The sequence below is a fragment of the Bufo gargarizans genome, chromosome 3 (assembly GCF_014858855.1).
Source record: "Bufo gargarizans isolate SCDJY-AF-19 chromosome 3, ASM1485885v1, whole genome shotgun sequence".
NCBI lineage: Eukaryota > Metazoa > Chordata > Amphibia > Anura > Bufonidae > Bufo > Bufo gargarizans.
The window spans coordinates 99,210,219-99,352,354 of NC_058082.1; the positions used below are offsets into that span (position 1 = coordinate 99,210,219).

General features: G+C 43.4%; 1 protein-coding gene across 2 annotated transcripts; it reads left to right on the forward strand.

Moving 5' to 3' along the window:
* Nucleotides 1–11,330: 11,330 nt before the first annotated feature.
* Nucleotides 11,331–113,057, forward strand: RAPGEF3 (Rap guanine nucleotide exchange factor 3). Of its 2 annotated transcripts, XM_044284534.1 has the most exons (28): nt 11,331–11,588; nt 11,789–12,395; nt 53,070–53,123; nt 57,324–57,430; nt 64,287–64,408; nt 65,614–65,791; nt 68,100–68,184; nt 69,527–69,587; nt 70,758–70,834; nt 75,146–75,292; nt 75,396–75,511; nt 75,603–75,691; nt 77,303–77,381; nt 79,050–79,200; nt 79,551–79,633; nt 79,718–79,757; nt 79,920–80,001; nt 89,717–89,863; nt 93,066–93,163; nt 93,443–93,568; nt 96,588–96,769; nt 98,183–98,273; nt 99,600–99,650; nt 101,137–101,224; nt 106,683–106,747; nt 107,799–107,853; nt 111,120–111,191; nt 112,264–113,057. In XM_044284534.1, exons 2-28 carry the CDS (start codon nt 12,072–12,074, stop codon nt 112,383–112,385), a joined length of 2,892 nt encoding a protein of 963 aa, XP_044140469.1. In that variant the 5' UTR covers nt 11,331–11,588; nt 11,789–12,071; the 3' UTR covers nt 112,386–113,057. The 2 variants fall into 2 exon arrangements, with proteins under 2 accessions (XP_044140469.1, XP_044140468.1); XM_044284533.1 differs by having other exon boundaries at nt 11,331–12,395.
* Nucleotides 113,058–142,136: the final 29,079 nt, after the last annotated feature.

Sequence of the window (142,136 nt, forward strand, 5' to 3'; positions counted from 1 at the left end):
CTGCCGGGGTCACCTAGCATTATATTGATTCATGATACTATGTAACCCTTACAGTTCTGGAATGTATTGGATAGCACTGACAGCATTATGTCAATGTCATCTAATACATTCCAGAACTGTAAGGGTTACATAGCATCATCTAATATATAACGCCGGGTGTATGTATGTGTGTGTATGTATGTCCGCTAAAGGAATCCGCACCGTCGCATTTATAATTATGAAATTTGGCACACAGGTACATCAGGTGTCCGGGAAGGTTTTAGACCGGGTCTCAGCTCTCTAGCACATACCATTCCTGAGATATTCCCCAAAAATGCAAATATGGCAGATCACATGACCTACATTAGCCAATAGAAGTCTGCAGGTCTTTCCCTTCATATCCCAACTGCCATACACGGTCACATGTCCCTTATCAGCCAATAGAAGCTCGCAGGTCTTTAGTCTCCACATACACACGCAGTTTTACACCAGGTTTCCATAACAACCGTTCATTTGAATGGAGCTTAGCCCCACCCAGGCCAGTTGATACTAGCCGTGACGTCACTGGGCCAGCGGTAAACAGTGAGAAGGCCGCGGCGCTACTGGAGCGCCGCTGCCTTCTCAAACAGCTGATCGGCGGGGATCCCGGGTGTCAGACCCCCGACGGTCAGATGCTGATAATCTATCCAGAGGATAGATCATCAGTTAAAACAAACTGCAGAACCCTTTTAAATTAAATAGATGAAATATACCGTGCGAAGCCAGGTTCTTCAGCTAGTAATATAATGCACTGTGACCATGGCAGTGCTGGGAGGTCAGACGGGTGCCTCGCTATGAGTCCGGGGCGTGACACTCGCTTGTCTGAAAGGGGTCTAAGCCTGACAAATGCTTCTTTTTATTTTTATACAAGTAAGGTTTTCATGCACGATGAGTAGGGGCCGCCTTTTTGGGGCACCTGGCCTCCCCTGCATTATTGCTACCAGCTCTGAAATCTCAGGGACTGTCTATGAAGCAAAAGGGTAAGCCGCTGGCTGGTGTTTTGGCGGGGCAGTGATACACCAGAAACTTTATTTGCGTAAAATTTAAATAATAATTTCTCCATTTGCTGTTGTTAGACAATGGTACAAAAGCGAGGCCACAGGTTGGGCCTGTTTTTAGTGATGTGACAAGAGACACAGAAACATAGACCTCTACAGTATATTAATTACCCCTGTAAGGGTAGATTCACACCTCCTTTTAACTGAATCGTGGATCCGGGCTAGCTGGATACTGCCATTCACCGCCAGACGCCATTGACGATAATGGGATTTGGCGTGGATCTGTCCGGTTTCCGGCATGAGTGCTGGGTTTTTGCTAGACAAAACCTGATGCGTGCAACTCTGATGTGCATTTGTATTCATTTTTCTTTCCTCGAGAGTGGTCAGGAGATCGCCTTGGTTGTAGTTTAGGCACATTTGGCTGTATCACCTCGACTGAAGTCAATGAGGAGCCAGGTAACAAAATTAATGTATTTAATGTAAATGTAATTTTTTTTAGCTATGTACGTAAAAGGAATGGCATTTGGCTATGTAATCTCAAATTGGTCTCAACACAAAAGCTGGATTTATATGGAGGCTGATAATTGACCTACAATATATGATTCAGATTTAAAGTACCATTTTAATGGGAAAACACAGCAGGCAATTATCAGGAATGTACCTTTCATTCCCGATAATTGCCTGCTTGTCGGAAGAGGTGAGCTCTGCATTTGTTTATATGTACAGTTTGTTTGTTTATATGTACAGCGATTGCTTGTCCCCATAAAGAACCATTGTTTCTGGGCAGCAGATGGCTGTTTATAGAGCAGGATCTGCTACCCAGAATGATAATTTTGGTGCCCACATCAGCAATGCTTTCACCCGAGGTGCTGGTAACATCAGCCACCTGGACCATAGCTACCTATAGATGTGAGAATGTTCATTAACATTTATGGACAGTTTCCCAGACATGCTATGTGACCTCTGCAGAGGTAATTGTACAGGAAGGGGGAGGGATGAGCTGTGACCATCACCTATTGTGAATGGTGGATCCTGTGTTATCTGTATATATGTGTTATCTATCATGGTAATCCTACAAGTGAGAATAATGAGATGACTGCTGACAGGTGATCTCCACAGAACAGAAAGTGTACCAGAAAAAACTTTGGGACATTATCTGATGACATATTCCCTTTAAGATGACAGAGTTGCCAGCATGTTTGAAGTGCCACCTTGGTATATGAAAGTACAAAGTGTTTGTGCATAGCAGGGAGTAGCAGCCACATAATTGCACTCAACGTGTTACAAACCGCTAGCAATAATTGGGAAACATGACATCTCAAAGACAATCAAACGCAAGTAAGCATGATGATAGAAGATTACTGGGCAGATAAATAGAATTTCTTAAACACCAAATCATTAGATAATGATCTGTCTACTTTACTGGATGAAACCTATTCACATATAGACTTGACACTTTTTTGGGGAGGGGCAGGGAGAATTTATGAACAGAGATTATTTTTCTTTTTCAATGTAACTATGCAGATGGGCTTGCCATAATGATCGGATGCTGGAACAGACAGGTTTGTTTACACAGGTCAAAAAGTTCCCAGGAACGGTCATCTGTCCGATCATCCCTTCGAAACACCCCATCAATTCACAAGCAACAGTTTGTCGGCTGATCGGATCTTTTATGCAGCTGTAAAAATAGTCATTTGTCAGTAGCACATCTCTTCTTGTAGACTAGGGATGTGCTGCTGTAATACGCAGACAAATGATTGTACTCCATGCAGTTTGGATTGGCCTACGTAAAGCCAATTAAATAAGCGCCGATCGTTGTTTAGTGCCCCTTTATGACCCTTTAAACAGAAGCTACAATATAAAATAACAGCATAGAGGTATATTTGAGAGGGGCTATGGCAAAAACGGCCAGTCTCCCACCAATCAGACAATTATGACATCGCACATCAATATGCCATAAAGCTGCATTTTTAGGCTTATCCTCTTTTTGAATTCATTCCTTTTTTGGCTTAAAAAAAATGCACCAAAGCTACTTGACAAAAAAAAGTCTATGACAGTAAGCCTCTTGAAACCAATATCGATGGTTAGTCCTGTTTATAATGCAAAATCAGAAGCTCACAATTTTCGCCAACTCAGCGCTCAGATGGTGCCACTCCTCATCTCTTGAGCCATTGGAAACCACCCATTTATATCACACATAGAAGGGCGCTGTATAAATAAAGTGTGCATTAACAATGCCTGTGTTGTATGTGGCATCATGCCTCAGCATCAGCTTGCATCGACAGGCCATATGGAAAGCAGTCAGACAACAGGGTTACTCAGTACAAGAAGTTCAGAGGACATGGAGATAAGGGAGCGCTCATAGGGAAATGAGTAAACTCTCCTTTGTCCTGGGTAAACGCAAACAACTTAAGTATTTTGTGAAAGATGTTCTCAATGACAGGAAACAGATACTGAATGGGATAACACTTGGCTGGCTAGAGAAGTGAGATGTTTGTTAGGAGATGCTGCCAATTTCAGCGGGAATCCATAAACCAGTAGTGGTCAACTCAGCATACTTTGAGGGCCTCAAATGGTGTTAGATCAGATCAAATGATGGGCACAAACACACATACAACATTTTACACATCTGTATCTTCATATGTTTTTTTAAGCTAAAAAAAATTCCAACTTTCTAAAATGAGTCTTGTGATCATCATCTTCAGTTCAGTTTGGCAAAATACACATGTAGGGTATACCTTCCTTTGACACATATGAACCCATATGTAGAAACAAAAACGTATCCCAATTAGCAGTCTTTCCAAAAAGAAAATACATTTCTGTCTCTGATGCCAAAACATGTAAGTGTCACGAATAAAGGGGAGGGACACAGAACTAGGCCTCATGGCTAGGGAGAGGGAAAACGTCACCTTCTAGGAAGTCCCTAAACCTGGCCCTGACTCCTGTCAGTATGTATAGACCCTGAAGGTGGGAAAGGTGGGAAAATACATATGCCGGAACCTAAACCCTAGGAGCCCTGAGATGCCCTAGAGGTAGAAAATGGATGAGCAGGAACACAGGTAAGGTCCACACACCAACTCTTCTAAATCCAAGCAGAGCATATCAACCACATGGTATGAAGTGTGAGACCAAACTAAGTAGGGAATGCAGTAATGACCACGGGCTGCACCTGACAAGAGGTGTGGTCATTACCAAACCACAACACTGACAATCAAGAGACTGTCAGTTAACCTCACGTTTAGTCAGTCTCTCCGATCTTCTAACCTGCGTCACAGAAGGTACCGTGATAGTAAGGTAGCTTTCCTATAAGTCAATGTTCAGCTTTTCAAACATGCCTTGAGACAACATTTAACATTTTAGCTAAGCCAGTATCTCATTTTTTAGACAGCTTTTTCGCGTTGACTGCCTCCTCATCAGTGCAGAGCAGAGAGAACTGCCTTAACTCGGTGGGAGGCTTTTGTCAGGATCCATGGAGTCCTATTTCTCCTTGTGTTGATACACACAATACAACTTTTGTAGAAGGCAAATATGCTGTATTTTTCCCATAACAGAACAAAAGAGAGCCGCTGATCTGTTTTCCTGGCTAGCACACTTTAAAGGTATTCTGGTTCTTAAAAATGATCTCCTATCCACAGGATAAGGGATAACTATTAGATCGGTGCAGAGGGAGGGGGTAATAGTGTAGTGTCCCACTAGGTAGGGGTGGGCACTACACAAAGGTCAATTGGTGTGCGCGTTACTCCTACTCACAAGGAACAGAAGTGTTATATTTAATTGTGCATTTTATGTATGTTCTAATGTGTTTTTACATGCAATGTACCCCTGTATGATGCAACAGCAGGCCTAGTTGGGTGTAGTTAGACATCCCAGACACTAGAGGGAGATAGGGAGCCCCTAGTATAAATGTCCAGGCCCAGACAGGGAGAGTTAGTGCAGAGTCAGGAGTCTGAGAAGACAGAGGTTAAAAAGCCTGCTCCTGACATGCAGCTGGATAGCCCTGGCTGCTAGTGATGTCCAGGAGGCTAGTGAGAAGCTCCAGCCTGCCTGAGAACAAGAGAGCCTTAGTTAGCTCTGAAGACACCCCAGTTGCAGGACCCAACCTCCTGGGAGAAACCCACAGTCATCCACTTTACAAGAGAGGGCGATCCAGGGTAAGCTAAGTGACCCTGATGGGCAGATGGAACTAGAAAGTGCAGCAAGAATCTAATACCTGAGGAAGATAGTAACCAAGGATTTACCTGCCATTGTGTGAATAAGCCTATTTGTGGAACTGTGATACAAAGACTGTACTACTACCTGCTGTAAAAAGTTGGATTGTTCAGTAAAGTTACGTTTGGTTCACTATTCTACTTGTGTTCCTTCTTCATTCCAACTACCAACCGGCGTGCCACCGTCCAAAGGCACTGGCGTCACAAATACAACAGGGACCTTGCCCCAGGCACTCAAAATACCCGTAACATCCAGGGCACCTCATCCACCATCAGGCCTGGTCCCTATATACAGAGTGTGCCCCAGAGGAACCGTGTCTACCTCTCCTTCACTGCCACGCGCCTGCCCAGGGTTCTCCAATACAGTGAGTAACCCTCGATTGCCCATAACCGTGATCTCACTTCGTCTATACCCTGCAGGTCTGGCGTGTTGCAATAGTCCTATCACTGGGACTCCACCAATCTCAGCAATTGGTACCCCATAAAATGAACAGAGCAGGAGGTCGTGCATGCAAACTACTGCTCTATTCATCTCTAAGGGAGTTCTGGAAATAGATGAACGCTGCCTCTGGAACTTCTATAAAGATGAATGGAGAGGCAGTGCGCATACTCGACCTGCTGCTCTGTTCATTTCAGGGAGCTCTGAGGGGTACGGGGAACCCGATATCATGCTTGTGAATGGAAGAAACTCCACATCCTGTGACGTACAGGAGCTCTCATGCATGATCACCATGTTAATGTGCACCATATACATTTGCCTTCCCTAGAGACAGTAAATGAGGGAAGCAATCTCATCTCTGTGGTGACTGTAGTATGGTTCTCTGATATCTGCCATCTTGAGTTATGGCTACACAAAACATCCTTGAAATATAAAATGATGCATTATTTTCAGACATGGTCAGGTTGATTTGGACTCAACTCCAATGACCACATGAATATATAAATTTATAGTCTCCTGCTTTCTTTTGGGTCATGCTGTTCTATGGCACTCACATGATTTTCATCATTCCATCAGTCTTAAAGGGATTCTGTCACCAGGTTTCACCCCTGTCAGCTAAACATATGCTGATGTTCAGGGCCTCATCAGGATGCCTAATGTGGGCTTCTAAATGTGATCCATAGCCTTATTTTGCTAAAAAAAAAACAGGTTTTACTAACCTGTCACTCAAAGAAATAAGGTGCCCAAGGGGATGTCAAGGAATGCAAGGTGCCGGCCACACCCACCGCCGTTCGTGCCCAGCGCCGCCTTTCCAGACTTCTGCACCGCCTCCTAATCCTCTGTGCCGCCTCTCGCTCTCCCTCCCTCCTTCCCCCCTCCTCCTGCTGTAAGATCTCGCGCGTGCGCACAGGTCTCTGCCTGATGCGCCCGTGCGGACTTCTCGATTTGGCTTCCTAAAGCGAAGTGCGCATGCGCCGGCACTTCGCTCAACCCAGGTATGACTTGCACTCTGGCGCCAGCCTCTCAGAGCCCTGTGCGCATGCGCGAGATCTTACAGCAGGAGGGGGGAGGGAGGGAGAGCGAGAGGCGGCACAGAGGATTAGGAGGCGGCGCTGGGCACGAACGGCGGTGGGTGCGGCTGGCACCTTGCATCCCTTGACATCCCCTTGGGCACCTTATTTCTTTGAGTGACAGGTTAGTAAAACCAGTTTTTTAGCAAAATAAGGCTACGGATCACATTTAGAAGCCCACATTAGGAATCCTGATGAGGCCCTGAACATCAGCATATGTTTAGCTGACAGGGGTGAAACCTGGTGACAGAATCCCTTTAAGAAATTCAGTCCAAATCGATAGAGGCCCATTTGCCCTGAAATGTCATGTATGACAATCTGGGGTTTTCCTAGGACTGTATCCAACCCCTTTCAAGGTCTTTCAAGCCAACACACGATTAGTACTGTCAAACTGATAAGTGACATACACTCACCTAAAGAATTATTAGGAACACCATACTAATACGGTGTTGGACCCCCTTTTGCCTTCAGAACTGCCTTAATTCTATGTGGCATTGATTCAACAAGGTGCTGATAGCATTCTTTAGAAATGTTGGCCCATATTGATAGGATAGCATGTTGCAGTTGATGGAGATTTGAGGGATGCACATCCAGGGCTACGAAGCTCCCGTTCCACCACATCCCAAAGATGCTCTATTGGGTTGAGATCTGGTGACTGTGGGGGCCATTTCAGTACAGTGAAATCATTGTCATGTTCAAGAAGCCAATTTGAAATGATTCGAGCTTTGTGACATGGTGCATTATCCTGCTGGAAGTAGCCATCAGAGGATGGGTACATGGTGGTCATGAAGGGATGGACATGGTCAGAAACAATGCTCAGGTAGCCCGTGGCATTTAAACGATGGCCAATTGGCACTAAGGGGCCTAAAGTGTGCCCAGAAAACATCCCCCACACCATTAAACCACCACCACCAGCCTGCACAGTGGTAACAAGGCATGATGGATACATGTTCTCATTCTGTTTACGCCAAATTCGGACTCTACCATTTGACTGTCTCAACAGAAATCGAGACTCATCAGACCAGGCGACATTTTTCCAGTCTTCAACAGTCCAATTTTGGTGAGCTTGTGCAAATTGTAGCCTCTTTTTCCTAGTTGTAGTGGAGATGAGTGGTACCTGGTGGGGTCTTCTGCTGTTGTAGCCCATCCGCCTCAAGGTTGTGCGTGTTGTGGCTTCACAAATGCTTTGCTGCATACCTCGGTTGTAACGAGTGGTTATTTCAGTCAACGTTGCTCTTCTATCAGCTTGAATCAGTCGGCCCATTCTCCTCTGACCTCTAGCATCAACAAGGCATTTTTGCCCACAGGACTGCCGCATACTGGATGTTTTTCCCTTTTCACATCATTCTTTGTAAACCCTAGAAATGGTTGTGCGTGAAAATCCCAATAACTGAGCAGATTGTGAAATACTCAGACCGGCCCGTCTGGCACCAACATCCATGCCACGCTCGAATTTGCTTAAATCACCTTTCTTTCCCATTCTGACATTCAGTTTGGAGTTCAGCAGATTGTCTTGACCAGGACCACAACCCTACATGCATTGAATCAACTGCCATGTGATTGGTTGACTAGATAATCGCATTAATGAGAAATAGAACAGGTGTTCCTAATAATTCTTTAGGTGAGTGTATATGTCTATGGGTAAACGGATGGCAGTCAGTGGTAAAAAAAACTGCCTGTTTAATAGCATACTGCATTTTGATGTCAATAACTGTCCAAAAATTATACCTTTTTGGTGGCAGATGAACGGAATTGTAAAATGGTAGCGACTATTTTGAGTGATCTGTGCAGAATGAATCCCGACCGAAAGATTCGGATAAGAAGAAACCTGAATCTTTTGGAAAGTTTGTAACAAATTCAAGTTGTGCTGAACTGGTTCATTCATCTCTAATAGGAACATTCGACTTGCTGTTAGTCACCTACTTTTTCTTCTGGTTAAAGTTTTGTTTTGAGCATACATGTCTTCTCCAAAGACCAGGCTCTTCTTATACTAAAGGTGGCCACACATATTAGATAAATGTCAGCCTAACCTGAATGTCCTGATTTTGACAAATGTGTATTGCGGGGGTCCTGATTTTTTAAAGACAACAGATTTCAAGGAAAAGAATGTCTGGGCATGTGGGATTTCAGTAGGTCCAATCCTTCTGTTCCTACACAGCAGTTTATATTGAGCACAGTCTTGCACACTAGGCCAGACTATTTAAAGGTACTAAGGGCACCCCTACCCTAATTTTTAGCTGTTGGTCTGAATGTCCTTTGGCCAACAGTTATCTCTTTCAACTCCCACGTAAACATACATGATTAGTCAGGGGTGCACAGCCAATGAGGCGATCACCAGGTAGGGACAAGTGGGGGGCAGCAGAAGGGCCTTGGGCAATGAGTGCTTTAATTATGAAAGCATTTATCTCTGCATATTTACCTGTATCACTATATTAACCAGTATGTTTTGTAGCACTATATATAATGTTTTCCAGGTATGCCTTTAACAGTAAGGCTGGAGGGAAGGGGTTAGGTTGAGAATTTTGCAGGGGGGGGGGGGTCATTTCAGTTTTCGCCTCAAGTAGCAGAAAGGCTAGATGCACCCCTTCCGAACATATGCAGTCAAAGGGGAGAAAGGAGAAAGCCACTGGCAGATACTTCTAGCAATGACATGTCTCCTGGGAGAACAAAAGATCTGAGCATTAAAATTCAAGGTGTGCAATTCTTCTGTTCCCTCACATCATGTGTTGGGAGCTCTCCATACACTAGATTGTCAGCTGTTCCCCCCCAAAAAATTGCAGGTTCGGCCGACAGTATTCATAATATGTATGAGAGCTTTTAGGAGTGAGTCCACTTTATGTCCAAAATACATTTGTTTCTATCTGGTCATTGGTGCTTTGGATTTGGTCAAGAATCCTCTACTCATTTGTCACTCTGTTTGCCCTTTTAACTTTTGCCCTTTTTCAAGGCACCACGACATAATGCAGCCGCCTGATTTCAGCCGCTATCTGTGGATGATAGGGCGTAATAAGACTGTCTGGATTGCAGTGACATTATCAGCCCTTGATGCCTGCCTCCAGGAGAACTCTCTAAGATTTACAACCCTCACAGTATTGAAGTTCATGGGAAAGGTTTAGCATCTGGAGCCTAGTTGGAGATCTTTTCCCCGTATTTTAGAATGTGCCTACTACAATATATTTTTCTTAAGAATCAGCTTAAGGCAGGCTCAGGACTGGCCCACAGGGTTACAGGGGAATCCCCGGTGGGCCCCTGAGCAAGGTGGGCCCCTAGTCTCCCACCCCCTGCACAAGTGGCACATAACACATTAGATTTAGTACACTACATACATATATTCAATGTACAGCACCTCAACCAGCCGATGTTCATATAAAAACTTGTTTGATTATTTATTATATTTTAATGTATCCGTACGGTGGGCCCCCAAAATAAATTTTACTGGTGGTCCCTAGGTACCCCAGCCCGACACTGGCTCAAGGTATCACAACTTATCACTTTACTTTATAGTATATTAGATGTAAGTCTCCATAGGGATGAATACTATTTACCAATGCAGGATCTCTTTACCCACATTAATCTGTGTATGGTACATGGCTAAATATATTAAAAAGGAAATTGTATTTTTTATATTTTTTTCCTGTACTAGAAATAATATGCAAATTTTTATTTATGTCACTTCTGCCAATTATGTTAAAGGTTTCTGTCATGAGAAATATCGGTATGTAGCTGACTGACAGCGATGTGCTAATGTCAACAGTACATAACAGTATGCTTTATAACTCCCTGCCTGCCGCCGTTCTCTTAAAATAAAGAGTTTTAAAATATGCTAATGAGCCTCTAGGTGCTACTGGGGCGTTGCTTCAGCACCTAGAGGCTCGGTCTACACACCCTTTGCCATGCCCAGGTCCATTTGATTGAATTTCGAGTTCTCCTCAGTGTCCCGGGTCAGGCGGCTGCACACCACTGACCAAAGACATCTGCCCATGATGGTCTGGAGCAAATGGAGAAGAAAAGGAAAGTGAAGAACTGAAATCTATGGAGACATCAAAATACCTTGTTCCCGCCCTGACAGCAGTAGAACAGCACTTAGCCCCCTTATTCTCAGGTCTGGAGGGGTTTCCTGTGGTCAGAGCCCCACTATAAAGTGATGGTATATCCTAGCAATATTAAATCACTTTATACGATGGGAATACTGCAGTTAAGATAGTTACAAATACTACCACAAATTTGTAATTTTCTGCCTGCTTGTATTTCCACTAGTATTGCTAATATATTTTTTGTAAGACTCCTAAGAAGAAACAACCTCATCAAAAACCCTCAATCCAATATGCTCATTCATCCTCATAGTATTATTGTATAAATGAAATGCAAACTGTAAATCAGGTCCCCGATCTATAGCGATGAGCTTGTGATCATGTACACTTGGGTGAATGATAATATGACATTAGTACAGCCATATCCATTCTGCAGGACCCAGTCTGTGTGTGGCTGCTGCGTTTTATCTTATGCCTCCCACATTCTCCCTTCTTTCCCCAGCACTTGTGCATTATCTCCCTCCCTGCTCACGTCCCTCCTTCTTTCTGCTTTCTTGGGAGTGTTCATGTCTTTAGAGCGTCTTAGGTGACCTGCCAAGTCAAGTGTTTGTGTAGTTGTAGGAGTGAGAGGCAGTGTGTATGAGCACAAGTCACTGCTTCCTCTCCACTGCTCTCATTGTAACATCAGCTCTGCTCTGACTTCATGTTTCTACCTGGACATCAGGGATCTAGACCATTTCACACCTGTTCCTACAGAAGGGACCCATCACTGCTCCGATAACCTGCCTGACTGCTTCTACACAGCTGCCCCAGGCATTGTTGTGGTAGGTACAAGCTTTTAAGAAGTTTGTATAGCAACATGCTGTAGTTAATCTGGAAAGTGAAAGAGTAAAAGTACGTAGATCTAAATTCATACAGACAACATTGCTGGGAGCTGAGACTTTCTGTAGTCATTGATATGGAAGTTGGAAGAGACGTCTCACAAGTGGGTTTGATATTTTGATTTTCCTTTTTCTGTGCTAAGGAAGAAACACTACAAGACTTGGTTGACAGGTTGGAAAGAAACAGATTCTTTGAGAGCTGGGACCAGACTTGGGATGAAGATGGAATTGTTGAACTCATCTCCATAAGACACCCTACAGGAACTTTTTACTAAACCAAATTTCTGCTGGATACAACCATAATATCATTGTCTTACTACTACAACAAAACCCGCTTTCATAAACAATGTCATGGTTGTCCACTTGAGATGAAGATGTTCAGATATCTTCTGCACCCTGGAGGAACTAACATTCCACTTCTTAGAAATGTTCTTTAAGACTAATCATATTGGTTTAGTAGTGTCAAAGTCAATTTGTCTTCCAAAAACAACAACATTTATAGACATCACCGTGGAGCCTACCAGGAAATGGGAGAACATTAAGGCCTCTGGAATACTGAAGTCAGTGAAGAACAGTGTTTATCTCATGCTTGTCTTGACCACTGGGGTCTCCTTGATTCCACATCAGATCTTACATTTATATGACATGAGGCACAGGAGCAAGATGCATTTTTTCCGGAGTTATTCCTACGAGATTCAAGTGGACCAGAAAGGCGAGGACATTGCCAGCAGCATTCAAGGGATCAGATGGGTATGTGTATGTTTTCTGTGGGCATTTAAATGTTTGCCGTGAGATTTAGTGTCACCGTATCATCGGTTGTCATAATAAGAAGCGAGTTTACTAATACTTATCCGTCATTGTACTGTAGCCATCCCTTCATTGTGTGCTTGAGCCTATATTAGGAACATACAATTATGATTTATATTCCAAGAATGCAATAGATAAATGCCAGGCGTCCATGAGCATGTTGTACCTGAGGAACATGCTGCTTACTATCAGACGTGATAATTCATCTTTTATGAAGAGGAGATTGGGCCAGATATATCAATGTCACTGCAACTGGAAAGTGCACGCACCCTTACTGTGCCGAAACTATGAAGTATACATGCTACAAGGTAGTTTCATTTATGGCAATTAGAGATGAGATTTTTTTAGACAACTTTTGCGCCAAATTTTTGTGTAGTCCTATTATCAACCTTGTTTTGGCACATGTTTTTTTTACAATAGTGATGTAACATTCTGGTAGTATAAAGCTCTATCCACTGTATAAAACAACATCAGACACATTAAACAATCCAAACGATACATTTGGCGCAAACTAAAAATGACGCAGGAACAATATTCTGGCACAAAAATAACCCAATGATCTAATTTTCTGCCCCATTGTGCTGCACGGTCTAAGAATACGAATCACAGTCTTAGAATTAGACACATTTACTATTCTGACGCATGGACCTTTATACATTTGGAGTATTGTAAATCCTGAGCCACATTTATGTTAGAATTCTGTCCATGCTCCAAAAATTTGGCAGTGTGCTGGAAGTTTGCCAAAAACGAGTCAGTGCGCCAAAAAACTGTCCAGTCCGATTTTCCACCACCTATAAGTTGGCATCATTTTACTCCAGGAATGGGCCAATATTTTGGGGCATGAAGGCTCATTTAGGCCGTACCCTTTTCCTACAAAGCCACTCCCCGGTCTAGCAATCAAACCTGGATTTCAGGGCAGGAGAGAGATTGGAGCTGCTATTGTGCTCTTATAAATGTCTCCATTCAATGACAGCAAGCAGAAAATGGTGTGGGTGTGGAAATTATACAATGAATCTAGGGGTTGTCTGGTTCTAAGTGAAAGCATTACCTAACAATTAGATCCCCGACGCCTCTCCCGTCCTCGCAGCCGGGCTTTGTCTACCTGACAGCAGTGATGGTGCCGCGTTAACAACACGTGATCACATATGCACACAGCTGTATTATGGCTCTGCCTCTGCCTCTAATAGGGCCGCCGGAGAGGCGCATGTGCCCTACTGTATCGCCATACACCTCCAGTCCATGCCTGCTCAGGAACACAACCCATGGTAACCTTCACATCCAGATTTTGGATACATGTCTGACATGCAGAATATAGCGATATTGTCAATGCCTGTATGGGCGCCACTCCTGTAAGCATCAGGTCTGAAAATGAATTGACTACATTTTTCGGCGTTGGTGCCCCATGCTTTATGATAAATTCCTGACCATATTTACAGGCATCGGTTTTGTGTGCCAAGCCCTAATATTAAAGGGGTTGTCTCATTTCTGCACATGGCATTTATCATGTAGAGAAAGTTAATAGAAGCCACTTCCCAATGTACTGTGATTCTCCATATTGTCTCCTTTTCTGGCTGGATTAATTTTCCCATCACATTATACACTGCTCGTTTCCTTGGTTACGACCACCCTGCCATCCATCAGTGGTAGCCGTGCTTGCACACTATAGGAAAAAGCGCCAGCCTCTCTGGTGGCCGGGACCGCGGGGGTGCACATAGGCTGGAGCGTTTTCCTATAGTGTGCAAGCACGACCACTACTGATGGATTGCAGGGTGGTCGTAACCATGGAAAAGAGAAGTCTATAATGTGATAGAAAAATGAATCCAGCCAGCAAAGTCAGCACTATGGAAAATCACAATACATTAGTAATTGGCTTGTATTAACTTCGTCTACATGGTAAATGCTGTTTGTTGAAGTGAGACAACCCCTTTAAAGCTGAATGACCTAACTAGCTAATACTAGTATGTGTTGTTGCATACTGCATAGGAGTTATCCTTTCCTTCTCAAGGGAGATAATCCACCAGCAGAGGGACTGAGGATGCATCATCAATGTTTAACTTATGGAAAATCCTTTTTAGGAGAGCCAATGTTCCCCAGCAATAGGAGCACAGGGGCAATTCCATCCTCTGCGCCCACTCTTACTACACCACTGAGTATCTGTTATCTTAGGGACCTGTCACCTCTCCTGTTTTAGTAATTACTTGCATTCCCCATGTAATAGCTATTTTGAAGCATATTATTCCTACCAGAAGGTTATGAATGATTTTCCAGTCAGCAATTAAGGTTCAACTGGGTGTTACCAGTTGGGGGGGTGGCCCTGCACAGTTTGACTCTGTCCAATCAGTGATGTCAGTGTTAGGCCCCTTGCAGACGAGCGTGAGCGGATTAGGTCCGGATGCGTTCAGTGAAAAATGCACGATTTCTCAAGCAAGTCCATTCAGTTTTGTTTGCGATCGCATTCAATTGTTCAGTTTTTATCGCGCGGGTGCAATGCGATTTAAGGCGTTTTGCACGCGCGTGATAAAAAACGGAATGATTACAAACAACATCTCTTAGCAACCATCCGTGAAAAACGTGATTTTCACGCAGCTCCATTCACTTCTATGGGGCCGTGAATATCGCATAATATAGAACATGCTGCAATTTTCACACAACGCACAAGTGATGCGTGAAAACCAATGCTCATGTACACAGACCCATTGAAATGAATGGGTCCAGATTCCGTGCGGGCGCAATGCGTTCGCATCACGCATTGCACCCGCGCGGAATACTCGCTTGTGTGAAAGGGGCCTTAGAATGTGCTGGGTAATACCCAGCTGGACACTTATGGCAGATTGCTGGCAATTCATTCATAAACTTCTAGTGGGAGTCTTAGAGGAATGGCACAACAGAGAGCTACATATGAAAAGATGCTCCAAAATTGTTATTACATGGGGGGTGCAAGTAGTTAAAAAAAAACAGACATGTCAGGAGAGGTAATGTAACATGAAGCTCCTGGGCTTCGGTGCAAAATGTATTATAGGCACAGCTGCAGGATTAAGGGTTCGGCTACATGGCGATTTGGGACGTGATTGCTGCATGTTTCACGCCAAAGTATCGCCGTGTTGCAGGGCAGCCATAGGAAGGAATGAGGTCACAGTGCAACTTGCACGTTTAGTGCATCAGCCACATGCGAATTGCAAAAAATCCAACACTGCTGTTTTTTTTGCTATTCACATGTTTTGGTCGCTGCAAATGTGCGAATTGTGCTGCAGCAAATGTACGAGTTACGCTGCAACCCCGTTCATTCCTATGGCAGCTCTGCTACACTGCGAACTTTGGTAACACGACTGCTATCGCGGCCAAAATTGCCATGTAGACGTACCCTAGCAATGCAATACCTTTCTCCAGGACTGGAAGAGTGCTGCAGTGCATGGATTTGTAGAAGGGAAAGGCGCCCTTACATTCTAGCAAAGTAAAGCCATTTGTAGATTGTCCCTTTTGCATCATGTCCTGCGTTCAATCAGATAAGGCAGCAGTCAGCGCTGGTCATATTTATACTGCATATGAGGTGATATCAAAGTCACGGGCCCTGCTATGTGGCAATGTCAAGCGTGTATTAGGGAAAGAGTGAGGAGAGCTGAGAGTGTCAGCATGGAGGCAGCTAGCTGAGTGGAAATATTTGCTCAAGGTGCTGCTGACGTTCATAGGCAAAGGAACCGTGACATAAGGAGCCAAACCAGGTAAACATTAAGCACATAGCCCTTGTCTCTCTGTAACCACTGAGACATGACAGGAAAGTCAGGAAAGTGTGATCTTTTGTCCTCTGCTATCACTCAGCATTGTTTTTTTGTTTAGTTTTTTTTTTTTGGGGGGGGGGGGGGTAACGTGGCATGATAAGCTATTAGCTTTATATTTCAGTAGGATCCTTTTGCAGTTTTTACATATCAGGTTATATTTTAGTACATAAAAAGATCAAAGGTGTCCTAGATTTATATCGTACCTGGAGGACCACGGATTACCCACTGAATATATGGATATAACCCCAGCTGACAACATTTAGTGCCCTGTAATCATGATTAAATTGGGGTATCTTAAGTCCACTGAGGAAATGATTGGACCCACCCTCCATCCATACAGAACATCTCCAGTTTTAATTGTATAGTAGTACAAGAGGAAGATCACTAATATGGTCTAACTGAATGAATCAAACCAAAATGGTGGCTTTTCCCATCAGTCAAAAGTTGATCAAAATGGCAATTTCAACTAAAATGATTGTTCTTCAGTTAAAACTTAACAATAATCTAAAGTTTTAGCTGCCCATCATAGAGAAAGAAGTCATTGTAGAGACAGAAGTCATCATAGAGAAAGAAGTCATCGTAGGGATAGAAGTCATCGTAGAGATAGAAGTCATCGTAGAGAAAGAAGTAATTGTAGAGATAGAAGTCATCGTAGAGAAAGAAGTCATCATAGAGATAGAAGTCATCGTAGAGAAAGGAGACATCGTAGAGATAGAAGTAATCGTAGAGATAGAAGTCATCGTAGAGAAAGAAGTCAACGTAGAGAAAGAAGTCATCATAGAGAAAGAAGTCATCGTAGAAATAGAAGTCATAGCAGAGATAGAAGTCATCGCAGAGATAGATGTGTTCATTTAATACACAAACAATCCTTCTCTAAGATCATTCATCCTGTGCCTACTATGACATAACATGTATGTCCAAGTTTAGTTCAACCAATATGAACTAAAATGTGTATTATATGGCTGTGTCGGTGTAATGATCGTTCACCAGACGATTGTTGTTGTTGATGATTGATTAACCATCAACTAGGTCTATCTTAAAGTGTCCAGATACCTTCAATGGCTGACAGCTATCTCTTCTGACTCCCACATGCTTTGCTTGACCAGTCATTTATGTGGTTTTTAATGGGGCTGAGAAGAGAAAACCCCTTCCAGACATCTCTGGTGGTGGCTTATCTCCTGGGAGAACACAAGGACCAGGTGTTGAAATTCAAAGCATCCGATCCTTCGTTTCCCTGACAGCAACTGTAGTGGCAGAGTTGGGAGCTCCTCACACATGTTAGACTGTCAGCTGGTCCCTCAAAAAAAAAAATATGGCGGGTTCTGCCAATATTATAATGTGTATGGGGGCCTTATAGCTAAGTATATTAAAAAGACCATAAGTATATGTTAAGCCTTTTCCCACCTAAGGATCTTCTGGTAGTCTGGTAGAGAGTCCAACTTTGCTTATAAAAACGTCTTTTATATTGCCTGAGAAAATAGGTAATTTTTAGGACCTCCACTCAATAAGAGTGAAATAAGCGTGTCTGATTGGGTCTAACAAAAGGGTTTTTCCGTACTTGACAACTCCTATAATCCATCTGATATGTTCCTCGCTTCATTTACTTTTGTCAGATTCAACTTTCATTGAAAGAGTTGTAGAATTGTGACTCTCAGCTCTATATATACTGTTCTTTGCAATAAAAAATATAGAATGTGACACGAATATTCAGTATCTACAATATGACAGAGCAATATGGTGACAATATTCATTATACATGATTATCATGCAATATGAACACAGCTTTCCAGATCTTAGATTTATCTATACAAGACCAATATTTGTACAGAAAGAGAAACCGCTCCACCAGGGTTGTGTTTGGTATTGCATCTTGTCCCCATTGAAGTGTATGGGGCAGACGTAGCCCTGTTTTTGGAAAAAAAGCAGCCATTTTCTTCTCATCCCGTACAACACGATTGAATTCTTTCATTCCACATTTTACTGGTGGGTTTCCCATCGCTAAGTCTAAGCTGCGGAGAGCTGTGTTCAGACTGCCCGGTTTATCACTGTCATTTCCCATTGCTGACAGGGGTCACCTCAGTGAGCTGTCAGGAAGCATGCTTCCTGATAATACAGTGGTAGTTAGTTAGGTAGCTATTTATTAAGCCCCATAACTATATGCTCTGCAAAAATAAGGAAACTGCTCACGGGAGCTTACACTCCTACGGTTCGGAGGTTATATTAACAGAAAAGGGTCAACAGTTTAAGTGCATTCTTCAGTTTTGGGCATAGTGCTTGCAGATTTTTATCTATTCACATACTTTTATAAATTGCTGACCCATCTTTGTTCAAGATCATAATTAAGATTAGAAAAGGACGTCAGCAGGGCACATAGGAATGGGAACACTTAGAATACCGAAAATAAAAGGATTATACGTGGGATGCTTTGTCAGGATGCAAGAGGCATAATGGATGGAGACAAAAGGACTCAATTATGTGTCATGTTAAAGGGGCTGTCTCATTTCAGCAAGTGGAATTTATCATGTAGAGAAAGTTAATACAAGGCACTTACTAATATATTGTGATTGTCCATATTGCTTTCTTTGCTGGCTGGATTCACTTTTCCATCACATTATACACTGCTCGTCTCCATACACTGCTGAAATCCATCAGTGGTGGTCGTGCTTGCACAGTATAGGAAAAAGCCGTGGGAGCGCACATAGGTTGGTGCTTTTTCCTATAGTGTGCAAGCACGACCACCACTGATGTATTTCAGGGTGGTCATAACCAAGGAGACAAGCAGTGTATAATGTGATGGAAAAGTGAATCCAGACAGCAAAGGAAGCAATATGAATAATCATAATTAGTAAGTGGCTTGTATTACCTTCCTATACATAATAAATGATATCTACTGAAGTGAGACAACCCCTTTAAGGTCAGTAGTAAACCTGTATGTCTCCCTAACATAACCACTAGTATGTTATATTTCCACCCACCAGTTGTTCCTCATTTTGTATGCTTTTGTACATAAAACCTGGATGGTCCTAGCTTGAGGAGAAGGAGCAGCTACCTTGGAGAGGGTCAGTTTTGGTAAGATGGAACCGTCAGGAGAAACCCTAGAGTAGAGTGGAAACAGATTCTTCTCCATAATCAGTCCCAGTAGTCGGTCAGAGCTCACGCAGCTTTATTTTACAGCGCGTCTTTAAAAGTCTAAAGTTGTGAATAACATCTTCGCCACCCTAGACCACCGGAGACTTTGACTTCCTACAAGCCCCATTTTCTATAACTTCAGCACCAGTCTTGGCTATTCATGGACTCGAGTAGGTATTCCAACATTTCATACAATCTACTTTTTTTTTAAATCTATTTATACTCTACACTTTAATGTGAAGCCTATTCGACTTTCAATAGTTAGGAGAATTTACCTTCTTAATCTTAACTCCAAGTAACATGACATTTATGGACTTTACAACTTTAATGCAAAGCATGCAACTGCACCATAAATATATGTATTTACGGATAATAATAATCTATTTTGCCTTGCATGCTGAAACACCTTCTATCACATTCTGGTAAAATCTACAAATAAGTATTTGAGAATTGGCCAAGTATGTACTGTATATGAGGACAATATGCCAGAACCTGTGTTATTCTTGTTGTAGGTACTCTTTTTGTGCTCTAAATCTACTGTACATTGGAAACTCTATTACAACTTACCTGAATTATAATTGGACCTTCGTTATTTTAGTAAATCTGACAGAGGAATAGTTCTTAAATTGAAGCGCCTATGCACAGGCTTTGTATAGATTTCTGCTTGCTAAGGCTTACTACAGTGATGACAGATAGTAGATTGTGAATGACCAACCAAGGACCAGTAGATCCGGCCAGCAGATGTTCTTGAGAGCCTCAAAACAGAAGTGGTAAATTGACTTTTTCATAGGTTTTGGTAACAGAAGCTAAAGCTAGTAAACAAATGAAGTAAATAGCAAACTGTGGCTGCTGTCACTATTTTGGGGGAACTAGTAATGGCCTAACTCATACTCCACAAATAATACTGCAAAGAGGTGTTTCTCCAGATAAAGAGAACCATCTCGCTAGTGGCATACTCCCTAAAAGATCCTGTATTTAAAAAAGTTTGATCAATTATGGTCTACATGATTGATCAACCAATGATTGATCCCTACTTAAAGATCTATCTACACTGGAGTCATGATTTCTGTTATTTCAGGACCCGTGACACCTATGGCTAATCTGTTGTGTAATGGATCTCTTTGACTTATCATGGATCCCTCAGGTTTCTATCTTTTTTACAGGAAATACTGTAATAGTGCAGCAGTGGCCATCAGCAATGGAAACCTGATGGAAGGAACCTTCTTTCTTATAGGAACATAGCCTAAATGCTTTTGCTGCCAGTATGATGATACTGAATACCACCTGAATACCAAAAGTTTATTTTCTGTACCACCATGACCAGAAAAATGCAGACACTTTCTTAAAGTGATTTCCAAGACCTCTCCCTATATTAATGACCTATCCTCAGGATAGGTAATCAATATCTGATGGGTAGGGGTCCGACATTTGGCACCTGCAGTACTCAGCTGTATGAAGAGGCCAAGTCGCTCCAGTGAGTGCTGTAGCCTCCTCCCAGCTCACCAAGCACAACACCCTACATTGTACAGCGGCTGTGCTTGGTATTGCATCTCAGCCCCATTCACTTGAATGGGTCTGAGCTACACATAGGCCATGTGACCGATGAACATGATGTCACTGGCCTAGGAATAGTCCACAGCACTAACCAGATTGGTCCAACCTAATCAAACAGCTGATCGTGGTATGTTTCAGATTCAAACCCCTTTCTGTCAGATATTGATGACCTTTCCGGAGGATAGGCCATCAATATATGAATTATGGAAAACTCTATTAATACATAAAAATAGCAAAATTCCTAGGACACAAATTCTGGAAATAAAAAGTAAACAGGAGATAAACTCGTCGGTATGTGGCATTTCTTACATCATGACGCAAAAGTCGTTATCATTATTTCTTCTGCAGCCTGTTGTCTGACAGCCAGACAAAGGATAATGAAATTGGGAGGGGATGTGGGTGAACCTCCTGGGATACATCTTGCAGTTTCGATATAGAATCAAAAATTTGAAGGTCGGATTTTCTTGGATGTTTTTATTTTTTGTGCTTTTCCTATTTTAGTATCCCTTTAATAGCTTTTCTTTTTTTATTGGCTGTACAACTAACACATATGTAAAGCTTTCCATCTTACATAATTGCATGTCTAAAATCTTCAAGTCTTTCCCAAGAAGGACTGTCCGTGGAAGGCTTTATGTAAGAGCTTGTGTAAAGCAATAATGGTTTGTTTTTACAACAGTAGAAAACTGGATTTGCTGCGCATTAAGCTGTCACGCTGTAATAATAATGAAGTTTCGGCCCCGAGCACTCGATCGGCACTTCCTAATTGGCTTTTATAGGCTAAATATAAACATTATGTAGATAAAATTACACAGAGCTATCTGCTGCTCTATTGTGAGCGTCTGCACAATGGAAAGCTCCAGCTATTTTTACCGCAGCAGGAAGTGTCAGTGTATTTTAAGATGTTGAGGTGTCATAAACTAAAGGAACAGAGCTCCAGCTCTCAAATAAGCCGCAGATTATAATTCAATGACATAACCTTGGCCAAGAACCAGGACTATCAATATCAGAGCCCTGTGTGAACATATGCCATCCAGCCATATTATGTGTTGATAGAGCTGAAATTCCTTACCCATTACATTTGGACACTTTTCAACACTAGTTTGGATGTCTAGCTGAAACTAAAATAGATGTGCAATTACGGTGGTCAGTAGGAATGCCAAAAACGTGACCCCACTGCCCTGCACTACAACATCAGAGACAACCCCTCTAGAGCCTATGGGTGGTGCTTCTCCGCTACTTTATATTACTTCTGCATGTTGGGTAATAAAAGAACAGAGGAGTCAGTACAGTAGACAGACTGGCGATTGCTCAAGGGATTACTGGATATTACACAGTATAGTAATGTGCATATAAGTATGAGGGGTCTAAAATTAAAGGGGTTGTCTCATCTGAGACATTGGTGGCATATCGCTAGGATATACCACCAAAGAAATCTTTGGTAGTTCCATAAAAGTGAGTGGAGCGGTGGCCGAGCATGCGCGGTTGCTCTAAGCTCACTTTGGAGTATTTTTGCTTGGCTATTTTCTGAACTCCCATAGAATTGAATGGAGAGAATGCTGTGCATGCGCAGTGTGAGCTCTTTTACTTTTGGGGGCTTGTTCAGGGGACCTATCTGTCATTGTTAGCGATATGTCACCAATGTCTCAGATGAGACAACCATTAAAGGGGTTGTTCCACGAAAAATATTCGACAGTTTTCAAACCAGCACCTGGATCTGAGTACTTTTGTAATTGTATATAATAAAAAATGTAGCATAGTCATTGAGTTATTTAATAAAATGTATCTGCTTAGTGCCACCTGCTGTTTGTCTTTTTCCTATTTCTTTGACCGACTCACTAAGATGGCCGCACATGTTCAGTTTCATCCTTTAACTGCCTCCTGAGCTGTGATAGGGAGAGCATGGACACGCCCCCTAACTGTGATAGGGAGAGCTGAGACACGCCCCCTGAGCTGTGATAGGGAGAGCTGAGACACGCCCCCTGAGCTGCAGCAGAAAAGACACTCCCCTTGAGCTGCCAGCTTGATATAAATCTAGCAGAGCAATAAATGGGGAGATCTCTGGATCCATGTGAGGTAAAGGTTTGGTTCTAGCTTTGTTAGAAAGAGATTGTCACATATTATATGATGTCTGATTTTCATTTTTTACATTAGTCATGGGATAACCCCTTTAAGGCAACTTACAGATGCCTTATAAATATGGATGGAGGGTACCTACATGTGCATGGAGTTTATATGTTCTCCATATATCGATTTCTCCAACATGCCAAAATATATTGGTAGGTAAATTGGCTTCCTATGAAATGGCCTGTAGTAAGCATATAAGAAATGGTAAGCATACTTGCCAACAGTCCAGTTTTTGCAGGGACAATCCCACTCATCCCAAAAAGGGCACTGCATGGTGTTTTTTGGGGGACATCCTGGGTGGAACAGGGCTTCTATGACTTAAATTTAATTTTTTACGCGTTGTGATGTAAGGTAAGTAGATTGTCATCACCACTTGAGACATGCACTGATATGAGTAATGGCAATCTCCTTAATATGATGCAGAATATATTGCTTTATAAGGGACAGATCACTGAATAAAGTGGCCTAAATGGGTGGAAATGCTAAGAACCCAAAATACTGTACCGTATTTATAACCGAGGGAGCAAAACCTCCACATGTGATCCGCTGCAAACAGCAATCCCCAGCAAATAATGCATACAATGGAGGATGCCGGCAGGGGACCACATGTGTCACAAAAAAATCCTACACCATATGGAATAATGTGTGGATTAGAATATGAGAATAAATAAATCACTGCAAAGGTGCACTACCATATATGCAAATGAAAATACAAGGCTAAACCCTCACGCTAGATGTTAAAATGAGACTGTAATTAATATATTCAGTTCAAGAACATATCGGAGCCCGCGCACCCCGTCAAGGTATCTCAGTTGGCGCAGGACCTACCGCTAAACCTACCTATAGTGTGTGAACACTGTCTGATAGGTGCTAAGGTCCGGCTCACAGCCACACTTCCACAAACCTCCAAAGTGAGATCACAAATACAGTGGGAGGAGGCTGTGAGCCCCACCTATAACAGGCTAGTGTGACACAGGTGCACTAGAATGTTACCAAAGATAAAAAATGGCACATTCCATACATAAAGAGACAAAACACTGAATAAGGTGGCCTAAATGGGAGGAAATGCTCAGAACCCCAAATACTTTAGTGCACCTTTGCTGTGATTTATTTATAAGAAACAGGAAATAAAGAAAAGTGTTCTTCAGGGGGCAGAAGAATAGCTACAGTGTAGCCTCAGATTTCCTTTTACCTTTCAGCCCTGTTTGTCTGCTTGGTGCTCTTTGAAGCTCCATCTAATGGGAAGACTGAGCTATTTTATCTTTCAAAGAGAATTATACAATTGGTTTTATCTAAAATCCTGGTGACGTGTTTCCTTTAAGTTGTTCAATCATTGGCCTGATCTTTTACCACTATTAAAAAATGTCTTATACCCAGCCTGTACTTTGACTCTTGTTCTTGGCACCCATGACTAGATACTGCTCTGTTTTTACTTCTAAATTTAAATGACATGTCTGTCTTCTTCCAGAAACGGCGCCACACCTGTTCATGCGGTAATACAGATCAGCCCCATTAACGTCACAAAGTTAGAGGGGTTCTCTGAGACTGGGAGCCCTAGTGAATATGACCAGACATGGTGCACGGGTTAAAAAAAAAGAAAACGCATTTCTCACCGATTCTCTGGTTGCAATGCCCGAGCTCCCTTCTTCTCTGCTTCTAGTCTCTTCTGGACCAGAAGTGTGACAAGCCATCTACCTGTACGTCACTGCTGCCGGCCAATCATGCCACCATTGATTGGTTTGCAGTGGTGACCTGTGTGAAAAGCACATCACACTTCTGGCCCAGCAGCGCCCAGAAGCAGAGGAGAAGGCAGCTCGGCACTGGAACTAGAGTCCCCATTCCCCGTTTCAGAGTCACTCTGCCTGGTCATACAAAAATTGATTTCTGGTCTTGGAGAAACCCTTTAAAGAGGACTTGTCACTGCTCCTGACACACCTGTTTTAATAGCTTCATGCATTACCCATGTAATAACAATTCTGGGGCATCTGTTCTTATGTCTCAATTTGCTGCTATTCCTTTATAATTTCTACTGAAAGTTATGAATGAATTGCTAGCAGTCTGCAGTAAGGGTACAGAGGGGAGGTAACCAGTTGGGGGGTGTACCTGCAAAGACTCGCTCTATCCAATCAGTGCTGCCATTTTCAGACTGTGCAGGTACACACCGCCAACTTGTTACCATCCCTCTGTACCCTTACTGCAGACTGCTAGCAATTCATGTATACCTTCTAGTAGAAATAATACAGCAATGGCGCAAAATAGAGCCTTAAGATGCTCCAGAATTGTTATTACATGGAGAATGCATGAAGCTATTAAAACAGGCCTGTCAGGAGTGGTGACAGGTCCTCTTTAAGCTACAATACCAGATACAATCCATGGACCGGTGTAGCCTTTTTTCTTGAAGAAAGGAGCCGTGTTTTTCATAAAAAAATCCCTTTACTACAAGTAGTAAAATGTACCAAAAACTCAAATTCCTCTATAAAAAGTTAAAACAAATTAGAGTGTAGACCCTCCAAAGACAAACAATGATGAGCACTCATTCGTATTCTAAACCACTATATTACAGGAGTCAAGTGGGCTCATCTGGTGCATAGTTATGCTGAGGCTATTCTAGGAAGCATACAAGCTTTAATTGACCCACGCAGGGCAGAATAACCTGCTGAACGGTCTATTGTTTAGTGACTGGCACACATTATACACTGTTCAGCCATTAGGTTGATGAACTTTTTAGTTCTTTGAGTTCCAAAGCAGATACGTTCTACTCCAAGAGGCAGGATACAGCGTAAATGGATGCCTTAGAAAACCCCTGCCATTATAACAACTTTAATATATATTATTTCTAAGGTCTGGGAAGTTTCTGGGCAAATGTTAATAGAGCACGTCAGAGCAAGAAATGATATATAATGGGAAAAGCTTTACAAATATTCCCTTAGAACGAAGGGCAAGGCGGGGTGCCCTAAAGTACACTGTGCATATCCATAGTGACAGCCTAACATTGCCAAATCCACTCGGGACCAGAGCGGTGAGGCCTGGAGGAAGGCCAGGCTCCTGCCGGATGTGTCCTGTAATTCAGGATTTCTGGATCAGAATAGGGCAGGAAACCCTGTGCAATGAGAGAGGAGGAAAGGATGGGTGCAGTGCTATTGTACGGGGAAAGGAAACTCTCTCACAGCCATATAATAAATGTTTTACTGTGCAACCCTTAACATCAACATTGTATACAATACTAGGTATGAATTTTCTCTAATAATATACTACGTAAAATAAATATACAGAACCTCCATTATCAGTAGACAGCTCTCCTGGCAGCAATCACTGGAGGAGAATGATGGGGCTCTTCTCCTGAAACGCTGCCAGCAAAGCTAGTGTAGCAGGACTGCATGTAATGAATGTAATGAACGGCTCATTTTAAACAAATTATTACTGCAATATACCGGTACATGCAATAAAAATATTGTAAGTTTTTTGCGTACCTTACAGTCTCCTTTCTGGTTGAGCCCCCTGCTGTTTATTACAGATGAGCGAAAATTTGATTCGGCTGTTTCTCTGAATTTCCCCCCAAAATTTGCTTTGTGGTGCTTCGTCTTAGAGGGCAAAATGACAGGGAACATAAATAGCTCCGCCCTCCGTCATTGAACCCCTCAAATGCCGTGTTCTGAGATTAACATTGAGGGCTTTCAGGGGTTCATCCGGTAAAAAAAATACTCACCTTATCCATTTAATCGCATAGAGGCCGCTGCAGCCATCTTGATTGAAGACACCGCACAAAATGTCCCACGTTGATGTAATGTCATCACGCCGGGGTGATGACGCCATAAATCATTGCGCGTGAGATTCACGCAGTATCTTCGATCAAGATGGCCACTACAGCCTCTTCATGTGCAAATGGATGAGGTGAGAATGTGTTTTTTTCAGTTTTTACCACCATTTCAGGGAAAATTGATTCGTTACCATGAAGCTCAAGGAAACTCGGCTTCACATCAAATCAAATTTCTCCTGAAATTTTTCCTGACTCCACTTCAGATACATCGATTTGCTCCACACTACTGTTTATACTTCTTGTGCACCTTCTCCTGCATTCAGCGGTGGACTAATAGGCTTAGTAGTTTCCCTACTCTTTTTCTTCTCTGATTGCTGGAGTAGTTATCACAGAGGGACACGACCCAGACACTTCATTCCTCCCTAAACGTCTAAATTTATAGAAATACATAACCATATCTCTCTCTAGACAGTGGAGAAGTTATTTGCATTCCATACCATAGCGCTATTTAGTACTGGAATCTCTGATGTTGTGTGAGAGGGCCTATTTTCTATGCAGGGAAGAAGGGTTTGATAAGAGCTAATTGCATTGCACTCCTGGGACTGTAGGTACTTTCTGAGCTGCTGCCTACCCATAGAAAGGGAAAAGACAAGTCCTCCCGAAGTCCAGATGATTAAAAACTGAAAAGGAGAAAATTACACTGAAGAGCAGCAGTTTCTCAGGGGTGGTAATAGGCAGTAGATGACCCCTATGCAAGAATAGTTTGTGGGCCTCTTGCTGTGTAGCAACTAATTTATCAACAGTGAGGTGTTCATTATGGTCCTCCTTACCATGGCTTTCTAGTCAGTCTTTCATCTGGTGGATTAAAACACATCAGTAATGTTGAGCCAAGGGAACCTTTGCCTATCGGGCTCCTGTGAAGATGCATAGGATGCACCAATGGTATGTCCACCCCTGGCCTCTCTTGTGGTAAGAATCACCAGAGATCAACACGTTCTTTCTTTAAAGGAACACTACAATTAAAGCATGTTCTCATGTATTAAATGGGCTGGCCCACCAAGGACATTGATGGCATATCAGTAGAACATGGCATCAGTGTCAGTGCGATACACTCCTATCTTGGGAATGGGGCCCCTGAACTGAAGAAGAAGACATGCCTTATCGGTATGCAAGTTCCCAAAATAGCCAATTGAGCACGCTCGGATATTTTCAGAACTCCCATAGCCAGGGGTGGACTGGAAACTTAAAGTGGTCCTGTAAAAAATACTAAAAGTGGCCCTGTTTTGTAGTTGGGTCCAAATGGATGGAAGGCAGAGCCAGCAAAAGCATATTGCAGCAAATTCTACCACCCCAACAGAGCCAAATACCACAGTCCATCACAAAATACTGTCACCAGCAGCATAAAATACATCCCCATAAACTTCCACTGGCCGGCTGTGAGGAAGGCCCAGGCGGACCCCTGGGCATCGGCCCACCAGGAAATTTCCCTGTAAGGTCTATGGCCAATCCGCCCCTGCCCATAGCGGTGGACAGAGAAGGTGGCCGCATATGCGCAGCTGCTCTCTGTTAACTTTGGGGGTTCCGTTCTGGAGATACTCTACTTTCTGTCCTGCCTCTTTAAAGGGATATTCCCATCTTGGACATTGGCATCAGGACAAATTCAATTCGTCCGAATTTCTTGGCGCTTTATGATAACGAATCAATTTTTCTTGGAATGGGCGTAAAAAAAAAAAAATACTCACCTCATCCATTGCGAGAGGCCATCGCGGCTAATTATTGTGCATGCTAACGTGTGACGTCACCACATCATTACGCTGGGTTTGGGCGGTGATGTCATCACGTCAGCGCGTGCAAGAATTGGAGTGTTTTCTTCAATCAAGATGGTCGCGACGGCCTCTCCACGATCAAATGGATGAGGTGAGTGATGTATTATTTTTTTTTGTTTTAACCTCTGATTAACCCCCTGACAGGCTGAAAGTGACTCTAAAATGCTGCGATCAGCATTGAACGCGGCATCTGAGGGGTTAAACGACGGGGGGGGGGGGGGGGGGGGCGGCGCGTTCTCTATTCCCCGTCATTGCACCTGCTCCATACAATGGAATGAGATTCGTTACGAAGTAATTTGTACAAATCCAATTTCTTGATGAAGTTCGCCGAATCAAATTTTTGTAAACTTTGGTCATCACTACTCTTATGTGGACATCATCCAGGCGTATCAAGAAAACAATAGCGTTGTCATAGTGTTATCCAAACCTCATAATAATGAGAATTACCCCTCGGATTATTCTTTCATCTCTCTGTGCTGACTGCTACAGAAGGATATTATTATGTTGTCAGTTTTCAATTCTATAATACTACTAAACTGATATACAGTCAAAAATTCTAAAAAAAAAGTTATATATGACTACTGAGTTGAAAAAATACCTTTTTCGGATAGACGTGTCCCTTTAAAGCAGTCATTGTTTTGTTGAGGTGACAACATTCAGAGCGCTCTGCAAAAAACATATATCAATGTATAATTTGTGTTCATGTTACAAGAATTTGTTCTTTTGATAGATCTTTGATTTTTGTTCTTCTGATAGATATTTAATGTACTGTATGATTTTGTTTGTACATGAACCCCCTAATTGTAAACCGCTGTGGAATATGCTGGTGCTATATAAATAAAGATTATTATTATCATCATCATCATCAGTGTTTGCTCAACTCCAGAACCATACGTACAGTATAACTGTGCCAGTGTTTTAGGTGCCCACTTTTTATCGCCATTGTTCTGGAGAAATAACATACAGCAATTAGCCATCACATTAAATCCACGAGCCGGATATTGTGTAGTTCACTCTCGTACCACACAAATAGCTCTGACCTGTCAAGAGATGGACTCTGCAATGCCAAATAGGTGCCCTGTGGAATCTTGCACCAATTTGTTAGCAGCAGGTTCTTGAGTTGAGAGGTGGGACGTATACACTGTAGGACTTGTTTTTCCAGCACGTCTCACAGATGATTGATTGGATTGAGTTCTGGGGGATTTGGAGGCAAAGTCAACACCATTAACTCTTTTTCATGTTTCTCAAACCATTCCATGGGTAATACCCTTGTCATAATGGGAGGCATACTTGGTCTTCAACATGGATTAAGTAGGTGACGTGTGTCAAAGTAGCATCTAAATGAGTGTCAGAGGGGATTCTGACGCGTTTCCTCTGGAGTGGTGCCAGACCTAGATTGCCCTACAGACAAGTGATTAAACCCCAGAAACTCGGGGGGTTAGGAGTACCAGACTTTCTCCTCTACTACAAATCAATCCAGGGTTTAAGAGTATTAGAATGGATACGTAACTCACCAGAGAGGCTAGATGTGGGGTTAGAATATGATTTAACAAGTATCCCATTGCGATCCCTAGCATTACTATCGAGATATAGACAGGAGACCATGAGACAGATAACTAATCCTCTTACACGCAATACCCTTAAAGTTTGGTTCATGGAAGTGTCAAAACAACTGATATCAGAGCGAAACACGCCCTTATTACAAGTTAGAGATGTTCTGTGGGACGCTACACCAGAATTTAGGTCAACGTTAGGTGAGGGGCCTAAGAGGATTTCTACCCAGTTACACGATTTCATTAGTACTTACCACAAGGGAGAGAATGAGATTGAGAACCTATCTAGTTTTCAATATGTACACATTCTGAAAGCTACCTCAGGAACATTGCCCCAATGTCAAACTGAGCCCACGGGATTTGAACGGATGGCCCTAGGAAGGAAGGATCCTAAGAAAAAAATCTCCAGGATATACGCTTCACTACTTGAAACAGCCCAATCAACCACTCCCTCTTTCATAAAGAGTTGGGAGAAAGATTTGAACATTCAATTCACGCCGGGTGAAACGAAGTTACTGCTGTCTCAGACTAATAAAATATCTAGATGTGTACGACTGCAAGAAAATTATTACAAAATGATTACTAAATGGTATTACACCCCGATGAGATTACACAGGATCTTTCCTTCCTCCTCTCCACAGTGCTGGAGATGTTTGAATGCTGAGGGTTCATTTGTTCACATTTGGTGGGACTGTCACCTACTAGCACCTTTCTGGAGAGATGTGTGTGACACTGTTTCTAAGCTACAGGGCGAAACTCTTCCACGTTTGCCTCAATACTGCCTTATTGGTCTAAGACCGACGACCTGTCGTTCCCCATATGCTAACCGGCTACACCAACATCTCCTGGCGGTAGCTAGAATCCTTATAGCCTCAAATTGGAAGTCAACATTAGTGCCTAATGTCGCGCACTGGCTGGCCCGTTGCGACCAGGTGTTCCGAATGGAGCAGATAGCCCATTGGGAGATCAATAATACCCCCCTTTTTGAGAGGGTGTGGGGACCTTGGAAAAAATTCCGTGACTTCACTTAGAAGTAACTGAAATGGTCAAAGGATGTTCTAATCAAATATTCACCCCAGTTAAACATAAGAAGAGGTTTTTCAGACACCAGATGCATAACAGTATTTAAATGGACATAACTAGAAAGACTTTGCATACATGCGCTTTTCATTCATTGTCGCTTTTCTTTGTTGATTTTGTTTTATGTGTTGTAAAACGATGCAAAATTCTCCATGTAAATGTCGGATTCTTGACAAGCAATGTTGGGAAACGATTTGATGTACCATACATGTCTAAGATGATGACATCCTTTATTCTTTATGCAATAAAATATTTTACAAACTAAATGAGTGTCAGGACCCAAGGTTTCCCTGCAGACCATTGCCCGGAGCAGACAGGCTAACCTTTGCTCCCTACACACATCAATCAGTGGCCTTCGGTGTCTTTGACCCTATCGCTGGTTCACCCATTGTCCTTCCTTGGACCACTTTATACCAAGAACTTCACAAGACCACAAGACCTTCTGTTTTGGAGATGCTGTACTCATTTAATATAGTACTTCTGATTTATATTGTCAAGAGATAATCTATGATTTAAAGAGGACCTGTCTCCTCTCCTGACATGTCAGTTTTAGCAACTACTTGCATTTCCCATGTGATACTAATTCTGGAACATCTATTCTTTTGACTGTGCTGTACCATTCCTGTATTATTCCTGCTAGGGTCTGCAGTAAGGGTACTGCTGGGTATTTACCAGTACATGGTGTGTCTTAATCTTTTCAATCAGTGCTCCTAGTGTCAGACTGTGCAGGGACCCCCCCCCCCCCAAAAAAAAAAAAAAAAATGGTAACACCCATCTGTACCCTTACTACAACCTGCTGGCAATTCATTCATAACTTCTAATGGAAATATGAGGAATGGCAGAACATAGAGCCATAAGAATAGATGCCCCAGAATTGTTATTACATGGTCAGGAGAGGTGAAAGGTCCTCTTTAATGGTATGGTTGAATGTATAGCTGAATATAAAGGAATATGTAGCTCAAAATCTCGGGACCCTAAAATAGATCCTGGGGAGAACCCTTGGGTCACTAGCTCATGTATTTTAAGGCCATTTTACACTGCTCAATTGAGCAGATAATTCTCATCAGTGAAGAAGACCTCTACATGTAGCAATCTCCTCCACAGTACGGGGAGGAATGATCACTAATGCCATCACTCATTCCCATACAGAATCATTATTTGCTGGCAGCAGAGGCTGTTTAGACGGCACAATCTGCTGCCGGCAAACAACGACTTAGGTGACCGCACCAACAATCATATCAACCTATGAACATGCAATTTGCTTCTTCACCAGTTTATCGGCGGCACCTTTACACCGCCAGCTAATCGCTAACAAGTATTCCTTTGAAGGCTTGTTAGCGATTACCTCCCCGATACTCGGCCAATGTAAAGGGGCCTTTACTCATCTGCCATGAGGTGTGCTGTAGCTAATTGTTTGCAAGGTAATTACTATAATTGATGTAATGAATAGTAATTACCACTTATGTGGCATCACCTAAAGGTGACATTTCAGACTTGTCCAACTGGATTAGATGAATGACCTGGACGTTTTTTTCTAAATAATGTCGGATTTACACTGTTCAAGAGCAACCATTTACTGTACTAGGGGATATGAGGGTCGTTAAAGTCCTCGGTTATAACAGAGCTAATTGTTCTGAAGATTGGGATACTGTAAATCTGAAACCTGACTATCTCTGAAAGCATCTACTGAAAGAATAATACTGTCCCTGTAGTGTCACCCATAGGCGGCTAGTCTGTAACTTTTAGGCCGCTTGCACACGTTGCATATTTCCTGCCAATTTGCAAATTCTTGCGTGTCAACCCTTTAGCGTTATACAGACCCAGATAAGTAGATTACATTTTCAGAATCTCATCTATACATTGCGTAAATTTTCCACTTGTACAGTATATTGAACTACGGTGAAGATTTTGAATTCCACGGCAAGTTCATTGTATATATTTTCAATGCGGATTTTAGCCTTTATGGGGGTGGAAAATATGGCAAAAATACAATATTGTGTGCACGTGTTATTAAAGGGGTTTTCCAGGATTTTTATATAGATGGTCTATTGTTAGGATAGGCCATCAAGATCTGATCAGCAGGGGTCTGACTCCCCATACCCTCACAGATCTGCTACTCCTGAGTAGCTCCAGTACTGATGCTACATAGGTTCCTCCATTGTGTAGTGGACTCAGCTGGTTACTGCAGTGCTGGTCCCAGTCACTACATTCAAGATGACTATGCAGGAACCCGCGCTGTCAATCAAGAAGTAGTAGGAGGGACTGGCAGAGGAAGAAGGAGGAGAAAGGGTGCACCGATTGTTTTGGGTATGCTCTCGGTGCACTTAACTAACCACTTGCATATGGATTAAAAAGCACTTTTTCTCCACAATGAAGCAACAGATGGCTAGGTGTAAGGTATCATTACATTCAACTGAGTTAGTCCTACAAGACATTGTACCATGTGCAGACAGCCCAGGAAGAGAGAGGGGGAGAGGACAGGCGCGTAGTGGTGGGGAGGTTAGCAGTAGTAGTAGTCAGGGTAGCAGTACTCACTCTGGTGCTCCCTGGGCTGTGCAGTGATGGCAGCAGAACACCCTTTTCTTCCCCTTGGAGCACACCTGAGTTTGGGACCTCCTGTCTAGTGGGAGGTGGGGTGCCTTTTTTGTGTATGGGTTTTGGTGTGAAAGGCAGGGCTCCCTTGAAATACTGCAGAAAGGGTCAATGATATGGCAGTACAGGTTGGAGAGAAAAGGCAATGATGAAGCCAGTTTTGTGGTTACTGAGGCAGATAAAACAGATATGTTCAGTATTTCCATGTTGTGCACAGTTTTCCGAAGGCTACTCATGGGGATATAGGTCATACAAAGAGTACCTCTCTGGTTCTCTTTCCAATTCATTCAAACAAACCTCCCAATTTGGCTAAGGGGTACAAATTCTCTCTCTCTTGATAAATCCACACTATAAGTATAGCTCTACTATGCCAAACTGCAGGGTTTAGACTTTAACAAATGGCCATTCTGTTTAAGTAGTATGGCAGGGTACCTGAATCTTCTCTCCAACCAAATGCAGTGAACTCTACAGCCTCAATACATGCTTTACCTTGCACCGGCATTTTTAGTCATGCGCTCTCCCTTTTGTAATGGCCCTCAACCTTCTGCAAAGTTCAATGCTCCTTTCTCTCAGAGGCTGTCACAGGTTTACAGTAGCTTTTCTGGTACCTCTTAGCTTACAGGGCTGCTTTAACCCTATCTGCTGCTTTTCTCTCAGATACCAGCTACTCCGACTCCAACTGCTGGCTACACACTAGCAGCCCTATAGATCCCACCGGTAACAACTGAGTCTAGGGCAGTACAAATTAGCAATTTCTTCCATTTACAGCCTGTGTGACCACCAGGTCACTGGACCTGGTTTCATGGTGACACACTCCCTTTAAGAACTACTAACCAAGTAACATTTTGGACAGAAATTCTATCGCCAATAGAAGATATTCTCTGTAATTTTGGAACCACAGACGTAACCCATAATTTGAGGGTCTACTCCACTATTATCACATTCGTTATTTGTAATGTTCCACACTCTGTTCTGTAGAGGAACATGTACTTTGCAATGACAGAGGATATTTTTGTGACATACTAGCACTTCCTTTAATAATATTTAAACAGCTGTTAAGTATTTGGTGGCTCTAATAATGGTTGAAATTAAAGGAGTTCACAGACTATTAGAAGGAAAGGGCGTGAACTTGAGAACACAATTACGGCTTTATAGTAATTTAGTAACACAGTTTCAAATAAACTATGTACATTAATCTAAAAATAGGCAACTGTCACTGATGACATTACATGAAAAATTACATGAAATTGTCCGTTCCTGAAAGAAAAATTATGAAATACCCCTCAAAATGCATGTGAAAACTTTTCTAATATCTCACTTCTACATGGAGATATACTTTCTTGAAGTCACAGGCTTAAAGTTTGAGACTGCCATGACTCCCTGGTTCTAATGACAACATGTTTTCTTCTGATTTCTGTCATGTGACTGGTTGGCATGGAGACCTTTCATGAAACAACCAAAACCACCAGTATGTTCTTAGCACTGTGACATCTGCTGTTTCTGTGTTTACTTGTGGTCATCGATGAATTTATTGGTCTGAATCGGTGCACGGACAGCAGTGCAATTACTGTACACTTCACAAATCAGAAGACGATCCATTATCACCAGAATGGTGCAGTATAAAGCTGGCCATGCACATTAGACAGATGTCGGCTGAATACACCAGTTTTGGTCACATTGGCCAACCATCTAATGTTTATGGGTTCTCCCAACTCTCACCCAACAGCAGATATTTGGGGAGATATGGATCAGGCAGTTGGATTTCAGCTGCCCAATCCTTTTTTGGGGGAAGAAAAAAAGCTGCTGCCAGGGAAGTCTGGCCGAGCCAGATGCTTGTTTGGCCGAGCCGATCGCACATATGTCTCTTATCTGCCAGGCCAGGCTTTCAGAATCCTAGTGTATGAACTGTGTGATCAATATCCAGTTTGGAACATCAAAGTATCCAGCTTATCTACAATGCTCCAAAACAAAACAAATTATAAGGAAACACTTAAGCATCACAGTGTAACCCCAAAAGAGGGTATGCAAATGAATACTTTGAAGCTGCATACCCTCTTCCCAGAATTCCAGAGGAGTGTGCATGGCCTATGTAACGGACCGTTTCCGCAGACAAGGGGTTAAAATCCGTTTAGGCGATATGCCCCTTTCTGAGAGACAGGCACAGCTACTGCAGAACACCAACCTCCCGAACTGGATACAAAATAGCACTCCAAACTGGAACCTCGCGAATAGCTGCTGGCAGACGAACAGGAAAAGCATACAATCGGCTTACACTCCTGGCAATCAGTCTCTAACAGCATACAGGGAATCCCCCCAATAACGAGACAAGGCTCCGTGTTGAGGGTCAGCAGTGGTCTGACGTGATGGCACACCCAGCCTGTTTTTTTTTACAGTTGTTGCAAATACAGGTCCGCCCACAGGGTTTTGAAATACAACCAATCAGTAATTTACAACACATACAATGTAAATACAGCAACCAATTGTTTACGCCCCCAGAGGACCAGAAGGGAGACTGCGACACAGGACAGATACAACATATCCCCACAATGCATCATGGTTTCCTCCTCTCTGTCCCGGAGACAACCGAAGGCAATCCAATTATCTCTCAGGACAAAGGGAGATCACCAATACACATGTGGAGACAACAGGACAGACATCACCATTTAAACACACAATGGCACACCCCCACAGCAAACACAGACATTTAACATATCCCCAGATAGCTCAAGTCTGAGTGCATATCATTAGGTGAATGGCACTCAGAATACACAAATACAATATTAGCTATCTGGGTGCCCTCACATAACATACAATTTAACCGAACGCATAATAACATAAAATACAATTCCACAGACAGATTTAAGCTGTGCGGCCGGTCTGTCTTCTCCTTTAAAGTTACTATGGGCCATAATCCTGAGGCAAGAGGCTTTTAAACAGCCCTCTCCGAAACCCAGTGGCGCGGTTGGTTTCGCCACAGCCTAGAAGACTCCTCATGCCATTTAAGGCACACTCAATAAGAAAGAAATGTAACCTCAGGTCACTTAAATTTCAGGATATAAATCTGGCCAGATTGCCTGGAGAGGCAACAGCAAGACAACCCTCAAGAAGAGAATGGTTTTGCAGGTGGTGGCTACAGAGAATTACTCTCTCCTTATCATTCCTGACTGATTCTTCTCTTGTTTTGCATTTTGCTAGTGTCCTTGTCACTACTGGTAACATGAGGTGGAATCGGCAGCCCAATCAGTTTGCACAGGTAGTCCTTCTCTTCCAGGATGGTACATCCATACGTGTTATCACAAGAAGGTTTGCTTTGTCTCCCAGTACCATCTGAACAGCGTGGAGATAGGCTGTAACACAAGGAGAGCTGGAAAAGACTGTAGAAGTGCATCAATCCAGCATCAGAATTGGTATCTGTTCCTTTCTACAGAAAGGAATAGGAGGAGCACTGCTAGAGCCCTATAAAATAACCTCTAGTGTGCTACTGGTCTGAGTGTTTCTGACCAAACTGGAACAGACTCCATGAGGGCGTTAGGAGGGTCCGACACCCTGTAGTAGACCTGTGTGCACAGCCCAGCACCGTGCAGCTCAATTGACATTCACCAGAGAACACCAGCATTAGCAGATCAGTAGTTGACGCCATGTACTCAACACAGTTGAGAGTAGGTTCACACTGAACACAAATGAGACACATGAACAAGTCTGGAGATACACTGGTGAATCCTGCTGCAATATCATCAGGTATCACCAGTTTGGTGGTGGGCCAGTGATGGTCTGGGAAGGCATATCCTTGGAGGGTCACACAAACCTCCACATGATCCCCAAAGTTGCCAGGACTGTTCTTAGTTTTTTTTGGATTACAATTTGTTGGGGCTTGTTGGACTGAGATCCTTTTCTTGGCATACACCGACGTACCTTCATTTGTTAAGCCTTGATGTACTGTTTGCTTTCAGGTACCTGGATGAGATCCTCAGAGCCATTCTCAGACCATACACTGGTGCAGTGGGACCTGGGTTTCTCCTGGTGTAGGACAATGCCAGGCCTCATGTGGCCAAAGTGTGTGGGCAGTTCCTGGATGATAAAAGCCTTGGTACCATTAAGTGACCCTCACGTTCCCCAGACCTGAATCCAGTTAAGAACCTCTGGGATATTTTATATTAGTGTATCTCATGCCGCAAAGTTGTGCCACAGACTGTCCAGGAACTCACTGATGCCCTGATCCAATTCTGGGAGGAGAACCCCCAGTACACCATCCATTGTCACATCAGGAATGTGCTGTGGTGATTTGGAATCCATTTATATTCTAGGTTTAGTGTTCTTTTACTGAGGTGAAAAATCTTGTGTAAGGTCAATATGAAGGAATTGCTAAGGTAACAGTGATATACACACTGCATATGTAGGTATGTCTGTCCAGTAAAATATTGCACCATGTCTTTGAAAATTTTCTCATAACCGCTGCATTTTTCTTAGGCTACTTTCACACTAGAGTTTTTGCTGGATCCGGCAGGGTTCAGTAAAAACACTTCCGTTACTGATAATACAACCATCTGCATCCGTTATGAATGGATCCGGTTGTATTATCTTTAACATAGCCAAGATAGATCCGTCATGAACTCCATTGAAAGTCAATGGGGGACGGATCCGTTTTTTATTGTGTAAAATATTGTGAAAATGTTAACCCTAGTGTGAAAGTAGCCTAATTCTTGGAATGCAGTTTATTTCATAATAAACACAGACTAATATTACTGTCCAGCTGGGAGTAAAGCTTGCAATGGGAAATCCTAAAGACTCTCCTAGAGTCGAAAGTTGTTCTGAAAACGCAGCTGGACAATATTAATCCATTACATCTTCTGGTGCTATAAATAATACAGATAGATTGAATTGTTGCCGCAGTGGGTGTTGAATCGCTGTTTTAACCAACTGGATTGACTTTGGAATAAACCTAAACAGCATTTCCTGGCATTCTCCTGGTATTCAACTTTTAACCTATATTCGACCAATATTTAGACTAGCTCAATACAAAAAACACAGTGACAGTCACAGTAATACAACAAATTACCTTATCCCTTTCCTGACACAGAAATTTTCTGTTTTTGCGTTTTTATTTTTCGCTACCTTCTTTCCTGGAGCATAACTTTTTTTATTTTTCCGTTCAGCCATATAAGGACTTGTTTTCTGAAAGAACAAATTGTTCTTTATATTAGCACCATTTAATATTGCTTACAATGTAGTAGGAGGCTGGAAAAAAAGTCCAAATTGGGTGGAATTGGAAAAAAAGTGCAATTCCGCCACAGTTTTATGGGCTTTGTTTTTACGGTGTTCACTATGCAGTAAAACTGACTTGTGTTCTTCATTTTCCAATTCAGTACTATTACGGTGATACCACATTTGTATAGTTTTTCTTGTGTTTTAATACATAAAAAAAACTTACATTTTTTTTATTTTGTTGTTCGATCTGTAGTTTTTATTAATACCATTCTGGGTTGTGTAAGAAGAGGGTTAATTTGGGGTTAATTTGAATTTTTATATATTTTTAAAAAAATTTATGTATACAGGGAGTGCAGAATTATTAGGCAAGTTGTATTTTTGAGGATTAATTTTATTATTGAACAACAACCATGTTCTCAATGAACCCAAAAAACTCATTAATATCAAAGCTGAATATTTTTGGAAGTAGTTTTTAGTTTGTTTTTAGTTTTGCTATTTTAGGGGGATATCTGCGTGTGCAGGTGACTATTACTGTGCATAATTATTAGGCAACGAAACAAAAAACAAATATATACCCATTTCAATTATTTATTTTTACCAGTGAAACCAATATAACATCTCAACATTCACAAATATACATTTCTGACATTCAAAAACAAAACAAAAACAAATCAGTGAACCAATATAGCCACCTTTCTTTGCAAGGACACTCAAGAGCCTGCCATCCATGGATTCTGTCAGTGTTTTGATCTGTTCACCATCAACATTGCGTGCAGCAGCAACCACAGCCTCCCAGACACTGTTCAGAGAGGTGTACTGTTTTCCCTCCTTGTAAATCTCACATTTGATGATGGACCACAGGTTCTCAATGGGGTTCAGATCAGGTGAACAAGGAGGCCATGTCATTAGATTTTCTTCTTTTATACCCTTTCTTGCCAGCCACGCTGTGGAGTACTTGGACGCGTGGGATGGAGCATTGTCCTGCATGAAAATCATGTTTTTCTTGAAGGATGCAGACTTCTTCCTGTACCACTGCTTGAAGAAGGTGTCTTCCAGAAACTGGCAGTAGGACTGGGAGTTGAGCTTGACTCCATCCTCAACCTGAAAAGGCCCCACAAGCTCATCTTTGATGATACCAGCCCAAACCAGTACTCCACCTCCACCTTGCTGGCGTCTGAGTCGGACTGGAGCTCTCTGCCCTTTACCAATCCAGTCACGGGCCCATCCATCTGGCCCATCAAGACTCACTCTCATTTCATCAGTCCATAAAACCTTAGAAAAATCAGTCTTGAGATATTTCTTGGCCCAGTCTTGACGTTTCAGCTTGTGTGTCTTGTTCAGTGGTGGTCGTCTTTCAGCCTTTCTTACCTTGGCCATGTCTCTGAGTATTGCACACCTTGTGCTTTTGGGCACTCCAGTGATGTTGCAGCTCTGAAATATGGCCAAACTGGTGGCAAGTGGCATCTTGGCAGCTGCACGCTTGACTTTTCTCAGTTCATGGGCAGTTATTTTGCGCCTTGGTTTTTCCACACGCTTCTTGCGACCCTGTTGACTATTTTGAATGAAACGCTTGATTGTTCGATGATCACGCTTCAGAAGCTTTGCAATTTTAAGAGTGCTGCATCCCTCTGCAAGATATCTCACTATTTTTGACTTTTCTGAGCCAGTCAAGTCCTTCTTTTGACCCATTTTGCCAAAGGAAAGGAAGTTGCCTAATAATTATGCACACCTGATATAGGGTATTGATGTCATTAGACCACACCCCTTCTCATTACAGAGCTGCACATCACCTAATATGCTTAATTGGTAGTAGGCTTTCGAGCCTATACAGCTTGGAGTAAGACAACATGCATAAAGAGGATGATGTGGTCAAAATACTCATTTGCCTAATAATTCTGCACTCCCTGTATATATATATATTTTTTTTTTAATTCTTACTTTTTTTTTAGGACCTCAACATGCAATTATCAGATTGAAATTTATATAGAGTAAAGGAATTTTCCCATTAACCTATACAGAAACCACTATGATACAATTCAGTGCTGCCACCTGCTGGCCTGAGTTGTAATATGCAAGTAATGAGCCTAGAAGCCTAATACAGGCTCTGATCATTACTTACATGGATTGCCTTCCCCATCCTCCGCCCGGGGAAGGCGTTCTAGCCTGGGAAGCACACACTTTCGTGTTTTAGGCCTCTTAGATCTCGTGGTCACATCTGAAACAGAAGCGGAGCAGACGCCATCTTTAAAGACCCGACATCCACCAGACATGTACAATGGATGTTGGGAAGGGTATAAAGTGGCCATTTTAGCACAGCTGGTATCAAAATAATTCTGGGTACATCTGTATATTCACATGACTTTAAAATGGAAACTTTTATCAGAAAGGAGTATTTTTAAAATTCAATATTCATAGAACATATGTTTTTGCAATATTTGCCCGTTTTTCTTTTTCATTTTGGCCGTACTATACCACTGAAAATGAAATACAACATATTGTCCTTCTGTAGCAGTCAGCACAGAGAGAAAAAATTATAGGCTATTGTTAATTGACTGCTGCTGTGAGGGAGGATGTTATCTGCTAGTAAAATAGTTGATTGTAGAATTTGCATAACAGTATGACAGCTGTATTGTTCTATATTAGGCCTAGATAAAGATGCCCACAGAAGAGCTTTGCACTTATCAGTGTAATGTGTGATGCTCTAATTGAGTCACTACAGGGGGTGCAGTGATGGTCTGACTGAGTGGAAAGTCCAGACAATGGAGGAAGATAAAGAACCAGGACACAACGTAGAATACGCACAATACATGACTTCAATAAACTGTAAACCATCCACCACATTTTTTTGTAAAAATATTGCATAGAATTTTCATAAATAGACTGTTAATATGAGATATTTTCTGATGTTTGTGTCCCTTTAACGCTAAGACAAATTAACAATAATATTGAAAACAGAAAAATTACAATGAAGCCGACGTGGATCCATTGTATTAAATAAGGAATCAAAAAATGTGGCTTTCTATATTGCCATTGCTAAAACTTGGCAGACGGTTTGTCATGTGCCTTCAAGCATTGCATCGTGTGCATGAATGTATGATGGAGCTGTAATGTGGTGGGAATCATGGACATGTCCGAATGATGGAGCCGTAATGTCCGTATGATGGAGCTGTGATGTGGTGGGAGTCATGCACGCGGCTGTATGATGGAGCTGTGATGTGGTGGGAATCATGCACACGGCTGTATGATGGAGCTGTGATGCAGTGGGAATCATGCACATGTCCGTATGATGGAGCTGAGATGTGGTGGGAATCATGCACATGTCTGTGTGATGGAGCTGTGCTGCAGTGGGAATCATGCACATGTCCGTATGATGGAGTTGTGATGTGGTGGGAATCATGCACACGGCTGTGTGATGGAGCTGTGATGTGGTGGGAATCATGCACATGTCTGTATGATGGAGCTGTGATGCTGTAGGAATCATGCACATGTCTGTATGATGGAGCTGTGATGTGGTGGGAATCATGCACATGTCTGTATGATGGAGCTGTGATGCTGTAGGAATCATGCACATGTCTGTATGATGGAGCTGTGATGCTGTAGGAATCATGCACATGTCTGTATGATGGAGCTGTGATGTGGTGGGAATCATGCACATGTCTGTATGATGGAGCTGTGATGTGGTGGGAATCATGCACATGTCCGTATGATGGAGCTGTGATGTGGTGGGAATCATGCACATGTCCATATGATGGAGCTGTGATGTGGTGGGAATCATGCACACGGCTGTATGATGGAGCTGTGATGCAGTGGGAATCATGCACATGTCCGTATGATGGAGCTGTGATGTGGTGGGAATCATGCACACGGCTGTATGATGGAGCTGTGATGTGGTGGGAATCATGCACATGTCCGTATGATGGAGCTGTGATGTGGTGGGAATCATGCACATGTCTGTATGATGGAGCTGTGATGTGGTGGGAATCATGCACATGTCCGTATGATGGAGCTGTGATGTGGTGGGAATCATGCACATGTCTGTATGATGGAGCTGTGATGCTGTAGGAATCATGCACATGTCTGTATGATGGAGCTGTGATGCTGTAGGAATCATGCACATGTCCGTATGATGGAGCTGTGATGTGGTGGGAATCATGCACATGTCCGTATGATGGAGCTGAGATGTGGTGGGAATCATACACATATTTAAAGGACCTATGGCTGCCACATATATGTAACATGTAACTTGCTGGTGTTTTCTACTTACAGAGATGGTGGATGTGTTGGAAAAAAAGGTTGTGGCCTACCCTGCTGCCCCGAACAGTGGGGTCCCAGCCTTTGGTAGAGCAGCCATTAACTCATTTAATTAAAGGGCATCTGTCAGCAGATTTGCACCTATGACACTGTCTGACCTGTTACATGAGCGCTTAGCAGCTGAAGGCATCTGCATTGGTCCCATGTTCATATGTAAATAAAAAAACAGGCACTCACCAGCTGGTATGTCTATAGTAGATAGTTTCTGCTCATTAAAAATCACATATAAAACATATAATATATATCTTAAAATACTAAACAATGTAAAGATTATACTGAGGTCCGGGATCCAATTACATATACAACTTCATAGATGGATAACAATGGGTTGTATAGAGATCAAACTGTGCAAGAATTAAAATCATATACGATGTGCTATAACCTAAGAATACAGTGTCAAGTGACTGTAAAATAATAATATATATAAGTGTTCTGTGGGGAAAGTGCAGTTCTCCTGTACAGAAGTCCTCCTGCAAAAATTTTTAAAGGAAAATAAACTTGTGATAAAGACTTGTGAAAAGATCTTGCAATAATTTGATATCTTCTTATAGAGTGGTTAGTTTTTGCATACAAGCTGTATCCAATAGCGCTGCTATAGTAATGCAAATCCTCCAATTGCACCAGCGTGCAGAGTCCACACTCACAGTACTACAAGGTATGGGTTAGTTTGTAACTAAAGATCGGGTTTAGTGAATGGGGCGTCCCATTATTATTTTACAGTCACTTGACACTGTATTCTTAGGTTATAGCACATCGTATATGATTTTAATTCTTGCACAGTTTGATCTCTATACAACCCATTGTTATCCATCTATGAAGTTGTATATGTAATTGGATCCCGGACCTCAGTATAATCTTTACATTGTTTAGTATTTTAAGATATATATTATATGTTTTATATGTGATTTTTTATGAGCATAAACTATCTACTATAGACATACCAGCTGGTGAGTGCCTGTTTTTTATTTACATTTTATTTGCCTTTTATATTGGATGAATAGGTGATTCATCCAAAAAACAGTGCACCTTCACCATATTGGCAGATACGGGTGAGCCACGATATAAATTTAATTAATCCATGTCCATATGTGCCCGCATTGCTGAGAAAAATTATGTTTTAGTATATGCAAATGAGCCTCTAGGAGCAACGGGGGCTCTGCTCTCTCTGCAACTGCCGCACCCTCTGCACTTTGATTGACATGATGACATTTTCACTGCCTGTCCTGTCAATCAAAGCACAGAGGTCCACGGCAGTTGCAGAGAGAGCAGAGCCTCTAGGTGTAATAGCAACGCCCCCATTGCTCCTAGCTGCTCATTTGCATATATTAAAACCTCATTTTTCTCAGGAATGTGGGCACATATGAACATGGGACCAACACAGATGCCTTCAGCTGCCAAGCGCACATGTAACAGGTCAGCCAGTGTCATAGGTACAGATCTGCTGACAGATGCCCTTTATAATGTGCCTACGTTAGGATGAAATCTCAGCTCCTTCACCTAGCACATCCCAGCTCCTTGTCCTCAACATAACCTTAGATCCACCGTTACATCAGTGCCAGTGAAACCACTTCAGATTGACCAGTTATTATTGATTGCATGCCAGCCGAAAAGTAGCAAAGCGGAGGAGAGATGGGTATCACCCAGAATGCCACTGAGCAGGTTTTCCTGTGACGCCATGCTACAGTTCTAGAATAATATTGACAATGAAAGGAGTAATAATTAACCACCAGTAAGTATAGCATTCCCTGCCAGCTGGGTCGGCTGCTGCCATATAACTCGCCCATAGGTATCCGTTCACATGCTAATCCTTATACAGGTGCCTAAAGGGATTATCACATGATGAATGTAACAAAATCAGACATTACATAGTACATGGCAATCTCTTCCTAACAAAGCTACAGCCAGCCCTGTACCTCACCTGGATCTTCCCATTCATTTCTCCAATTACTGTGCTAGTTTTATTTACAGCTGGGGGGGTCCTTTCTGCTGCAGTGCTCCCCTTACTCCTTATCACAGCTCTCTCCCTATTACAGCACATGGAGATTGCCCTTTCTGCTACAACTCTCATCCTATGACAGCTCAACGGGCATGTCCTTCCTGCTGCAGCTCTGGTGTGCTCTTTCTGCTGTAGCTCTCTCCCTATCACAACTCAGGGGGTCCCCTCTTTCTGCAGCAGCTCTCTCCCTATCACAACTCAGGGGGTCCGCTCTTTCTGCTGCAACTCTCTCCCTATCCCTACTCAGGGGGTCCGCTCTTTCTGCAGCATCTCTCTCTCCCTATCACAACTCAGGGTGTGTGCTCTTTCTGCAGCAGCTCTCTCCCTATCCCAACTCAGGGGGTCCGCTCTTTCTGCAGCAGCTCTCTCCCTATCCCAACTCAGGGGGTCCGCTCTTTCTGCAGCAGCTCTCTCCCTATCCCAACTCAGGGGGTCCGCTCTTTCTGCAGCAGCTCTCTCCCTATCCCAACTCAGGGGGTCCGCTCTTTCTGCAGCAGCTCTCTCCCTATCCCAACTCAGGGGGTCCCCTCTTTCTGCAGCAGCTCTCTCCCTATCCCTACTCAGGGGGTCCGCTCTTTCTGCAGCAGCTCTCTCCCTATCCCAACTCAGGGGTCCGCTCTTTCTGCAGCAGCTCTCTCCCTATCCCAACTCAGGGGGTCCGCTCTTTCTGCAGCAGCTCTCTTTCCCTATCACAACTCAGGGGGTCCGCTCTTTCTGCAGCGGCTCTCTCCCTATCACAACTCAGGGGGTCCGCTCTTTCTGCTGCAGCTTTCTCCCTATCCCAACTCAGGGGGTCCTCTCTTTCTGCAGCAGCTCTCTCCCTATCACAACTCAGGGGGTGTGCTCTTTCTGCAGCAGCTCTCTCCCTATCCCAACTCAGGGGGTCCGCTCTTTCTGCAGCAGCTCTCTCCCTATCACAAGTCAGAGGGTCCGCTCTTTCTGCTGCAGCTCTCTCCCTATCCCAACTCAGGGGGTCCGCTCTTTCTGCAGCAGCTCTCTCCCTATCACAACTCAGGGGGTCCGCTCTTTCTGCAGCAGCTCTCTCTCCCTATCACAACTCAGGGGGTCCGCTCTTTCTGCAACAGCTCTCTCCCTATCCCAACTCAGGGGGTCCGCTCTTTCTGCAGCAGCTCTCTCCCTATCACAACTCAGGGGGTGTGCTCTTTCTGCTGCAGCTCTCTCCCTATCACAACTCAGGGGGTGTGCTCTTTCTGCAGCAGCTCTCTCCCTATCACAACTCAGAGGGTCCGCTCTTTCTGCAGCAGCTCTCTCCCTATCACAACTCAGGGGGTCCGCTCTTTCTGCAGCAGCTCTCTGTCCCTATCACAACTCAGGGAGTGTGCTCTTTCTGCAGCAGCTCTCTCCCTATCACAACTCAGGGGGTGTGCTCTTTCTGCAGCAGCTCTCTCCCTATCACAACTCAGAGGGTCCGCTCTTTCTGCAGCAGCTCTCTCCCTATCACAACTCAGGGGGTCCACTCTTTCTGCAGCAGCTCTCTGTCCCTATCACAACTCAGGGGGTCCGCTCTTTCTGCAGCAGCTCTCTCCCTATCACAACTCAGGGGGTGTGCTCTTTCTGCAGCAGCTCTCTGTCCCTATTACAACTCAGGGGGTCCGCTCTTTCTGCAGCAGCTCTCTCCCTTTCACAACTCAGGGGGTCCGCTCTTTCTGCAGCAGCTCTCTGTCCCTATTACAACTCAGGGTGTGTGCTCTTTCTGCAGCAGCTCTCTCCCTATCACAACTCAGGGGGTCCGCTCTTTCTGCAGCAGCTCTCTTCCTATCACACTGATTTATCAATGATTTTTAAAAACTTGAATAAAGGAACACTGGCCTAGTTGCCCATAGCAACCAATTAGATCCCACCTTACATTTTTCAGAGCTTCTTTGGTTGTTATGGGAAACTAAGCCAATTCTACTTTACACCAGTTTTGATACATCATTCCCCAAATTCCCATAGTTTCTTAGTACAACCTATCTGAAGGTACTCACATATGCAGCAATTACATCATATTTATTTGTGAATGATCTTGATAATATATAGGGAGATCAATATAATGAAGTGCAACTGGGAGTTTAGAGACCTGAATGTGCTTTGACTCTTAGTGACTGCTGTTCTTCCAGCATCTGATCTGCTGTTTTTCCAGCTGTAAAGCTGCAGGTCAGCTATGGCAGAGTCAGCCATGTGCTAGGGTCATGTTTACCAGGTCCTAGAGACTCGGTCTGGTTTAGTTGTCTTGCTGCGCTGGCAGGTGTTGGATTGCGGCTTCATACCAGCGCATCGGGGGGCAGCACCTTGCTGTTACTGTTCTGTGCGCTGGGAGCTACAAATATTATCTTCTGATCAGTCAGGCATTTCTGACATGAATCGCCAACGTTTTCTGGTCCAAATACAAGAGGAAGCAGCTAAAATTAAACGGGTTCTGCAGCCAGTAATATTAATGTCCATTCTCAGGGGGGCATGTCCTTTCTGCTGCAGATCTCTCCGTGTAACTGCCCTGGCTTCTAACAAATCATATGACTGGAAGCAGTTGAAGATGTAAACTGAGCACCTTCGACCAAAAAGAACAAACAGCAGGTGGCACTATACAGATACATTTTATTGAATAGCTCACTGGTTATACAATTTTTTTTATTCCATGCAATTACAAAAGTATTCCGATCCAGGTGCTGGTCTGAAAACTGTAGAATATGTTTTGTGACATAACTTCTTCAAGCAATAAATGTATCCAGCTCCCGTATCACCCGTGTGTCTAGTCTGTGGACAGATTCAAACAGGATTATGAGATTTAAAGCTTTTGGTAAAAATCATAGGAAAAAAACTAAGTAGAATTTTATTGTTCAATCACAACCTAAGGCTCCATTCAGACGCCCGTAGTGTTTTACGGTCCGCAAATTGCTAAACACTGACGCCGCACATCGCCGGCACCCCAATAGAGAATGCCTATTCTTGTCTGCAGCTGCGGACAAGAATAGGACATGTTCTATTTTTTTACGGAGCTGCGGAGCAGAAGTACGGAGCCGCGGACTGCAAATGCGGACAGCATACTGTGTGCTGTCCAAATCTTTTCCGTCCCCCCGCACCCATTCCGCAAAATTGTGGAACGGATGTAGACCCATTCTACGGATGTGTGAATGGACCCTAAGGTCTCGTCCACGTTTCTGTTTTTCACTGACGTGCGCTGTCCGCATTTTCCACAGACAGCACACATACCCATTGATTTAAATGTGTCCGTTCACATTTCAGTATTTTTTTAATGACCGTGGGTTAGTCACGGAGACATGCACTACTTCGATCTGTGATGCGGACCAAGCACACCCAAGGAAGTCTATGTGTCTGTGAAAATCCCGGACACATCCATAGTGCGTCCGTTTTTCACTGAAGACTAATAGGAGATTCGTTGGAAATTAATTTTCAGCCGAGCAACGTCAATGAATTACGAATGACACACGGATGGCAAAAACAGACACACGGACCAACCACGGATCCTTCATGGACATCTTCAGGGATTAAACACGTACGATTTTTTTTTTTAACGTACATGTCACTGACACAGAAATGTGGACAAGGTCTCGTGTTTGTGGCTCAGTTACGGCCTTTATTTTCTATGGAGGCAACGTGGAAACCAGTTGTTGGTATGATGACATCATTAATATAAAAACGAATAAACTGCCATAAGAAGAACGAATATCTGTCGTGTAGCCAGAGAGAAGGTGCGGGGTGTGGAGTGCCCCTTTATATTTAGAGCCTATGAAGGTGACAGATCCCTGTGGCAGTTACATCAGGCGCAGGGTGTGTTCTCAAATACCTGACTACATGTTTGTATTGCTCTTTCCTGATTATTCTGCTGCACGCCTGATTACAGCGGGTAATGGCTTACTAAATCCAAACATCTGGTACGACAGGTATATTACATAGATATGTACTGCTGCATTACACTATCACAAGGGCACAACAATGGCAGACTCGCAATCATTTACCAATAAAGTCAACTTACGTAAAGAACATCTGTCAGCAGGAGCAACCCTGTAAAATCAGGCATATTTTCGGGTAGGGTTGATCCTGCTGATGAAAATTATACTTGTCTTCTGTAAATTGGTTTGGGTGAGAAAAAACAAAACAACACTTTTATTCTTTATGCAACTGAAGGCTTCAGTGCACCGAGAGCTGGGGTCTAGCACTCCTCTCTGGGCATTGAAATCATTTGCATATTCACACAACCGTATTTTTGGTCCGCATCTGATCCGCATTTTTTGCCGAACAGATGCAGACCCATTCCTTTCAATAGGTCTGCAAAAGATGCAGACAGCACACCAATGTACGTTCCGCAGCCCCGCAAAAACCATGGAACATGTCCCCCCCCCCCCCCCCCCACAACAGAGCCATGTCATCTTTACTATTGTCACTGGTGTGGCTAGTTCTTGGCTTCCATGGCAAGTTGGGCCTACATGTCTTCTGATCATATTTAGGCATCTAATGTTCTTAGCCAGCAGGTTTGGGGTTAAGAATATAGGCAACTATCATAACCAAACATTATCTTTTAAAGGTTTTTCTTGGTTTCATGTATGTTCATTGACATCGGATCTCTTCGGGGAGTTTTCTAAGTTCCCCTGCTATTTGTTCAGCTGATTCCAATGGATAATGTATGAGATGTCATTGACCATGTTGTGGTACAAGAAAACAAAAGCACAGAAGACGATTATCCTCCTAAAGTATTTCTTTTATCAAATAGTATGATTAAGTAGATAAACCTGCTATAATCCTTTCAGTTTATATGTCTACAAAAAGCTTAGTAGGCAGTTGGTGTAGATGTCAATAGGGGTTTGAGGTCACACGAGATCTTGCAGCTTGCATTGTTCTGGTTTGTGACTGATTGTTCCAGTTCTCGGTAAGAAAATGAATTGCTCGAGGTTTGGTTTGAAGTGAAACTCCATCATGTTGGAACTTTTTATTGTGTGTCATGGCTATTACACTGCACTCGGCTTTACAATAAATAAATAAAAATAAAAATAAAAAAAGGATATACTTATTGAATGGGATCTGAGCTGCAGTTCTCCAGCATGGCCACTTCCCAGTTGAAGGAACCGTATGCTTCAGGCTCCATCCATTGTATGGTTACCACCAGGGGCAGATTGGGAACTTAAAGTGGCACTGGAAAAAAAATAAAAGTGGCCTCATTTTGTAGTTGGCTCCAAATTAGTGGAAAGCAGGGCCAACACAAGTAGGCAGGGCCAGCAATACCACATTGTAGCACACTATTCCACCCCAAATGTACCAAATACCACAGTCCATCACAAAATACATGCCCAAAAACTTCCACTGATCGGGCGTGAGGATGGCAAAGGTGGGCCCCTGGGCATCAGCTCACCCAGAAATTTCCCTGTAAGGTCTATGACCAGTACGACCCTGGTTAACACCATCAATCGGATCCTGATGACCTAAGCATAGCCCATCAACATCTAAGTTCTGGAAAATCCCTTAGGGTTTGTTTTATTATATTGCTTTCATTACTTATTGCTTCAGATTATGAAGACTATAAAGATGAAAGTAAGAGAGACACATGTACTTTGTGGTAGACAGTCTGTATCTTTGCTTTCATTGCTTTTTATTTGGTTTTTGGTAGGTGAGATGAAAAGGAAACAGCAATTCTGGTATTTCTTTGTATTTTTTTTTTTTTTTTTACTGGGTTTTCTGTGACTCGGGTTGCCACCATTCCCAACAAAAACTACCAGTCATATATACACGGGTACAAAGGAAGTACAGTTTTGGGGGTGAGGCTTAGCATGGGTGTTATTTGACCACAAAGGTTTGTTCATTCTTTGAGTTTAGCAGAATTCTTTTTTTAAAGAAATACTGTCATTTTTTTTAAGTAAAACTGAGCCAAAAATATGCAAAGGCCTCATGTGTGAAGAGATATCATTGGTGCAACTTATTTGCTGCTATGATCCGGAGTCTGGACACTGGTAAACGTCTGGTTTGTGGCATCAATAATTCCTGTATGTCTTAATTAGGCAGAGTGGTGGTTAGAGGAGCAAAAACTTATCTACTCACTCCTTTTCTGGAAAAAAGGAGTGACAATTAAAGAGCAAGTATGCTCTTTGATTTAGGGACTGATAACATGCGCTGAAGTCCAAGTACCCTACCCTGGGGACATGTGCCGTTATACAGGGAGGAGCTACATCTCTCCTCCCTAAGGCTAGGTCTACACGATGACATTTGTCGCGCGACATTTAGTTGCACTAATGTCGCGCAACAATTTTTATAATAGCAGTCTATGGTGTCGCATGCAACATGCGACATGCTGCGACTGCGACGCGACAGTCGCAGAAAATCCATTCGAGATGGATTTTTCTGCGACTGTCGCATCGCAGTCGCAACATGTCGCATGTTGCAGTGCGACACCATAGACTGCCATTATAAAAATTGTCGCGCGACATTGGTGCAACTAAATGTCGCGCGACAACTCGTGCGCCCTATCTGTCGCGCGACTTTTTGTTGCGCGACAAATGTCGTCGTGTAGACCTAGCCTAAAACCTGTCAGCATGTCCTTCACTGGTTTACCCTCTCTTCCTCCACACTGGCTGAGATCACAGATCCGCTTTAGGGCCGCTTCACACGAGCGGATGCCGTGCGTGGCATCCGCTCCGTGAAAGAGTGCCAAGACCCGCTGCAGACTGCAGAGGCACGGAGCAGTAACATGACTGTTAATGCTCCGTGCCTCTCTGTGATCTCTTTACTTCGAAATCACAGTGACAACTGTGATTTCGTAGTAAAGAGATCACAGAGAGGCACGGAGCATTAACAGTCATGTTACTGCTCCGTGCCTCTGCAGTCTGCAGCAGGTCTTGGCACTCTTTCACGGAGCGGATGCCACGCACGGCATCCGCTCGTGTGAAGCAGCCCTTAATCTTTAATATCTTCAGCTATAATTGAGCTAGATCTTGGTCTTGTTTTGAAGCTGACAATCTTAGTTTTCAAATGAGACCAGGATTGCACTGTTAGCTGCCGTAAAGAGGGAGATATTTCCAGAAATACATCCTTTAGAAATTGGGTTGAGAGTGACAGCTACAGGTTAATGCAATTCTCGCTTGGACCTGTTTGCTGTTTTATGGCTGTTTGGTGCCTAGTACCATGATCCTGGTCTTCTTCAAAACAGTATTGTCCTTTTCTTCCTAAATTAAATGTGTTCGGGCTGATCAGTAAGGGCTTAAGGGGTTGTCTGGGAGTAAAATAAAAAGCCTGTTTTGTTCTAGAAACAGTGCCATACCTGTCAACAGGTTTTAACTGGTATTGCTGCTCATCTCCCTTGCAGTGAATAGAGATGTACTGTAATACCACACACAGCCTATAGCAGATGTGGTACAATTTTGGTAGCAAGCAGACATGTTTTTATAATCATGGACAACCCCTTTAATAATAGGTGTGAACAAGCTCTCAGGATATAAGGGTGTACACCAGCCCCAGAATGTAAATTCCCACTCTTCCTGTAATTCGGCTTTCACGTTTTCCAGTAATGTAAGGAGATCTTTGTTTCACCATTGTGTCCGTATATGTGATACACATTAACACTAGTTAACAATCAGTTCTGCTCTTAAGAACATCCTGTAGGAGATGAAACTGTTACACCTGAGTCCTCTTCTGCCCTTTTTTTTTTAAACAGTAGTCTTTTATTCACCTTTTCTTTAATCTAATGGGGATTATTTTCTGTTATTTTCAGACCCCGCTTCCTGATATTGAATCTCAAGAGGAGTACAGCCAAACCGTGAAACAGGTAACACAGGGCGCTCTCCTGCACAAAAGCTTCTTCTGTTTGAATCAATCTATTCTACTTGGGTTGACTAGTGGAAATGGATAGGTCTACATCCTGTTTTTTATCTAAATGTGGAATTCCAAAGAAATAAAATAGTCAAAAACAAATGAACCTGCCATTGCAGCCAACCTAGTAATAGAATGTCCCTGGGATGGTTAGTATCATGCATTACATATTACAGGGCTTTCTTCCTCACAAAATAAACTTTTTACTGATTATATTTAAAAAACAATTAAAGATTTCCTCCCCATGCACAGGAAATAGTTGCTTACAAATAGCTCCAGAGCAGTGGTGTACATAGAGAAGTAAGGGCCCCAAAGCAACGATCAAACCAGGCCCCCCACACAGGACAGAAGGGTTTCCACCTAAACCCCTTTCAATGACCCTTGGGTCATTTTTTCCACTGCCTCATTTGCTGAAAGTTGTTCTTTTAGAGGGTAGAGTCCTGACCAAGTTTTCACCCCCAGTAGAAGAGATGATCCCAACTAAGACTGGGCCCCCTCTTACCCTGGGCCTCATTGCAGTTACATGGTCTGCCGCTATGGTAGCTATGCCCCTGCCCAGATACATATGTTATGTAATACTCCCAGGGGCAGACTGGTAACTTAAAGTGTCCCTGGAAAAAATACTAAAAGTGGCCCTGTTTTGTAGTTGGGTTCCAAATATTTAGATAGCATGGCTTGTAATACCATATTGTGGCACATTATACCACCCCAACAGAGCCAAATACCACAGCCCATCACAAAATACTGCCAACAACAGCACAAAATTAATTCCCAAAAACTTCCACTGACTGGCTGTGAGGAGGGCACAGGCGCCCCTCTGGGCATCGGCCCACCGGGACATTTCCCTTTAAGGTCTATGGCCAATCCACCCTGAACTCACTATGGAGAGGAGGAAGACACCAGGGAAGCTACTGAGCATGTTAGTCCACTATTGAATGCAAGAGAAGGCAGACCAGTAAGATGAACAGCAGGGGGCGCTACCAGAGAGGAAAATATAATGTACGTATTATTTTCATTGTATTTATATTGCAGTATGTTGAAATATTCAAATGCAATATTGAATATAAATATTTCAATATCCAATATTGTTATTCCACAGTAATACTTTTTACAGGGGATACTCTTTAAAGAAGGAGAGAGAGAGAGAGAGAGAGAGAGCAGAGAGAACCAGTATAGCCAGCCAAAGGCTAGTTTTACACAAGAGTGTTCAGACCGGGAAATGCGATGTGTGATGGTCACATTTCCCGGACCAAACACTGCTCCTCTGACCCGAAATGACAACATTATGATTTATGATGCCATGGGTTCCTGCCTGACCATAGAGCTTACCAAAATATTATCAAAATTTAAAACCAATTTCCACTCCAACACAAAACACGTAAAATGGTATGGCTTTTGTATACAGAGATCAAAAACTAACACATAATCACTATAAAATATTAAGTAAGTATCTGGGCATGTGAGTCCTTGTGTTTCGCTAAGGTGTGGTTTCTTGGCATTGGGGATAACATGCCAGAACAGCCCAAATATACTTAAAATAGCATCTAGTCTACTTTTTGGGTTTTCCAGCTTGGGCAGGAGGCATGGCATAAAAGGGTTGCCCGGCCTTGGAGCTGACTCCTGGGGTCCTCTCCCTCTGAACATAAAAAAGTCCCAATCACCTGTCCGCAGCCCCACCGCTGCTCATTTCCTGACCACTTTGGATTCCTGCAGGGCCAAGAAGCAGCTCGGTCCCACGACCGCTACGGACAATCACAGGCCTGAGCATTCAAAGCGACTTGAATGCTAGGTCACAACAGCGATGTACCATTCAAACTGCTGTGACTGTTGAGGCTTTTGATGGGTCACAACAGTCACCAGACCAAGTCACTTCTTGGTCCTGTGGAGACTGGAAGTGACTGGGTATGGAGCAATGGTGGGACTGCAGACAGGTGAGCTTTTTATGTCCAGGGACCCTAGGGTTGTCGTTTTTAAGGCCAAACAACCACTTTAAGATTCCCATTTTGGTGCAGAGTAAGCCAACCAAGATTTGCTGTAAAGTTAGATTGCCTGAGAATTTCTCTGGTTTGGCTGCTTGCAAGTTCTTGAAAAGGATGAACGCGGACTAACAGAGTATACACCTATAGGTGGCACTAGAGGGGTAGTTTATTTCTTCTGGACGAAAGCTTTTGCATATTTTTCCCAGAAAGTAAATTTTATTTTCTGTAAATGGTTATTGGGCAGCCATCTTAACTGTACTACATTTAACAGCATTGAGAGATACGTTTTATAGCAGCTAATCTGGAGGTGGTTCATTGACTTCTATCTATGGTAGAGTATGGCGGACATGTTCTGTAACCTGTGCAGAGGTTATTGTCCGGGAGGAGGTGAGCTGTATCCATTATTTATTGTCAGTGGTGTTATCCTGTATTATCCGCCTCCGGCTTTATAAAAGAAGTGTTAATTGTTAGTATAATCTTGCCTGTGATGATAATGAGATGACTGCTGAACAGAAAGTCTCCATCTAAAATAAGGCTCAGTGGTCAGTGTGAAAAATGTATGATGTCAGATGATTTCAGTATTAAGTCAATGAAAATGAGAAAAACAAAGCACCAACCATATTAAAAATTATTAAATAACTGGTCATTTTCTCACTGTACTTTCCATTTAAAATTAATGGCTTCATAAGCTCCACCCTTTGTTGGTCCAAAAACATTCATTGTGGACCCCCACAAATTCTATTTTTTAAATTACTTTAAAAAAAAATCTTTGTTAATGTTGGTCATTATAGTTGGCAATGTGTCCAGCTGTGGGTACACCTAAAATACCCAGAATTCTGCACAGCTGATGCCAGCCTTGAACAGGATCGAAGGGCAGTGCCAATATTATGCAGGGGTTTTCGGGCCATCTCCAAAGGGACTTTTAAGAAACAAATGTTAGTTTTTTCTCAAGTTCAATGCGACCAAACACGATGTATTCTGACCACAGAGTTCTCTCTTTCACATTGATAAATGTTCTTGAATAATGGAGTGCACAATGATGTGTTAACCCTTACCCTAACGCTGGGTTCACACCTAGGCGTTTCTCAAAGGCGCGTTTCTATGCGCGTTTTTGTCGCGCGTTTTATGCACGTTTTTTTTAATAGTGAACGCGCGTTTGACGCGCGTTTGGGTGATTGACAGCAGTGTTGTCCAAAGAGTCTATGGCCCAAACGCGCGTCAAACGCGCCAAAAAAAGCTCCTGTACTTGTTTGAGCGTCGGGCGTTTTACAGAGCGATCGTACGCGCTGTAAAACGCCCAGGTGTGAACCCTTCCCATAGGGAATCATTGGTTCTTGCCTGTTGTGCGTTTTACAGCGTGTAGGAACGCGCTGTAAAACGCTCAGGTGTGAACCCAGCGTAAGTTCACACCTGAGCGTTTTACAGCGCGTTCCTACACGCTGTAAAACGCTCGACAAGGAGAAACCAATGATTCCCTATGGGAATGGTTCTCACCTGGGCGTTTTACAGCGCGTACGATCGCGCTGTAAAACGCCCGACGCTCAAACAAGTTCTTGAGCTTTTTTTGGGGCGTTTGTCGCGTGTTCCCGCACATAGATATTCGGGAACGCGCGACAATGTGTGCACGTCTGTCTCTGTATGCGCGATTGTAAACGCCCGTACAATCGCGCATACAGAGCGCTCGTTTCAGAACGCTCAGGTCTGAACCCCCTGTCAGTGACACCACTGCGGCTGCTAGTGTAAGGCCTCTTGCACACAAACGTATTTTATTTCCATGTCCGTCCCGTTTTTTTTTTTGCGGACCGTATACGGAACCATTCATTTCAATGGGTCCGCAAAAAAATAAAACATGTCCTATTCTTGTCCGCATTACGGACAAGGATAGTATTGTTTTATCAGGGGCCAGCTGTTCCGTTCCGCAAAATACAGAATGCACACGGAGGTCATCCGTATTTTTTGTGGACCACAAAATACATACGGTCGTGTGTAAGAGGCCTAAGAAGAATACAAGAGGCATTGTTACCATCTCCCTCAGGATACATTGTTGCCTAGCGTATCCGTCCTCTGATTGTAAACATCTTGTTCAATGAAAACCTAAATATATTTTTACTTCCTCATCTCTTCAGCCTTCTGAGTGTGACTTTTCCTGAAGATTGCATTCCCTTCTCTTCCTCTAGGTGGTGTCACATAAAGTCTGGAGAGCAGCTAAAGTTCTGCGGACGTATCTCCTTACCATGTCGCCTGCACTGATGCGTGATAGAAAACACCATTTTCGTAATCACAGGTACAGTCCTTATACCCTGACACTCCAGACTGAAACATTCATCCTGTATCATTTATTTGCATGTACTATTTATTTCTATAGTTTATATAGCGCCAACATATTCTGCAGTGCTGTACACAGATTGTCAAACAGGCTGCACTGGACACGTGAAGCCATTCTGCCCTCGAAGCATTGGCCCTATTTATCATACTACCTTCACTGCCGAATCCTGGCTCCAAAAAGCTGCAGAATATGGCTTTTGCAACTTTTTGCACAGAATTTTCACACCATTCACTCTGGTTTGGAAACGTGAGTGGAACACTGGGTGTGTAGCTATGTTAATCAGTTTCACTCCAGATTTATGATTGAGACTTTTTTTTTTTAAGTTGCATTTTTTTTTCCGCAATCTCACTCCAGGAGGAGGGTGGAGTAGGAAAAGTGGAGGAGCTTCTCTAGACACAAGGGTTAGGTTTAAGGACAAGACAAATGTATCAAACACCATGTGACATTTGATAAATCTCCAACACAGACTGAAGCAAAACGGACTTCAAATATTCCGCTCTTGATAAATTCTCCCCAGCGTGTCTGGAGGAGTATACGGTGGCACATGAAGTGTCTATGACTCTGTGATACAGTCTTTGCTTTCATGGGCTACCATGGATCTGCAGTAAAGCCCCTTTCAGACGAGCGAGTTCACGCTATGGACTCGCGGCGTGAGTATGCAGCAGCACCTGTCCTGAGCTCCCGGGTCGCATAGCATTATATTGATTTATGATGCTGTGTAACTCTTAAGCCTCATGCACACGTCTGTGAAACACGGACCGCGTGAGACAGCCCTGGATTTCTTCTGAGTGCAGGAGCGCAGAGCGTCATTGGTTGTTATGACGCCGTGCGCTTCCTGCTGCGGACGTGTGCATGAGGCTTTAGGCCTCTTTCACACGAGCGTCGCGGGTGAGGGCCAGATGCATTGCGGGTGGATTGTGGGAAACCCATGCGAGTGCGCACACCATTTCAGTTAGTTTTGTCTGCGATTGCGTTGCGTTGTTCAGTTTTTTCCGCGCGAGTGCAAAGCGTTTTAATGCGTTTTGCACACGCGTGATAAAAAACTGAATGTGGTACCCAGACCCGAACCTGGACTTCTTCACTGAAGTTCGGGTTTGGTGTTCTGTAGATTTTATTATTTTCCATTATAACATGGTTATAATGGAAAATAATAGCACGTGGTGAATGCGATGACGTCAGCGCAGGTCCTTCTGAATGAAGATAGAAGATCCTTCTATCTTCATTCAGCAGGACCTGCGCTGACGTCATGTTACTACACCAGCTCCAAGGTGATACTATGAAGCCCTGTGGTGCATTGTGCAGCAGTTAGACCTCTTTCACACGGGCGTCGCGTGTGAGGGCCGGATAGGATGCAGGTGCATCGCGGGAAAATGCGTGATTTTTCTGCGCGAGTGCAAAGCGTTTTAATGCGTTTTGCACGTGCGTGAGAAAAATCGGCATGTTTGGTACCCAGACCCGAACCCGGACTTCTTGACAGAAGTTCGGGTTTGGGATCGGTGTTGTGTAAATTTTATTATTTCCCTTATAACATTGTTATAAGTGAAAATAATAGAATTCTTAATACAGAATGCAAAGTAAATTAGGGATGGAGGGGTTAAAAAATTTAAATTTAACTCACCTCATCCTCTTGTTCACGCAGCCCGGTTTGTCTTCTGTCTTCTTCTTTGATGAGAAAAGGACCTTTGGTGACGTCACGTGACGGACCATGTAAGGAGAGCAGTGACGTCACCAAAGGTCCTTTTTTCCCAGGTCCTCAAAGAAGAAGAAAGAAGAGAAGCCGGGCTGCGCGAACAAGTGGATGAGGTGAGTTTAATTTTTGTATTTTTTTTAACCCCTCCATCCCTAATTTACTAAGCATTCTGTATTATAAATGCTATTATTTTCCCTTATAACCATCCCGATCGTCACCAAGCAACAATGCATGAAAATCGCATTGCATCCGCACTTGCTTGCGGGCGCTTGTGATTTTCACACAGCCCCATTCACTTCTATGGGGCTTGCGTTGCGTAAAAAACGCAGAATATATAACATGCTGCGATTTTCACGCAACGCACAATTGATGCGTGAAAATCACCGCTCATGTGCACAGCCCCATAGAAATTAATGGGTTTGGATTCAGTGCAGGTGCAATGCGTTCACCTCACGCATTGCACCTGCGTGAAAAACTCGCCCGTGTGAAAGAGGCCTTAGGGATTTTGTGTGATGCATTGTGTAGCATCTTCCCGTCAGAACTTTATAACTTGGTGTAAAAAACACGTGGTGTGAAATCGCGCCAGTGTTTTCTTCCGTCCATCTACTTACCGTGATGCAGGGCATGTCATCTTGGTCCTGTTCACATTTCAGTATCCTGCACTGCTGCTATTATATGTATGCTACAGACATAGACGGCCAGAGGCTGCAACACTTGCTCCGTTGCCGCAGCCCCTTCAAACAGCTGTTTCTTCCCCCAGTGATCTGATATTTATGGCCATCAATATCCTGAAGCTGGAAAACCCCTTTAAAGGGGATTATCCGACTTTAAAGGGGATTGAAATAACCGAAATAAAAAAACAAACAAACAATAAAGGCAAAAGTAAAAACAGCAGCATATGTGATAAAATGAAAAAAAAAAAAGCAAAAAAACTAAAGACACTACTCATCCAACTAACAGTCACACTCCGGTTGGGACCTTGGTCTATGTTTACAGGCGGCTGGCATGTGACCGCTCATCAGTTATGTATTGTACATCACTGCTCAGTGATGGCAGCTATAATGCCAGTAGTATGGCATGTGACCACTGAGGCCACTGATTGCGTTTATAAACAAAGATCGGGGAACCTCAGCCGTGGATCGACATGGGACTGGAGAGGTGAGCATTTTCTTTTTTATATAGAATGTATTGCTTTTCTTATTTAAAAGGTCAAAGAACCCCTTTAATGTATCCATGTACATGTATTATATAAAGTGGCATCTTTCATGAGCATTCCGCGACTGAAAATCAGTTCCATTCATTTGAATGGGGCGGCAAGCACATGGATTTTTGCAAGCTCCATTAAAGGGAGTGGAACAGATTTTCAGTCACAGAATTTTCTGCCACAAAATCTGCCGCGTGTGAAGTCACCCTAGGGAGGAACGTCTGGTCCTGACAGACATTGTTCGGGGCACCTTTCATTTTTATCTAGAACCTAATCAGGATCCAATCACACGTCCTCAAATGGGTCCGCATCTGTTCCGCAATATCGGGAACGGGTGCGGACCCATTTATTCTCAATGGGGCAGGAATGGATGCGGAGAGCACACTATGTGCTCACCCTTAGGCCTATTTCACACGGGCGTGTCTGCCCCGTGGTCGTGCTGCGGCCCGCAAAATGCACGAGCACAGTCCGCGGGGCAGCCGCGTTGGATCGCGGACCCATTAACTTGAATGGGTCTGCGATCTGTCCGTTCTGCAAAAAGATAGGACATGTTTTATCTTTTTGAGGAACGGAAATACGGGACGAAACCCCACGGAAGCACTCCGTAGTGCTTCTGTAGGGTTCCGTTCCGTGCTTCCATTCCGCATCATTCTGCATCTCCGGATTTGCGGACCCATTGAAATTAATGGGTCCGCATCCGTGATGCGGAATGGCCATGGAACGGGACCCGTGTATTGTGTATCCGCAAATGCGGTCCGCAATACGGCAACGGGGTGCACACGCCCGTGTGAAAGAGGCCTTATTGTGTGATTTTTATACTTCCCCAGGTTTACACAGGAGTCTGTCTCCTCCAAAATCAGTTTCAGGGTACGCATACCACTATATAGGGTGGGTTCCCCCAAAACATCACCTTGCTCTACAGAAGGTGCCGGACTTTACCTTGCAGATCTTGCACAGAGGAACACATTATTTTAGCATCTTAGTTCTAGTATTCAGCAGTTGTGACAATGAGATCATTTTCTAAGGATGATGTCATTATTTTTTATTATTAGAGATGAGAGAATCTGCAAAAATTTGCTGACCTTTGAATATCAAAATTCTTGTTCTGACGCCTGTAATAGCGAATGTTCCCACCAGCATAATGCTGCCACAGCCAAGTTTTTACAGACCGTCTCATGCATAATAAATTCAATGTGATTCATTGATGCACAAAAAAAGACACGAAAATTGCCAGAGATTGAAGGGTGTGACTCCTGTGAGCCATCAGTCTGCTCCTCGTCATTAGTCGTGTAAAGGGCCCCATCTAGTGGCAGAGGCATGCATTGTCCATTTTCTCACAACGACCCACTGATTTGTCATAGTTTTCCCTATGTACAGACATCTATTTTACCGCTTATATCTTATCAAAGAGACATGTTTGGGCTGCAATTACGGTAGTCACGGAAGTAAGCATCTAGCGGTATTCGAAGATATACAGATATTCTAATATATTACAAAGAAAAAAATTACATTTTAGGGTACCGCCACATGTGGTGGGTCATCTGTGGATTTTCTTAAGGATCTTGTTGCCACAGATTTCACCTTCTTCATTACAAACAGTGAAATCTGGGAAAGAAATTTGCATAAGTTGACATTCTGAGGGTGTGAAATTCGCTCTAAAATTATGTGCTGATTTTGTTGCAGAAATTTTCCGCCGCATGTGCATGAGCTTCGTTATGTTTGCCCGGGGTTATGTTACGTGTGGCCGTACATTAAAAGTAAAAAAAAAATATATATATATATATATATATATATATATATTTATATAAAGTTTAAGAAAATAATTTGTCAATAAAACATGTGCATAAAGCTAAAGAATAATATGATTATTTAAAAAATATTATGTTGTTTCTCCTTAAAGGGGTATTCCCATCACAGACAATGGGGTCATATTGCTAGGATATGCCCCCAATTCCACAATGAGAACGGAGCGGGGAAATGAACAGAGGGCACACTGCGCATGCGCAGCCACCCTCCATTGATTTCTATGGGGCAGCCGAAAATAGCCGAGCGCTGGTTCTGCTATTTCTTCTGCCCCATAGAAATGAGTAGGAGCAGGGGCCGCGCGTGCTCGGTGCTCTTCCATTCACTTCTATGGGAGCAGTGCTTGGTGGTGGACGGGCCCCAGATATCTTCAGCCACAGCTCTCCCCGTTCCGTTCTTGTTGTAGGTACGGGTCCCAGAGGTGAGACCCGCCCCTATCCTAGCGATATGCCCCCATTGTCTGTGATGAGAATACCCCTTTAATTGTTACATCCCATACAATAAATTTAAAGCATCATTTATTGGAGAACTAAAAAAAGATATTAGCAGAATGTTTTACTTGGTTTCAGAAGAAAAATATTATAAATGAAGAGGCTTAAAAATTATACAAAAAAGACAAAACACCCTGAAGGCCAAAAGGAACTATGTCCTTAAGGCCTCTTGCATACGAACGTGCCGTGTTTTGCGGAACGGAACAGACGGCCCATCATAGAAATGCCTATTCTTGTCCGCAAAACTGACAAGAATAGGACATGATCTATCATTTTTGCAGGGCCACGGAACGGAGCAACGGATGCGAACAGAACACGTAGTGTCCGCATCTTTTGCGGCCCCATTGAATTCAATGGGTCCGCACCTGAGCCGCAAAAAATGCGGCTCGGATGAGGAACCAAACCACGGTCGTGTGCAAGAGGCCTAAATGGGATTTCCAGGATTTTAATATTAATGGCCTATCCTCACAATAGGTCATCAATATTGGATCGGCAGGGATCCGACACCCTGCACCCCCACCGATCAGATGTTTTAGAGAGCAGCTGGGGCGCTGGAAGTTGGAGCTGGAATTACACATCCATGTCTGCTGTTTGGTGGACAGAGTTGGTAACTAATGCACCATCCTCAAGGGAGTGAATGGGATAGGCTGTCAATATTAAAATCCTGGACACCCCCTATAAGGGGTTATTCCTATCTGTAAGATATATGGCATTGCCGCAGTCAATGCCATACATGTTCACTATCTTGAGAACGGGGATCCCCTGTCTTGCCGCTGGTGTAGATGGATTGGTTGCTGCACATCCGCAGTTCTCCCCATTCATTTCAACAGCCAATTACACCTGCTGGATATGGTGCCGTACATGTCTGAATAATAACCCTTTCAAGGGTTAAACATATCAAATCATTACGTTTTAATCATTCTCTTATGGATAGCTTAATTACTGTATGGTCAGATAATCCGCAGAATTATCTTTATATTTTCTTTGGCTTTGGCCTCATGCACACAACCGTTGTTGTGTTCCGTTCAGCAAAATGGGGTTTCGTTGTTCCGTGATCCGTTTCCGTTTTTGTTTCTGTGTGTCTTCCTTTAGTTTTGGAGGATCACCAGACATGAAGGAAAGTAAAAAAAAAAGTCTAAGTGAAGTTTGCCATGCAAATGATAGGAAAAAAACGGACGCGGACGCGGATGACAATCTTGTGTGCCTCCGCGTTTTTTCACGGACCCATTGACTTGAATGGGTCCGCAAACCGTTTTCAGTAAAAAAAATAGGACAGGTTATATTTTTTTGACGGACTGGAACCACAGATCACAGACGCGGATGACAAACGGTGCATTAGCCGAGTTTTCAACGGACCCATTGAAAGTCAATGGGTCCGCAGGAAATCACGAAAAACGGACACGGAATAAATCAACTGTCGTGTGCATGAGGCCTTTTTTAAATAGAATGTATAATGGCGATATAGTGATACTGAAATGTACTGCATTGGGAAATGATGATCTGGTAAAATCACCTAATATCGGACTATACATATGATTTTATTAGGACATTTGTCTGGTGTTCATCAGATTTCTGTAGCTGCACATGGACTTGCTTAGAAAAGGCCTTGTCGCTCTTTCCCCATAGGCAGTGCTGTTCAGGGAAGGAGCTCGTGGACTGGTTAATTGGCATTAGCCCGGGTTTGCAGTCACGCAGCCAGGCTGTAGGAATATGGCAGGTACTGGTGGAAGAAGGAGCCCTGGTACATGGTAAGTAACATGATGCTTCATATGCTGAACATGGATTTAATAATTCACAGTCAATGGGCATTTTCCCATAACAGATTGGTTTTAAAACTCCTGGCATCATATGAAGACTGGCACAAGAATTCTTTATAATCACCAATCACAATTCATCATTTTTCCTCTGCAGCAAAGTGGTGAACATGAAATATGTGATGAGATGAAGAATACACAGGAGAGGGGCTCATACACATTAGATTGCACAGATCAGAGCCTGGCTCCTGCTCAGACTGGCATAAGGATTAGCATAAGCGCCAATTTGGGTCATCTAATCCCCTAGATGCCTTGATCAGTAGCGAGAGCAGCATCTAAGCGGTTACAGAGGGAGAGGGCTCCATCTGTCTCCCATCGGCACCCCAATAATGAGATCATGGGCTGCAGATGTCTTGGCATCCTATTGAAGGCCCCTGATCTTCCTTCAGTGTATACCTAGAGAGGCGCAGCCTGCTGGTGGATGTCAGTATAGTGTTAACAGAATAATACATTGCATTGCATAAGCAATGCAGTGTATTATAGAATTGATCAATAGGTTGCCTATTAAAGTCCTCTTGTGGGACTAGTAAATAATTTTTCAAAAAAATGAAAGAATTTTAAAATAAAAAAATGTAAGTAAAAAAAAACACAACTTTTAACGTTAAAAAAAGAGCTTTTGCTTTTTGTTCTTGTGCGTCCATAGCTTTCCCAAAATGGAGGCTGTGACTTTTACTGCGCAGACGCTAGAAAAGTATTCACGCACATGCAGATAGGGAATGTCCATCGCTTCTTGGCCATAAACCTTAAAGGGAAATTTCCACCTCACTGGGTCCACCTCACTGCCGGCCAGTGGGAGTTTTTGGGAATGTATTTTGTGATGGACTGTGATGTTTGACTCTGTTGGGTGGTATAATGTGCCACAATATGGTATTGCTGGCCCTCCCTTCCATCGGTTTGATCCAGCTACAAAACAGGGCCATTTTTAGTATTTTTTCCAGGACCACTTTATGTTCCCAGTCCGCCCCTGTATGCACCTGCTTCTTTCAGTCCGTATTTGTCAACTTTATTGATCTTTTATCTCATCTGGTTGATTGCTTCCTTCTCGGTAGTGATGGATCCAGACCATGGTTGGTATAAGTACTAATCTGAAAGATAACACCAGTACGTCACTTATCCAGAAATCCATCATTTTGTTGCAGTTAGACAAGAACCAAATTTCCAGGACAAGGATTCACAGTTCTACAGATTCTTTAAAGTTGATCTGTTCTTAGAGTCGGCTCTTGGCGACCGAGATACCGAGGATGAACTACAAGAATCTCTGGTGTTCCTTGCACAACTTGGACCAGCAGCTTTGCTTACAATGATTCTTCGCAAGCCGTAAGTTGAAGGCCCTCTTATACAGATCAATACATTTTCATATACCCTATAGTGAAAGTCAAAGTCAAAAGAGACAGGTCCCCGGTTCCATTTCCTCATCTCTTGGCCAAAATGGACTATCTCACTGTGGAGGATCCTTCATGTCCTGCATTACACGGACAACCTATTGATTTCAATGGGCCCTGTGTAATCCCTTCTCCAGTGGTGGTGCTGCAGGAATATGGAAAACTTATTAACGGGTTTCCACAAGTGAAAAGTGGGGCAATTGTTTCAAATTAGAAAAAAAAGAAGCTGAAAAGGGGTAAACACAAGAGTGGTGCTGGTTCTTTAAAGAGCACCTGTCGGTAAGACCAACCCTAATAAACCAGGTGTGCTGCCCGGTAAAGTTCATTCTGCTGATTAAAATGATCTTGCGACGTTCCTGTCTTCTTTATGAAACTAAGCCACAGAGAACCTCAGTTCTTCTGCTTTCCAGTGCTGGTCACTTCCCCCCCGGTACATGGACGCCCTCATTTGCATAAATAATACATTTCTTTTTTTTTCTCGGGGATGCTGCAACCGATTTCACAAGACAGATTTAATTTTAATCAGCAGGTTCAACCCCACCAGACACTATGCCTGGTTTAATAAAGTTGATCCTGCGGACAGGGGAAATTACTTTTGTCCCTAATGTCCCTAACTGAATAATCCACTTTTAAAGGTGTTATCCAGGATTGACATGTTTTTTTAAATGCCACACTCTACCACCGGACCTGTGAAGGGAAGCATACTTACCTGCTGCTCAGTTCAGGCTCCATGGGTCTCAGGCTGTCTTCGCTGCACTTTGGTTCCTGCATGTAAACTTCCAGCATGGACAGGATCCTATGCACTGCTGCAGCCAATCACTGGTTTCAGCAGTAACATGTCCCCAAGCAGCATGTCACTGCTGGGTTATGGGGACACGTCACTGCTACAGTCATTGGCAGATCCGGAGCTAGAACCAGCCCTGTACCTCACATGGATCCAGAGATCCTCTCATTCATTACTCCAATTGCTCTACTAGATTGTCTTTAGGCTGGTAGCTGAGGGGAGTGTCCTTTCTGTCGCAGCTCTCTCCCCATAACTGTCACAGCTTCTAACAGTAGATATGGCTGGTAGGAGGATTGAACTGAGCATGTGTGACCACCTTAGCAATGTTACTGAGGTAGTCAGAGAAATAAGGAAAAGAACAAACAGTAGAGGTCACTATACAGATACATTTTATTGAATAAGTGGCTCAGTGGCTATGCAGCATTTTTAATTACATGCAATTACAAAAGTTTTCAGATCCAGGTTCTGGTTTGAAAAATGTAGAATTTTTTTTATGGGAAAACACTTTACCCCATTACTACATGTACAGGGCTGAGAGGGTCTTTAAACATGGCGCCCACTCGCACATGCAGTGGGCGCCATAGCCAGTGGGTCTCTGCTGTTTCAAACAGCAGAGGCCCGCGGGTAATGTCCACGACTGGCAATAATGCCAATCGCAGTCATTAAAGCCTTTAGATGTCGTGTTCATGTGCGAACATCTTTAGATGTCGTGTTCATGTGCGAAATGATGAAAAACCGGGAAGCCCGCGCTTCTGGGTTAAGACCAGGATCCCCTTGCGTCGATCGGGGATGCCAGTCATTAATTTTATTATGCTCTGAAGAGACTCAGCTTGTTAAAGCTGCAGTTCCTATGTTGTCCCACAAAACACAAGCCGTCATATGGATATGTGAATGGAAAAATAAAAAGTTATGGCACCAGGAAGAGAGGGAAGAAAAATGAAAATGCAAAAACAAAAAACCTCCATTATCCTCCATATTTTCTGCGGACAGAAAGTTTCTGTTAATAGAGGATGCAGACAAAAAGAGCGGTCTAAGGGCCACTACCCCCAAATAAGATATATTGCTTTTTGTATTCACATTTACTACTGGTTTATGCAAAATTTAACTAATACAGTATGTATGCTTAAAGGTACACATAATAAATATAAAAATAAACCTAACAATGGTTTCCAGGTCCAGAATTTTTTTTTCATCATCATTTTACGCTCATATTTAATTAAATAAAATGGTCTTGGCTTCTACTCATCACAGAGCCATGGATCCTAACAAATCTTAAAAATATCTCATAGACTTATAATTAGGTCTGTCTGGACTGTCTGCTATTTTCGATGGCAACAATGGCGCTGCAGACTACACTATCAGTAATACAAAAAATATGGGAACCCTGACAGAAGGACAGCCATAGATATCGTATTCCTGCCATATTTTTATTACTGGATATTTGCTTTTACTTTTGTAGTCCTTGTCAGCGCACTGAAGAAGAGCTGGAGGTGATATTCGAAGAGTTGCTACATATAAAGGCAGTTTCCCATCTTTCCAACTCAGTGAGTATCCATTTGAAATTTTTGAATTGTAATAACCAACAATTATAATTAATATCCAGCCGGTAGTGTAACGTGTACAAATAAGAAGACCGCAAGGATGGCTAATAGTCATGATACCCATAATTGGCCAGGTTCCGCTGGGCTGAGACTGCCCAAACATTTGGGGGGTCATTTATCAAACTGGTGTAAAGTAGAACTGGCTTAGTTGCCCATAGCAACCAATCAGATTCTACTTTCAACTTTTTACAGCTCCTTTGGAAAATGAAAGGAGGATCCTGATTGGTTGTCATGGGCAACACAGCCAGTTATACTTTACACCAGTTTGATAAATGACCCCCTTGATTGTTAGAGATGAGTAAATCGGTTCTAATCTGAAACATCAACCCGAATTTTGTGTGATTCGATTCTGGAGAATTGAGATATGGAGACAGAGAAAGGTAGAAATAGAGAGATGGGGAGTGGGAGAGATGGAGAAAGATACAGGGAGAGAGAGAGAGGGTGAGAGGGAGAATGGAGGGAGAGAGAGAGAAAGGCAGTGATGGAGAGAGGGAAAGGGAATGAAAAATAGGGTGAGAGATAGCGGGAGAAAAGGAGAGAGAGATATAGGGAGAGAGAGAGAGAGGAAGAGAGAGATATAGGGAGAGAGAGGAAGAGAGAGAGAGAGAGATAGTTGGGGGGCAAGCGAGCGCATGAAAGAAGGAGAAATAGAGACAGAAAGAGAAGGAGAGAGAGAGAGAGAGAGATAAAGACTTTTCCAGGCATTTGGAGCATTTTCTATTCAGGGCTAATCAAATTGGATGTCCAATTTGGTTGAAATGGACCCGAATTGTATTTCAAATAATTTTCTCATCTCTAGTTGTTACTAAAACTGGAGGGAAAGTTACTGTGTCGTTTTCTGTGTCTGTTTTTTTTTATTATCATAAAAATTTCAGTGTTGAATCATTTGCATTAAAATTGCTTAGGGCTCAAGCACATGACCGTATGTATTTTGTGGTCTGCAAAACACGGATCCGCAAAAAAAATGGATAACATCCGTGTGACATCTGTGTTGCATCAGTTTTTTTGTGGATCCGTTGTAACAATGCCTATCCTTGCAAAACGGCCAAGAATAGGACATGTTCTATTTCTTTGCAGAACGGACATGCAGACATAGAGAAGCAGAATGCACACTGAGTCATTTCAGGTTTTTTGCGGATCCATTGAAATGAATTGTTCCGCATATGTACCTGTAAAAAAAACAGAAACGGAAAAAAAAATATGCTCATGTGCATGTGCAATTTAACTGGTTAAATGTGTCTCTAAATAAAAAAAGGTAATACATTTTTTTTTAATGTGTTATTAGGTAAAGAAGGAATTGGCGTCAGTGCTGGTGTTTGAATCTCACTCAAAAGCTGGAACAGTCTGTAAGTGTTAATAGTGGATCTGTTGTCTGAAATTGGATCATATTTGTTTTTAAAAGGGTTAAATAGGACTTCAGAATTGATGGCCTATCCTTAAACCCTTCCTGACGCAGCGATTTTTCGTTTTTGCGCTTTTGGTTTTTCGCTCCCTGTCTTCTTGAAGCCATAACTTTTTTATTTTTCTGTTCACATAGCCGTATGAGGGCTTGTTTTTTGCAGGACAAGTTGTACTTTCTAATATCATCATTTAGTATGGAAAGAGGGAATTCCAAATGGGGTGGAATTTGGAATGGGGTGGTTTCCTTTTTTTGGGCGTTTATTATGCAGTAAAACTGACTTGTGCTCTTCGGTCTCCAGGTCAGTATGATTACAGTGAAACCAAATATGTATAGTTTTTCTTGCGTTTTAATATTGAAAAAAAAACTTTAGAAAAAAAATCGCCATATTCTGACCCCCATAACATTTTTATAGTTATGTCTACAGAGATGTGCGAAGGCTCATTTTTTGTGGGTTGATCTGTAGTTTTTGATATGATAATACCATTTTGGGGTGTGTATGACTTTTTGCAAATCAGACTTTTTTTTCCCATTATGCCATTCATCATATGGGATACGGTTTTCTTTTTTTAAATAGCACAGGCATTTTTGCACGCTGCGATGCCCATGATGTCGGGGATGCCAGTCATTAATTTGTATTATGCTCTGAAGAGACTCAGCTTGTTAATTTTGATTTTGGGGGAAAGGGGGTGATTTGAATTTTTATATATTTATTTTAGATTTTTTTTATTACTTTTTTTTTTTTACTTTTTATTAGGTCCCCAAGTGGACCACAAAATGCAATCAGATTACAGTTCAGTGCTGACACCTGCTGGCATGAATTGTAATATATAAGTAATGAGCCTGGAAGCCTAATAAAGTCTGAGGCTCATTACTTTGAATGAACGCCTTCCCCGATCTCTTCCGTGAGCGTTTACCTGTGAAGTGTGCACTTCCGGGTTTCCAGCTTCTCAGATGCTGTGGTCACATTTGATCATCAGTCCACGCATAACATCTCTTAGTACAGATATTGTGAACCACACTTTTAATACTTTATCTGTCTTTCATTCTAATTCTCTACAATTGTCTTTTGACATTATTTCTACAAAATAAGTTTTTTCTTGGTTTTATTCTGCAGTGTTTAGCCAGGGTGATAAAGGCACCTCTTGGTACATTATATGGAAGGGTTCTGTGAATGTGGTTACCCATGGCAAGGTCAGTATTACTGTATTATGTATCTATAGAATATTGTAATGCACTTTTTTAGGCAAGTGCTATACAGCGGACTTTACATAAGAAATTGCGTTTTTCAACTCACCTGCTCTGTGGTCCCAGATGCAAGATGTGTGGAAAACTCAATTGATGAACTTGGAAATCAATGGAAAAGCTCCAGCTTCCAATAAAAGACCATAGAGACTTTATTGTGCGTCTTTAAAAACAAATAGGGATTGACATGGAAACACGAAGGCCTAGGCGTTTGGGTCTAACAATAATGACCCTTAATCATGGCATGAATAAGGGTCATTATTGTTCAAGATAACATGTGTAGGAATTTATGTTTCCAAGTTTTTTCCTGTTTGGTTTTAAAGATGCACAATAAAGTCTCTAAGGTCTTATAACATAATTTCCTTCAGATTTTTTTCTTAGGATAGATTTATGTTCATCTCAGTTCTCAATTCATTTACTGCTGATTTTATAAAAGTAAAGTTGTAGTTTTTTTTGGGTTATAAGTATCAAGAAATAACGTGCTTATTAAAACAATACCTTTATTAGTTATATTAAGGGGTAACGGAGCAATATATGCCCTAGTGATGACATAGATCTCAAGGAAGGTACTTTAGAAACTCCCACCAAAGAAGAGACAAAATAATAAATTAATAGCTCCCTGGACATCTGTGTGTGGTGTGGTCTGCTGTGGGTCCCCTTACCAGTTCTTTATCTACTGGTATGGTTACCTTATACTGTAACTGATTCCCACAAGCCACCTATGGGAGCTAAGTTTCCATTATATCTATGATATTATAATCTCTCCCTACGATTATTTCTGTTCTATCACCCCCTGATGAACCGCCAGGTGCAGGTGAAACACGTCAGGGTTTTTATTTCTTTTCTAGGTATCTGTATATTTATTTTAGGGGCTATCATTTACACCCCTTAGGATACTGTCTGTATACATTTTTTATATACAGTACAGACCAAAAGTTTGGACAAACCTTCTCATTCAAAGAGTTTTCTTTATTTTCATTACTATGAAAATTGTATATTCACACTGAAGGCATCAAAACTATGAATTAACACATGTGGAATTATATACATAACAAAAAAGTGTGAAACAACTGAAAATATGTCATATTCTAGGTTCTTCAAAGTAGCCACCTTTTGCTTTGATTACTGCTTTGCACACTCTTGGCATTCTCTTGATGAGCTTCAAGAGGTAGTCACCTGACATGGTTTTCACTTCACAGGTGTGCCCTGTCAGGTTTAATAAGTGGGATTTCTTACCTTATAAATGGGGTTGGGACCATCAGTTGCGTTGTGGAGAAGTCAGGTGGATACACAGCTGATAGTCCTACTGAATAGACTGTTAGAATTTGTATTATGGCAAGAAAAAAGCAGCTAAGTAAAGAAAAACAAGTGGCCATCATTACTTTAAGAAATGAAGGTGAGTCAGTCCGAAAAATTGGGAAAATTTTGAAAGTGTCCCCAAGTGCAGTCACAAAAACCATCAAGCACTACAAAGAAACTGGCTCACATGCGGACCGCCCCAGGAAAGGAAGACCAAGAGTCACCTCTGCTGCGGAGGATAAGTTTATCCGAGTCACCAGCCTCAGAAATCGCAGGTTAACAGCAGCTCAGATTAGAGACCAGGTCAATGCCACACAGAGTTCTAGCAGCAGACACATCTCTAGAACAACTGTTAAGAGGAGACTGTGTGAATCAGGCCTTCATGTTAGAATATCTGCTAGGAAACCACTGCTAAGGACAGGCAACAAGCAGAAGAGACTTGTTTGGGCTAAAGAACACAAGGAATGGACATTAGACCAGTGGAAATCTGTGCTTTGGTCTGATGAATCCAAATTTGAGATCTTTGGTTCCAACCACCGTGTCTTTGTGTGACGCAGAAAAGGTGAACGGATGGACTCTACATGCCTGGTTCCCACCGTGAAGCATGGAGGAGGAGGTGTGATGGTGTGGGGGTGCTTTGCTGGTGACACTTTTGGGGATTTATTCAAAATTGAAGGCATACTGAACCAGCATGGCTACCACAGCATCTTGCAGCGGCATGCTATTCCATCCGGTTTGCGTTTAGTTGGACCATCATTTATTTTTCAACAGGGCAATGACCCCAAACACACCTCCAGGCTGTGTAAGGGCTATTTGACCATGAAGGAGAGTGATGGGGTGCTGCGCCAGATGACCTGGCCTCCACAGTCACCGGATCTGAACCCAATCAAAATGGTTTGGGGTGAGCTGGACCGCAGAGTGAAGGCAAAAGGGCCAACAAGTGCTAAGCATCTCTGGGAACTCCTTCAAGACTGTTGGAAGACCATTTCAGGTGACTACCTCAGAATGCCAAGAGTGTGGAAAGCAGTAATCAAAGCAAAAGGTGGCTACTTTGAAGAACCTAGAATATTACATATTTTCCAGTTGTTTCACACTTTTTTGTCATGTATATAATTCCATATGTGTTAATTCATAGTTTTGATGCCTTCAGTGTGAATCTACAATTTTCATAGTCATGAAAATAAAGAAAACTCTTTGAATGAGAAGGCGTGTCAAAACTTTTGGTCTGTACTGTACATTGATGGCCATTACAGGGTTAAAGAGGACCTTTCACTAGAATAAAAAATCTAAACTAACTATGCAGACATGGAGAGCGGCACCCAGGGATCTCCCTGCACTTACTGTTATACCTGGGTGCCACTCAGTTCTCCCGGTATAGCCTCCGGTATCTTCATATGTTAGGCTCCACCCAGTGAAACCTGTCAGCGTCTCCTTCTCCCATGCTGTAGCGCTGGCCAATCGCAGCGCTCAGCTCATAGCCTGAGAGGCTTTTTTTTCTCTCAGGCTATGGGCTGAGCGCTGCGATTGGCCAGCGCTACAGCATGGGAGAATGAGACGCCGGCAGGTTCCACTGGGTGGAGCCTAACATATGAAGACACCGGAGCCTATACCGGGAGAACGGAGCGGCACCCAGGTATAATAGTAAGTGCAGGGGGATCCCTGGGTGCCGCTCTCCATGTCTGTATAGTTAGTTTAAATTTTGTATTCTAGTGAAAGGTCCTCTCCACCATCAGGGGGTATCCCTGGGCACAGGATTTTTTCTAGGGTTTAATAGGGAAAGTTCCCCCCCCCCCCCTCTACCCAGTCCCATTGGATACCTGTATAGATATCTACCTCTCCCTGTTAATTTATTATTTTGTCTCTTCTTTGGTGGGAGTTTCTAAAGTATCTTCCTTTAGATCTATGTCATCACTAGGGCATATATTGCTATGTTACCCCTTAATATAACTAATAAAGGTATTATTTTAATAAGCACGTTATTTCTTGATATTTATAACCTAATTATTTACGTGTCTGCTATCTATATTATCTATAATTTTCTTGCAGTCAAACAAGCCCCTAATAAATGGTTAGAAAGCTCTTTTACCTCTATAGCCCTAAAGTCCTATCTGATCTGGACAACCATTTTTCAGAACTGATCTGCCCCAGTGATCAACTGATAGTACTGGGTCCAGCTTTTCTACTCCCCCCACTACCACCACCACCTACTATCAGCTGTAATTGCTAGAGGAGGCTCTGTGTCCCTTTTGTGTTGCATGGTGCCCTTTCAAATGTATTGAATTATGTAATACATAGTATAACAACTCGGAGATCACTTAGATCTTTGGAACCAGCATCAAGGTAAGATGGTTGCACATGTCGGCACATATCTAGAAGCCACTCCAACAGCATACTGTATATTTCTACTACATGGCAAAACAGTATACAGTTAATATACAGGATGCAACATAAATCGTAGGCCATCTGCAACCACTAACTAAAAGTCAGTGTTTTTTATCACTACCATAGTGCGGACCTATCACCTGACACCTCATACAGAGTATGTTGGGTCAGGCTTTATACCATACATATGGTCCTGGCTCCCACAGGTCTTGGCACAGCCTACTTCTTCTCCAGAGCCCTGAAGGAGGAGTTCTGCCCTCTTTTCCTGGGCTGTCCCAGATGTTTCCCAATGGGCCTCATCAGCTCCAAAGCAAGAGTGGATATTGGTTCAGTTGGGAGCAAGCTCTTCTCTTCCCCAACTCAAATAGTAAACCAGCCCCCTGTTCAAGGTATTGTAGAAACCTCCAATACAGCTTTGCTGCTCAGATTCATCCCTGATTGCTTAAATCTCAGTTTTAGTGGCATAATCCTGACACTCTGGCAACTACACTGCCATGACAATGGTCAGGTTGAGTCCCTAAAGCGTCTGGTCTAGTTCTATGCTAATATTCGCCCTAACAATAATGTTTTCTGTTTCAGGGTTTGGTCACCACACTTCATGAAGGAGATGACTTTGGACAACTGGCTCTTGTCAACGATGCCCCAAGAGCTGCAACCATAGTATTGAGAGAGGACAACTGCCACTTCTTGAGAGTTGACAAACATGACTTCAACCGGATTCTCAAGGTCAGTAAATCTCAATTTGTAATACTCATCGTATGTCCTTTATTCCTCTTCAAAAGTGCAATATGTACTAAGTATAGTTGTAAGTTAATGGTCTTGTCTGTAGGATGTAGAAGCCAACACAGTGCGACTAAAGGAACATGGTAAAGTGGTATTAGTGCTGGAAAAAACTTCTCACCTATCTGGGAATAACTTACCAACTTCAGTGCCTGGAAATTATAAGTGAGTACCTAACATGCTTATCTCAGATAATGAGGATATGGAGATTAGTTATGATTTGAGCTTCTATTAAATTTATTATGCATACTTTAAGGTACACTGTTATGTCTGGAACAGCTGATAAAATCCTGGAGCATTTGCTGGAGACAATGAGGTTGGATTCATCTCTCAATAACACAGAAGGTAATTAAATTTCTCCTTTCCAAACCTTCCAACCCTCTTTAATACCTCTAAGTCTGCTTTGGTTTCAGAACACTGATTCACCACAATGGCTCTGCTATTTCTTTAGCAGGCAGAGAGAAAGATAGGCAGTCTGGCACAGTGTGCCACATGACCGCCCATTTTCCCATTAGAAATATTGTTACTACCAGTAGCCACAATGCAGTTACAGCACCCCAGAATAGGGTTATTGTAAAAAGTTGATTGTTGTTATTATGTTTTATTGCTAAAGTGAAAAGTTTTACCGTGTTTGTGTACCTATTAGCGCTGTATGGATGGGTCAGGGCTAGCCCCATTTAGGTTGGCAGGATATGGGCCTGGGTCCACCCCTGGCTAAAGCGAGTTCCAGTTTAGCTGTGCTACAGAAGAGACTTATGTTGTGTGAGCTTCAGATAACCATAATTTTCTGGGACTACAACTACTCAAGCAAACTATTCTACTACCAAAAGTGCACCAGAGAGAGAAAGGAATTAAGAAGGTCCAGAATCTGCAAGAACATGCATTGGGGTCAGACAGCAAGGTATTGTGCATGTTCATGGCAAAGGGAGATTATGTTGCAGTGAGAAGGTACATTGCTAGCGTGACCTTCCACACTTTGAGACCGTTTGACGAGCCGTGTCTTAAATCTGTACCCCTCAGTCGGGAACCCATACCAAAAACCATTGCATGCCTAAAGTTCTGCAGAGAGACAGATACATTACTGTTGGGGAAGAAAATTGCATCTTTTCAGTTTGGAATTGTGCCTTGTTGGATGTACTCCTACTATCCTGCACATCAGTAATGAGAGATTTATTTATTACCACTGGCCTGGTCACTGACTCCATTGCACATGCGCCCACACTCCTGCCTTGCACCCTGCCAAAATCATTAATACCACTGGTACCCCACCAGGCAGAAGCTCCAATGCCAGGGTGTGTCCTGAGACAAGAATGGGTGCGCCCTCCTATCACTACACTGCTCTAGGAAGCGCCGGTGTGAGAATTACCATGTGTTCCTTCTGCACATATATCATTGTGAGAGCCACTACCGCTCCCACCCTCCGCATGCTCCTCCTGGGCTTGCTGAAAAGTGATGTTGCATCCCTCTGTATTCTTAGTATATATTACAATGCATATAAATAAATACATAATCCTAACTTCATCCCCATATAGATATTGTGGTAGTGGTTAAAGGGAGTCTGTCACCCGGAAATTCACTGTTATACCAGCACAATGTCTTGTAGGGCTAGCTCTGCTGAATGTAGTGATACCTTTCACTTAGTTTACTTCATTGCTTATGAGCTCATAGCTCATTTGCTTCATTGCTTCCTTCTGGAGAAAAAGTACTTTTAATCAATATGTAAATGAGCAGGTAAGTGCACAGAAGGCAGGCCCAAGCCACTCTGTGCACCCTTGCTCCTCCTGCTTCCTCTGCCAGCCCTACAAGGCATTGGGCCTGGTTTAACAGTGACTTTCCTGATGACAGGCTCCCGTTAAAACAATTATTCACATACCCCTCAAACAAATGAGCAGCTTTTATAATGATGTAATATCTTGACTTTCGTGTCACTTTTTTCTCATTTTTTTTCTCCCGCAGATTCATTTGCTGGTGAGTTCCTTCTGACACACAGCGTATTCATGCCAACAAATCAACTGTGCCAAGCGTTGCTCCATCAGTATCCTTAAATTATCTGGTTATCACTAATGCATCTCATAATAAAACTTTTGGGCTAAAATATTCCTTCTACACCTTAGATTATTAGAGAAGGAAAAGGGTAAAATATTCTATTCTTTTTTTTAATCTTCATTCTTTAATAAAAATTTTCCAACATGATTATAACAATACAAAACTGCAGAAATCAAATATGTCAATTAATCAAGGGGAAAAAAAAGCTTATAATCAATATTATAATAATTAGTTCCTTTATATCATACTTCTATTCCAATAGATATATATTCATGATTTATCATCTTAATAAAACAAAAACTAAACAACATTAAAAAAATTGAAAAAAGAAAGAAAATAAAGAATATAGATGACAATACTACATATATAACATAAACACACATATAAAAAAAAAAAACACCCCACCTCCACTCGGCTCACTATTCCTTTAACAGTCTTAGTTCCTTCTTATAATAAGGGCTAACCTCTGTTATATTCAAAAACTCCAGGTTTAGTCTACTATTCCCTTTTCTCAATACCACGGCACCACGGCATCAAGGGTCCACAGATGTCATTATTGGAGAGCCAGTTTGCCTCAAATATTGCTCAAATGGCTTCCAAGCTTTAGTAAACCTCTCAGATTTTTGAGAGTGGATAGCCATCAGTTGTTCCATACCATAAGTATATCGTAATGGTGGAATCAAATCCTCAACACATAAAAACCCTGTTTCCAGGATTTAGCTATAAGTGTTCTTGTAATATTCATCACATGGGTGATTAAACAGCGCCTAGGGGCGGACAGACTATCCATCCCCAAAAATAACAAAGCTAACGCAGGATTTGGATCTATTTGGGACTCTAGTAATTTTTAAGCAAAGGAAAAGGTCCTCTGCCATGCTTGTTTTGTGACAGGACAGCTCCACCACATATGAAAGATTGTACCTCGCTGACCACATCCCCTCCAGCACAGATCCGGCACTGGGGTGAGGTACCAGCGAAGTACTATCTTACTTGCCAGCTCCCACATTGCCACTCCTTTTCCAATTCTTTTTGGCCAAAGTATAGCTTTCTTCCAGTCAGAAATATCAAATGTCCGCCCAAGATCCCTCTCCCAACGCCCAAAATGTGGAAGCTTCATAAACACTGGTGTGGAGGTAAAATATAATATTCTGTGCATCATTTTTAATATATTATACATTTTAATTTTAGATGGCAAAATATTGAAATGTATCTATATGCTGTTACCATAAGGTGCACTTTATATACAATAATCAATAGATCTCTGTGAATACAATGTTAAGATCAATAGAAAATAAATGTGTTATGTAGAAGCAGTTTACAGTAGAAGGTGGTCTACAAATATAAATTGTACTGTGATATAGAAGTTCCCTGGTGGCTGGCTCCAATGCAAAATCTGTAACAAGGTCCCCTACATACCATTTATATGGGTTTCTTCTTAAAGTAGATATCTCAAAATGACTTTGGGCACCATCAAGCACAAGGGCCCCAGTATAACTGCTGCCTCTGCATCACCTATAGCTATGCTTATCATAAATGTTCTGTGTGGTTCATATGAAACGTGAAGACTAAAATTCAGAGAAGGTAAATTAAGTGATCAGGAGCTACACATTTCAGAGGACATTTATTTCTCTCGCATGGACCCTTAACAGAAGCTCAGATTCAATGTGGAGCCATCTGAAATGAATGAGCCTGAGAAGATTACATATTCTCTCCACAAGAAGCAGAATATAGTGCGACTTGTCAGTCTCTGGGTAGAGCTCTATGGCCGGCTGCTGGAGGCAGAACCAAGTGCAAAAAGTTTTCTGGAGGTAAGGACTCATGAGATGAAAAGGGTCAGTTCTGTAGGTGGCCCTTTAACCTATTTTGGGTCCCTTCTTAAGTTTGGAACGATAAAAGGATAACCTGTGGCAGTAAATTTTAATAATTTTACTCCAACAGGGGCACAAAGTATGGTGGTTACAATAGGGCACATAGCATATTGGGTACAGTCTCTCTTAGAGGCACACAACATACTGGTTGCAGTCTCTGTTAGAAATCACACAGGATATTGGTTTAAGTCTCTCTTATAGGGCACACAGCTCACACATACACTATCCACCATGTGGATTAAGCATTTACTCAACTATATCAGATTATTTACCATTTTTTTTATTCTCAGAAAATCTCAGAATACATCAGCAGGGATCCTCGTTTGCTTCCATTTGTGAAGGAAAATTTTCAGGATCGAAGGAAGACGAGAACGTAAGTAGCTTTCAAAGGTAGTTTCCCACAATACAGACTTATTGATCCTAGGTTTTCATGAAAAACTTTTTTTTTACATTACAGACTGGACAATTGTGGTGGAAACATCTCACCTCAAATTAAGGTATGGTGATTGCAGTAATGTTTTAGGGGTATGCTGCTGGGTTTCCATAATACTTGATTACTATAGGCACTACATAAAATCAGCACAGACGTGAACATCTTGGTTGGCAGCATGGATATAAGACTATTCCAAATACTTACAATCTTTATTTTATTTTACTAGATTTCCAACTATGGGAGCCTTCTGTCCATTCAAGATGAAGATCAGCTTGTTAATCCATACACTATCCAGGCCGACGATAAAGGTACAATAGTCAACTCCTCCATTACCCCATATACTGTATAAATGCATCTGTGACACCCCTTTGGGCAGCCCTCGGTAGGCAGGGTTTATAATGGTTCTCACTTCACTATGGCGCAGTGCCTCCACCAAAATCTTGCTTAGAGCTCTATAGTATAGTAGGGGGGTCTTCCTCCTCTGCCAGCGGCCAACTTGGGAAACCCCGGCCCAGCTCAGTACACACTCACCCCAGGAAGGAGTTAACTGATCAAAAGATTTATTTGGGAAAGGGTGAACAATGGTGAATAACATAAAGATAATGCAATAAAATAATAAAATTTATGAAGCAGCTGAGCTCTCTCCTCTCACACAGGAATCACATTAGCTGTCTGGTCTGTGCTGTAGTGTGCATGCAGCAGCTGAGCTCTCTCCTCTCACACAGGAATCACAGGAGCAGTCTGGGCTGTGCTGTAGTGTGCATGCAGCAGCTATGCTCTCTCCTCTCACACAGGAATCACAGGAGCTGTCTGGGCTGTGCTGTAGTCTGCATGCAGCAGCTGAGCTCTCTCTCACATAGGAATCACAGGAGCCTTCTGGGCTGTGCTGTAGTGTGCATGCAGCAGCTGAGCTCTCTCCTCTCACATAGGAATCACAGGAGCAGTCTGGGCTGTGCTGTAGTGTGCATGCAGCAGCTATGCTCTCTCCTCTCACACAGGAATCACAGGAGCTGTCTGGGCTGTGCTGTAGTGTGCATGCAGCAGCTGAGCTCTCTCCTCTCACACAGGAATCACAGGAGCAGTCTGGGCTGTGCTGTAGTGTGCATGCAGCAGCTGCGCTCTCTCCTCTCACACAGGAATCACATTAGCTGTCTGGGCTATGCTGTAGTGTGCATGCAGTAGCTGAGCACTCTCCTCTCACACAGGAATCACAGGAGCTGTCTGGGCTGTGCTGTAGCGTGCATGCAGCAGCTGAGCTCTCTCCTCTCACACAGGAATCACATGAGCTGTCTGGGCTGTGCTGTAGTGTGCATGCAGCAGCTGAGCTCTCTCCTCTCACACAGGAATCACAGGAGCTGTCTGGGCTGTGCTGTAGTGTGCATGCAGCAGCTGAGCTCTCTCCTCTCACACAGGAATCACATGAGCTGTCTGAGCTATGCTGTAGTGTGCATGCAGCAGCTAAGCTCTATCCTCTCACATAGGAATCACAGGAGCAGTATGGGCTGTGCTGTAGTGTGCATGCAGCAGCTATGCTCTCTCCTCTCACACAGGAATCACAGGAGCTGTCTGGGCTGTGCTGTAGTGTGCATGCACCAGCTGCGTTCTCTCCTCTCACACAGGAATCACATTAGCTGTCTGGGCTATGCTGTAGTGTGCATGCAGCAGCTGAGCTCTCTCCTCTCACACAGGAATCACAGGAGCTGTCTGGGCTGTGCTGTAGTGTGCATGCAGCAGCTGAGCTCTCTCCTCTCACACAGGAATCACAGGAGCTGTCTGGGCTGTGCTGTAGTGTGCATGCAGCAGCTGAGCTCTCTCCTCTCTCACAGGAGCTGTCTGGGCTGTGCTGTAGTGTGCATGCAGCAGCTGAGCTCTGTCCTCTCACACAGGAATCACAGGAGCTGTCTGTGCGGTGCTGTAGTGTGCATGCACCAGCTGATCTCTCCCCTCTCACACAGGAATCACAGGAGCTGTCTGGGCTGTAGTGTGCATGCAGCAGCTGCGCTCTCTCCTCTCACACAGGAGCTATCAGGACTGTTCCGGTCTGTCTTCACAGAAGCAGGGCATACTTCTGTCTGTGGAGATCTCTCACTCTCTCCATCTCCTGGCCATGCTTCTGTTTCTAAGATGTAGCTGCTGTTCTTCTTTCTTCCTTAGCCTTTTCTCCTGGTCCCTCTGCTATTGGCAGCAGGGAGGAGCAAGTGTTCATGGGATTTGTTGTCCACTTCACATCAGTGAAGTGCTGTAGTGTGCATGCAGCAGCTGAGCTCTCTCCTCTCACACAGGAATCACATTAGCTGTCTGGGCTATGCTGTAGTGTGCATGCAGCAGCTATGCTCTCTCCTCCCACACAGGAATCACATTAGCTGTCTGGGCTGTGCTGTAGTGTGCATGCAGCAGCTGAGCTCTCTCCTCTCCCACAGGAATCACAGGAGCTGTCTGGGCTGTGCTGTAGTGTGCATGCAGTAGCTGGGCTCTCTCCTCTCACACAGGAATCACATTAGCTGTCTGGGCTGTGCTGTAGTGTGCATGCAGCAGCTGAGCTCTCTCCTCTCACACAGGAATCACATTAGCTGTCTGGGCTGTGCTGTAGTGTGCATGCAGCAGCTGAGCTCTCTCCTCTCCCACAGGAATCACAGGAGCTGTCTGGGCTGTGCTGTAGTGTGCATGCAGCAGCTGAGCTCTCTCCTCTCACACAGGAATCACATTAGCTGTCTGGGCTGTGCTGTAGTGTGCATGCAGTAGCTGGGCTCTCTCCTCTCACACAGGAATCACATTAGCTGTCTGGGCTGTGCTGTAGTGTGCATGCAGCAGCTGGGCTCTCTTTTCTCATACAGGAATCACATTAGCTGTCTGGGCTGTGCTGTAGTGTGCATGCAGCAGCTGAGCTCTCTCCTCTCCCACAGGAATCACAGGAGCTGTCTGGGCTGTGCTGTAGTGTGCATGCAGTAGCTGAGCACTCTCCTCTCACATAGGAATCACAGGAGTTGTCTGGGCTGTGCTGTAGTGTGCATGCAGCAGCTGAGCTCTCTCCTCTCACACAGGAATCACATTAGCTGTCTGGGCTGTGCTGTAGTGTGCATGCAGCAGCTGATCTCTCTCCTCTCACACAGGAATCACAGGAGCTGTCTGGGCTGTGCTGTAGTGTGCATGCAGCAGCTGAACTCTCTCCTCTCACACAGGAATCACATTAGCTGTCTGGGCTATGCTGTAGTGTGCATGCAGCAGCTGATCTCTCTCCTCTCACACAGGAATCACAGGAGCTGTCTGGGCTATGCTGTAGTGTGCATGCAGCAGCTGAGCTCTCTCCTCTCACACAGGAGCTGTCTGGGCTGTGCTGTAGTGTGCATGCAGCAGCTGATCTCTCTCCTCTCACACAGGAATCAAAGGAGTTGTCTGGGCTATGCTGTAGTGTGCATGCAGCAGCTGAGCTCTCTCCTCTCACATAGGAATCACATTAGCTGTCTGGGCTGTGCTGTAGTGTGCATGCAGCAGCTATGCTCTCTCCTCTCACATAGGAATCACATTAGCTGTCTGGGCTGTGCTGTAGTGTGCATGCAGCAGCTATGCTCTCTCCTCTCACACAGGAATCACATTAGCTGTCTGGGCTGTGCTGTAGTGTGCATGCAGCAGCTGAGCTCTCTCCTCTCACACAGGAATCACATTAGCTGTCTGGGCTATGCTGTAGTGTGCATGCAGCAGCTGAGCTCTCTCCTCTCACACAGGAATCACAGGAGCCTTCTGGGCTGTGCTGTAGTGTGCATGCAGCAGCTGAGATCTCTCCTCTCACACAGGAATCACAGGAGTTGTCTGGGCTGTGCTGTAGTGTGCATGCAGCAGCTGAGCTCTCTCCTCTCACACAGGAATCACATTAGCTGTCTGGGCTGTGCTGTAGTGTGCATGCAGCAGCTGAGCTCTCTCCTCTCACATAGGAATCACATTAGCTGTCTGGGCTGTGCTGTAGTGTGCATGCAGCAGCTGAGCTCTCTCCTCTCACACAGGAATCACATTAGCTGTCTGGGCTGTGCTGTAGTGTGCATGCAGCAGCTATGCTCTCTCCTCTCACATAGGAATCACATTAGCTGTCTGGGCTGTGCTGTAGTGTGCATGCAGCAGCTGAGCTCTCTCCTCTCACACAGGAATCACAGGAGCTGTCTGGGCTGTGCTGTAGTGTGCATGCAGCAGCTGAGCTCTCTCCTCTCACATAGGAATCACATTAGCTGTCTGGGCTGTGCTGTAGTGTGCATGCAGCAGCTGAGCTCTCTCCTCTCACACAGGAATCACAGGAGCTGTCTGGGCTGTGCTGTAGTGTGCATGCAGCAGCTGAGCTCTCTCCTCTCACACAGGAATCACATTAGCTGTCTGGGCTATGCTGTAGTGTGCATGCAGCAGCTGAGCTCTCTCCTCACACACAGGAATCACAGGAGCCTTCTGGGCTGTGCTGTAGTGTGCATGCAGCAGCTGAGCTCTCTCCTCTCACACAGGAATCACAGGAGTTGTCTGGGCTATGCTGTAGTGTGCATGCAGCAGCTGAGCTCTCTCCTCTCACACAGGAATCACATTAGCTGTCTGGGCTGTGCTGTAGTGTGCATGCAGCAGCTGAGCTCTCTCCTCTCACATAGGAATCACATTAGCTGTCTGGGCTGTGCTGTAGTGTGCATGCAGCAGCTGAGCTCTCTCCTCTCACACAGGAATCACAGGAGCTGTCTGGGCTGTGCTGTAGTGTGCATGCAGCAGCTAAGCTCTCTCCTCTCACACAGGAATCACAGGAGCTGTCTGGGCTGTGCTGTAGTGTGCATGCAGCAGCTGAGCTCTCTCCTCTCACACAGGAATCACATTAGCTGTCTGGGCTGTGCTGTAGTGTGCATGCAGCAGCTGGGCTCTCTCCTCTCACACAGGAATCACATTAGCTGTCTGGGCTGTGCTGTAGTGTGCATGCAGCAGCTGAGCTCTCTCCTCTCACACAGGAATCACAGGAGCTGTCTGGGCTGTGCTGTAGTGTGCATACAGCAGCTGAGCTCTCTCCTCACACACAGGAATCACAGGAGCCTTCTGGGCTGTGCTGTAGTGTGCATGCAGCAGCTGAGATCTCTCCTCTCACACAGGAATCACAGGAGTTGTCTGGGCTGTGCTGTAGTGTGCATGCAGCAGCTGAGCTCTCTCCTCTCACACAGGAATCACATTAGCTGTCTGGGCTGTGCTGTAGTGTGCATGCAGCAGCTGAGCTCTCTCCTCTCACATAGGAATCACATTAGCTGTCTGGGCTGTGCTGTAGTGTGCATGCAGCAGCTGAGCTCTCTCCTCTCACACAGGAATCACAGGAGCTGTCTGGGCTGTGCTGTACTGTGCATGCAGCAGCTAAGCTCTCTCCTCTCACACAGGAATCACAGGAGCTGTCTGGGCTGTGCTGTAGTGTGCATGCAGCAGCTGAGCTCTCTCCTCTCACACAGGAATCACATTAGCTGTCTGGGCTGTGCTGTAGTGTGCATGCAGCAGCTGAGCTCTCTCCTCTCACACAGGAATCACAGGAGCTGTCTGGGCTGTGCTGTAGTGTGCATGCAGCAGCTTAGCTCTCTCCTCTCAAATAGGAATCACATTAGCTGTCTGGGCTGTGCTGTAGTGTGCATGCAGCAGCTGGGCTCTCTCCTCTCACACAGGAATCACATTAGCTGTCTGAGCTGTGCTGTAGTGTGCATGCAGCAGCTGAGCTCTCTCCTCTCACACAGGAATCACAGGAGCTGTCTGGGCTGTGTTGTAGTGTGCATGCAGCAGCTGAGCTCTCTCCTCTCACACAGGAATCACATTAGCTGTCTGGGCTGTGCTGTAGTGTGCATGCAGCAGCTGGGCTCTCTCCTCTCTCACAGGAGCTGTCTGGGCTGTGCTGTAGTGTGCATGCAGCAGCTGAGCTCTGTCCTCTCACACAGGAATCACAGGAGCTGTCTGTGCTGTGCTGTAGTGTGCATGCACCAGCTGATCTCTCCCCTCTCACACAGGAATCACAGGAGCTGTCTGGGCTGTAGTGTGCATGCAGCAGCTGCGCTCTCTCCTCTCACACAGGAGCTATCAGGACTGTTCCGGTCTGTCTTCACAGAAGCAGGGCATACTTCTGTCTGTGGAGATCTCTCACTCTCTCCATCTCCTGGCCATGCTTCTGTTTCTAAGATGTAGCTGCTGTTCTTCTTTCTTCCTTAGCCTTTTCCTCCTGGTCCCTCTGCTATTGGCAGCAGGGAGGAGCAAGTGTTCATGGGATTTGTTGTCCACTTCACATCAGTGAAGTGCTGTAGTGTGCATGCAGCAGCTGAGCTCTCTCCTCTCACACAGGAATCACATTAGCTGTCTGGGCTATGCTGTAGTGTGCATGCAGCAGCTATGCTCTCTCCTCTCACACAGGAATCACATTAGCTGTCTGGGCTGTGCTGTAGTGTGCATGCAGCAGCTGAGCTCTCTCCTCTCACACAGGAATCACAGGAGCTGTCTGGGCTGTGCTGTAGTGTGCATGCAGCAGCTGAGCTCTCTCCTCTCACACAGGAATCACATTAGCTGTCTGGGCTATGCTGTAGTGTGCATGCAGCAGCTGAGCTCTCTCCTCTCACACAGGAATCACAGGAGCTGTCTGGGCTGTGCTGTAGTGTGCATGCAGCAGCTGAGCTCTCTCCTCTCACACAGAAATCACATTAGCTGTCTGGGCTGTGCTGTAGTGTGCATGCAGCAGCTGAGCTCTCTCCTCTCACACAGGAATCACAGGAGCAGTCTGGGCTGTGCTGTAGTGTGCATGCATCAGCTGAGCTCTCTCCTCTCACACAGGAATCACAGGAGTTGTCTGGGCTATGCTGTAGTGTGCATGCAGCAGCTGATCTCTCTCCTCTCACACAGGAATCACAGGAGCTGTCTGGGCTGTGCTGTAGGGTGCATGCAGAAGCTGAGCTCTCTCCTCTCACACAGGAATCACATTAGCTGTCTGGGCTGTGCTGTAGTGTGCATGCAGCAGCTGAGCTCTCTCCTCTCACACAGGAATCACAGGAGCTGTCTGGGCTGTGCTGTAGTGTGCATGCAGCAGCTGAGCTCTCTCCTCTCACACAGGAATCACATTAGCTGTCTGGGCTGTGCTGTAGTGTGCATGCAGCAGCTGAGCTCTCTCCTCTCACACAGGAATCACATTAGCTGTCTGGGCTATGTTGTAGTGTGCATGCAGCAGCTGAGCTCTCTCCTCTCTCACAGGAATCACAGGAGCTGTCTGGGCTGTGCTGTAGTGTGCATGCAGCAGCTGAGCTCTCTCCTCTCACACAGGAATCACATTAGCTGTCTGGGCTATGCTGTAGTGTGCATGCAGCAGCTGAGCTCTCTCCTCTCACACAGGAATCACATTAGCTGTCTGGGCTATGCTGTAGTGTGCATGCAGCAGCTGAGCTCTCTCCTCTCACACAGGAATCACATTAGCTGTCTGGGCTGTGCTGCAGTGTGCATGCAGCAGCTGAGCTCTCTCCTCTCTTACAGGAATCACATTAGCTGTCTGGGCTATGCTGTAGTGTGCATGCAGCAGCTGAACTCTCTCCTCTCACACAGGAATCACATTAGCTGTCTGGGCTGTGCTGTAGTGTGCATGCAGCAGCTGAGCTCTCTCCTCTCACACAGGAATCACAGGAGCTGTCTGGGCTGTGCTGTAGTGTGCATGCAGCAGCTGAGCTCTCTCCTCTCACACAGGAATCACAGGAGCTGTCTGGGCTGTGCTGTAGTGTGCATGCAGCAGCTGAGCTCTCTCCTCTCACACAGGAATCACATTAGCTGTCTGGGCTGTGCTGTAGTGTGCATGCAGCAGCTATGCTCTCTCCTTTTACATAGGAATCACAGGAGTTGTCTGGGCTGTGCTGTAGTGTGCATGCAGCAGCTATGCTCTCTCCTCTCACATAGGAATCACAGGAGTTGTCTGGGCTGTGCTGTAGTGTGCATGCAGCAGCTGAGCTCTCTCCTTTCACACAGGAGCTGTCTGGGCTGTGCTGTAGTGTGCATGCAGTAGCTGAGCACTCTCCTCTCACACAGGAATCACAGGATCTGTCTGGGCTGTGCTGCAGTGTGCATGCAGTAGTTGAGCACTCTCCTCTCACACAGGAATCACAGGAGCAGTCTGGGCTGTGCTGTAGTGTGCATGCAGCAGCTGAGCTCTCTCCTCTCACACAGGAGCTGTCTGGGCTGTGCTGTAGTGTGCATGCAGCAGCTGAGCTCTCTCCTCTCATACAGGAATCACAGGAGCTGTCTGGGCTGTGCTGTAGTGTGCATGCAGCAGCTGCGCTCTCTCCTCTCGCACAGGAATCACATTAGCTGTCTGGTCTGTGCTGTAGTGTGCATGCAGCAGCTGCGCTCTCTCCTCTCGCACAGGAATCACAGGAGCTGTCTGGGCTGTGCTGCAGTGTGCATGCAGCAGCTGAGCTCTCTCCTCTCATACAGGAATCACAGGAGCTGTCTGGGCTGTGCTGTAGTGTGCATGCAGCAGCTGCGCTCTCTCCTCTCACACAGGAATCACATTAGCTGTCTGGTCTGTGCTGTAGTGTGCATGCAGCAGCTGAGCTCTCTCCTCTCACACAGGAGCTGTCTGGTCTGTGCTGTAGTGTGCATGCAGCAGCTGCGCTCTCTCCTCTCACACAGGAATCACATTAGCTGTCTGGGCTGTGCTGTAGTGTGCATGCAGCAGCTGCGCTCTCTCCTCTCACACAGGAATCACATTAGCTGTCTGGTCTGTGCTGTAGTGTGCATGCAGCAGCTGAGCTCTCTCCTCTCACACAGGAGCTGTCTGGTCTGTGCTGTAGTGTGCATGCAGCAGCTGCGCTCTCTCCTCTCACACAGGAATCACAGGAGCTGTCTGGGCTGTGCTGTAGTGTGCATGCAGCAGCTGAGCTCTCTCCTCTCACACAGGAATCACAGGAGCAGTCTGGGCTGTGCTGTAGTGTGCATGCAGCAGCTGAGCTCTCTCCTCTCACACAGGAGCTGTCTGGGCTGTGCTGTAGTGTGCATGCAGCAGCTGCGCTCTCTCCTCTCACACAGGAGCTGTCAGGACTGTTCCGGTCTGTCTTCACAGAAGCAGGGCATACTTCTGTCTGTGGAGATCTCTCACTCTCTCCATCTCCTGGCCATGCTTCTGTCTCTAAGATGTAGCTGCTGTTCTTCTTTCTTCCTTAGCCTTTTCTCCTGGTCCCTCTGCTATTGGCAGCAGGGAGGAGCAAGTGTTCATGGGATTTGTTGTCCACTTCACATCAGAAGAATCAGCAATAATGTAATTGACAACCACAGCATAATCTAGACCCACTGCTTTCTCCGCAGCTTGGTTCCATTCAAGTTCTTCCTCAAACAACTGATCAGTGTGGGTGCCGGGAGTCGGACCCCCACCGATTTCATATTGATGACCTATCCTAACCATAGGCTATCAATATGAGTATCTTGGAGAATCTCTTTAATTATTCCAGAAACAGTGCCACACTTCTGCATGGGTTGTGTCTGCAGACATTACTGATTTTGATTTAGCTAGACTGACCAAACATAGCCCATAGACATGACAACAGTCTCTTTTTCTAACCCTTGACACCCACTTCAAGATGGAATAATACTGTTTATAACTTGTCCACATGTAACGGATTTGCTGTGGATTTTCCATTCAAATTGGCTGATAAAATTTGGGCAGTGGATCACAATCCCAGAAAAATGAATGAGATTTGTAGAACTCTCCTCCTCACTCTGCATGAAATCCACCTGAAGCTCAGCATGCAGACATTCCTGTCTGGGAACTGTTGCAGATCTTTTATCTGTATTCAGCATCATGTCAGTTCAGATGATAAAGCTGCAGCGAAAAATCTTTACATTGAAGCTGCACACACATCCACACCAAAATCGGCATGATTTGGTGCAGATTTTCTGCTGCAAATTTCCTTTGAAGAATTGCGGATATGAAAATCTGCAGTAAATTCGCTGTGTGGACGCCCCCTTCACATAAAAGCCATTTCTAGATTCAGATATTAAATGTATGATTTCATCTTCCAGTGCCTTATGACATATATCTACCAAACCATTCTTGCGTTACCGGTATGCTTGCGGTAAATGCCACCGTTCAAGAAGTGATATCATCGCTTGGCGCAAAGAACGGCTTCCACCGAGACTTAGTCTTAATTAAAGTGAACTCTTCTGGAGGTAAGTGGAAACCTTTTTTGTATTACATTTCATACATTCTAAAGGGGTTGCGCCACCATTACATGTTATTGTAATATAATTCAGCATGAAATGTTCTAGTTGTGAGATATTTTCTGTAACTCATTATGATAGTGCCCCCTGGTGTTTAATCTGTATAGGAATGTGCATGTCCACCTACTGAGGTGGAAAGTTGTATTACAGTGCCTTGCAAATGTATTCACCCCCCTTGACTTTTTTTGTATTTTGGTGCCTCACAACCTGGAATTAACATAGATTGTTTGAGGACTTGCATCATGTAATTTACAGAATATGCCCACAATGTTGAAGATGTTTTTATTTTTATTTTTATTGTGAAGCAAACAACAAATAGGACAAAATAACAGAAAAAGTCAATGTGCAGAACTATTCACCCCCTAAAGTCAATACTTTGCAGAGCCACCTTTTGCGGCAATCACAGCTCCAAGTCGCTTTGGATAAGTCTCTATGAGGTTGGGATTTTTGCCCATTCCTCTTTGCAAAACTGCTCCAGCTCCTTCAAGTTGGATAGTTTGCGCTTGTGAACAGCAATCTTTAAGTCTGACCACAGGTTTTCTATTGGATTGAGATCTGGGCTGTGACTAGGCCATTCCGACACATTTCCATGTTTCCCCTTAAACCACTAAAGTGTTGCTTTAGCCGTGTGTTTGGGGTCATTGTCCTGCTGGAAGGTGAACCTCTGTCCTAGCCTCAAATCACGCACAGAGTGGTACAGGTTTTGCTCAAGAATATCCCTATATTTAGCACCATCCATCTTTCCCTCAACTCTGACCAGTTTCACAGTCCCGGCAGCTGAAGAACATCCCCACAGCATGATGCTGCCACCACCATGTGTCACTGTGGGGCTGGTGTTCTGTGAGTGATGTGATGTGTTGGGTTTGCGCCAGACATAGCGTTTTCTTTGATGGACGAAAACTTCAATTTTATTCTCGTCAGACCAGAGCACTTTCCTCCATACATTTTGGGAGTCTCCCACGTGCCTTTTTCGCAAACTCGCAACGTGCCTTTTTATTTTTAGCCGAAAGTAACGGCTTTCTTCTGGCCATTCTGCCATAAAGCCCAACTCTATGGAGCAAACGGCTTATTGTCGTCCTATGTACAGATACTCCAGTCTCTCCTGTGGAACTCTGCAGCTCCTCCAGGGTTACATTAGGTCTCTGTGCTGCCTCTCTGATTAATGCCCTTCTTGCCTGGTCTGTGAGTTTTGGTGGGCGGCCGTCTCTAGTGATGTCGCGAACATAAAATTTTCCGTTCGCGAATTTCCGCAAATGTTCGCGAACGTGCGAACCGCAATAGACTTCAATAGGAAGGCGAATTTGAAAACCCACAGGGACTCTTTGTGGCCACAATAGTGATGGAAAAGTTGTTTCAAGGGAACTAACACCTGGACTGTGGCATGCCGGAGGGGGACCCATGGCAAAACTCCCATGGAAAATTACGTAGTTGACGCAGAGTGTGGTAAGTTGAAATTGCAATGCGATTTATAGAACTTGAATTAATCGCATTGCGATTTCAACTTAGAACTTCTGCCACCTTCCGTGCTCATGGAGCGTCCCCATCACCATGGGAACGGCTCCATGCAAGAATGTACTGTCGGATTTGAGAAAGTTGTAATCGCAGTGCGATTAATGCAGGTTATATTAATTGCATTGCAAATTCAACTTAGAGCTGCTGGGTTCCTAATGGTTGTATTGATAGAATATAACGAAGATTGAGAATATAGTGCTATATTCGTTATATTCGTCAATTCTAGCAATACAACCATTAGGAACTTAGCTTGCATTCGCAATGCGATTAATATAACCTGCATTATTCGCATTGCGATTACAGCTTAGATCTGAGTTCTTAATGGTTGTATTGCTAGAATTGACAACGAATATAGCACTATATTCTCAATCTTCATTATATTCTATCAATATAACCATTAGGAACCCAGCTCTAAGTTGTAATCACAATGCGATAAATATAACCTGTATTAATCGCATTGCAATTACAACTTTGTGACACTGCAGCTTCAGAATTAATCTAAGATGGATGCTGTCCTTGCTTTTTGATAGGCAGTGGGAGGGTCTGGGAGGGAGGGTCTGCTGCTGATTGGCTGGAATGTGTCTGCTGACTGTGAGGTGCAGGGTCAAAGTTTGCTCAATTATGATTTATAGGAGGCGGACCGAACATCGCATATGTTCGCCCGCCGCGGCGAACGCGAACATGCGATATTCGCCGGCGAATAGTTCGGGCCATCTCTAGCCGTCTCTTGGCAGGTTTGCTGTTGTGCCATGTTCTTTCCATTTGGTTATGATAGATTTGATGGTGCTCCTTGGGATCATCAAAGATTTGGATATTTTTTTATAACCTAACCCTGACTTGTACTTCTCAACAATATTGTCCCTTACTTGTTTGGAGAGTTCCTTGGTCTTCATGGCAGTGTTTGGTTAGTGATGCCTCTTGCTTAGATGTTGCAGCCTCTGGGGCCTTTAAAAAAAGGTGTGTATATGTAATGACAGATGATGTGACACTTAGATGACACATAGGCGGACATCATTTCACTAATTATGTGACTTCTAAAGGTAATTGGTTGCACCAGAGCTTTTTATAGGCTTCCTAACAAAAATACGCACATGCTAATTTTCTGTTTTCTATTTCTAAACAATAGTTTTATTTATATATGTTTCTCACTTCACTTCAACTTAGACTATTGTGTTCTGATCCATCACATAAAATTCAGATTAACAAAACATTGAACTTAAGGCTGTAATGTAACAAAATATGAAAAAAGTCAAGGGGGGTAAATAGTTTTTGCAAGGCACTGTATGCTCAGTTCTATCCTTCAACTGCCACCAGCCATATCTACTGTTAGAAGCAGTGACAGGGAGAGAGCTGCAGCAGAAAGAACGCGTCTGCTGAGAAAGGACACCCCCTGATCTGCGATAGGGAGAGAACTGCAGCAGAAAGGACACACACACCCCGAGCTGCTAGCTTCAAATACATCTAGCAGAGCTTTAGAATCAATGAATAGGGAAATCTCTGGATTCATGTGAGGTGCAGGGCTGGTTCTAGTTTTAAGCACGTCCATTTTTACAGTATTGTTTTGGATATTTTTTTTTAAGACCATGGTGATAATTATGAATTACATTTTTTTTATTCACTTCTCTTGTGTGTGTGGCAGAAAAAGTGTGCCTGAAACATGAGGACATTGGTGCCTTCACCTCTCTAGGAGTAAATGAACGTCTTTTTATCTGCAGTGCTCCAGACATGATCAATCTGGTGAGTATACTTTACAGGTTTCATGGTGTCTTGGAGAGGAGATGGTCAGTTTTGGAGACGTGTCACTAGTAGCCATAAGTAAATCGTTCCTATAGAAGTGTGCAAATGTTCTAGAATTGAGGGATGATACTGGGGTAGCACAAGGAAACCTGCGGTACTCAATCAACAATTGTATCCCAAGCAGCAATATGAAGTATCCACCATACTGTCTGCATCTCCACTTTTATACTTTGAATAGTATACAAAAAATAACACGTTTTCTGTTTCATATTCTTTAAGACTCCTTTACCTGAGCAAATGGGACCAACCAGCAGTAATTATGACATCCTAGATCTCATCAGCTCCAAGGACCTGGCTCAGCACATGACAGAAAGTGACTGGAACCTCTTTAAGAGTGTGCACCAGGTACTGTATATGCCAGTGTTCACAAGGATACAAAAATTCTGCTTAGCAAATACTTGTCATAGATTCAACTTTTTGATCCTATTGGCTAAATCTGGACCTGTTAGGTTTATGAAATATGGCCAATTGTGTTACAAATTAGAGCCAAAATCAGTTGTGTTGCCTGAAACATGTTAAAGTTTATTCCTATTATATCTTGTGAGGTCATAGTCCTCAAACTTTTATAGATCTAGAACCACTTAGAAATAGGACAGAAGGTAATGAAAGTAAAGAATTGTACTAAAGGGAAAGTGTCATCAAAATGTGACCTATTGTTTAAATCATGTTTTTTTTTTATGTTAAACATATATATATTTTTTAAGATTTTTTTATTTTTTTTTCCCATGTCACTATCTACATTTAATAAATATATATAATCCTGTAATTTTCACACTAGGCCTAGTAGTAGCTCATGATTTCCTGTTCTGTACAGGTAGTTTCTAAGTAGTTATTCTTGTTATCATCACAGGCAGATAACACGGGATCCACCACAATAGGTGATATCGAAGCTCACCTACTCCTATTTTAGGCCAAGTGTGAAAATTGCAGGATTATATACAATCTTTTTAATATTAATATAAATTCTAAAAAATGTTTAATGTAAAAATGTGATTTACACAATAGGTCATTTTCTGATGCCATACTCCCTTTAAACTACCAGTGATATGGTCTGACCCTATGACTAAGTTCTGGTAATGCTATGACATTCCTGCTGCCTCTAGCACATACAGTGGGATGCAAAAGTTTGGGCAACCTTGTTAATCGTCATGATTTTCCTGTATAAATCGTTGGTTGTTACGATAAAAAATGTCAGTTAAATATATCATATAGGAGACGCACACCGTGATATTTGAGAAGTGAAATGAAGTTTATTGGATTTACAGAAAGTGTGCTATAATTGTTTAAACAAAATTAGGCAGGTGCATAAATTTGGGCACTGTTGTCATTATATTGATTCCAAAACCTTTAGAACTAATTATTGGAACTCAAATTGGCTTGGTAAGCTCAGTGACCCCTGACCTACATACACAGGTGAATCCAATTATGAGAAAGAGTATTTAAGGGGGTCAATTGTAAGTTTCCCTCCTCTTAATTTTCTCTGAAGAGTAGCAACATGGGGGTCTCAAAACAACTCTCAAATGACCTGAAGACAAAGATTGTTCACCATCATGGTTTAGGGGAAGGATACAGAAAGCTGCCTCAGAGATTTCAGCTGTCTGTTTCCACAGTTAGGAACATATTGAGGAAATGGAAGACCACAGGCCCAGTTCAAGTTAAGGCTCGAAGTGGCAGACCAAGAAAAATCTCGGATAGACAGAGGCGACGAATGGTGAGAACAGTCAGATTCAACCCACAGACCAGCACCAAAGACCTACAACATCATCTTGCTGCAGATGGAGTCACTGTGCATCGTTCAACTATTCGGCGCACTTTACACAAGGAGATGCTGTAGGCGAGAGTGATGCAGAGGAAGCCTTTTCTCCCCCCACAGCACAAAAAGTGCCGCTTGAGGTGGGCTAAAGCACATTCGGACAAGCCAGCTTCATTTTGGAATAAGGTGCTGTGGACTAATGAAACTAAAATTGAGTTATTTGGCCATAACAAGGGGCGTTATGCATGGAGGAAAAAGAACACAGCATTCTAAGAAAAACACCTGCTACCTACAGTAAAATATGGCGGTGGTTCCATCATGCTGTGGGGCTGTGTGGCCAGTGCAGGGACTAGTAATCTTGTCAAAGTTGAGGGACGCATGGATTCCACTCAGTATCACCAGATTCTGGAGACCAATGTCCAGGAATCAGTGACAAAGCTGAAGCTGCGCCTGGGATGGATCTTTCAACAAGACAACGACCCTAAACACTGCTGAAAATCCACTAAGGCATTTATGCAGAGGAACAAGTACAACGTTCTGGAATGGCCATCTCAGTCCCCAGACCTGAATATAATTGAAAATCTGTGGTGTGACTTAAAGAGAGCTGTCCATGCTCGGAAGCCATCAAACCTGAATGAACTAAAGATGTTTTGTAAAGAGGAATGGTCCAAAATACCTTCAACCAGAATCCAGACTCTCATTGGAACCTACAGGAAGTGTTTAGAGGCTGTAATTTCTGCAAAAGGAGGATCTATTAAATATTGATTTCATTTCTTTTTTGTGGTGCCCAAATTTATGCACCTGCCTAATTTTGTTTAAACAATTATAGCACACGTTCTGTAAATCCAATAAACTTCATTTCACTTCTCAAATATCACTGTGTGTGTCTCCTATATGATATATTTAACTGACATTTTTTATCGTAACAACCAACGATTTATACAGGAAAATCATGACGATTAACATGGTTGCCCAAACTTTCGCATCCCACTGTAATAGTTTCTAGGGATGTCAACAGCTGGAGAGCCATAGTCAGGGAGCCAGAGGTTGGGGAACACATGGAACCTTCAAGGAGTTGATGAGTCCATGCCTCAAAGAAGTCAGGCTTTTCTTGAGCAAATGTCTTTCTATCCAGAATGGGCTGCCTGGCCTCATGTGATGCCTGTATGTATGGCATGAGACCACTGAGGCCAATGATTGACAGCAGTGGTCACGCAATCAGCTTTAGCAAAGTAGACAGAGACTGTCAAGGACCACCAGAGTGTCGACCCTGGAGTGGCACAGAGGATAAAAAGGATCGCTGTTTAAAGCATCCCAAGCTGTTAGGAGATTTTGATACCATGGACAACCCCTTTAAACACTGAGTTTCATTGCAGAAGATGAGGATAGTGCCCTTGACTTAACTACAAACAGTAAGGACTCCTGATGGGGTAATTTTTTTAAATCTTGGTTATTCCCCCATCTTGAGGATCATTATTCTAAGCTGCCTCTTTTACATCTCAGACAATTATCTCCCCAAGAGTCAGATAGCTATAGAGCCTATTCCATGTTCTGAACATTAGTCCAGATGCGAAGTGAGCCCATTACAATGTTCTCAACTTATTTACTTAGGTGGAGTTGCTTTATCACACATTTGGGAAACAGCGGTTCCGTAACAGCACAACTGCTAATCTGGAGAGGTTTATAAAACGATTTAATGAGGTGCAGTTCTGGGTAGCAACCGAAGTCTGTCTGTGCCAAGACGACGAGAGGAGGACCCTGCTGTTGCGCAAATTTATCAAGCTGGCAGCACAGTAAGTTGCCATTACCATCAGTATAATACAGGGCTTGTCTCTTTCACTGTCTGTTATCAAGCAGTTCTTCTTGAGATAAGTTGTAATGTGTGTGTGTGTGTGTGTGTATATGTGTATATGTGTGTGTATATATATATATATATGTATGAGAATTGAAGACACAAGGATACAGGGATACAGTATGGACCATAGCCCATACACCCCGGTTTCATAAATGGGCTGGAAATTAGAATGGGGGCACATTTATTAAGACCCAGTATATTTTAAACGCCTGTCCTAATAAGTCCCTGCGCTGGTGCCGGCCTCTACATAACTTTGGCGCATCTAGGGCCGATTCTACATGTAACACAGTTTCCTAGCTGTCTTACATTTAGACCATTTTCTATGCCTAAGCCAGATATACACCACAAAAGTGGCATGTATCTGGTCGTAAATGACCCCCTATATATTTACTCCCATGATTACTAGTCACTATCATTAACTTTTCATATCATGAGCATAGTAGGTTGACCATACAGCTATCTCATCTGACCCCGTCATACACATGCATGATTGGCTTGGGCGAGCATGCTTGTGTTCTCTATAGGAGCGTTCCGCAACTCCAGTCCTCAGGGCCCACCTGTTGCTCATGATTTGAGAATATTCCACAGAATATATGGAGTAAGTTCGGATGCACTGACACTAATTATATCACCTGCTTAAAGGGGTTGGATAGGTTCCATCAATATCAGATCAGCAGGGGTCTGACTCCCGGCACCCCCGCCAATCAGCTGTTTAAAGAGGAGGCAGTGTTCATACGAGCGCTGTTTTTTCTGCACTGTGTACCTGCTCGCCGCAGCAATCGCAGTGGTGAGCAGTGTAATTACAAGTATGGCGTCCCCATTCACTTCTATGGGACAGCTCTGTAGTATACACTTGATCAGACACAGTTGTCCCATAGAAGTGAATGGGGACGCCATTCTTGTAATTACACTGCTCACCACTGCAATTGCATAGCAGAAAAAGCAGTGCTCGTATGAACACTGCCTTCTCTTCAAACAGCTAATCGGCGGGGGTGCCGGGAGTCACCCCCCCCATCAATCTGATATTGATAGGCCATCAATAATAAAAAGCGGACAACCCTTTAATACAAAGGAAATCCTGACAACATGACCGGCAGGTGGGCCCTGAGGACTGTAGGAAGAGGGGATAAAGTCGCTGCCAGACTCCTGGCAATGGCTTATTTCCCCGAGAACAAAAGAATCGAGCAGCTTAAATCCAACTTCTCAATATTTATTTCCCTGACATATGCCATTGGGAAGAGTCGGCCCAATACCCATTAGCTGGTCAGCTAATACATCTAATGTGTGTGGCCAGCTTTACCTTGGTATACAATTTTGGGAATTTTAATCATCATTCCTTGCTTGTTCGCAGTCTGAAGGAGCAGAAAAATCTGAATTCTTTCTTTGCTGTTATGTTTGGCCTCAGTAACACAGCAGTGAGCCGAATGTCCAGAACGTGGCAGGTGAGTGATAGTTCCAAAGACTCTGGCTGGGCCATGTTACTGTATTGTAATGTTATTCATTGATCATGGAGAAGAATCCTTATGGCAAACAAGAAGCTTTATTACAAAAGGGTTTCTCTAAGGCTGAGTTCACATGGGCGAGATTTCCGCGCGGGTGCAATGCGGGAGTTGAACGCATTGCACCTGCATTGAATCTGGACCCATTCATTTCTATGGGACTGTGCACATGAGCTGTGATTTTCACGCATCACTTATGCGTTGCGTGAAAATCGCAGCAGCTTCTATATTGTGCGTTTATCACGCAATGCAGGCCCCATAGAAGTGAATGGGGCTGCGTGAAAATCGCAAGCAAGTGCGGATGCGGTGCGATTTTCACGCATGGTTGCTAGGTGACAGTCTATTCACTGTATTATTATTCACTGTATGTATTCAGAATGCTATTATTTTCCCTTATAACCATGTTATAAGGAACATCGGAACGCAATCGCAGTCAAAACTGACTGCAATTGCGTACCTACTCGCGCGGGTTTGCGGCAATACACCGGGACGCATCCGGACCTAATCCGGACACGCCCGTGTGAACCCAGCCTAAAGGGTGTATTAGACAGACAGATTGCCGCTAACGAGCGTTCGTATGAACACTCTGATCTGGCAGTGTAATACTGCCACTCGGTCATCGGGCAATTCTAATCTTTCAACAGGTTTAAAAATCATAGTTTGCCGGTGACAGATCGTGATGTGTAATCGCGGTCTGCTGCCGGCAAACAATGTTTCAGTATGGGGGCGAGATTTCTGCATGTAATAGCAGTGGTCTCCTCCGCTGACAGGCAGGCGATTGCCGGGAAGGAATGCTTCCTTCCTAACAATCACCTGCATAATCTGCCTGTCTAATACAGCCTTAGGGCTCATGCACACGAACGTATATGTGTGTCTGTTCCGTTTTTTTTTGCGGACCGTATGTGGAACCATTAATTTCAATGGGACCACAAAAAACCAGAGGTTACTCCGTGTGCGTTCCATTTCCGTATTTCCGTTCTGGAAAAAAATACAACATGTCCTATTATTGTCCGCATTACGGACAAGGATAGGACTGTTCTATTAGGGGCCAGCTGTTCCGTTCCGCAAAATACGGAATGCACACAGAAGTCATCCGTATGTTTTGCGGATCCGTGTTTTGTGGAACATAATTCATACGGTCGTGTGCATGAGCCCTTAATGAGCACTGATAAATCAGCTCCCAGAAGTGACATTTTATATGAGCTTAGTCTCATCCATTACAATTAATTTACAAACATAGGAAACTAATTTTATTTTTCTTCATTTTAGCGGTTACCCAACAAAACCAGAAAGTTATATTCCATCTTTGAAAGGCTCATGGTAAGTATCACCATATTATGTAGTAGTGACGTAGTAATCATATTGTCCAAGTCCTAGTTGTATGGCTAGATGTTACATTAGTCTATAATGAGGTATAAAATGCACAATGTACAATGCGCTTTGTTTTGTAGTGTTTTGTTGTTTACTTGCCACATAAAAAAAAAAGAAAATATAAAATTCATGTGGTTTTATAAACGATAAAAATGAAGAAGTGTGTGTGATGGAGGCATTACCTTCATTATTTTCCTTCTGCCACAACTTTGTTCATATTAAAGGGGTTATCCAACCCCTCCAATGCCCGGGCTCCTCACACAGGTTGTACTTTCCTTGCTGCCCGGCTTCTGATGCCGACACGGTGGCCGCTGCATCACCCCGTGGTGCGGATCAAAACATCCGGCCATGGGGTGGAGTTGGTCTATCAGCCAATAGCATGAGCCTCCATAGCGACACCTGCATCACGGCCTGCTATTGGCTGCCCCCCTGGATGTTTTGATCTGTGCGACTGCGAGATGCAACGGTGGCCGTGCGGGCATCAGAAGCGACACGGGTGTCGGGGAGCAAGGTAAATACAACCTGTAGTTACACCCCCAGTAGTTACAATGCCCCCTATAGTGCTACAATTAGTTGCAATGCTCCCTATAGTGCCCCTAGTAGTTATTATGTCTCCTATTGTGCCCCCAGCATTTATAATACCACTTGTAGCGTCCCCAGCAACTATAATGCGTCTATAGTGCCCCAGTATTTATAATGCCCCTTTTAGTGTCCCTAGTAGTTATAATGCCTCCTGTACTACCCCTGTTATTTATAATACCCCCTGTAGTGCCCCCAGTAGTTATAATGGGCCCCTATAGTGCCTTTGGTAGATATAATGCTCCCCCCTGTAGTTATAATGCTCTGACAAAGGAAAAAATCTATACTTACCCGACTCCCTCTCCATGCCACCATCTGTGATACAATCCATGGATCACTTCCGTCCTATAGCCTGAGATGCCCGTGTCCAAGTGCATGTAGTTACAATGGCATTGTCACTACTGCCTGCACCAGAATGCAGGTAGTTGTTACTATGCTATAGATCTGCCTAAGACCCAGCCCATGGAGGTCATGATGATGTCATCTTTTAGCAACTGCCTGCACCATTCTATTGCCCCTATGAGAGGGAACGGCAGGAACAGGTGTCCAGCCTTCAACTGCCACCCTCTCGGAGACAGTTCAGACGCCCCCTGAGGTGAGATGCTCATCTCACCTCATGGCAGATAAGGCCCTGATTCAGCCCTGTAGCCTGAAGAATTGTGAATGCAGCTCTGAGCTATAATACAGTCTGTTTGTCTAGAGATGCACAAGATAAGTCATTCATTTTAGATTGTAGTTGTTCTATGTAGATCAATTATATATGTAAATTGTGAAATGGGATTTTAGAAGTAAACGTACATTAAATATAATTTGTAAAACTAAGTCTAAAGTAAATTCTAAATTTTCTTTCTTGCAGGACCCCTCCTGGAATCATAGATCCTACAGACTTGCTGTAGCCAAGCTCAGCCCTCCTCTCATTCCATTCCTTCCTCTTATTCTAAAAGGTATCAGCAAGAGGGTTGAAATAAACCAGTCAATAAATGGATTGATAATATACAGTTAGGTCCATATATATTTAAGCATTTTTTAAACTCAATCCCTTCATTTCAGGGGCTCAAAAGTAATTGGACAAATTAAATAATTGTAAATAAAATGTTAATTTCTAAAACTTGGTTGAAAACCCTTTGTTGGCAATGGCTGCCTGAAGTCTTGAACTCATGGACATCACCAGACGCTGTGTTTTATCCTTTTTTAATTCTCTGCCAGGCCTTTACTGCAGCGGTTTTCAGTTGCTGTTTGTGGGCCTTTCTGTCTGAAGTTTAGTCTTTAACAAGTGAAATGCTCTATTGGGTTCAGATCAGGTGACTGACTTCGCCATTCAAGAATATTCCACTTCTTTGCTTTAATAAACTCCTGGGTTGCTTTGGCTCTATGTTTTGGGTCATTGTCCATCTGTTTTATGAAACGCCGGCCAATCAGTTTGGCTGCATTTGGCTGGATTTGAGCAGACAGTATGTCTCTGAAAACCTCAGAATTCATCTGGCTGCTTCTGTCCTGTGTCACATCATCAATAAACACTAGGGACCTGGTGCCACTGGCAGCCATGCATGCCCAAGCCATCACTGCTTCCGCCGTGTTTTACAGAGGATGTGGTATGCTTTGGATCATGAGCTGTACCATGCCTTCACCATACATTTTTCTTTCCATCATTCTGTTAGAGGTTGATCTTGGTTTCATCTGTCCAAAGAATGTTCTTCCAGAAGTTTGCTGGTTTTTTAAGATGTTTATTAGAAAATTCCAATCTAGCCTTCTTATTCTTAAGGCTTATGAGTGGCTTGCACCGTGCAGTGAACCCTCTGTATTTACTTTCATGCAGACTTCTCTTTACGGTAGATTTGGATATTGATACACCTATATCCTGGAGAGTGTTGTTCACTTGGTTGGCTGTTGTGAAGGGGTTTCTCTTCACCATGGTAATTATTCTGCGATCATCCACTACTGTTGTCTTCCGTGGGTGTCCAGGTCTATTTGCATTGTTGAGGTCACCAGTGCTTTTTTCTTTCTCAGGATGTACCAAACTGTAGATTTTGCCACTCCTAATGGTGTAGCATTTTCTCGGATGAGTTTTTTCTGTTTTCGCAGATGAAGGATAGCTTGTATCACATGCATGGAGAGCTCCTTTGACCGCATGTTTACTTCTCATAAAAATCTTTAAACTGCAAGCACCACACCTCAAATCAACTCCAGGCCTTTTATGTGCTTAATTGAGAATGAAATAATTAAGGAATTGCCCACACCTGCCCATGAAACAGCCTTTGAGTCAATTGTCCAATTACTTTTGGTCCCTTTAAAAACAGGGTGCCCCATGTAAAGGAGCTGAAACTCCTAAACCCTTCATCTAATTTTAATGTGGCTACCTTTAAATGAAAGCTAAAAGTCTGGACTTTATGTCCATGTCCATTATATTACTATAACTTGAATTTGTTTTAGTAAACAGGTAAAAAAAAAACTAAATTTGTATCTATGTCCAAATATATATGGACCTAACTGTATAATAAAAAAAACACTAGGTAAAACAGTGTTTAAAGGGTTGTTTAAGAACCCAAAAACTGCTCTGATTTGTTTTCAGAAACGGCATCATTTATGTCCATAGGCTGTGTCTAGTATTGCACATACGGTACCCATTGAAGTGAATGAAGCTGAGCTGCAATACTAGGAACAACACCAAGTGTCCTTTTTTTTCTAACAGTGGAAAAATCCGCTAAAGAGTGCACTGAAACATTATTTGAGGTTCACCATACATGTACCGCATTTTTAGCTTTATAAGACGCACCTGATGATAAGATACACCCCTAGTTTTAGAGGAGTTAAATAAGAAAAAATGTTTTCATCAGACCACATACTAGTTGTCACGGTGTGGTGTGGGAGGATAACTCCACACCGACCACAAGAGGGAAGGGAAAAGCTACTAGGCCTGGAAACTAGGGAAAGGGGAAAAGGTCACCACCTAGTGAATCCCTAAGGGTACTTCACACTAGCGTTATTCTTTTCTGGTAGTAAGTTCCGTCCTAGGGGCTCAATACCGGAAAAGAACTGATCAGTTTTATCCTAATGCATTCTGAATGGAGAGCATCCTATAAGACAATGGGGGCATATCCTAGCGATATGCCCCCATTGTCTATGATGAAACAACCCCTTTAAGGAACAAGCTGATGTCCTTGAAATTTTTCATGTTTATTGAGTGCCGAATGTGGATACATTTGGGAGACGATTTTTTGCATTCCTGATGGGTAACTATCAGGGATATTGGTGCTGACGTACGCCCTGACTTAAAATCTGAATTCCGGCGCCGCGGGGGTTAATCGGAACGGGATTTTGGCTGAAATCATTCAGCCGGCATCCCGTAACAACGCAGGGGGGGGGTCATTTGACCCCCCCGTGTCGGCGATTGCAGCAAACCGCAGGTCAATTCAGACCTGCGGTTTGCTGCGCTTTTTGCAGTTTCTGATCCCCGCGGTCCCTGACCGCGGGGATCAGAAACTTCAGAGTGCCTAAAATCAAGATTTCACCTTCCCCCTGCACGATTTGATGGCGGCGGGTGGTGCAGGGGGGGTGTCGCAGGCGGTGGGAGCGTTGCGGGAGGCGGGCGGTGCGGCAGGCGGGATCGCGATCCCCCGCCCGCCTCCTATTGCGTAATTGTTGGTGTACAGTGGGTATACCAGGGTGCCAGCACATTGCTGGCACCCTGGTATAAACGGCTGACATCGTTGATGCGATGTCAGCCGTTTAACCCTTTCCATACAGCGGTCCGTATGGACCGCTGTATGGAAAAGGTTAACAGTGCAGGGAGCTCCCTCCCTCTCCGATCGGGGGGCTGCTGTGCCTTTGCAGCCCCCCCGATGGAGAGAGAGAGAGCCCCCAGGCAGCCCCCCGAAGCCCCGTCCTCACCCTTCCCCGTCTGCGAAGTTGTGGCAGACGGGGAAGGTTCCCATGGCAACAGGACGCCTGCTCAGGCGTCCTGCTGTCCATGGTGCTGAACAGATCTATGCTGAAAGCATAGATCTGTTCAGTGTAAGTAAAATACAGTGCAGAACCCTATATAGAGTACAGTACTGTATTATACAGACATGAGACCCACTGGATCTTCAAGAACCAAGTGGGTCTGGGTCAAAAAAATAAAAAAAAATTAAAACAGTTAAGATAAAAAAAAAACATTTATCACTGAATAAAAATAAAAAAATAAAATACACTACACATATTAGGTATCGCCGCGTCCGTAACGACCTGATCTATAAAACGGTCATGTTACTTCCCCTGCATGGTGAACGCCATAAAAATAAAAACTATGAGAAAATTGAAATTTTGCCCACCTTACTTCCCAAAAAAGGTAATAAAAGTGATCAAAAAAGTCTCATGTACGCCAAAATAGTACCAATCAAACCGTCATCTCATCCCGCAAAAAATGAGACCCTACTCAAGATAATCGCCCAAAAACTGAAAAAACTATGGCTCTTAGACTATGGAGACACTAAACAATTTTTTGGTTTTAAAAAAAAGTTATTGTATAAAACTTACATAAATAAAAAAAAATTGTATACATATTAGGTATCGCCGCGTCCGTGACAACCTGCTCTATAAAATTACCACATGATCTAACCTGTCAGATGAATGTTGTAAATAACAAAAAAAAAAAAGTGCCAAAAAAGCTATTTCTTGTTACCTTGCCGCACAAAAAGTGTAATATAGAGCAATAAAAAATCATATGTACCCTAAACTAGTACCAACAATACTGCCACCCTATTCCGTACTTTCTAAAATGGGGTCACTTTTTTGGAGTTTCTACTCTAGGGGTTCATCAGGGGGGCTTCAAATGGGACATGGTGTCAAAAAAACAGTCCAGCAAAATCTGCCTTCCAAAAACCGTATGGCATTCCTTTCCTTCTGCGCCCTGCCGTGTGACCGTACAGCAGTTTACGACCACATATGGGGTGTTTCTGTAAACTACCGAATCAGGGCCATAAATAATGAGTTTTGTTTGGCTGTTAACCCTTGCTTTGTAACTGGAAAAAAAAAATTAAAATGGAAAATCTGCCAAAAAAGTGAAATTTTGAAATTGTATCTCTATTTTCCATTAAATCTTGTGCAACACCTAAAGGGTTAACAAAGTTTGTAAAATCAGTTTTGAATACCTTGAGGGGTGTAGTTTCTTAGATGGGGTCACTTTTATGGAGTTTCTACTCTAGGGGTGCATCAGGGGGCTTCAAATGGGACATGGTGTCAAAAAAACTGTCCAGCAAAATCTGGCTTCCAAAAACCATACGGCGCGCCTTTCACTCTACGCCCCGCTGTCTGGCCGTACAGTAGTTTACAGACACATATTGGGTATTTCTGTAAACAGCAGAGTCAGGGCAATAAAGATACAGTCTTGTTTGGCTGTTAACCCTTGCTTTGTTAGTGGAAAAAATGGGTTAAAATGGAAAATTAGGCAAAAAAATGAAATTCTCAAATTTCATCCCCATTTACAAATAACTCTTGTGCAACACCTAAAGGGTTAACAGAGTTTGTAAAATCAGTTTTGAATACCTTGAGGGGTGTAGTTTATAGTATGGGGTCATTTTTGGGCGGTTTTTATTATGTAAGCCTCGCAAAGTGACTTCAGAGCTGTAGTGGTCCCTAAAAATTGGGTTTTTGTAAATTTCTGAAAAATTTCAAGATTTGCTTCTAAACTTCTAAGCCTTGTAACATCCCCAAAAAATAAAATATCATTCCCAAAATAATTCAAACATGAAGTAGACATATGGGGAATGTTAAGTCATCACAATTTTTGGGGGTATTACTATGTATTACAGAAGTAGAGAAACTGAAACTTTGAAATTTGCTAATTTTTCAAAATTTTTGGTAAATTAGGTATTTTATTATGCAAAAAATTTTATTTTTTTTGACTTTATTTTACCAGTGTCATGAAGTACAATATGTGACGAAAAAACAATCTCAGAATGGCCTGGATAAGTCAAAGTGTTTTAAAGTTATCAGCACTTAAAGTGACACTGGTCAGATTTGCAAAAAATGGCCTGGTCCTTAAGGTGAAAATGAGCCTGGTCCTTAAGGGGTTAAGACTGACGTTTTAGACTCCGGTCATAATAACCCCTATAGCTGGAGGTGGATCCGCCGAAGTTATGAAGAGGCGCCGGCCTCTACATAACTACGATGTATCCATCGCTGCTTCTAAATGTAAGCCAGCTTCCTTGGTGGCTTATATTTAGACCATTTTCTACACAGTTTTAAGACCTGGTGTGAGCAGGGGAAAGTTGCAGATTGTTGCAATCTGTGCAAGAAATATGTCCCCGAGTCATTAGACAAATTATGACCGATTTGCCCTATAATCTGTATTGATTGGACATACTTCCACAGTGTTACACTCACTAGGCGTGCATTCAGGTTTTCTTGTTCATTATTTTACAGATCTTACATTTATCCATGAGGGCAATAGAAGTACATTGGACAACCTGGTAAACTTTGAGAAGATGGTAAGTTATCAAGTCTCCACTACACATCTAGAGTAGACATAAAGAGATCCCCTGATAACTTCTAGTATGAAAACTGCTCCCAGTAAGAGAAATCTGATAATAGAGCAAGGCAGCCGATAAGTGCCGATATTCGCGATAAAAATTTGAATATTAGAATATTCGCCATCAACACTAGTCATGAATATCAGATTGGAGGGGGTCTGACACTAAGCACCCTTGCATGCTGTTGTGAGTGTTGCAGCCTCTTTGTCTACTATGGTTTAATCACACAGCTAAAAGGGAACCTGTCATCAACTTTTTGCTGATCTCACTGAGGACAGCATAAATTAGTGACAGAAATGCTGATTTCAGCAGTATGTCACTCATGAGCTAAAAGTAAGTAGTTGCTGAGAATCAGCATCATAATCATTGCAGCCCAGGCTTTGAAAAGAGTCAAATCTACCTGAGAAGAGTCATAGTTATCCATAATCTCCTGCTCTCCCCGTCCATCTGCTGATGATTGGCAGTTCTCTCCTAGAGAGAACCAGGAGAAAACTAGGTAGAAGACTGTCAGTCATCAGCAGGTGGGCAGGAGAGCAGGGATTCATGAATAACCAGGACTCTTCTCAGGTGGCCATGACTCTTCTCCAGGCCGTCTGCAATGTTTGTGATGTTGGTTCTCAGCAACCACTTACTTTTAACTTATAAATGACAGACCGCTGAAATAGACTCACCTGTCTCTACTTTATTCTGCTGTTAGAGCAGCATAAAGTTGATGACAGGTTCCCTTTAAGGCCTTACTCACATGACCATGTCCAATTTTCAGCAAAAACTGGCTCTTTAAAAAAATGGACGGGCACATGGATCCATTGAAAAATTGGATGTGTGAATTTCCCCTTTGACTTCAACAGGTGTGTGCTGTCCGTTTTTAAAATGGACAGTGCACAGAAGAGAAAACGGTTGTGCGAATAAGCCCTAATCTCAATAGCAAAAATAAATGATGATGTTATGTAAAAGATTAAAAGAATACCTATCTAATCTATATTTTTATCTATTGGTTTTATTTTTACAGCGAATGATTGCAAAGACTATCCAGATGTTTCACAATTATCGCAGCCAGAGCTACAGTACGTCCATTTATTCATTTACTATCCATAGACAATGATCTTTTTATGTAGCCATGAGTGTTGATCCGAATTTCAGGATAAATTTGAATAGCTGTGAAGCCCGATTTCCTCGTGCTTCGTGGTAGGGAATCAATTTAACTTGAAATAGTGCAAAAAAAATAATCATACTTACCTGATCCATTTGATAGTGATGGGCCAGCCTCTGACATCTTGCTTGAAGATCTTGGCCAAAATCCAGTGCGCAGTGACGTATGACGTCACCCCGCGGGCCTGTCACTAGCAAATAAATCATGTATATCAGATACAGTGATCATGTATGAACTCAGCATCTGAGGGGGTACAATGACGGGGAGCGTCCGCTCCCTGTCATTGCACCCACTACTTACAAAGAAATGCCCTTTGTGATGAAGTAATTTGATTAGAATTTTCAAATACTTCGCTTATCTCTAGTAGCCATATTTATGCTCATTGGGTTACAGAAGGTTATTTCTACACAACACTACTTTGTAATAAGGATGTAAAGCAGATTGTAAAAAAAAAAAAAGAAGCTTAAAAAAGTGTAAATGTCTTTTCAGTGTATTTCTAATATTATGGCCATGGCAGAGGAACGTGAGCGCAGAGGGAATCCCCCCCCTCCCCCCCCCCCCCCCGTCAGACCTGCAAAAATGTGAATTTCCGCATTTTGAAGCAGCTCTGACTTTCTGAGCACCTGTCATGTTTCCTAAGGTTCTACAATGCCCAGACAGTAGAAACACCCCACAAATGACCCCATTTCAGAAAGTAGACACCCTAAGGTATTCGCTGATGGACATAGTGAGTTCATGGAAGTTTTTATTTTTTTGGTCACAAGTTAGCGGAAAATGATTTTATTTCATTTTTTTTTACAAAGTCTCATATTCCACTAACTTGTGACAAAAAAAAATAATTTTACATGAACTAACCATACCCCTCACGGAATACCTTGGGGTGTCTTCTTTCCAAAATGAGGGTCACATGTGGGGTATTTATACTGCCCTGGCATTTTAGGCGCACTAAAGCGTGAGAAGTAGTTTGGAATCCAAATTCGTAAAAATGCCCAGTGAAATCCTGAAAGTACTCATTGGATATTGGGCCCCTTTGCGCATCTTGGCTGCAAAAAAGTGTCACACATGTGGTATCGCCGTACTGATAAGAAGTAGGGCAATGTGTTTTGGGGTGTCTTTTTACATATACCCATGCTGGGTGAGAGAAATCTCTCTCTAAAAGACAACTTTTCCCATCTTTTTATACAAAGTTGACATTTGACAGAGATATTTCTCACACAAAGTTTGGGTATATGTAAAAATACACCCCAAAACACATTGCCCTACTTCTCCTGAGTACGGCGATACCACATGTGTGACACTTTTTTGCAGCCTAGGTGCACAAAGGGGCCCAAATTCCAATGAGTATCTTTTAGGAGGGAATTTTTAGGCATTTGGATTCTCACGCTTTAGGGCCCCTAAAATGCCAGGGCAGTATAAATACCCCAAGAGTGACCCCATTTTGGAAAGAAGACACCCCAAGGTGAGGGGCATGGCGAGTTCCTAGAATATTTTTTTTTTTTGCACAAGTTAGCGGAAAATGATTTTGTAAGAGAGAAAAAAACTTGTGCCCCAAAAAAATATATTCTAGGAACTCACCATGCCCCTCACGGAATACCTTGGGGTGTCTTCTTTCCAAAATGGGGTATTTATACAGCCCTGGCATTTTAGGAGCCCCAAAGCATGAGAAGAAGTCTGGAATCCAAATGTCAAACATTTTTACGCATTTGGATTCCGTGAGGGGTATGGTGAGTTCATGTGAGATTTTATTTTTTGTCACAAGTTAGTGGAATATGAGAATATAAGAAATCAATTTCCGCTAACTTGTGCCCAAAAAAATAATAAAAAAAAATCTTCTATGAACTCGCCATGCCCCTCAAAAGTGATCTTTTTATAGCGCCGCAGCGATTTTACGGTGTTTTTGCAGCGATCAGAAAAAAAATAATTCTGTCACTGTGGTGGGGCGGACTGAACGCAAGTGTGCGCACAAGATCAGGCCTGATCGGGCGAACACTGCGTTTTTTGTAGAGCCTATAGAACATGTCCTATTCTTGTTCGCAATTGCGGACAAGAAAAGGCATTTTCTATATAGTTCTGGCAATGTGCGGTGTCCGTGTTTTGCAGATCCGGTGTCCGCGGATCCGCAAAACACATACGGACGTCTGAATGGAGCCTTACAGGGGGGTGATCAGGGAGTCTATATGGGGTGATCACCCCCCCGTCATTGACCACCCCCCTGTGATCAATGACAGGGGGGTGATCAGGGGTTAAAAAGGGGTTAATAAGTGACAGGGGGGTGGGGGGTGTAGTGTAGTGGTGTTTGGTGCTACTTCCAGAGCTACCTGTGTCCTCTGGTGGTCGATCCAAGAAAATGGGACCACCAGAGGACCAGGTATATCAGACACTGTTAACAAAACAGCATCTGATATACCTTTCAAGGGTTAAAAAAAATAATAATAATAATAAATCGCATCTACAGCCTGCCAGAGAATGATCGCCGCTGGCAGGCTGTAGATGCACTCGTTTACCTGCCGTTCCTGTGTGCGCGCGTTCACAGGAAATCTCGCGAAATGACGCGCCGAAGAGGAATGAATCAACCGCCTCCGGACTACAATCCTGCGTTAGGCGGTCCAGAGGCGGTTAAAGGCAATATTTTTTAAATTATTGCATTGCCCTTATTTTAAGCTAAAAATCTTTTTTTCAGTTGGTCTTTTATTAAAAATATGGAATCCTTTTTTCTGTACGTAGCTCAGATGCTCTAGTAGCAGTCTGTGGATTTTGTGTCTTTACAGTCATTTGGGGAGCTGACCGGCTCCTTATCTCTGACCTTATAAACACTCATTAGAGCTCAGTTCTTATCTTACTGATAAGAATGTGGCTTAAATAAGTGTTTATGACCTCTTAGGGTTATTAGATGACCTGCACAAAGTGAAAGTACCAGTCACACAGCTAGAGAAACAGTTAACCCTTTGTGACAGAACGGCTCAATATTTTAAATAAAGGCAGATTGAAAATATGATTTTTTTTTTTAAGCCAAAAATGATGAGTAAAATGCAATCATAAATAAAAATAGCCTCCAAAGGTGTACATAGCCTTTAAAATGAATTTGTGGATGACTGTCATGTCAGTAGTAATAGGCATGATGACGTTTAGCAATCATTCTTTGTGCACGTTGTCACAGTGTCACATGTGTACTCTCTGCAGTTCCTCTTTCGCCTCTGCGGTCACGACCACTACACGTCCTGGATGAAGCCACTCATGTTCGGATGTCCACAAGTGAGTTTGCGACTTTGGATTGTAGAATAACAACACTGGAAATACAGACATGTCAATTTATGTATATTGATAGGGCTAGTTGTCTCATCTATTTCATTATGGACTCAGTATTCAGATATATATGTATTTCCCTTGGGCAGAATACTGGAGGCACACACATCATTCCCATATTGTCTGTACATACAGTACAACAGGATGTGTCTACTTTATGGTGGTTGAAATGAATGGAAATCACCTGAAAAAGAAATTCATAAGCCATTTTAATATTTATTGGAGCCCTGTTAGGCTTCAGAGGGACCTTTTCTCAGTCTACACAGCAAAGCAGACAATTAAACCACATCAATTCTGAAAAGGAAGGCACTGCTTGGTTCTGTGGAGATACACGGTAAGGCCTCGTATAGACGGCCATAACGTTGCCACATTTTAGCATCCATATCTAAAATCCTGGCACAACTGCAGGTGTTATTATCCAAACTTACAGCATCAAAGATCATTATTCATGATCGGTCAAAAACGTCCAGATGGGACAACCCCATTAAAGGGCATCTGTCAGCAGATATCTACCTATGACACTGGCTGACCTGTTATATGTGTGCTTGGCAGCTGAAGGCATCTGTGTTGGTCCCATGTCCATATGTGCCCGCATTGCTGAGAAACATGATGTTTTACTGTATACACATGAGCCTCTAGGAGCAACAGGGGCATTGCTGTTGCACTTAAAGGCTCAGCTCTCTCTGCAACTGCTGCACCCTCTACAGAGCAAGGTGTGATGACATTTTCCCTGCCGGGCCCCATCAATCAAAGTGGAGACAGTGCAGCAAACTGGGTGTGACAAGGCGGCCATATTACATTTTGCTGTGAGCCCCTATGATATTTATGTACTTTCCTTAGATATTAAAAAAAGGTTTTCTTTAAGTTCTGTATTTAAATGTTTGTTTCTTATACATCATCTCAAGAATGATGAATTATAAAATACTTTTAGTTGAAGGAAAGTGTGTGTGTTTAATAACTATACATGGAAGAGCATTAATAAATATCACATATTACATTATGATCATGTCATTTCCTTCAGGTTCAGAATACTCTGTAAATTTCAGAAGTCCAGCAGCCACATGGGCCTATATCCAGAATATGAAGGTGATCGACAACCAAAAAAGATTAATGGAGTTGTCACGCAGCTTGGAGCCATCCTGATCCACATAAACTATAAGGATGTATATGGAAATGCAAGGGTGGTCAAGAATTTAATCCCTGCATCAGGGACAGAGGACTTTAATGGACCACAGCCAGTCCAATATCTGGACTCTTCCGATGTAGAGGGTGTACACTAACTCCTCTACTCCACTGATACTGGATCAATACTTCATTCCCTCTCCCGAGTTTATAATATTTGTAGATCAGGGAAATGTATAGATTAGACCACAAACATTATTCTTCACTCCTAATGGATTATAGGAGGTGATGGACTTTTTATGTTTGGTCATATTTGTATTTTGTTGTATTTTTTAAAATATATCTTGGTAAATTAATGCAGGAACAGGTTTTTTGAGCTTCAATTGTTCTACTTCACATATTAATGTATATAATAAAAAAAAAGTATATTAAGATCCTAATGAATGCAAATTGTTCTAGAAGTATGTGCCATTCATTTTATGTATATTCGATATAGATCTCTCAAAGAGAGAACATATATACCGTAGTTCTTTCCTTGTAGAAGAGAATGCTGGTGCACAGGAAAGGGAACATTGAGCCCGTATGAAGAGAAGGCCCTTACCTACACATTTTCCAAGTAGCAGAAAAACATGAATGGTTTCTGGAAGATAGGAATCAGATCTGTAGTCTCAGAAATGGCACAATTCACTTCAATGGGTCCGCAAAAATAAAAAGGAAGGTACTTTGTGTGCATTCCCTTTCCGTATTTCTGCATTTATGTTCAGCAAAAAAGTAGTGCATGTCCTATTATTGTCCGCAAATCGCAGTCTGAGGCCCCATTTAAGTCAATGGGTCCGCAAAAAAATATGGAACGCACATGGAACACATCCGTATGTCATCCGTATTTTGCGGATCCATACTATAAAAATGCTGTGTTTGGTGATTAATAAGTTACTGTTTCCGTTTCTGACCCGCAAAAAATGGATCATGTATGGAAACCATACGGATATGTTTTGTGGAATAATGGAACAGAAGAGGCCTTAAATCAGAGAAAAAAAAACCCAAAAACTCAGATACGGAACAACGGATCCATCAAATGGATCCGTCAAAATGTACTATTAAGGGCTCATGCACATAAGCTTCAAACAACACTCGTGTGCATGAGCCCTTAATAGTAATTTTTTTCTTCTGTAGTTAAAGGTTATGTACACCTTCAGATGCAATTTTTTTTTATTGCATTTTACTCATTTTTGTAAAAAAAAAAATTCTATTTGCCTTTATTAAAAATATTGAGCCATTCTGTCAAACGGTTTACGTTTTTTTCTAGCTGTGTGACTTTCACTTTGTGCCAGTCATCTAATAAACCTTATCTCTAAGCTAATGAGAGGTCAAAAACACTTATTTAAGGGACATTCTTATCAGTACATAAGGACCCTTTCACATGAGCGAGTTTTCTGCGCGGGTGCAATGTGAACGCATTGCGCCCTGCACGGAATCTGGACCCATTCATTTCAATGGGGCTGTGTACATGTGCATTGGTTTTCATGCATCATTTGTGCATTGCGTGAAAATCACAGGCATGTTCTATACTCTGCTATTTTCACGCAACACTGGCCCCATAGAAGTGAATGGAGCTGCGTGGAAAATCGCATCCGCAAGCAAGTGTGGATGCGATGCATTTTTTACGTATGGTTGCTAAGAGATGTTTGAATACATTCAGTTTTTTTATCACTCGCGTGCAAAACGCATCATAACGCATTGCACCCATGCAACAACTGAACGCGATCGCAGGCAAAACTGAATGACTGCCTGTGAAATTGTGCATTTGTCACTGAACGCATTCGCAATGCATCTGGAAACGTGCAAGGGGCTTAAGGATTGAGCTTTAATGAGTGTTTATAATATCAGCAGAGAAAAGGAGTCCATCTGTTACTGGTCTGACGGAAAAAAAATGAAAATCAAAAGGGTGCTACTAGGGAATCTGTACAGAGAGGGAGGGGAAAAAAAAATATATATTTTTAATAAAGCCAAGTTATAAAAATATTTTTTGCTCAAAATTAGTACAATGCAATAATAAAAATATGCCCCCAAAAGGTGTGCATAGCCTTTAAACACTAATTAATATATATACACATATACACACACACACACACACACACACACACTACAGTACAGACCAAAAGTTTGGACACACCTTCTCATTCAAAGAGTTTTCTTTATTTCCATGACCATGAAAATTGTAGATTCACACGGAAGGCATCAAAACTATGAATTAACACATGTGAAATTATGTACATAACAAAAAAGTGTGAAACAACTGAAAATATGTCATATTCTAGGTTCTTCAAAGTAGCCACCTTTTGCTTTGATTACTGCTTTGCACACTCTTGGCATTTTGATGAGCTTCAAGAGGTAGTCACCTGAAATGGTTTTCACTTCACAGGTGTGCCCTGTCAGGTTTAATAAGTGGGATTCCTTGCCTTATAAATAAATGGGGTTGGGACCATCAGTTGCGTTGTGGAGAAGTCAGGTGGATACACAGCTGATAGTCCTACTGAATAGACTGTTAGAATTTGTATTATGGCAAGAAAAAAAGCAGCTAAGTAAAGAAAACGAGTGGCCATCATTACTTTAAGAAATTAAGGTCAGTCAGTCCGAAAAATTGGGAAAACTTTGAAAGTGTGCCCAAGTGCAGTCACAAAAACCATCAAGCGCTACAAAGAAACTGGCTCACATGCGGATCGCCCCAGGAAAGGAAGACCAAGAGTCACCTCTGCTGCGGAGGATAAGTACATCTGAGTCACCAGCCTCAGAAATCGCAGGTTAACAGCAGCTCAGATTAGAGACCAGGTCAATGCCACACAAAAGTTCTAGCTGCAGACACATCTCTAGAACAACTGTTAAGAGGAGACTGTGTGAATCAGGCCTTCATGGTAGAATATCTGCTAGGAAACTACTGCTAAGGACAGGCAACAAGCAGAAGAGACTTGTTTGGGCTAAAGAACACAAGGAATGGACATTAGACCAGTGGAAATCTGTGCTTTGGTCTGAGGAGTCCAAATTTGAGATCTTTGGTTCCAACCACCGTGTCTTTGTGCGACGCAGAAAAGGTGAACGGATGGACTCTACATGCCTGGTTCCCACCGTGAAGCATGGAGGAGGAGGTGCTTTGCTGGTGACACTGTTGGGGATTTATTCAAAATTGAAGGCATACTGAACCAGCATGGCTACCACAACATCTTGCAGCGGCATGCTATTCCATCCGGTTTGTGTTTAGTTGGACCATCATTTATTTTTCAACAGGACAATGACCCCAAACACACCTCCAGGCTGTGTAAGGGCTATTTGACCATAAAGGAGAGTGATTGGGTACTGCGCCAGATGGCCTGGCCTCCACAGTCACTGGACCTGAACCCAATCGAGATGGTTTGGGGTGAGCTGGACCGCAGAGTGAAGGGAAAAGGGCCAACAAGTGCTAAGCATCTCTGGGAACTCCTTCAAGACTGTTGGAAGACCATTTCAGGTGACTACCTCTTAACGCTGGGTTCAGACCTGAGCGTTCGCGATTGAGCGCTCTGTAAGCGCGATTGTACGGGCGTTTGCAATCACGCATACAGAGACAAGCGAACGCCCATTGTCGCGCGTTCCCGCTAAAGTCTATGTACGGGAACACGCGACAAGACGCCCCCAAAGAAGCTCATGTACTTCTTGGGGTGTCGGGCGTTTTACAGATGCCTTCAGTGTGAATCTACAATTTTCATAGTCTTTGAATGAGAAGGTGTCTCCAAACTTTTGGTCTGTACTGTGTGTATATAAGTAATTGAAGACTTTAATGTCCTGTACATAAAATATAAATTGCAACCAAAAGCACTGAACACCACTTCAGTAGGTCATCTAAGCTTTCATTTGATTTATAAGGGGCCTTACACTGGCGTAACTATACGGGTCGCAGCGGTTGCAACTGGGCCCCTAAGCCCCCCTTGCCTGTGATACTGTACTTTTCCCTTTATAAGATGCAGTGCAGGTCTGACTGGAGGGGGGGGGAGGGGGAAAGGTCTGGAGAGGTCTGACTGGAGGGGGGGGGGGGGGGAGGGGGGAAAGGTCTGGAGAGGTCTGACTAGAGGGGGGGGGGGGGAAGGGTCTGGAGAGGTCTGACTAGAGGGGGGGGAAGGGTCTGGAGAGGTCTGACTAGAGGGGGGGGGGAGGGTCTGGAGAGGTCTGACTAAGGGGGGGGGGGAAGGGTCTGGAGAAGAAAAGAAAGTTCAGCAGCTCTTACCTGCCCCACCTTCATCTGTGAGCATGGAGGACCCGTGTCAGGCCCGGATAACGTATTGCAATATGGTTGAAGAAATCCAGCTCCAAACAAACCTCCAGTTGGTAGAACTTGCTTCCACCAGAGAGGAGCTGAAAGAACTTCTAAATAATCAGTCAGCTAAGCTATACCTCGCCCTTAGGCCTCTTTCACACGACCGTTTTTTTTTTCCGTTTTGCGGGCCGTTTTTTGCGGTCCGTATACGGTCCGTATACGGAACCATTCATTTCAATGGTTCCGCAAAAAAAACGGAATGTACTCCGTGTGCATTCCGTTTCCGTATTTCCGTTTTTCCGTTCCGTTTAAAGATAGAACATGTCCTATATTTGGCCGCAAATCACGTTCCGTGGCTCCATTAAAGTCTATGGGTCCGCAAAAAAACGGAATGCATACGGAAATACATCCGTATGTCTTCCGTATCCGTTCCGTTTTTTGCGGAACCATCTATTGAAAATGTTATGCCCAGCCCAATTTTTTATATGAAATTACTGTATACTGTATTTGCCATACGGAAAAACGGAACGGAACAACGGAACGGAAACGGAAACACAACGGAAGCAAAAAACGGAACAACGGATCCGTGAAAAACGGACCGCAAAACACTGAAATGGACATACTGTCGTGTGAAAGAGGCCTTAAGCAGAAGTTCTTTGCCCACGGTAACAAACCTACCAAATTCATGCTGGCTCTGATAAGACAACGTAAGCGGAAGTCTAGGATCACTGCTATTCTGAACGATAAGAAAGATTTAGTGAAAGATGACAGATATTGCAAACGCCTTCCATGACTTCTACTCAGCGCTATATAATCTAGATGAATCTGATTCTGAGATTACTCGTGCAGAGAAAGCAGAAAGAACCACAGCATTTTTAAGTAGTCTTTCACTCCCATCTCTGTCCCACATGCAAGCCTCCAAGCTTTGTACTCCAATTACGCCCTCTGAACTTTATGTCACTCTAAAACAAATGGCGAAGGGCAAAGCCCCAGGACCGGATGGCCTCCCTTTACTATATTACATTTCTTTTAAAGACACGTTAACACCCCACCTACTTAATTCTTATAATGCTGCCCTCTCAGGTAAGGCGTTTTTACCGCAAACGGTTAATGCCCATGTAACCCTGATCCCAAAGCCACAGAAGGACCCCAGTCTGTGTTCCAGCTATAGACCCATTTCTTTGCTGAACCTGGATGTAAAGATTTACGCGAGAATTTTGGCTAATAGAATAAAACCTTTACTGAAAAATCTGGTGCACCCTGACCAAACTGGTTTTGTGCCTAACAGAGAAAGTAAGGATAACACTTATAAAGTCATCAACACTATAGCTTTGGCAAAAAAGGCTAGGTCCCCCTTGGTGGTTTTGGGAACAGATGCTGAAAAAGCGTTTGACCGGGTGGCCTGGGCATTTATCAAAAATACCTTGGTTAAATTCGGATTTCCCGAACGCTTCATTATGGCCATCTTTTCTATGTTTGGCACACCTAGTGCAAATATTAAAGTAAACGACATCCTTTCCCACCCTTTCCAGATTAATAACGGGACTAGACAGGGATGCCCTCTTTCACCAATACTCTTTATCTTTACAATATAACCACTTTTACAGTTTATCAGACAGTCTAAAGAAATTAAAGGGTTGAGCTGTGGTGGCTTGGAGATCAAACAAGCAGCATATGCAGATGATCTTCTGCTGATGGTCTCCAATCCTCTACAGGCTTTTCCTGCCATCATTAAAGTGTTCACTGAATTTGTAATCATAAATTCTTGATTTTACATCCATATGTGTCCTATTTACTTGTATGTTTGTGTCTGTTTTCTTGCTGATATGTTGCAAACATGTTGCACTTGTCTATGTTTTTAGTTGTTGAGTGCAACCCCTTTCACCTATGTGCGGCCTGATTCGTCCATTTGTATGACGTCAGCCTGCACTAGAGGTTAAAGGAAGTGCGGACACAGATGCGCATTGAAGCACAGCCTGATGAAGCGCAATTAGCGCGAAACGGCCGCCGCTGTCACTGCGTGTTTGACTTGTCCACCCCCTGCCTGATTGTGGCTGAATAAAGCTGTTTGAACGCTACCGGTGAGTGCCGCTGCATATTCTTTCTGCCTACCGACAAGTTCACTGAATTTGGTTTCATCGCTAACTTTAAAATCAATTTGCCAAAATCGGTGGCAATGAACATAAATCTCCCACCCAGTCTTCTTAAAAAGCTCAAAAAAAACTCCCCGTTTGAATGGACACAATCATATATTAAATTCTTAGGCATAAACATTACATCTGACTTAACTAAACTCTATGAGACTAATCCCTCCCCCCCCCCCCTACTAAAATCTATACCAGATATTGTAAACTCGTGGTCTCCCTCCTTTATCTCCTGGTTAGGCAGGCGCAATATTTTTAACTCCCTTATAGTGCCTAAGATCACCTACTTACTACAAGTCCTACCTATAAAATTGCCTAGTAGCTTCTTCAATTCTTTCAGGAAGATTTGTTCCTCCTATGTATGGGGAGATAAAAAAACCTAGAATCTCTAACAAGATTCTTCTGCTTCCTTTTGTAAAAGGAGGAAATCGGCTTCCCCTCCATCACAAGATACCACAGAGCGGTACACATTAATAGAATAATTGACCTGTTGAGGCAACCTAAACACAAACTTTGGATTCCCTTGGAGGAAAGGTTGATCGGCTGCCCGATCAGACCCATATTACTCTCTGAGACAGGAAAGGCCATATCCCCGAATAAAGATAACCCACTCACTCCAACTACTCTATCAATATGGAACATCCCAGAAATAAGAAATAACTGTATGTCTTTCCCTTCCCCCCTCATGAATATCAAGGACTGCCTTGACCTTAACACAGAGTTTTAAAATCTTCCCTTCACAATTACGTAATTCCGAACTTTCATTAGAAGAACTCAGATAGTGAGGGTACCCTTCTAAGCGCTAAAAATATAATATAGAAGTTCCAATTACTTAATCTGAGTCAAGTGCAATATTCTTGTTTAAAGAATGTTGTAAACCCTACCCTTAAGAAAATAGGAATGAGTACAACTCTTTCCTGGTTTGAAAAACTAGTCACACAAACCCTTTACCCTACAAGGATCATTTCCACTGTCTCTACAAATCTACTTCAGCTAGAAATCCCATCCTCCTTATATTTCTTAAAGGAATGGGAAAGGGATCTAAACTTAAAATTCACAGAAGAAGAAACGAAAATCATATTGAGCGCACCTAGATTGTCTTCTAGATGTGTATCAATACAAGAGAATGCATACAAAGTACTCACCAGGTGGTACTTAACCCCAGTGAGATTGAACTTGATGTATAGTAACTCTTCCGACAGATGTTGGAGATGCCTTGTAGGGAGAGGATCCTTTCTACACATTTGGTGGTCATGCCCTCGAATTCAAAAGTATTGGGAGACAATTTTTATATTAATTAGAGACATTCTGGGGAAAAAAAAAAGGATCTACTCCCTACATGCCCAAAGACAGCTCTTTTGTCCTTACTTTCGCACCCCTTAGCCAACCTTAAAAATATCACTTTTGAATATCCTTCTGGCAGCTGCCAGACTGCTAATTGCTACTAACTGGAAATCCATTTCACCACCGTCAATCTCTCAGTGGAGAGGAAAGGTAGAAGCTTTAGCCAGATTAGAAGAGTTATCCCATTGGAAAACATGCTCTCATCACAAGTATCTTAAGATTTGGTCCCCTTGGAGGGAAAAGAAAGAGCATATCACTATTCACCAAATTACAGAGTTGGATACTGCCATCCCGGGTCCTAGCTTATGGGCGGCCAATGTATGAACTCCCCCCGGTCTATATCCTTACTTGCCAGTGATGCCTGTCACAAACCTCAAACGCAGCAATGCAGTTGGATACCTGGTCACTCCGGCTCGCTCCTAGAAGGCTACTTTCATTTGTCCCAGTCATGAAGATCAGATTCTCACCTATGTACTGGTGGCTAGTACGTGTCAGCCCCATCTTCCCCCCTCTATCCTCACCCTCCCTTTCCTCCCCCCCCCCTTTTTTGTTCCCCATCTACCTTGGTTATATGTTCAGTTTTCTATTATGTTCCTTTTCACTTGATTATCATTAGTGTCAAATACAGGGTGCTAGTTCTCTGTTTCTCGCTTCGGCCAGATGGATGATGCCTTTATAGTGGTATGGGCGACAGACACCAAGAAATCATTACCGATACATAGGAGACCTACATAAGTTTGCGTCTCAAGCAAGCACTGGCCTCAAGATGATCGGTTGACTCAGTTTTCGCCCTTACTAATATGGAGGTACCAGATAATGGGTTGCAGGGGCTGGGCTTTAAATGTTTCAAAGGAGTTGATTGATCTCTCTATTTTGAGTATCTTCTTAACTTTCTTTGACTTGCTTCACTCCAGAACGAACCAGTAATGTACTCCTGTCATAATCGTCATTATTTGTAAAGTCTCGCTTGTTTACCACTGTACAAACATGCTTTACTGCACCACTGTTGTATACCATCTTCTTTGACATAAAATCAATAAAAAGATTTAAAAAAGAAAAAAAAAAAAAAAATAAGAAAAAAGAAATCCAGCTCCACTTCGGTAAAAGGGTGGGAAGGGTCTGGACTGCCTTCCGGTGACAAGCCTGCGAGATCCAGCCCCCTGGATCTCACAGGCTGGAAGCTGTACAAGTAATAAACACAGTATTACTCATACAGCCAATGCATTCCAATACAGAAGTAAAAAAAGTTAAAATAAACAAAGAATTCATTTTTCCCAAATAAAGTTAAATAATAGGGGGGGAAATAGAGTATACATATTAGGTATCGCTGTGTCCGTATCGAAAAAAAAAAAAAAAAAAATCTGGTTCAGAATATGGGGACACTAAAACATTTTTTTTGTTTTAAAACAAGCTGTTATTGTGTAAAACTTATTATTAGGTATAGTATACATATTAGGTATCGCCGCGTCTATCAACCGGCTCTATAAAAATATTACATGACCTAACCCCTCAGATGAACACCATAAAAAATTTAAAATAAAAACTGTGCTAAATAAACCATTTTTTGTTACCTTACATCACAAAAAGTATAATAGCAAGCGATCAAATGAAATCATTGTGTAAAACTTACATAAATAAAATAAAAAAAGTATACATATTAGGTATCGCCGCATCTGTGACAACCTGGTCTATAAAAATATCGCATGATCTAACCTGTCAGATGAATGTTGTAAATAACAAAAAATAAAAATGGTGCCAAAACAGCTATTTCTTGTTTGCTTGCCTCACAAAAAGTGTAATATAGAGCAACCAAAAATCATATGTACCCTAAACTAGTACCAACAATACTGCCACCCTATCCTGTAGTTTCTAAAATGGGGCCACTTTTTTGGAGTTTCTACCTTAGGGGTGCATCAGGGGGGCTTTAAATGAAACATGGTGTCCAAAAAAAGTCCAGCAAAATCTGCCTTCCAAAAACCGTATGGCATTCATTTCCTTCTGCACCCTGCTGTGTGCCCGTACAGCTGTTTACAACCACATATGGGGTGTTTCTTTAAACTACAGAATCAGGGCCATAACTATTGAGTTTGGTTTGGGTGTTAACCCTTGCTCTGTAACTGGAAAAAATTTAAAATGAAAAATCTGCCAAAAGAGGGAAATTTTGAAATTTTATCTCCATTTTCCATTAATTCTTGTGGAATACCTAAAGGGTTAACAAAGTTTGTAAAAATCAGTTTTGAATACCTTGAGGGGGTGTCATAGAATGGGGTCATTTTTGGGTTGTTTCTATTATGTAAGCCTCGCAAAGTGACTTCAAACCTCAACTGGTCCCTAGAAATTGGGTTTTTGAAAATTTCATGATTTGCTTCTAAACTTCTAAGCCTTGTAACATCCCCAAAAAATAAAATATCATTCCCAAAATTATCCAAACATGAAGTAGACATATGGGGAATGTAAAGTAATAACTATTTTTGGAGGTATTATTATGTATTATAGAAGTAGAGAAATTGAAACTTGGAAATTTGCAATTTTTTAGAAATTTTGGGTAAATTTGGTATTTTTAATAAATTGTTTACAATTCAGGAGCATCTATTCTTATGACTCTTTATTGTGCCGTTCCTTTATTATTTCTACTAGAAGTTATGAATGAATTGCTAGCAGTCTGCAGTAAGGGTACAGAGGGGAGGTAACAAGTTGGAGGGGGGGGGGGGGGTGTACCTGCACAGTCTGACAATGTCAGCACTGATTTGATAGAGTCAGACTGTGCAGGTACACCCCCCCCCCCCTCCAACTTGTTACCTCCCCTCTGTACCCTTACTGCAGACTGCTAGCAATTCATTCATAACTTCTAGTAGAAATAATAAAGGAACGGCACAATAAAGAGTCATAAGAATAGATGCTCCTGAAATGTGAACCATTTATTTTTTTATAAATAAAAATAATTTTTTTTTACTTCATTTTACCAGTGTCATGAAGTACAATATGTGAATAAAAAACAATCTCAGAATGGCCTGGATAAGTCAAAGCGTTTTAAAGTTATCAGCACTTAAGGTGACACTGGTCAGATGTGCAAAAAAATGGGCAAGTCCAGAAGGTGAAATAGGGGCTAGTCCTTAAGGTGTTAAAAGGGGTTGTCCGTTGTTTTTTTTTTTTTGTATGAGCTCTGCCTTCTCTGCTCTGTTTACCTGCTCATCACTGCAAATGCTACAGCGAGCAGGTGAACAGAACAGAGAAAGCAGCTCTCATATAAGCGCTGCCCTCTCTTCAAACAGCTGATCGTCGGGGGTGCCGGAGCCGGCTGATCTGATATTGGTGACCTATCCTGAGGATAGGTCATCAGTAGTAAAAAGAGGACCACCCTTTTAACAGTAGGACTGGAGGGAAGGGGGGGGGGGGTGGCCATTTATAAATTTGCCTTGGGAGGCAGAAAAGCTAGGTGCACCAGCGCTGAGTGAAGGGGGGCCCCCCAAGCTGAACTCTTGCACCAGGGCCCATGAGCCTTTAGCTACGCCCCCTGGGGCCTTAGTTTTACTGCAACCAGAGAACCTGTGACACCATATTAAACCAAAAATGTTTAGGAATTAAAATTTATTATCATAATTAAGAACAGGGAGAAACAAAGCATACTAAGACAAGTATTTGTAAAATAAATTACACAGAAGACCCTAAAGATGAAATACATTTTCTATTCATGACAGTTATCGTCTAAGGCAGTAATTACATTCAAACCGGCAGAAAAATTGAAAAAAACAAAAACAATAAATAAATAGGTAATCTGTCATCAGATCCGGACAGGCCTATTTTAATAGCTTCATGCATTCCCCATGTAATAACAATTCTGGAACATCTATTCTTATGTCTGTATGTTGTGTCGTTCCTGTATTATTTCTACTAGAAGTTATGAATGGATTGCTATTAGCCTTCAGGGTACAGAGGGGAGGTAACCAGTTTGGAGGGGGGGGGGGGGGGTGGGGGGTGGTACCTGCACAGTCTGACAATGTCAGCACTGATTTTATAGAGTCAGACTGTGCAGGTACACCCCCCCCCCCCCCCCAACTTGTTACCTCCTCTCTGTACCCTTACTGCAGACTGCTAGCAATTCATTCATAACTTCTAGTAGAAATAATAAAGGAATGCCACAATAAAGAGTCATAAGAATAGATGCTCCTGAATTGTTATTACATGGGTAATGCCTGTTTTAATAGCTTCATGCATGTCAGGAGTGGTGACAGGTCCTCTTTAAGAAAAATACTAAAGCAAGCCGATTGCTATAGTCCCACTATTCATGGGATGTGATTGCCCCCATGTAGGAAGAAATTTGTCAATGATGCAGCGTATGGGGTAGGGGCATTCACACGACCGTATGTATTTTTTGGTCAGCAAAATATGGATGACGTCCATATTGCATCTTTTTTTTTTTTTTGCGGACCCATTTAGTCCATAGTCCGCATTTGGAGCCAACAGTAGGACATGTTCTATCTTTTGCGGAACGGACTTACAGATGCAGAAAGCACACAGAGGACATGCACATTAGGGTGCATTCACACAACCGTATGTATTTTGCGGCCCTCAAAAGGGTGACGTCCGTGTTGAATCCGTTTTTTTTGCAGACACGTTGACTTCAATGGGTCCATACAACATATGAATGGGTTCACGAACCCATTATAGTCAACGTGCCTGCAAAAAAACGGATGCAACACGGAAGGCACCCTTATTTTGAGGACTGCAAAATACATACAGTTGTGTGAATGCACCCTAAAGTGCATCTGCAGAAAGCTAGAGATGTGTGATGTTGTGGGAGTGGAATGAAGCTGACAGATTATTTGAGGACTCATGCTGGAGCTCATATAGGCATTATTTTAAAAAAAAAACACAACTGGGTCAAAAAACAGTAAGTGGCCCAATGTTTCAATCAGGGTCTGTTACTAGCTAACACTGCCCTCGGATACCGCAGTATTTTATGGTGACATTCTTTAAAAAAAAGTTCATATAAAAGTTAGCCTCTAACTGCATTGTTTCAGTGTCCAGAGTTTTAAGAACACAAAAATTGAAAAACTATGTAACTGAACCGAAACTCGCGTCGTAAGATGTTACACAAAATAACCCTAGTTAACGCCTATTAATGGTCGCTCTTCTCTTTTCTCCCACAAGCTTCTTCCAGAATATCCTGGGTTAAGATTTCTGGCTGCCTCTTGATGGGTTATGTACAACTTGTCACTGTCTTCCTGTGCCTCCTCTACCTCCTGCCTTTCTTCTCTAGTATTACTAGGTTTATAGTGTTCTGTGGAACAAAAGAGTGGAACGTAGTTTTCAGTTCTGTCTGTTGGAGACATCTTGGGTATCAAGTTGAGGCCACCAGATTCAGGTCTCAGTAGTACCTCTGTAGTATCCACTCCAGAGTCTAAACTCGCCACATTGTTAAGTTCCTTCTTTTCAACCTGAGCTCCATCTGAAACAGGCCTGTTTCCAATAGCTACAAACCAAGCCTTTGGCTGTGGGAAGCCAGGATTTCGTAATTGAACTGTGTCCTTTTTGATAGGTCCATCTTCTTCAGGAATATATGGTTTTCTTTCAAGACAACTGGGAGCAAAATCTGTCTCTGCTCGAGTTAAGTGATCACTTCGAACGGACAAGCCAGCAGTGTCCCAAGTAAACTGCTGGTCACAGGAATTCTCACAGAGTAGAGTACTGCTCCTGCTCAGGTTTGTTGGCAAACTTGGTGCTTGAAGTGCTGCAGCCTTCAAAGAGGAATCATGCACTGGGGACTCCAAGGGGACCATCAATATTTCTGTATTAACGCCACTTTTCAGGGAAGAGCTACGCCTTTTGGCTTTCAGAGTGAACAGAGAACTCCTCTCCAACACACTACCAAGAATTGAGGCTCCAGAAGACCACATATACTTCAGAGCTGAATATTGTCCTGAGGTATCACTTTTCTTCCTTACAGATTTGATATCCAGACCCGAAGTCTGAGTACCTTCCTCCTCATCACTTATAGAAAACATATGACCGTCAAAGGATATGGGAGAGGTTGGCTGCTTACTTCTACCCACTGCGGTCGGCAATGGCATAGCTTCCGGATCATTGAGGTCACTGTAAATGCGAAGTTTTGGGTCCATTATATTCCAAATAAAATTGGTCATAGAAGTTGATTGATCTCTCATGGCTGCTCCAAGTCTCGTGGAAGAGTTTCTCTTTGGTATATTGAAACCATTCCTCCTGTAATATAGTAAAGGTCTGTATGTTAATTACATAGATAAAATTATTGCTGGTAGACACATTAAAGGGGTTATCTGGTAAATTACATTAATGACCTATCCTCTGGATGGGTCATCAATGTCAGATCGGCAGGGGTCCTGCGTGTTAGCTGGTGGTCCCCGAGTGCTGCGGCCTCCTAGGCCATGTGATGTCACAGTACATTGGTCACATGGTCTAGTTGCAGCTCAGCCCCATTGAAATAAATAGGGTTGAGCTTCAATACCAAGCACAGACACTATACGATGTATGGCGATGTGCTTGGAAAGCTGCTGGGAGCTGGCTGCGCTGACAAGAGCTCCGATGAGCGCGGTGGCTCCCCTAAACTGTTGATCAGCAGGGGGGCCGGGACTCCGACTCCTGCCGATATGATAACTTATCCTGAGGATAGGTCAACATTATATTTACTAGGATAACCCCTTTAAGTAAGACCGTATAGAACAGCTTTATGGATAACAGAAATATCTCAGGTTTACATAGCATACATTTACTGAAAGGGTCTTTCCCCAGAAACAGCGCCACTTCTGTAGATGGGCTGTGTTTGGTACAGCTTTTAAGTGAATAGGGCCAAACTGCAATACCCTGAAATAACTTATAGCCAAGAATGGCGATGCTTCTGGAAAGAAAGAAAGAAAACCCTTATTTCTAACCTGGACAATCCCTTACCCTGGGTTCACACCTGAGCGTTTTACAGCGCGTTCAAACGCGCTGTAAAACGCTTAAGACATGAAAACCAATGCTTCCCTAGTTAGGCCTCTTTTACACGACTGATACGTATTGGCTCCAGATGCGTTCAGTGAAACTCGCACCATTTTGCAAACAAGTTCACTCGGTATTGTCTGCAATTGCATCCAGTTTTTTCCGGGTGCAATGCGCTTTTCACGCGTGTGAGAAAAATAAAAATAAAAAAAATAATGAAGGTTTACAAACAACATCTCTTCGCAACCATCAGTGAAAAACGCATCGCACCCGCACTTCACTTCTATGGGGCCAGGGGTGCGAGAGAAACGGAGTATATGGAACATGCTGCATTTTTCACGCAACGCAGAACTCATGCACACTGAAATAAATGGGTCAGGATTCAGTGGTGCTATGTGTTCATGTCACACATCACACCCGCGCAGAAAACTCGCTTGTGTGAAAGAGGCACAATACCCCAGTCACACGTCAGTGATTTCCATCAGTGATTTTGAGCCAAAACCAGGTGCGGCTCTAAACACATAACAGGAGCAGATCTTTCCCTAATACCTTATGTCTGTGGAGGCTCCAATCCTGTTTTTGGCTCACAATCACTGATGTGTGAATAAGGTCGCTTTCACACGAGCGAGTTTTCCGCGCGGGTGCAATGCGTGAAGTGAACGCATAGCACCCGCATTGAATCCTGACCCATTCATTTCAATGGGTCTGTGTACATGAGCGTTGTTTTTCACGTATCAGTTCTGCTTTGCGTTAAAATCGTAGCATGTTCTATATTCTGCATTTTTCACGCAGCCCTGGCCCCATAGAACTGAATGGGGCTGCAGGAAAAACGCATTGCATCCGCAAGCAAGTGCGGGTGCGATGCGTTTTTCACTGATGGTTGCTAAGAGATGTTGTTTGTAAACAGTTTTTTATCACGCATGTGAAAAACGCATCAAAACGCATTGCACCCGCGTGGAAAAAACTAAACAACTAAACGCAACCGCAGACAAAACTGACTGAACTTGCTTGCAAAATAGTGCGAGTTTCACTGAACGCATCCTGAACGCATCCGGCCCCAATGCGCAATGCCCGTGTGAAACCAGCCTAAGGCATTAAAGTTTAGTGGGAGCGTGCAGCAGTCCACCTCATTCCCCATGCGCTGACGTAGCACATATTATTTGTAGGTCCAGTTAGTGTCACTCAGTGTAGATAGGTTGGCAATCCAGGTTGACCATTTAGCAGCCCCCACTCTTTTGAGCTAAAAATTCACACAAGCCTTTTGGTGCAGTTTTTGATTGTTTGGTTCCAGTCAAAGCCTTGAGATTTAAAGAAAGATATCATAGAATTCACCAAGAAATGGATCACCTTCATGAGGTTTTTTTGGTCATATAATTATGACATCCTGGACTATGCTCACAATACCACAATTTGGTTTCTGGACTTTACAAAAATACAAGGGGAACAAAACGTAGCTTGAGACCTCAGTCTTCATTTGGCAAATTAAACAGTTACTGTTCATATGCAACAAGACAACAAAAAAAACATTACAAAAGACTAATGGGGCTATTTATCAAACTGGTGTGAAGTAGAACTGGCCTAGTTGCCCATAGCAACCAATCAGATTCCACCTTTCATTTTTCACAGCTCCTTTGGAAAATGAAAGGTGGAATCTGATTGGTTGCTATGGGCAACTAAGACAGTTCTACAGTACACCAGTTTGATAAATGACCCCATAACTTCTTGATATCATAGCCTTAAATTAGAGCATGCGATGGCTGACACTACGACTTTCACCAGAGTGAAATATCCTGTCACCCTTCTGATCTTGAACATTACAGATCTCCTTGTTCCAATTTACCTCAAGTAGCACATGAGCAGCGCTGATGCAGTGAGGAAAAGCAGGAGGATGCAGATGAGAATGGCCAGCAAGTATGCAGTGTGATGTCCGGGGTCCATGTCTATGGATTCTGACTAGTATTTTTCTGTTTACAGACATTATAAAATAGTTATAATTTTTAAGCAAACTAATGTGATTGGTTAAAGGGGTTCTGCAGTTTTTTTTTTTTTAAACTGATGATCTATCCTCTGGATAGATCATCAGCCTATGATCAGCGGGGGTCCGACACCCAGGACCCCCACCGATCAGCTGTTTGAGAAGGCAGCGGCCTTCTCTTGGTTTCCCTCAGGCCCAGTGACGTCACGACTAGTATCAATGGCCTGGGCGGGGCTAAGCTCCCTTCAGGCCATTAAAACTAGTCGTGACGTCACTGGGCCTGAGGGAAACCAAGAGAAGGCCGCGGCGCTCCTGGAGCGCCGCTGCCTTCTCAAACAGCTGATCGGCCGGGGGTCGGACCACCACCGATCAGATGCTGATGATCTATCCAGAGGCTAGATCATCAGTTTAAAAAAAAACTGCAGAACCCCTTTAACCAAGTATCACAAATATGCAAAGTTAACACTTCAAGCTTATCACATAACTTGGGGATATACAACAGCTTGAATGGTTTATCCATAAATATGACATTATATAATCATATCACATACATAACATATCAAAACATCTATTATGATATATGCTAGCAGGAAATGAAAAGAAAAACTTAGGCCTCTTGCACAAGACCGTATGTATTTTGCGGTCCGCAAAAAACGGATCAACAAAAAATGCTGATGACATCCGTGCGCATTCCATATTTTGCGGAACGGAACAGCTGTCCCCTAATAGAACAGTCTTATCCTTGTCTGTAATGTGGACAAGAATAGGGAATGTTCTATTTATTTGCGAACCGATTTCCTTTTTTTGCGGACCCATTTAAATAAATGGTTCCGTATATCGTCCGCAAAAAAATAAAATAAAGGAACGGACACGGAAAGAAAAAACGTTTGTGTGCAAGAGGCCTTAATGTGATCGAGCTGAGATTGTGGCGCTTGGTCAGTATTTTGTGGTCTGCAGCAGGGTGTATAGTGAAGATGCAGTTCAATGATGGATGGTTAAAGGGGTTTTCTGGTATTTTTGTATTAATGGCCTATCCTAGGTCATCAATATGAGATTCTGACTTCTGGCACCCTCTCCGATCAGCTGTTTAAGGAAGCCGCAGCGCTCACCTGAACTTTGGCGAGCGCTGTGGCCTCCTCGCAGCTTACCAAGCACAGTGCGGTACATTGTATAGGGTCTATGCTTGGCGCTGCAGCCCAGGCCTATTCTCTTGAATGGGACAGAGCTGCACCTAGGTCATGTTACTGATGAACCTGACAATGGCCAGCAGGACATTTCCCCCAACATGCTAAACATACCTCTATGCTGCTTCTGTCTGCATATATGAGTCATATGGAATACGGCTGTAAAGTCCCATCCCCAGGCTGTGTGACCCCTAAGCTGCAAAGGTTCCCCCCCCCCCCCCCCCCCCATCACCGACACTCCGATCCAGCACTTCCCCACTGCTCGCTCCTCCTGTAAGCTGTGTCCGGCGCACTCCCCCTCTCCACTGCTGGCAAAACCGCATAAAAACTACACATAAATGTGTCAAACCCGCAATAAATAGTGCGGATAAATGTGCGGTTCTGGTGCAGATTTTGCACACCTTGTATGAATGCATGCTTAGGACTTAAGGTTCATGCACACTGCCGTATTTTGTGGGTCGCAAAACGCAGATACCGGCTGAGTGCATGCTGCCATTTTTTGTCACTAGTGTTGAGCGAACTTGTGTTTTAAGTCCGGCGTCTAAAGTTCGGGGTACCGAAGAATCGCATTATGGATACTAAATTCCATTATGGTCCTTAGTAGCGGAATCCATAATGCGATTCTTTGATAACCCGAACTTTAGACGCCGAAATTAAAACACAAGTTCGCTGAACACTATTTGTCACCCCTTCAGAAATGTCCTATCCTTGTCCGCAAAAAGGATAAGAATAAGACATGTTTTATTTTTTTCTGCCCCCACCCCCTCAGAGATGGACGAAGCCGTATCTGATCCGCAAAGAACTATGATCTTGTGCAGGAGCCCCTACTGTCCACCGATTTTCGTGTATTAACACATCCTTGCTTTTCTAATGACACAAAAAGACAACGATAGAAGTCTATGGGTCTGTGAAAACTCGGTTACAACACAGTTCAAGTATTTGTAGGAGGATAATGTATTAATATGGAACTGCTTTTTTTTTTTTGGGGGGGGGGGGGGGGGGGGGGGAGCGTCTGCTTGAAGTTAGTTTTTTTGCAATAAATTTAAGTGCCGCACATCATTTTAAAGAAAACATTTTGAACCGCCAATTGCCAATAAACTTTTCACTCTATTTGTTACGTAATATTTGTTACGAGGCTCCATCAGCGGACAGGAGTACATTTGGCTAAGGGTCTATTCACACGTCTGCAAGTTGCGGATCCGTAAAACACGGACAGCGGCCACGTGATGGACAAGAATAGGCATTTCTGTGTCTGCGCACAAGAATAGGACATGCGCCATCTGTTTTGCGGAGCCACAGAACAGAACTATGGATGCGCAAATTTGCGGAACGGATGCGGACCCACACAGACGTGTGAATGGACCCTAAAGATGTAGCTCTGCCAATAAAACATCTGCCTCTTGATAATTGTAAACTCCCGGGCATGGTGCAAACCATCCCAAGAATAGTGCAAATGCCGTCATAAACCTGACACAAATGCTTACTCCACCGACAAAACAGGCAAAACGGTTCCTCCACTTTTTTGACGCAGTGCACTTGATACATTACCGTTATAGTTTTAAATAGCCATCTGTATGTTGTATGGTCCACATCATCAGCGACAGACACTTAATATAAGAAACTAAACCCCCAGATTATAACTACCGTAAAAATACTATAAATATATATATATTGCAGCAATGTGTTAAAAACATATAGTAAATGAAGTCAAAGTGAAATCATCCACCAGCCCTGGCAGACATGATATGGACAGACCTGGGGCTCCTCACACTGGTATAAACCACTCTAGTCAGCAGCAGCCACGGGTTCTTCTGCCACAGTCCAGCTGAATTAATTAGATGAAGTAGGAGGAAACAGCCGTGGATAAGAGCAGGCCTGGAATTATGGAACTACATAGAAATATATTCATGTGTGCAGAAAATCCGCATGTAATCTTCACCAAAACCGCACAAAAAACACAGATAAATCCGCACTTTAAAGCCTTATTCACACATCAGTGTTAGGACAGGGATTTTGAGCCAAAACCAGGATTGCAGCCTCCACAGACATAAGGTATAAAGGAAAGATCTGCTCCTGTTCTGTGTTTAGAGCCGCACCTGGTTTTGGCTCAAAATCACTGATGGAAATCACTGACCGAAAACTGACGTGTGAAGGTCCGCAAAAACGGGGTCCGTAGGTCCGTGATCTGTGACCGTTTTTTCGTCCGTGGATCCACGGACATGAAAAATGAAAAAAAAATCTAAGTCAAGTTTGCCATTGAAATTTTAGGAAAAAACGGACACGGATCACGGACACGGATCACAGACGCAGATGACAATCTTGTGTGCATCCATGATTTTTCACGGACCCATTGACTTGAATGGGTCCGTGAACCGTTGGCCGTTAAAAAAATAGGACAGGTCCTATTTTTTTCACGGCCAGGAAACACGGATCACGGATGCGGCTGCCAAACGGTGCATTCTCCGATTTTTCCACGGACCCATTGAAAGTCAATGGGTCCGCGGAAAAAAACGGAAAACGGCACAACGGCCACGGATGCACACAACGGTCGTGTGCATGAGGCCTAAGGCATAAGGCCCCTTTCACATGAGCATTAGGCCTCCTGCACACGAAAGTGTGCGCCCTGTGGCCCGCAAATTGTGGGTTGCAATGCACGAACACCGACCGCGGGGCAGCCGCAGCGGATCGCGGACCCATTGGGGGTCCGCCTTTTCCAGAATGGAAGTACTGGATGAAACCCCACGAAAGCACTCCATAGTGCTTTCGTTCCGCATCTCCAGATTTGCGGACCCTATGAAGTGAATGGGTTCGCATCCGTGATGCCCACGGAACAGCGCCTGTGTATTGCGGGTCTGCAAATGCGGTCCGCAATACGGCAACAGACATAACACATTTGTGTGCAGGAGGCCTTAGGTTAGGTCTACACAATGACATGTGTCGCGTGACACATAGGGCACAACTACACTGCACCAATGTCGCGCAACAATTTTTATAGTGAGAGTCTATGGTGTCGCAGTGCGACATGCGGCATGCTGCGACTGTGACGTGACAGTTGCAGAAAAATATATTTCAAATTGATTTGTCGAGTCGCAGGATGTCACTGTGCGACACTATGGACTATCATTATAAATATTGGTGCGACAAAATGTCATCGTGTAGAACTAGCCTTACAGATTCTCTCAGGATCTGTTCAGGAAAAAAATGATGGATAGGGCTCGTTCACATGAACATATTTTGTGTTCCGTATACGGGCTATTTTCTGCGTTCCACATACAGTCCATATACGGAACCATTCATGTCAATGGGTCAGACAAAAGATGCAGACAGCACTCTGTGTGCTGTCCGCATCCGTTGCTCCGTTCCGTGGCCCCGCAAAAATGATGAGTCCTGTCCTATTCTTGTCCGTTTTGCGGACCAGAATAGGCATTTCTATCATGGGCCTCCTGTTCCGTTCCGCATATTGCGGAAGGCACGCGGAGGGCATCAGTTTTTTTCAGATCCAAAATTTGCGGACCCCAAAAAACTGCACGGTCGGATGAACGAGCCCTTATGCACACAAATTCTGTCATTTTTGTCTGCGATTGTGTTCAGTGTTTCATTTTTTTCCATGCGGGTGCAATCAGTTTTTGATGCGTTTTTCATGTGTGTGAAAAAAAATTAAGAATAATGATCTACATCTCCTAGCAACCATCTAGATACATCTCCTAGCACCATCTAGATACATCTCCTAGCAACCATCTAGATACATCTCCTAGCAACCACGAGTGAAAAAGCATTGCATCTGTATGCCTTCTGTTTTTCACTGAAGTCCCATTCACTTCTATGGAGCCAGGGCTGCATATAGAACATGTGATTTTTCCTGAATGCAGAAATGATGTGTGAAATGTGCACAGACCCATTGAAATGAATGGGTCCGGATGCTACGCATTTGCTTCACGCATCGCACCGGCGCGGAAAACTCGCACGTGTGAAAGAGCCCTAACCCCTTCCTGACGCAGAAATTTTCCGTTCTTGTGTTCTCGTTCTTAGCACCCTGCCTTCCCAGAGTCATAACTTTTTTATTTTTCATTCACATAGACATATGGGGGCTTGTTTTTTGCGGGACAAGTTGTACTTTCTAATGCCAACATTTAATATCGCACACAATGTAGAGTGAAGTGGAAAAAATTCCAAATGGGGTGGAATTGAAAACAAAATGCAATTCTGCCACAGTTTTAACGGTTTTATTTTTACGGCGTTCGTTATGCAGTAAAACTGACTTGAGCTCTTCATTCTCCAGGTCAGTATTATTATGGCGATACTACATATGCATAGTTTTTATACAGTTTTATACATTTTAATACTGGGGGGGGAAACTATTTTTTATAGCTATGTCTACGGAGATGTGTGAGGGTCATTTTTTGTGTGACGATCTGTAATTTTTGTGTGTATGACTTATTGATCAATTCAATTCTGAAAAAACCCAGAATTGCCCATTTTTTCCCTCTGTAACACCATTAACCATATGGGATAAGTTTTTAATTTTTTTAATTTTTTATTTTAATAGTACCAGGAATCAGGTGTCAGGAGTATGGATTAGCATTTATTGGCAGCCCTGTTTGTCAGTTGATTCACCTTTTGGCATGTACACAGTCAGTGTACATGCAAAATATGTTCCCACCCCCCAGCCATCTGATTGTCAGCTAGCAAGGGAGAAAGACCCAGGGGTCCAGGCTTCAAGGAGGCCCCATAATGTCACACCTCAACCAGCCAGTTTGAAAGCAGGAAAACCTGCTGTCTCAGCTCTTTCCCAGGATCAATGATACCTCCCAGACATGTTGGCACCTACATTTCATAAGGAATTATGAATCGTCAGGGAGCAAGCGGCACTGCCACCCTCGGACTCAGACCTCGAGCGGGTGGTCTGGGACCAAGGATGGCTGTACTGGGTCACAGTCCAGCAGGACTCACCGGAGGAGTGGCCTAGGGACCAGCAGTTAGTAGAACTGACAGGGGACGTGGCAGTCTCATCTAGTCTGACCACGTCCCACCAGGGGTTTCAGGTGGCGCTAGGGGCTAGCGCCACCTTGAAAGCTCTCACGGAGCAGGTGGCACGGCCTCCCTTGGATTTCTGTGGGTTGCGCATGAGATTCCAGTGACCAGATACCCAGGTGCCGCTAAGACAGAGGCCTGGATGGGAGATGTAGCCAACCCTGGGTCATCGGTCATCGAGTGTGTCGTGTGCTTCCAGGAAAAGGCGCAGTCCTTGTCGCTGTTGGTGCATGACAGTATGGGGCAGGCCAAGACCGACCAGAAGCTAGGTTACAGCCAGAAGGCTTGTGAGAGGACCCATCACGTGGGTCAGCAAGCGTGGATCCTGGTCCCAGTACCTCAGGCTTCAGACGGCCTGGCGCACCAGCGGTTCAATGCCAGGATGTACCTGGTCACCCTGGACCATGCCCGGGGAAGGCAGAAGGCCTTCCCCATGAACCTGTTGCAGGCACATCAGGAGCGGGAGGATCCCCGGAAGTATCTGGAGCAGATGCTCTGGCAGATCTGCTAGGCAGGCTTGACCATTACGCCAGGAAAGTGCCAGCTGGGCATAAGTGAGGGGCCCTGGGCAGGCGGGGAAGCTTCGGAACCGGAGCCTGGGAGAATAGATGCCAGCGCATCCTGACTCCCTCCAGGACAAGAACCAGGTGATGGCCTTTCCTGCCAGTTTGGAAGCAGGAAAACCCCAAGCAGGGGGTCTCAGCTCTTACCCAGGATCAATGATACCTCCCAGACATGTTGGCACCTACATTTCATAAGGAATTATGAATCATCCATCCATTCCAGGCATAATTTGGTTATATTTTTGCGATCCTAGGGCAAAACCGAACTTGCACATAGTCCTGGCTTGAGGCTAGGATGCCCGGGAGGCGGAATATACATAACTCCCCACAGAAACCATATAGAAGCACCTTGTTTGGACTCTAGTTGTAACCGGAACCCAGGCGGATCAATTGGGCCTGGACCCACCTTTCTGCGACATTCTGGTCTGGGGCTATGAGCCCTAAGATGCTTTATGGGTCATTTGCTGCCAGCACCAGAGAAAGAGGGGTGGACCCTACCCCTAGGCGGGGAGGGGGGCGGCCAGCTACCGGTCATAAGCCCATGCAAGCCAGCGGATGGTGTATTTTCTGAAGGGGGTCACATTGCGCCAATGTGTTTGGAGAGACCGGGAACCAGCTGACCTCACTGCACCCACGTGACTGCAGCCAAGGACTATTCCACCATTATAACACCAAAGGAACTTTCATCTTACCCGGTAACTGACTTTCGCTCTGCTTTACCCTGTTATACCTATATCACCTGTATCTGTAACCTCAGACCACTGTATATATTCTGTGTGTATAGTATTATATCTAGTGTGCCCTTAAGGTGATTAAATATATAATTTCATCTTGTGATGTCTTGTATCTCGATCATGAATCCCCACATCAATGTTTCGGCCTAGTTATAAGCTACCGCGGGTTGGTTTCTCACCCTATATAATCCCGTTAGCGGACCGGGCTTAAATCAAACGAGAAGCTGGTGGCAGTATACCCGGGCTGAGAAGGCGCTGTTTTACGGCAGCAGTGAAACGGCTCTCAGCTTGTTGCCTCTCTGTACCCGCATGGACAGGAGGTGTCTGTGTGAACTGTACCAAGCTGACCTTACCTGCTCCTCTGGAGGGCGTAACGTCACGCTTTTGGTAACAAGTGAGCTCTACGTAGGTGATGTCAAGTGGGCACGAGGCGTGGTATTCGTCACAATGGGTGTTCATGCACGCATCCATGCCTAGAATTTAGCTTTTTTTTTATTAAGTATTTTTATTTTGGGGAAAGGAGGGTGATTTGAATAATTTTTAACATTTTGAGTTATTTATTTTATTTTTATTTTTTTCCTTTTTATTAGGTCCCCAAGTGGACCACAACATGCAACATGCAATCATCAGACTGCAATTTGTATAGTACAGGCATGCTCAATTGCGGCCCTCCAGCTGTTGTAAAACTACAACTCCCACAATGCCCTGCTGTAGGCTGATACCTGTAGGCTGTTCGGGCATGCTGGGAGTTGTAGTTTTGCAACAGCTGGAGTGCCCCAGGTTGAGCTTGCCTGGTATAGTATAATGGAATTATACTGTATATAGGTATATTACACTTCAATGCTGCCACCTGCTGGCCTGGACTGTAATATACAAGTAATGAGCCTGGAAGCCTAGTACAGGCTTAGTTTCATTACAAGGAAATGGATCCACCTGCTGTATGCGGGCTGCAATACGTCCACAGCCGGGCAACGGCTGTGTGCATTATCTCTATCAATGCTTGTCCTTGTCCGCAAATGGATAAGAATAGAACCCGTTTTATTTTTTTGCAGAATGAACTTGTGGTCATACGGATATGGAATACGTTTTTTTTGTGGGCCCCATTAAAATGAATAGTTCCACATACGAGTTGCAAAAAAACCAGAACAGACGGCTCCCCCTAAATCAGGAATGCTACGGTGTCCATCTCTGAATTAGGGGAGCTCATTAAGCTCCCCTAATATATATGTCAAAATAATGCATAGCAACATAATCATGAACCCGGCCTCTCTCATTTTACTCACACTTAGGGCTCATGCACACGACCGTTGTTGTTTTGCGGTCCGTTTTTCACTTTTTTTTCCCTCTGGTTTAAGCCCTCTTCCGTTCCGTTATTCCACAAACCATCCGTATGGTTTCCGTATGCGATTTGTTTTTTGCGGATCGGAAACAGTAATTTATTAATCACCAAACACATGAGCAATATGGGCTGGGCATAGCATTTCTACAGTATGGATCCGCAAAATACACGTGTTCCGTATTTTTTGCGGACCCATTAACTTGAATGAGGCCTCGGACCGTGATTTGCGGATAATAATAGGACATGCACTACTTTTTTGCGGAACATAAATACGGAAATACGGAAACGGAATGCACACGGAGTACCTTTCGTTATTTTTTAAGTAAATGGTTCCGCATACGGTCCGCAAAGAAAACAGAACGGAAGAGGAAAGAAAATACGTTTGTGTGCATGAGCCCTTAAAAAAAGTACCTACCTCTACTGATCACATGTTTATTCCGGGCCTTGGAAATCTTTACTCGAGATCTCAGACGTTCTGTCAGCTCCTGTATAAAATATTTCAGAAACAATGGAGAATAACATTGAATATCTGGCAGTAAGAAAGTCCTTGAGAGCAGTATCTGTAACCTCAGAGAGCTCCAGGACGAGGTGCAAGAAGATGGTTTAGCTGTGAATGACATATGTCTGGCCACGCTGCATCACAGTGGGAAGGGCGAAATGACATTAGGCCTGGGGGGCTCCATTGCACTCCAGATGGCTGCATTTAGGCTCAAGTTTCCATCACTTTAACCTTTTAACATAGGAGAGGCGAAAAGCCACAGGCACAATGTACGAATATAATGCTTTTTTTGACTTAAAAGTGGCCTAAGTGGATTGGACATCTGATTACAAAATTATGGGGATCTATTACTAGCACTTCTATGGCAGTTTTTGGTGTAAAAAAAAAATTGCAAGACCCCTTTTGCAGCTTATATACTTTGTCGCACTGGCATTTTTACACTGTCCTTGACCTCGGCCCCAACAAATTTACTAGTATTTACGTATTGAAGTAGGCGTAAATATTGGTGGAAAACTATTCCAGTCAGGGTCTGGAGTCATTTTTACACCAGGCACATGGACTGCCGAAGGTGTGCCTAATTTATGACAATCCATAAATCCCAACATATATAATCAAAGGACATTTTAGCCCCATTCCCTATCTGCTGAGGAACGCTTCCACAACCACATAGAAATTCCTTTTTTTTGGGCCGATATTCATAAGCCACAGCCTTTTTACAGGTATGTTTGTAGGACAGTCATGCAAAAAATTGGACTTTTGGATGGTTTACTAAATCTAATCACACAGCCATAGCGTTTAAGGGCTTTGATGGTACATTGCTAGGATGTGCAGTCATAAAACAGATGGATGTTGGCGTGTCAGGAGAGGAACATCAGAGAACAAATACCATGCGACCATTGCTAGAAGAACACAAACTGCTGGTGGCAGCATTCTGGGGAATTTTTTTGTGCCATTCTCTGTGCCCACTCATCCATGTTGAAGGCACTGTCAACTGATTTGGGTACGAATCCAACCTTGCAAATCGCATACACCCATACATGCTAATTGTCTTCCCTGGGACATGGTGGGATATTCCTGCAAAACAATACAACATGTCACACATCTACAAATGTCTGACATTGGTTTGAAGAGCATGGCCAAGACTTCCAAGTACTACCGTGGCCCCCTAATTCCTCAGACTTGAGCCCAATTGAGCATCTGTGGAACTACGTCGATCGTTGTGTTCGTTCTATGGATCCTCCCCCACGCACCCTCCAGCAGCTGTGGGATGCATTGCAGTCAACATATAGCTCCAAATACCTGTGACAACCTACCATGACCTTATTGAGTCACTTTTAGCCCGTATAGATGCTGTCCATGCTGCACACGGCCAATGCTCTGGATATTAGCTGATGGTCATAATAATGTGACCCAACCACATGCTGTGAGCTCTGGAGGAGCAGGTGCAGAGGATGGGAGTCATAGTGGTGCTGATGAGATGTTGTGCCATGGAGTGCTCCTTCAAGCTGTTGCTCCCTGTGGTTCGATACAGTAAAAATGTGAATTCAGGAAGAGAACAACAAACAACTTTATTCACTGAGTGCAAAGATAATATGTGGAATATCTAACAATAATAGATAGAAAGTCTAATCTCTGTCATCAGATGAAACAATATGGTGGCTGATTATATGGCACTAAGATTCTCTCCTGATTGTTCCTTACTGTGGCTTGCACAGGAGACTGTAGGTATCCACAGGCTTTCGTATTTGCTTATCCAGCCCTGGGGTCATGGGTGGCTTAACTTGTTCTGTTCCACCTCGCAGAGCCTTGGGTCCCTGTGATAGGCATCTTAACACATTATCCCCCACCTTGCAGCAGTGTCTGTAAAGCTGATTGTAGCTGATCACTCTGCTACAGTATCTGGAATACCATTGCTTGATGGGATTCTGCAGCCCTTGGACCTTCCAGTTCCTCTGGAGCAGTGTTCCTCACAGTGGATATGGAATTCTGGTCCTAAGGAGCAGGAGCTGATGGAACATGCTCTTTGTCTTCTTACTAGCCTAGCTAGCTCTCCCCTCCGGACAGGAAGTTGGACCAGCCCTTTTAAAAGTGGTGAATGGAGTGGCTAGCTCCATTTTGAGTGCCAATCATACACACCATCTGCTGGTACAACAGTGCATGACATAAGTAAAACATCAGCATTCACAAGAAGTAAAACAATGGCATTACAAACCAAACAAATGGTAAATGCCCTATCTGGGGTATTGGACGTGTAGTTATGAAGTCAAAAACAATAATTCTCCAAGCCTCACTCGGTGAGGTTTGTGGCTTAGTGAAAGTGGCGTGACCTAAGATGTAACCATTTGTGCCAGTATGTTGCCACAAAATATTGTCATAAAATAAGCCAGACAATACTTATTAAGAACAGCGATTTAGACGCCAGTCTTAATCCCCCCTACACTGCTGCTGGAGGCGCCAAAGTTATGTAGAGGCACAACTTTGGTGGATGGTGCAGCTGCCCTTGTGACATGATTTAAACTATGCCAACTCCCTTGCTGGCGTAGTTCAAGACCATTTTCCATGCCATAAACTGAAAAATTATGAATGAGAGGGGCCGGCCCGCCCATGCCACGCCCCTTTTCCCACCACCTCGGAAAAGTGATGTGAGTGGGGAAAAGTTGCAGATTCGGCTGCAAACCCCCTTAGTGACCAAATCTGCATAAAAGTGGCATACTACCAATAATAAATGACCCCTTAAATGTATCATCCAGTCTGAGCCCCTGTGATAAATCTGGTGCAGGTGTAGACAGTAGGGATGAGCGAATCGACTTCGGATAAAACATCCAAAGTTGATTCGCATACTACTTTATAATGTACAGAGCGAGTGCTCCATATAGTATTAGGCCTCATGCACACGACCGTGACTTTTGTTGCGATCTGCAAACTGCGGTCTGCAAAAAACGGAAGCCGCCCGTGTGCCTTCTGCAATTTGCATCAATATAATGCCTATTCTTGTCCGCAAAGCGTGGACAAGAATAGGACATGTTATATTTTTTTAGCCGGGCCGCGGAACGGAGCAATGGATGCGGACAGCACACGGAGTGCTGTCTGCATCTTTTGTGGCCCCATTGTGGCGCCAAAACGGCGGCTCGGATGCGGACCCAAACAACGGTCGTGTGCATGAGGCCTTAGAATGTATTGGCTCCTATGAGCTAAAGTTATTACTGCGAGACTTTGCATAATAACTTCATAAATTAATTTCTACTTTAAAAAATGATTTCCCTAATTTGGGTTCGGTTCCAAGGAACCACTTGGAATAACTTCTGCTCATCTGTGCCAATACATTCTAATACTGTATGGAGCGCTCGCTCCGTACAGTATTCAAATGAAGTATTATGCGAATCGACTTTAGATGTTTCATCCGAAGTTGATTCGCTCATCCCTAGTAGACAGCATGAGGGTTATTTACTAACATCCCAGTTTTTGGTATAAAAAAAGTCGCAAGAACCCTTTTTGCGACTTTTTAATATTTTGTCGCACTAGTGTTTTTACTCCATCCTCGGCACCTGGGGCTGGGCCGGGGCTGGATTATGTTTCATTCCAGACACGTGGACTGCCGAAGACGCATCTAACTTATGACATAAATTATGCACTTTTTCCGGCAGCACAGGGGCTATCAAAGACCGGTGGAAAAAGACAGTCTTTGATAACTGACCCCCTCTGTCAAAGTTTACAATGGAA

Bases quoted from the DNA above. Each gene is read 5' to 3' on its own strand.
- RAPGEF3 (XM_044284533.1), top strand. From the start codon at position 12,072: ATGTTCTTTAAGACTAATCATATTGGTTTAGTAGTGTCAAAGTCAATT. The intron at 93,164-93,442 runs GTGAGTATACTT...ATATTCTTTAAG, and splicing joins CTCCAGACATGATCAATCTG to ACTCCTTTACCTGAGCAAAT. The intron at 106,748-107,798 runs GTAAGTTATCAA...TTATTTTTACAG, and splicing joins TGGTAAACTTTGAGAAGATG to CGAATGATTGCAAAGACTAT.